This window comes from Giraffa tippelskirchi, chromosome 3 (assembly GCF_054371585.1).
Source record: "Giraffa tippelskirchi isolate mGirTip1 chromosome 3, T2T-mGirTip1v1.2.pri, whole genome shotgun sequence".
Taxonomy (NCBI): Eukaryota; Metazoa; Chordata; class Mammalia; order Artiodactyla; family Giraffidae; genus Giraffa; species Giraffa tippelskirchi.
The window spans coordinates 25,474,379-25,602,521 of NC_137277.1; the positions used below are offsets into that span (position 1 = coordinate 25,474,379).

Here is a 128,143-nt window from a genome sequence, read left to right on the forward strand (position 1 = left end):
CCGCCCCAATCTCCAGGCAGAGAAACAGGAGACGTGTCCGGGAAGAGCAGGGGCACGAGGGACGGAGGCAGGGTCTGGAGGCGGCTCCGGAGCCTTGGTGTCCCGAGGGTGTTGCCTTGTTCTGGACGAGGTGCAGGGCAGCAGATGAAGCCTGCACTCCCGTCTCAACCCCTCACCCACTGACAGTGTGTCCCTAGACAAGTTGCCAAGGTCTCTGCTGACCTGTGTGTCAGATGGGCCAGAGTGTTGGAGCTGCTTCCCCAGGGCTCACAGGAAAAAAGAGGCAGTTCATGCAAAGTACCCGCTTAGCCAGGGCTGCTGGCTGCTGCTTCCCCAGGACTCATAGGAAAAAAGAGGCAGTTCATGCAAAGTACCCGCTTAGCCAGGGCTGCTGGCTGCTGCTCAGACAGCAGGGCCAGCATGCTCCAGGCAGAGATGGAGTCTGAGCCATCTCCAGCTGACACTGAACATGTCGGCAGTCCACAAACGCGATCAACCCCAGCTGTGACAGGTGATAGGAAGGTACCCAGAGCAGGGTGAGCAAGGGTCTGGATGGATGGGTAGGAAGCAGAGTGGGGAAGGCTGGGGTGTTAGAGAGCAGCTGTTTGTCCATCTCTCTGAGTCTGTGCCCTGGTGAGCAGATGGAGACTTAAAGGTAAGCAGGTGCCAGGCTCTGCACCCAAGACAAATACTCAGAGAGGCACAAGGCTACGGGAGCACAGAGCATCCTTCATCCCCGGGTGGGCAGGACAGAAGAGAGGCTTGGGGCTATTGGAGGGAATGTGTGAGACTGGGACGAGATAAAGAAGCCCTGTGAGACCAGGAGTGAAAGGCTGTGAATGCCAGACAAGGAGCTGGCAGTGTGGAACTATGGATGGTTTAGGCCCAGAAGTGATTGTTTAGATGTGGGTCTTGGAAGGACCGCTCTGACTGCTGTGAGGAGAAGAGATGGGAAAGGCTGGCCTGGGCGTGGCAGGGAGTCCAGATGGGCCAAGCCTGTGATTTTTGGAGAAAAACCAGTAGCTCCTGGCAACTGACTGGACCTGCAGAGGGGAGAAGACCTGGGTTCCCCTGAGCTGGACTGTGACTGTCCTTGCCCTGTTCATTCCAACACATCTCAACACGTCTGCTGGGAGTGAGAGACAGCCGTGAACAAGCCAGATGTGGGCCTGATGAGGGCCTCGAGGAGATCCTAGCCAGTGGGAGAAACAGATGTTACACAAACTGCACTGGGAATGCTGGCTTCTGAATTATCAAAGGGAAGTGGGATGGGCTGTCTGCTTTAAACTTGAGCTCCCTGAGGGCAGGGGCTGTGTCTCCCCTTCACCCTGGAGCTGCCTCAGGTCGGGGCACTGTTCTCTCTGTGAGGCTGGAGGCTCCCTGAGAGAGGCTCTGCTTCCTGTTGGCACTGGGGCTGTGGTCTGGCAGCCAGACGCCTGGCCGCTCCCCACACCTCCCAGGAGGCCTGGAGCAGAGGGAGCGGGTCATATCCTCCTGCAACATTCTCCAGCCACCCACCGCTTGCTGGTGAGCCCACAGCTCCCAAGGCAGCAGGGCCACCCCTCTATCTGAGAAGGGCCCCTCGGGGTGTGACCAGGCCAGGGGAGGGTCAGCTCCCCACAGGGGGTCTCCGCAGGGGCTCGCTGCCCTCCCCCAGCTCCATTGTTACCTGCCTGTTCTCCCCCAACTGTAAGCTCACCCAGCAGCCCATGTCAAGGGAGACTGCTAAACAGGGCCAGGTGGGCGCTGGGCTGAAGCCAAAGGCCTACACGTACTGTCAGGAGGGGCTTGAGGGCAGGACCAGGGTGGAAGAAGACCCACGAGAGGCTGCCAGACCAGGGAGGGTCTAGAGCCTGGAGACAGAGCCTCTGCCCTCAATTCCCGTGGGCCTTGGGCAAGGCCCTTCCATTCTATCAGCCTGTTTACCCACGAGGTGATGGGCCTGGGGTAGTCGCTGCAATCCCTCTGGCCTTCACTTTTTTGTTTTTTAATTTTTTAAAATTCCAACAGGGACAATACATCTTGGAAAACTGTAAGATTAGGAGACCTCCTGTGAGAGCGCCAGGAAGCCCAGTGAGAGGAAATGCTGCAGAGCATGCGGCGGGGGGTGGGCAGGGTTGAGGCTGACACTGAGCAAGACTTCCTGGGAGGAAGGGGCTTGAGCCCCTGGACAAGCACGGGGTCACTGCTGTCTGGGGCTCCAGCTGCCTGGGCAGCGGGAGGGACCTGTGACCAAAGCAGTGTCGGGAGCTCTGCCCTTGCCGCTGGGATCACAGGACTTTGTCCTGGTCAGGCTGGATGTCCGCTCCTGGCCCTCATGAGATCTGACTTTTGACCTTTGGCTTAATCATAGAGCGAGGTTGTTTGTCCAGTCACCCCACACCATTAAGATTGTGCGGAGCCCAGTGCTGGCTCTGAGCGGGGCGGGCAGTCTGTCTGAGGGGGAGATATAGCCTCTGCCCTCAGGAGCCCAGTGGAGGGGCAGTTAGCGCTCCCACAGGGAAGAGACCTGTCACAGGGACCTGGGAGTCAGGCAAGCCCCTCACCCCTCCTCTAGGGGCAGCTGGAGCCTGAACTGCATGTGAATCTGAAACTAGATCAGGGAAGCAGAGCTGGCAGCAGGCCCGGCAGGGACAGCAGTGTTTTGGAGAGCTGGTGGGGGTGAGGAAACACCCGTGAGTCCCCCTGCCCCTGGCCGTCTGCAGACATGCCCTTGGGTGTAAGGGAAGAGGGCTGGGTGGGAGACTGTGTGCACGTTGTGGGCAGATGTTCAGGCCTGGGAGAGGGGCATGCTGGGCTCTCAGTCCTCCATGCTGGTGAGCGCGCTGCATGCAGAAGATGCACGAGGCATTGGTGAGGGTGTGAGGTGCAGGTGTGTGCACTGCTGGTGCAACACGTGTGGGTGAGCCAGGATGCAGCCCCCAAGGGGAGCAGGGAGACTGGGCCGGTGTCTGCCCCATGAGGTCGTGCTGGGTAATCTACCCCTGCTCCCTGGACCTCAAGGCCCCTGCACACAGGGAGGGGTCGGCAGACGGCTGTGTAGGCCTCCCCAGCTCCATCAGTCTGTGCTCTGAGCATCTGCACCAGGGGAAGCCCCAGGGGCCCTGCCCGCCCACTGCCAAGCCTTCTGTCTCCCCCCGATCCCTCTCCTTGGCGCCCCAACAACTGTGCCTGACCAGTTAATGCAGACTGAGCCAGCTGTCACTGTGACATCCATTCTCCTCGGTGGGCCTGGGCACTCCCACCCAGCTCCCCTAGCTCCTCTCGCCCGTCTCCCTCCCTGCTACACCCACATCTGGGAATTAGGCAGGGTGACACCTAAAAGCCTCCAGTGGCCATGGAATCTCGTGGGGTTCTGAGCCTTAATCCACGAGCTGGGAGAGACCAAGGTAACAAGAAGTTCTGCTCCCAGCACCCTCAGAGCCCCACTTTCTCTGCCCCAGGGCTCTGGGAGGATTCCTGGGGCACCAGCCCAGAACAGGAAAAAGCCTTCTTATTTGCATATCACTTTCATCTGATTTGCACATGCCTCCTGGTTTGGCCATTTCTAAGCAACCCTAGAATTTGGATCTCACAGGATGCTGAGCTGTTTCTAGGAGCTTGCTTCTCTCCATCTCCCATGACCCAGGTGCCTCCTAAAGGACAGTCACATGAGCTTCCCTGCAAATAATCCACCTGCCAATGCAGGAGACGTAGGTTTGATCCCTAGGTTGGGAAGATTCCCTGGAGAAGGAAATGGCAACCCACTCCAGTATTCTTGCCTAGGAAATCCCATGGACAGAAGAGCCTAGTGGGCTATAGTCCATGGGATCGCAAAGAGTCGGACACAACTTAGTGACTAAAGCAACAACAAAGGACAGTCACATGCACAGAACTCTCCCTCCACTCAGCTGCACTTTTACACAGGCGCAGAGTATACCAGCCTCCATCTACATGCAAAAATGCGGAGTCCTGGGTCCTAGCCCTGTGCACCCTCACCCTTGGCCCATGGAATATATACTGAATATACACTCACATGTGCAACTGCACACTTCTGTCTTTACACGCACTCAAAACTCACACACATTTGTCTACACACATGCTCCCACAGCCTCAGGGCACAAGCAAACACAACTCAGCTTCACATAGGAGTTGGGTGGGTTACACACAGTCTCTGTGCCCACCTGCCAGTGAGGTGCTCTAAGCAACAGATCCCACTCAGCCCCTGAGATGGGCAGGACTGGCAAGGTCACTGCTGTGTGACTGGCTGGGAGGAGACAGCACAGCTCAGGTGGCTATTTTCAGTGGTTTTACCACCAGCAGGTCCCTAAGATACACAGTCAATGTAGCAATCCCTTAGTCCAAGTTTTGTCTTCCCTGAAGTATGGTTTCATCCTGCATTTTCTATACCATTTCTGGTCCCCCAACCTCAGGCCTCCTACCAGTATTGGTCCCCAAACAGCTTCCTTGGGTGGCCCTGCCTTCTGACTTTATTCACCCTACTCCCTACCAAGAACACCTCCCTGCCTTCCTCCAACACTCAACAACTTCGTTCGTGCCCTCTTCCTGGGTGGGCTTCTTTCCCTGTTCTCTCAGCACACTTCTATACATCCTTCAGTCCCACCTTGAACATCACCTCTTGGGTGAATCCTTCTCCAGTCTTACCAGGCAGAAGTAATCTCGCTCCTCACTCTGTAAATCCAGAGGCAGAGCAGTGGGTAGAAAGACACAGTTGGCCCTGAGTATTTGTGTAGAGGATGTTTAGGGGTTCAGAGGTTACAACCCTTTATTTGTAAGGAAGGGCAGGGGACTTTTCAAGAAAACATAATTACATGGTGAGTAATTGGGTTTAAATTATATTTTGTGTTTATTTTAGGGGGAAGAGCATAGGCACCAGAATCAGACAATGCTGCTTCTACCATTTCTGCTGTGCACCTTTGGGTGAGTGTTGCAGCCTCTCGGGCCTCAGTTTCCTCATCTGTAAAATAGGCTCATGGGGGGATTATGAGGACCCCATTAGAGCTTAAATATTTATGGTCTAAATTCTCATTTCATTGAACAGTACAGACTAATTTGGCTCAAAGGATTTTTGCTCACTTCTCTGTCTCCCCACTGGACTAGAAGTTCCTTTACAGCAAGGGTTATGTCTCCATCTACAAAATGGGGATAATAATAGGACAGACCTCATCTGCTTATGGAGAAGGCAATGGCAACCCACTCCAGTACTCTTGCCTGGAAAATCCCATGGACGGAGGAGCCTGGTAGGCTGCAGTCCAAGGGGTCGCCAAGAGTCGGACCCGACTGAGCGACTTCACTTTCACTTTTCACTTTCATGCATTGGAGAAGGAAACGGCAACCCACTCCAGTGTTCTTGCCTGGAGAATCTCATGGACGGTGGAGCCTGGTGGGCTGCTGTCTATGGGGTCACACAGAGTCGGACACGACTGAAGCGACTTAGCAGCAGCATCTGCTTATTGTTCTTGTTCAGTCACTAAGTCGTGTCCAACTCTTTGCAACCCCATGAACTGTAGCACTCCAGGCTTCTCTGTCTTTCACTGTCTCCCTGAGTTTGCTCACTCATGTCCATTGAGTCAGTGATGCCATCCAACCATCTCATTCTCTGTCACTCGCTTCTCCTCTTGCCCTCAATCTTTCCCGCATCAGGGTCTTTTCCAGAGAGCTGGCTCTTTGCATCAGGTGGCCAAAGTATTGGAGCTTCAGCTTCAGCAATAGTCCTTCCAATGAATATTCAGGGTTGATTTTCCTTAGGATTGACTGCTTTGATCTCCTTGCTTTCCAAGGGACTCTCAAGAGTCTTCTCCAACACCACAGTTTGAAAGCATTAATTCTGCACTCAGCCTTCCCTATGGTCCAACTCTCGCATCCATACATAACTACTGGAAAAACCATAGCTTTGACTAGACAGACCTTTGTCAGCAAAGTGATGTCTCTGCTTTTTAATACGTTGTTCATGTTTTTCATAGCTTTTCACCTGCTTATAGTGAGGATTAAACAAATCAATTCATGCAATACGCTTAGAAGAGTTTCCTGGCACTACTCAGTATTTACTATTACAGTTATTACTACATACCTGATTTAATTCCTACAACAATCTTGTGGTGTTGGAGATACTGGCATCTCACTTTACAAGTGGAAAGTGGACTTAGAACATTTAGGGGCTTCCCAGGTGGCACTATTAGGGGCTTCCAAGGTCACACAACGAGCAAGTACCAGAATCTAGATTTTAATCTGGATTTGGCAGAGTCTTAACCATGGGTCAGGATGTGACAGTTCTGGGCAGACAGATCAAATGTCCAGCCTAAGACTTACTGATATAGCTTATTTGCATAAGTCCACGCCCCTTACTGTGTGACCCGTAGGCCTGTGTTTCATCTGGACTCAGCAACTGATAATAGCGTGGGGTCCAGGCTCAGAGAACCAGATACTCGAGTTCTGTGGACACTAGTGTGACCAGGGCTGTAGAGAGGAAGATCTGGTTGACAGGGAGGCAGTGATCCGCGGGCACACCCAAAAACTCAGCTTCAGCAAATCGCTCAGGGTACGGCGATGCCGCAGCGCCCTCTGTTGGCCAGAGGATGTGGCCGTAGAGAGCGCTGCGATGGTGAGAGGGGAAAGAGATTGCTTGCAGGACTTGCTGTCCAGTTGCTAAACCTTGTCCGACTCTTTGCGACCCTGTGGAGTGCTGCACACCAGGCTTCCCTGTCCTTCACTATCTCCCTGAGTTTGCTCAAACTCATGTCCACTGAGTCAGTGATACCGTCCAACCATCTCATCCTCTGTCACTCCCTTCTGCCCTCAATCCTTCCCAGCATCAGGCTCTTTTCCAATGAGTCAGTCCTTCACATCAGGTGGCCAACGTATTGGAGCTTCAGCTTCTGCATCAGTCCTTCCAATGAATATTCAGGGTTGATTTCCTTTAGGATTGACTGGTTTGATCTCCTTGCTGTCCCAGGGACTCTCAAGGACTCTGGCCCAATGCATGTTTGCCAGGGCCCCAGGAGTTGGTGCCCACTGAAGTGGTCGTCCGAGCTGGGAAAACTTTGGTGACTCCCGATCAATTCCTATTTTGTTGCTGGGAAAACTGAAGCCAAGAGAGGGGAGATGATTGACCCCCAAAAGGGGCTGGGGCCAGGGACTGGATTATGAGGCTGGCTAAATCCCAGTGGTGGTGTCACCGAATGAACTAGTCACCCCCATTGGTCAGGCTCCCCCACCAACCACCCCAGCTCAACCTACGTCCAGACAACTCTAGATCTCCTAGCTCTGCCTCTTCCTCCCACCCCTCCTACGCAATCCCCTCTCATAAGAATTCTAGAACTTCCTTGTCTCGTCACTCTGCCACCATATTCTCCAGTCCACTTCAGCAACCCGTCTCAGGAAGACTACCTGTGCTCTCTCACAACCAATTTCTCATGTAAAACCTTCTGCTTTCTTCTTATTTTTTCCCCCAGGAAATGAAAATTCTAATTTCTTTCTTTTCTTTTTTTTTTTTTATTAACTCTATTGGATTTTCTTTTTAGTTACAAACCACCATACTACATGTTCTTTGTAACAGCTAAACAAACCAGAGGTATCTAAAGAAAAACTTGATAAACTCCTCCCTCCCTTTCCAGCCCCACACCCCTGAGATCACTAACGTGGTTGAAGGAGTGCTGTCTTGCCTTATTGTTCTAAGGCTGTTCACTAAGCAGGTAGGAAGAATAGAAACCCACTATATGCTGAGCCCTGTGCTAAGCATGGGCTCTGGGAAAACAAGACAACAGCCACGATGCTCATTGCCCTCATGGGGCTTACATTCCAGTGAGGGGGGAAACAATAGAGAGTGAACATTTCAGATAGTGATGCAATCTCTGGGTGGGAGTCGGGGGGAATGGTGGGGTGATGGGCTGGGAGTGATGGGTTCTGGGGCAGGGACCAGGCTGGTTTGGGTGGAACTGCCAGGGAAGGGCTCTTCAAGGAGGGACGTTTGAGTTGATGTCCAATAGAAGGCGCTGTAGACCACTGTTTGAATGTTATTCTAACGGCACCAAAAAGCCACTGAGCATAGGAAGGGATTGCACAGAGACCCCTTGGAAGAATGGATTGAGGCCGAGCCAGTATGGCTGTCAGGAGACAGAGGGAGAGGGAGATATTTCTTCTTTCAGATATTCCTTCTTTTCATGTAAAATGGGCTTAGACTATATACATTTGCTCTTCTCTTTTTCCTTCCAGTGGTTTAGTTAGAAAATGCAATTCCAGTTCCAAAGGGACAGCAGTTCACACTCTAAGCAGCCAGCACCCCACAGGTGCCACAGCCCTGGTTGTTAATCAGTCTTTTAATTTTTCCAAACCAAAGGGAAAAAATACATCACAGGGATTTGAACAACAAAATTAATAAAGTGGTATTGGATTACAACCCAAAGCATAAAATAAATATACATAAGCCCACAGTGGTTTTAATAAATGATTGAATAAGTTAATAAACAGGGAAAGAAGAATTCCAAGTAAATGATGCAGTCAGTTCATCCTAGAAGAGGGGCATATAATCCCTCCCTCCTTAACTGTGGGCTGTACATAACGTCATCCTTTCAAAGAGTAGAGCATGGAAGAGGCAGGCTAGGGAGTGAGCGATTACTACAGAGAAAAAGCCTGACAAACACTACTGCAACAGGTGATCCAGGTCAACATCAACTGTCATAAGGCACGTTGACATTATTTGTTTCTGAGTCCAAATTGGCTCAGTCTGTTCGTTGCACAACAGGCCAGTAAATCAATGAGTTGCTGGGGGCAAGTAACAGCGACTTTATCTGGAAAGCCAGGAGACCGAGATGGTGGACTAGTGTCCCAAAGAACTGTCTGGCCCAGGTATGGATGCCAGCTTCTTTTATAGAATAGAGAAGGGAAGGTGAGGAGGTAAAAACAGGAATAAGTTGCTCCAAATAATCCCTGGTTCTAGCCAGACCCTGGAGAGGATGTGTTAATTTCTTCTTTCCTTCAGCCATTCACAGATAGACCTGGTCAGGATACTACCTGAGAACTAAACAAGGTATTTTAGCTTCATGCTCAGGCCGGGGAGGCAGGGTTCCCAGAGATGAGCCATTATGTATATTTTAAGTTATAGGCAACATCCTCTCAGGGATTAACTTGTAGCAAAAACAATAGAATACAGAGGTATAAAGTAAAAGAAAGAGATCCAATATGGAGTCAAATTTGTTATTCCCTATTACATACGTGGGCTTACCTGGTGGCTCAGTGGTAAAGAATCTACCTGTCAATGCAGGAGACGTGGGTTCAATCCCTGGATTGGGAAGATTCCCTGGAGAAGGAAATGGCAATCCACTCCAGTATTCTTGCCTGGGAAATCCCCTGGGCAAGGGAGGTAACAGTCCTTAGGGTCTCCAAAGAGTTGGACACAACTTAGCGACTAAACAATTACATACATGTCCTTGATATGATGTAATGAGAATGGTACTTCATCTCTATGGTCAACCGCCCCAAAATGCATAGGCCCAGTCTATGAGAAAAAGATCAGACAAATTCCAACAGAAAGGGATTCTACAAAAAAAAACCTGACCGTACTCCTCAAACTGTCAAGTCATCAAAAATAAGAACAATCTGAGACTAAATGCAATGAGGTATCCCAAGTGGGATTCTGGGACAAAACATGGTAAAAACTAGGAAAATCTGAACACGAGTATGGACTTTAGTTAACAGTGATATATCACTATAGGTGACTCAGACAGTAAATAATCCACCTGCAATGCAAGAGACCCGGGTTCAGTCCTTAGGTTGGGAAGATTCCCTGGAGAAGGGAATGGCTTCCCACTCCAGTATTCTTGTCTGGAGAATTCCATGGACAGAGGAGCCTGATGGGCTACAGTCCACAGGGGCACAAAGAGTCAGACACGACTGAGTGAATAACATTTGTGTGTAACAATAGGATAGCACGATTGGTATCTTTAGTTGCAGCATGTGGGATCTAGTTTCCTGACCAGGGATCAAACCTGGGCCTCCTGCATTGGGAGCAGATAATCTCAGTCACTGGACCACCAGGGAAATCTTGCTATTGTTTCTTTAATTGTAACAGATGTACCATGCTAATATAAGTTGTTAATATTAGGGGAAACTGTATATGGGGTGGGGCAAGGGATATCTATGGGAATTCTCTGCTTAATTTTTTCTATAAATCTAAAACTGTTCTGAAACAGCTGTGTACTAGTTTAAAAATATGTATCTCATGCAACTGACAAGGGCTTAATTTCCAAATATACAAACAGTTTGTGCAACTCACAACAACAACAAAAAACACGAGCAACCCAATCAAAAAATGGGCAGAAGACCTAAAGAGATATTTCTCCAAAGAAGACATATAGATGGCCAACAGTCACATGAAAAGATACTCAATCTTGCTAATTATTAGAGAAATGCAAATCAAAACTACAGCGAGGTGCCACCTCACATTGGTCAGAATGGTCATCATTAAAAAAAATCTACAAATAACAAATGCTGGGGAGGATTTGGAGTAAGGAGAACTCTCCTACATTGTTGGTGTGAATGGAAACTGGTGCAGCCACTATGGAAAAATGTACGGATGTTCCTCAAAAAACGATCAATAGAACTACCATATGATCCAGCAATCCCATTCCTGGGAGTATATTTTGACTAAACTATACTCAAAAAGATACATACCTCCCTATGTTCATAGCAGCACTATTCACAATACACAGACATGGAAACAACCTAAATGTCTATCAACAGATGAATGGATAAAGAAGATGGAATACTACTCAGACATAAAAAGGAATGAAATAATGCCATTTGTAGTAACATGGATGGACCTAGAGATTATCATACTAAGTCACAAAGACAAAGACCATGTGATATCACTTATATGTAAAATCTATAAAGAAAGCTGAGCGCCAAAGAATTGATGCTTTTGAACCGCGGTGTTGGAGAAGACTCTTTAGAGTCCCTTGGACTGCAGGGAGATCCAACCAGCCAATCCTAAAGGAAATCAGTCCTGAATGTTCATTGGAAGGACTGATGCTGAAGCTGAAACTCCAATACTGTAGCCACCTGATGCGAAGGACTGACTCATTGGAGAAGACCCTGATGCTGGGAAAGATTGAAGGCGGGAGGAGAAGGGGACGACAGAGGATGAGATGGTTGGATGGCGTCACCGACTTGATGGACATGAGTTTGAGCAAGCTCTGGGAGTTGGTGATGGACAGGAAAGCCTGGTGTTCTGCAGTCCATGGGGTTGCAAAGAGTTGGACACAAATTGAGCGACTGAACTGAACTGATATGTAAAATCTAAAATATGACACAAATAAATTTATCTACAAAACAGAAACAAACTCACAGACATAGAGAACAGATTTGTGGTTGCCAAGAGGGTGGGAGAGAGATGAACTGGGAATTTGGGATTTGCAGATGCAAACTATTAAATATAGCATGGATAAACAACAAGGCCCTTATTGTATAGCACAGAGAACTATGGTCAATATCCTGTGATAAACCATAATGAAAAAGAATATGAAAAGGACTATATATATATTATATATACATGTATAGCTGAATCACTTTGCTGTACAGCAGAAATTAACACAACATTGTAAACCAACTATATTTTAATAAAATAAATTAAAAAAATATCTGTCTCATTGTTTTAAATTGTATTTCCCTGACACCTTCTGAGGGTAAATCTCTTTTCACATACGTTTCTGTCAACTGCTGGTTTCTACTTCTGCCCACTCTTTTATTTTTTGCTTTTTTCTTATTGGCTTATAAAATTTTTTCATAGTAAGTATATTAACCCTTTGTCTGTTACATATGTATGGCAACAGTATTTTTTTTCTTTTTTGGCTGTGCTAACAGTATTTTTTTAAGTCTGTTGTTGGCCTTTCTATTTTGTTTATGGAAACATATGTCACCCAGAAAAATGTTCTTCAGTAAAAAAAGAAAAAAATCTTTCTCTTTTGTAAGACTTCTGGGTCTCCTGTCCCTGCAAGGTTAAAAAATTATTCTTCTAATTTTTATCCTAATATTTTTAGCTTTTATTTTTCACTCTAAGACTTTAACCCATCAGGGATCTATTTTGCAGGTGGTGTCAGGTGAGAGGGGAGGATGTAGCTTGATTTTCTTCCAGATGGACCATCGATATGGCAGCATCATTTACTAAATATACACAGTTTCCCACTAACTTGACATTCCTCTTTAACAGATGATAAGTTTCCATATAGACCCTTAGATCTGTGTCTGGGAGACTGTTCTCCATTCTGTCATCAACATCCAGCTCAAGACCCCACACCCATCTTCTCCTTAAAAGCTTTAACTCTTCTCCCAGCTGGAATCACCCTTATCCCCACTTGACCTCCCTTACCCCTCACCTGACCTCCTATGGAAATTATTCATTCAAACCGTATACTCATATATCGCGCTCCTCCTGAGTGTTAGGCACTGGACCAAAGAAGACTGCCTCTGTCTTCCAGGAATTCACAGTCTGGGAAGAGAAGGGAGAACAAAGTGAGGCCAAGTAACTCTGGGGGAACATTGATGGGAGAGGTGTCAATTCCATTTCAGAAATCTTCAAGAAGGGAATGACCCTGAGGTGGGCGAAGGGTCCAATGGTGAGCAGGTGTTCACCAGGCAGTCACGGAGGAAGGAGCTGCCAGGTGGCATGAATAGCGTGTACCAAAGCACCAAGGCAAGGCAAAGCTTGGTATGTTTGGGGAGATGCAAATGGTTCAGAGGCCCCAGAAAGGGGGTGTTGGTAGAGAAGAGAAAGCAAGGGGCAGGCTGGCATGGTAAATGTGTGACAGACTGGGACCTAGGACCTAGGACCCTTTGCTGCAATGCTTGCACCCGGACAAAATACAGAGACTATAAGGGACTAAAAATAACTGCGTGCATGCACAGTTGGGACAAATTATGGACAAGATATAAAAAGACCAAAAAACCCAATTGCCACTTTTGAAGAGCCGAGAGCAAGGACAACAGCAGGGTACTATGCAAGCCCCTTGTACACACCACCAAAGGGGTAAGCAAGCCACCTAAGCCACCCCTCAGGCCTGATCCCTAGAATCACTCCTACCCTCACTGCATGTAAGGAACCAGCTTACCCTTCCTAGGGGAGCAAGCGAGCAGGGGCGCCTGTTACTTGTTCTCGTTCCCCCTTGCTGCAGCAGGGCCCCAGTAAGCCTGGCCTGAATTTCTTGTCTGGCCTCTGGTCAATTTCTATTGGTTAAGGAAGCCAAGAATCCTCATCAGTAACAAGCGGGGCCAGAGTGCTCACAAGTGGGCTGCAGCGTGTCTATCTTTTCTCCTGAGAAGCACAGGGTGGCAGCGAGTGCGCCAACTCTCATTTCCCATCTCCATATTCTACCCGGTCTGTCATATACTTACTACTTTGCTTTCATTTGGGTTTCCCTTGTAGTTCAGCTGGTAAAGAATCTGCCTGCAAAGCAGGAGATCCCAGTTTGATTCCTGGGTCAGGAAGATCCCCTGGAGAAGGGATAGGCTACCCACTCTAGTATTCTTGGGCTTCCCTGGTGGCTCAGACAGTAAAGAATTCGCCTGCAATGCAGGACACCTGTGTTTGATCCCTCGGTTGGGAAGATCCTTTGGAGAAGGGAACAGCTACCCACCTCAGTATTCTGGCCTGGAGAATTCGATGGACCGTAAAAGAGTCGTCTGAGTGACTTTCACTTTTGCTTTCAGTTAGCTAATCTTTTTCTCAAAATAAATTCATTTTAAAGAGTCACTTTGTATCACCTCCATAAATGGGAAACCAGTATCCCTTGCTATAAATAAAAGAAAATAGAAAAAGTCTTAAAAGGAAACATATTTCTACGAAAATTAAAATTGTTCATCTGTACTATTTAAAAAAAACAAAGGAATATCCCAGCCAAAACAACAAATACTTCACGTTAGGGCACACTGGTGTGCTGAGTAAAGCATGGGCTCAGAAAGCCAGGCTGCCTGGGTCCCAGCTCTGAAGAATATTAGCTACGGATCTCTGGGGAAGCCACCTTATCTCCTGAAGTTTCTGTTTTCCCATCTGTAAAATGTGGCAATAATAGAACCTACCTCACTAGGTTGTGTGATTAATTGAGGGAATTTGGGTACCATTTCATGAGTGTTCTCAATATGCCTTGGCTAGTTTGAGGCTGTAGGAAGTCCTCCAAGGTTATGAAACAGGAGATCATCTGGTTTGCATCTTTCCTTTGACTCTGGGGTAGGTAAGGAATGACTGGGAGAGACCCTTCCAGGCTGCTGTGGTCCCAGTGAGCAGTGATGGAGTCCTGAAGCCTCCAGCGGGTTGGAGGAGATGCAACTGGACATCAGGAAGAGAGACTGGGGTCAAGGCTGGCACCAAGATTCTAGTGAGGTAGATGGTGGCGGGGGCGGGGGGGCTTCAAGGAAGGAGGAACACAGAAGGCAAGACTATGGTCCAGGGTGTGAGGAGTATGATTCTGTATACTTGGAATTGGTAGTCTGAAATCCCACATCCAGAGTTGGCTGATTCGGGGCCTGGCATTCAAGGGTGCATAGGTTATGCCTTTGGGTGGAGGTCAGTCCCCGCCCTCCAAGCCTGAAAGGCGGCAGAGTCTTGCGAGTCAGGTGTGGGCGCTCCGGAAACACCTCCATGGCGTCCTTCCTGCTGCCTCTTCACGGCTGCACTGACCCTTCCTGGGAGTTGCCCAACTGAGGTCCCTTTCAGGCTGTGGCCAGTCCCAGACTCATTTCCCGATGCACCGCCCTACATTGAAATCTGGGAAGGGCTGGGGCACTGGTGGGGAACAGTGATGACCCCAAATGGGGTGGAAGAATACTATGGAAGTCTTCCTCCTGAATTCTTGGGTCTCATCTGGCTCCCACTCCAACCCTACCCCTTCCTGAGGGCCCCTGGACCAACCCTGCCCCACCTTTAATCAGATTAGGAATTGGAAGGTTTTGATCCCATCGTCCCCAACAGAAACCCAAGTCAGCGCAGTGTCTGCTCCCATCTACTCCCCCACCCCCAACACTGCCCGCCACTCCCCCGCACCCCCACCTAGGGGTGCCCAAGAGTTTAGATAGAAGTTCCTCGAGTGGAGGGGAGGTCCCAGTAGTCCTACCTTCCACCACCAGGCGTCACCATTGGCCTGGAAATGGAAGGCGCAGCCAGGCCCTCTGGACGCCTGGTGGACAGCGGGCCTCTGCCAGCCCTATGCGGGGTGCCAGGGACCCTGCAGGAAGGACGCCTCGACCTCCGGTGGGCTGCCACTGGGTGCTCTGGACCCAATGTCCTTCGGGATTCCAGAGGGGCACGTGTCCCGGAATTCTGGCCGCTGTGACCTGGAGTGGAGGCGAACTGGAGGGCCAGGGTGCGTGTGTGAGCATTGGAACCTGGGGATGCTCGGCCTCTCCGCCCACCCTGCGCCCCTTCCGTGAAAAAAAGAGGGAATTGTTCACTTATGGATGTTATGCTGATCCTTTCACAAATAAAGAACTCAAGGCTCCCTTTCTGTGCCCGGGTGGACGACCCCTCTCCCTGACTCAGGGGGACCATTTCTACCCCAGAGCGGCCTCCCTGCGAAGCTCCTGATCCGACAGCGACGTGAACACCTGAGGTTGAATGAGTAACCGGATGCAAATATAAGGACAGGTGGCATTTACTGAGCACTTTCTACGTGCCAGACGCTGCTCCCAACAAGCTTATACGTGAAGAGGCTGGGCACGGAGAGGTGAAGGCATTTACCCAAGACACAGTGGCAAATGACGGATTGGGACCCAGGCAATCTGGCTCGAAAGCTCGATTGCCCAACAACGCCTCAGAGCCGGACAGGCCCTCCCTTGGCTTCAGCAGTTTCCACCAAGCGTTTGGGCGCCAGGCACTGGCGAAAGAGAGAGAGAGCAGCGCAGCGGGCAGGTGCGGCGTCATTTTCCTGGCGGAGCAAAGCGCCCCCAGGCGGCGCCCCAAGTGACCACCAGGCGGCGCGCTGACCCCACTCGCGTCCCATTCGACATGCCCGCGCCGTCTCCGCATCCTCCCGGTGGGAGCTGGCGCTGACCACGGCGACCTGCGTCCAGCCGACAGGTGGAGAACAGGTGACCTGGTGCCAGGTGTGGGGCCCCTGGCAGGTGCCCAGGGCCTGTTTTCTTCCCCTTGCTTCTCACCTCCAAACATACTGGTTTGTGCCATGAAAGGAGCACAGGCAGACTCCTTATGTTCAAATGCTTCACTGTTTACAAAGCTCTTTCCACCAGCTCAGTGCAGACAAAAGACCAAGGTACTATGTGCCCACTGGGAGCCAGATGTTCTCACTCTCACAGTCCTCACCCGGAGAGAGGGGCAGTGCCAGCTCCTTAGACAGGCAGTGCCAGCCCCCCTAGAAGACAAGATGTTCTCCCAAGATCGCCCACACAGCCAATCTCAGGGCCAGGCCCTAATCCAGGGATCCTGGACCCCACGTTCTTACCTTTTCCTCTCAAGAGAGCACATGTGGGTGGAGAGTCCCATGAGAGGCAGGGGCACAGACAAAATGACCCCTCAAAGAGGTAGGCACAGTGTGGGATGTTAGTGGGCAGCTTCTCTCAGGCCTCTGGGGCCAGGGGATTCCCGCCTGCTTCCTGGCTCCCCTGTTCCCGCTCTGTGATCACTCTTCCCTACATGACTGGCCCCGGCAGCCCCTTGTGTATCCTCACTGTCTGTCCTTTGGGAGTCCCTCACACTCTCACCTCTGATAATTCTCGAGGTTTGCACACCTCCCAGTCTGAACCTTCCAGTGGGACCTCCACCCTGCACCCAGCTCTCCACTGCTCCTGAGCACCTGAAGCACTTAACACCACCTGTCCAGGGCAGGGCACTGCATCCTCCCGCAAACCTGCCCTTCATCCTGTGTCCCCGGGCTAGAAAGCTGGGGGCATCTCTGACTCCTCAACCACTGTCCTAGAGCCTAACTCCTCTCCATCCCACTACTTAAATGTCTTTCAGGACCATCCCCTCCTCCCCATCCCCAGGGGATCTGCCCTAACTCAGGCCACTAGCACCTCCTAGGTCCTAGTATCACCCACTCTTTTAAATCTACTGCCAGCAGAGTGATCTTTCTAGTGATCATTCTAAAGTGCAAGTCTGCTTCCTGTTTAAAACTTGTAAATTAAAAGTTTGTAATACAAAACATCTTAATCATAGGACAAAGCCCAAAGCCCACCAGCCCTATAAAGCCCTGGGCCCATCCAGGCCCTGCCCATCTCTCTGCCCTCTTCTCACTCCCCACTCCTTCACTGCCTTCAGCTCCTCCAAAGCACCAAACTCTTCCTAGGCTCTGAGTCTTAGCATGCGCTGTTCCCTCTGCCTGGAAGGCCCCTCCCTAGCTTGATAGCTGGAGAGGCCTCCTCACCCTTCCAATCCCAGCTAAAACATCACATCTCACAGAGCTCCCCCTGACCAATTCCAGGGAAAGTGGGACCCCTCCTTAGTTTATCTCTCACTCAGAACTGGCTGGTCTTCTTCCTTCACACCACTTGCCAACATCTCAGAGCTTGTGTTTTCATATGCTTAGCTCTTTAATCTCTGTCTCTCCCAGAGCCCAAATTCTCCACTTGAAGGACTGCCATCTCTCAATCACAGCTGTACCCCCACACCCAGCCCAGGACCCAACATAAAAGTAGACATCCGATAACTATTTGTGGAACAAATGAGTCTTTCATCTTGTCCTCATCAGAACCCCATTCCCAGCCTTTCTTTCATCTCTGGCCTTTGCATGAGTTGCTTCCTCTGCCTGGAAGGTTCTTTCCTTCTCCCACCTCAGCTGATCCACATATCATAAGACTAGTTTCTCTAGGATTTGTCCTTGGTCCCCTCATTAGAATTAGGGTTTCCCTCTGGGCTCCCCTGGTTTCCTCTAATAGCATTCTATCATAACACTCAAAAATTGCAAATTTCCAGGTAAACAGGAGAGATTGTTAGCAACAATGATCTACTCCTGCCTCTCCCGTGACCTCTCCGCTCCAGCTGGCTCAAGGGCATCCATTCGCTGCCTTTCAAACCATCAGGAGCCCCATTTCCTATTCATTCAATAAGCACTGATCAGGCACCCCTGTGTTTTTTTCTTTACTGCAGCACTGGAGTGGCAGAGAGGAGGGGAGGGATACTGACAGGAGTCTTCCAAAGGTGAGACTGAAGCAAGTGAAAGCATCAGAAGTGCTAAGCAAATGCCCAGCCAACCCACATCCAGGGTGCAAGTAGGCACCAAGGAGGCTGGGGGACAAGGGGCAGGACTAGCACATTGAGTTCTGCCCTCTTCATTGAGCATCGGCTGTATGCAGGGTGTGACGGGTGAGAGGGTTAGGGATGTGGAGAGGTGACCCTGAATGGCAGACACATCTGGGGTTCCCTCCAGCACAGCTGTCCACAGAGTTCACTGGATCTGTGGTCTGTCTTCCCATCCTGGGAGCAGCTGGAAGAAACAGTGTTGGGTCCAGTTTCCAGAGGACCCTCTGCCAAGCCCCACAGTCTCCTTTATCCCAGGCTTCTCTGCTCCTGTGAGCTGCTGCTCATTCCCTCTTTCTTGACATTCCCCACCCACCAGTTTCAAAGTCCATTACCTGGGAAACGGGCAAAAATGCATGGTCCTGAGCTCCCATCTGTTGACCCCGGGGTGGGACCTGGCATTTGCGTGTGTACAGTTGCCTCAGCTTGGCACACTCATGTGAGAGCCGCATTGCTTCTGTTGCTTCTGGGATCAGCCCACAAACCCTCCTTGCCCCTGGCTGCCAGCTTCCGCCTGGGGTCTTTTGGGAGCTGCTCGTCCTCTGTCGACCCCTTAAATCCATCCGAGCCCCTTGTTCTACTTGCACATCCACACACACTCCCAGTACCCCAGGCTAGACTCTGTTCTGCCTTTGGTTGGCTAACAGCACCCAGACTTGACTTGACCGAAGCCAACCCCCCATCCCCCTGGAACCGACCTGTCTCCCCACCGCCGGTAGTGCCCACCTCAGAGAGCATCCTGACTATTGCCCAAGCCAGAGACTTGGGTATCAGACTTGACTCCCTGCCTCCCTTCCTCCCTTATTTCAGCAACAACTCAATCCTGATCTGCCTCCCCAGCATGCTTCCAGTCTCCCCCTCTCTCTCACCCCAGATTGCATTTATCCCCTAACTGGTTCCCTCCAGAGCTCTAGTCTTTCCTCTTTCCTGTGAATTCTCCAAAACGTTCTAAAATGCAAATCTGACTATAATTACCAGCCCCCCTTAAAAACCCTTCAAAGTGTTTTCAAGGTCCTAACCCCCTTGACCCACAGGAAAGACCTTGGGTCAGCTGGTCCCAGCTTCCTGCTCCAACTTCCTGCCCTCCCTTCTGAGCTCCAGTAACAGCAAACTGCTTCCGGTTCTAGTTTCCAGATCTTGGACCATTCATTCGTCCTTTGGCACCACCTCCTCCAGGAAGCCATCCCTCTCCACCCACACTCACACGGTCCTCGGCGTATCTGTACTGACTGCTGGAAGGATCTTTCTACTCACCACACAGTTATAATCATTGATTTTCATGTCTCATTTCCACACTGGCCAGTGAGATCCTTGAGGGCAAGGATGGAGTTCCATTCATCTGTGTATCCCAACCCCTGGCCTTGTGCCTGGCACCAAGGACAGGCTTGGCTAGTGGTTGATGGATGAATGCGGAGTGGAGACCTGAAGGAAGTGAGAGTCAGGAAGGGCTGAAAGGGCAGTGAGGGCAAGCCTGGCAGGAGGCTCAGCCAGAGCAAATGTGTGGGCAGTAGAAAAGAGCTTCCCTTTATTGCACGCCATGACTGCCTGCCAGCCATTGTGCCTGTGCTTTGCTTGCACATTCTGTCTCATTTAGTTCTTGCAACAGCAGATCAGGAAACTGGCTTCAGAGAACCGAAGCAACCTGCCCAAGGTCACACAGCCAGGCCTGGAATGGAATCCAGGACTGTCTGGCCTGAAAATCTGTGCTCTTTCTGCTGGGTCACACTGCTCTCCTGGGGATAGGACCTTCTGGAGATGGACAAGGAGTGGGCCCAGCTACGCCTCTGCCTAGCTGAGCGCCGGAACCAGCTGCCCACGCTCAGGCCGACAGCTTCTTCCTCCCAGCCGGACCAGAGGCTCAGAGGCCAAACAAACATTTATCTGCTCCTTCCTCCCCTGGCTTTGGTGGAGTGGGGGGTGGTCTTTGATTAGACGTGCACACCCCCCACCACCACCAGAGAAGGGCTGCTGGCTCCTGTACTGCCCAGGGTGCCTGGGGAATGCAGGGGACCCTGTGACGCTGTCTGGGTTCTGCAGAATCTGTCTCCCTCATCGCACTTGGCCCAGGCTGATATTAAGATTCATCTGCATTCCCCATGCACCCGCCTGGCAGATGGTGGGGGAGGAGGCTGGGTGCGTGCTGGGGGCTGCAGCCAGAGACCAAGCTGGGCCTCGAGGGCCACAGCAGAGTGCCCACCCGCCGTGCCCCATGGGCCAAGCCCAGGCTGGGGCCACTCCAAAGGCTGGGGTACCTCCTCAGCCTCACAGCCTCTGAGAAGTGCTGGGTGCTGGGACTTGACCTTTGATTTTTCTAAGGACTAAAAGGGCCCTGCAATTCCAGGAGGACAACAGGGAAATGTGGGGTGGTGGGGGATGGGCCCCACTTTGCAATCTCGACTGACGGTCTTTTTCTGCCTTTTTGCCCTGGAGGTTTGCAGAAACCAGAGACAGAGACCCTGCTGTTATAGGAGCCCCACATCTCAGCCTGTGACTCCCTGGATCACAGGAAGGGCAGAGTGAAGAATGGAGGTACAGCCTCCAGGGGCCTTGCTCACTTCACTCCTCAGCTTCTCGGGAGGCTTACCCTTGACCTTAGTCCCAGAAATCTAGCCTGGCCCCTAGCTACCTTTTCATCCCAAGACTTCAGTCAAGTTTCCTGTCACAACGATTGGACTGAGAGGTACTGGGGGGAGGTGGGGAGGGTTATCCCAGCCCCTCTGAGTAAAGCAGAAGAGGATAAGAATTGATATTATAACCAAAGGAGTACAGGCTAGACACCCAGAAGAACTTCCCCCAGCCCAAAAGCAAGTCTTGCAGAGAGAAGTGGACTTTGGGCTGTGGAGACAGCCTACAATAAGGAAGACCTTCTTTTCTGGCTCTCTTGTAATGGGGTTTGGGAAAAATAATCTTTTCAAATTCCAGGTCTCTTGGGGTTCAGGGAGGGCAGCAGATTCTTAGTGCTCCTTACCAGGAACAGAAGCCCTGCTCAGGGTTGGAATTAGTAGGGTCCCTATCCCCGAGGTCACCACCCTCTCCCTGCCTGGCGGAGTAAACTCCGCCTCCAAATCCTGCCCCCTGCGTCCTAAATCCCTGGGTTGCGGGCTGGCAGGGGAGGAGTTAACTCCGGAGGTACCGGCTGGGCTCACAGTACCTGCCGCCGCCGCCGCCGCCGCCGGTGGGAGGGACGAGGAAGCGGGAGCCGCCTGGGCGCCAGGAGCGCTCCAGTCTGGCGGGAGGCAGCGCGGGTAGCGGCGGCGGGGCTTGGCGCGGCCAGGGGCGTCCGCCAGGGGGCGCGCCGCGACGGGGCGGGAGGGGCCATCTGGCCTGGGGAATTAGCTCTGGGGCGAGCGCGCGCGCGGGTCCCCACACATCTGGGCGAGAGCGACGCCGCTGGAACCGAGGGGGCATATCTGGAGCCGCGGAGCCACCGCGCAGCTGGGGCCCTTCGAGGCGCTCGGGGAGCCCATCTCGGGCCGCGAGAGGGGGCCGCGCCGCGCGCAGCTGGACCAGGGGAGGGGGGCGGCGGCTGCACAGCTGGACCGAAGGGGGCGGGGTCGGTCCTGGGCGGCTGGCCGCGCAGAGGGCCGCCGGGGGCCGGGGGACTGGAGCATGGGACGGCGCGCCTGAAAGAGCGAGCAGGGGTGAGGAAGGGCCTGGGACCCTGAAGGGAACAGACGCGAGGAAGGGGCCCGAGAGCAAAGGAGGAAGATGCAACTGACTCGCTGCTGCTTCGTGTTCCTAGTGCAGGGCAGCCTCTATCTGGTGAGTGATCCGCGGGGAGCGGCGCGGAGGGGCGGGGGCCGGGAGGATTGGGGGAGAGCGCGGGAAGCTTCTGAGCCCGAAAACTTTCTCCCTTCCCCCCAACATCCCGGGGATGGAGGAGAAGCCTCGAGGCTGGGGGAGAGGGCGGGTCCGAGGCCGGAGACTGTACAGGAAGGGTTAATAGGGGCGGGGAGAGGGTGCTGGGCTGGCCCACCTACTCGGCCGCTGGTGGCAGGAGGTGCGACGGGCACGAGGGAAAATGCCCGCAGACGTCGCCAAGGGTCACTCGACCTCTTCCCGGGCTCCGGGCCGTGCGGAAGGGTAGTGGAGGGTGGCTGTGGAGCTGCTGACCTGCCAGGGTAGGGGGTATGGGCTCTTCCCTGGCCTCGGGGACGCGGAGGGACCCGGAGGGCCCCGCGCTCTGGGGCCCCCAGCGCACTAGCTGGCCCAGGCGGGGGGTGGCCCCCGCGTCCCTCGCTCCCGCCTTCCCTGCCGCTCCCTCCCTCCTCGCCTGTTGTTTTCCTCTCCTCTCCCGGCTGCGCGCAGCCCGAGCCCCACAGGACCTGGGCAGGCGGCTCCCGCCCGGGGCGCTCTCAGCAGCTGAGCTGAGCGCCCGAAGCCCGCTCCCCGTGCGCTCGCTCGCGCCTTCCTGGCTGCCCAGGACGCGGGGAATCCACACCAGACCCCAGTTCAGGGCGCGAATCCCCTCCGACCGACCGCCACCTACCAATTCTGTCGTGGAGAAGCCTCAGACCCACATCTGGGTCTGCCCGTCTCCTCAAAACAATAATCCCCTTTACCATTGTGTGGAAGAACCCTTCCCTTGTCACATCTCCCCCTAGGGCCCTTCTCTTCATCCTCCAGCCACCAGCCATTCAGCTGTGACTCCCCCCCCCCCCCCCCCCGCCCAGGGTTAAGGACACGCACACGTCTTCTGCCTTGACCCCAGCCCCGCGGCCCTCCCCTCCTGCTGTCCCTCTGCCCCACCCTTGGGTCCTGGCAGGCAGGGACACCGCACACAACAACCGCAGACATGGCCAGGGCCATAACAGGGGACATGAAGACCCAAAACCCCTTTGTAGCCGTGCATATGACAGCCTCAGGCATTCCACATCCTTATCCCAGGTCCCAGCAAGTCCAGATGCTGCCCAGATGTGAGCTAGTGCATCAGGTGCTGGTTATGAGACACAGAGGGTCTTTCTTGAAAAGCTGAGCATACCCACGCCAGGCAGCTGTCCTCAGGGAACCTGGTCCATTCCCTGGTGCCCTCCTGAGCTGTCCTGAGTTTGAGCTTGTCAGACTGGCCTGCTGGCCCTCCCCACAGCTCCTTCAAGAAGCCTCCCCAGATGTTGCCTGTCAGTAAAGCGGATGCAGCAGAGATCAACCGAGCCTCTGCAGAGCTTTCCAGAGATCCCACATGAGGGTGGGGTTTGGATAAGACTCCCATAGAAGGAACCATCTGGTTTGAGAGCCTGAGAGTATGGTGGATTAGAAGGACTGACCCTGAAGGACTTAGTCTTGTAGTGATCTAAACTGTGAGTCTGGTGTCCCCATCTGTGAAATGGGAATAATAAGAACTCCTCCCTGCTAGTATGTCGTGTCCTGGCATGTTATCATCAGTGGAGTTTGGTCATCCTGGTTATGGAACTCACCCAGGTCTCCCTCAAATCCTCCCATTAAAACCTAAACTGCATTTGTACTTGAGAGAGAACTTCACTGGGTTCTGTTTTCTTTTCCATCATCTGTTGGTTCTCTTTGCCTCTGAGGGTAGAAACTCTCCCATTGTAGGAATGGTGTCTCATTCAACAGACTGGAAAGTTTCCAAAGGCAAGGGCTGTACCTCCCCTGTCAAACGAGGGGCTCTCTCAGCAGAGAGATGGAGCACCCCAACCTGACCTGGGGCTCTTTGAAGGCAGACAGTGTACCACTCCCGTTAGCCTGGGAATATCACCAAGGCGGAGACTGTATCTCTCCTAGACAACAACTGCTCTGTCAACAGAGGGGTGTACTTCTGCGGTCTGATGAAGGCTCTCCCAAGATCAGGAGCTGGGCCTCCCCCATCAGACTTGGAGCTCTCTTAAGAGTAGAAGCTGTGTACCTCTGCTACCTTGGTCCCTGGAGAGAATTCTCCACCATCTTTCCAGACTTCGAATAGTGGCCAGAGGCAGCACAGTGGCCAGAGGAGCTAGGGGTGACCTAGTGTCAGAACATGAGATGATCCCTGACACAGGCCAGAATGCACACCCAACCCCCAGCGTGAGTGAGCAACGTGCTGGGGCCCCTCGGCCCCAAGTCAGAGTGGAAGGGAGGGGCAGAGAGATGGTGCTGGTGGTAGGGAGTGGGGGACCGGAATTCCTGAGTCTTCTGAGGACCCAAGTGCTCACTCTCCTCCCAACTGCCTCCGCAGGTCATCTGCGGCCAGGATGACGGTCCCCCTGGCTCAGAGGACCCTGAGCATGATGACTCTGAGAGCCAGGCCCGGCCCCGGATGCCTCGAAAGCGGGGCCATATGTCCCCTAAGTCCCGCCACATGACCAACTCTACTCTCCTAGGACTGCTGGCTCCACCTGGGGAGGCATGGGGGGTCCTTGGGCAGCCCCCCAGTCGCCCAAACCACAGCCCCCCGCCGTCAGCCAAAGTGAAGAAAATCTTTGGCTGGGGTGATTTCTACTCCAACATCAAGACGGTAGCCCTGAACCTGCTGGTCACGGGGAAGATCGTGGACCACGGCAACGGGACCTTCAGTGTCCACTTCCGACACAATGCCACGGGCCAGGGGAATATCTCCATCAGCCTCGTGCCCCCCAGTAAAGCTGTAGAGTTCCACCAGGAGCAGCAGATCTTTATTGAAGCCAAGGCTTCCAAAATCTTCAACTGCCGGATGGAGTGGGAGAAGGTAGAACGGGGCCGCCGGATCTCGCTCTGCACCCACGACCCAGCCAAGACCTGCTCCCGAGACCATGCTCAGAGCTCGGCCACCTGGAGCTGCTCCCAGCCCTTCAAAGTCGTCTGCGTCTATATTGCCTTCTACAGCACGGACTACAGGCTAGTCCAGAAGGTGTGCCCAGATTACAACTACCACAGCGATACTCCCTACTACCCCTCTGGGTGACCCTGGGCAGGCCACAAAGAGCAGGCCAGGGCTGGAAGGACAGGCCTGCCCACGCAGGAAGCCATCTGTCTGGATACTGGGCAGGGAAGGGAAGGGGCCTCAGGCAGGGAGCTCCAGGGTGGAGAGGAGGAGAGGCCAAGTGTGGTCAGAACTGGGTCTCAGGTGGTGGGGAAAGGGTCGCAGGTGCTGGCCCCAACCTGAGACTGTGGAGCTAGCAGGACACAGGAGCACTGGCTGAGGAGTGCGTTCTCTGGGTGGCCTCACAGGGCTTCCCCCCCGAGTGACAGAAAGATGCCGGGTCCAGGAAGCCCCTGGGGCAGGCAGACCAATACAGTTATTGAGAGGAGCCTATAATCTTGGCTCCCTCCTTGCCATCCTGAGAAAGAACAGCAACGAGGAGAGGATTATTTCATCAATGTGGTCATCGAGTGAGCACTGCAGGATGGTCGAGCTGGGGCTTCCTGGCAGCCAGCAGCAGGAACTCTCCAGCCCCACCCAGGGGGCAGCCCTGAGCCCTCATCCTGGACTGTGGTCTGAGCTTGGCTACAGGCAGAAGTGGTGACCCTTGGAGTCTTTGATGTCTTGGCAGAGACCACCTGCCCCTAGCCAGGCCTCGCCTTTCCAAAATCGCTTTTCTTGCCATTGCTCCCCACCCCACCCTTGCGCTGAAGAGCCCCTCTGTCCGTAAGCTAAGACGAGGACGTTTGCGATTCTCCCAGCACCAAGGCCACAGGTGGAAGCCACCCGTGAGCCCCATGTCTCTCCCCCGTCCTGCCCCAGCTGGCTCCTCTGGGAGTGACCGTATCCAGCAAGTGAGCCTTCCGCAGCCAGCCTTGCCCATCAGCCCAGGGCTTGCCTGGATAGAGATGCTGCCTCCCTCGTGGCCTGTGGGGCCATCAGCGGCTCGGGGTGGGTGAGGTCGCACTGCGGTGGGTGTGCTGGACCTGTCCTGTAGTGTCTGTCTGTGGGGGTGGGGGTGGGGGTGGGGGTGGGGGTGGGGGGTGGGGTTTGTGAAATCACCTGATGGTCGACTTCTGTGTGCAGACTCTTGTTCACCGAGCAGGGAATAAAGCTTTCCTGGATATTGGACTCCGAGTTGTTGGGGACAGGGCGGGGGGTGGGGAGAGGGCTCCAGGTGCCCGGTGTCTGCCCAGCGTCTCTCAGATGACAGCAGGACATTTCCTGAGGCCGGAGCTGCGGGGCTCCAACAGCTGCTGGAGCTGAGGCTCCAGGGCTTCCCTCCCCGCCCCTGTCTAGCCCTGGAAGCTGGGCCGATGCTCTGTGGGCCTGGTAGCGGGTGGGCCTGGCATTTGCCAAGTACCTGGGGAGGAAGAACTAGTAGGCAGGTGGGCCACATAGGGTGGGTGATCCTGGTCACCTTCCTGAGTTGCCATTTGGGTGGGCCCACTGGGGTCCCAATACTCTGTCAATATTTGCTCTGTGGCTTTGGGCAAGTCCATTGTCCTCTCTGGTTCTCTCTTCATTCTTCTCTTATATAAAATGAGGAACTTGCCCAGCCCAGAGGTTCTCAAATGTGACTAGGCTTCTGAACCAAGAGGGCTGTTAAAGCACAGATTTCTGAGTTCTACCCCAGAGTTTCTAATTCAGCAGGTCTGGAGCGTGGCCTCTGGATTTGCCTTCCTAATGAGTAGTGAGTGCCCAGGTAGACACTGACGCTCCCGGCCCAGGGAGCACACTTTGAGGGCCGCACACATGTCGTCTGAGTCCCTTTCTGGCTCTGGCTCCCTGAGATGAGGAGACACTGCCAAGGCTCTCTCCTAGTTGTGATTTCCAGCGGCTCCTCCTGCGGAAGTCTCCTGGGAAGGGTCCCATCAGAGAATCAGGGGTATTGGGTTTTCAGTCTAACACGCTTGGGGAGGAACAGGCTGGGGCATACGGGGAGGACAGTAGGGGCTTGGAAGCGGCCATCTCCCTGCTCCAGCCCACAGGAGGGCACCTCATCTGGGAGTCAGCTGGGCCCTTTGGGGCTCCATGAGAGGAAGGCAGGAGCCAAGATCGTGGTGCCCTCTCTGGAGGCCACTTGAGGTCTGCTCTCCTGGGAGGGCGGCATGCAGGTCCCCTGCATCCCTTGCGGCCAGGTAGCTGGAGTGAGGAGAGTCCTAGGGTGCTCTGACCACCCCCAGCCTATCTCCCTTGCCCAGCAGCACTCAGCACGGACTAATGTCCTCACAGCACAGACCAGAGTTAGTGGGGCCATATAAACCACCTTGCTGTCACCCCAGGTTGTAGGAAGTGACCCAGGAAGGGCAAGTGACTGGAGCCCACACTCCCATCCCAGCCTCTTTCCCACCCACCCACCACACTGTGCTTCCCAGGGCATCTCTCCTCAGCAGAGATTTGAGAGCTCCTCCATGCCACCCACTCCCTTCCCACCCTGGGGATAGGGGCCTGGCCTCGCCCTTGGGGGTTTGGGCTTGCTGGATTCTGGTACATTGTCCCACCTGTGGACACACACGGAACACCGACCCTGGGCAGCTCCCGCAGCCCTGTGGCTGTGCTGGGCTCCTCCCCCGTCCAGCCTGGCTGAACTGTCAGCAGGGCTGGGGGCACTCTGACCCAACTCCTCTGGCTCCTCTCCTCCTGCAGAGAGCCAGATGCTGCCGACAGCTGGAGGGCTGGCCTGCCTGGCACACATTCCGCCTGCACAGGGGGTGGGTTTATTTTAATAACTTCATTTCACCCGTGTGCACACTCTGCAGCCGCATCCCTCCTTTTCCACCTTCCCAGTAACCGGCAGCTCTTCTCAGTTAAGATCTTGCTAACAAATTTCCTCCCGAATCATAATTCTTTTGAAATAGTCCTTGCGCCCTACTGGTCTTGCTATCACCAGACACTTCTGCTCCCTCCCCCTGATCCCCACAAAGGGTAGGACACTAAGCATCTGGCTATGAAGGGGCCAACCTTTGCCCCCTTGATGAGCAACGCCTAGGGCATCTGCCTGGGAGATAAGATGGACCCCCAGTCCCCAGCAAGTGCTTGGACCACTCATGCCATTCAAAACTCACAGGAGAGCAAATTCTTCAGGAACAAACCTGTCTCCTGTCCCAGAGACAAGCTCTAGGTGCCTATCTTTGCCTACACCCTGCTGCCACTGCCTGCTGTTCTTGTGGCCCTGCTCTCCAATCTGCTCAACTTGGCTGGGGAGCTGGCCAAAGGCAGGGGCCTTATCTCCTCTATTTGAGTGGAACCTCTGGGACAAGCCCTCCAGACTGGGGGCTTTTCAGGGACATGACTTGTAAATCCCCACCAGCCTGGAGAGCCCCTGGGGCCAGGGTCTGTACCTCCCAGGTCAGACACCAGGATCTGTGCCTCCCTCATCAGACTGGAGTCTCTCTGAGAGCAAGAAATGCAGTATTGATGCAGCAGGGAAAGCTTGTTCTTTTCTAGTATTGGAACAGCTGGAGGTGGCCTCTGCCCTCATCCTGGTGCACATCTGGGCAAGCATCCCCTCCTGGGCCTCAGCATCCCCATCTTAAATGGTGTGAATCTTCCCAGTGGTCTGTGAAGCTAATAAGAGGGAATACATGTCAACCAGCAGCGATGGTGAGTCTTCCTTTTGGTGAAGCTTAAGGCAAAAGCAAATGGGTGCCTGGGTCCCTCCTCCCTCCTCTCTCCACCCTCCCTCCTTACCCTCTTCCCAGGGATGAGCAAGCAGGAACTGAGTCACCCTCTTTCCCATCCTTGGCAGGAATGCTGGTGACCTTGCATATGGCAGACTTCTGTGATGAGGCCCATTGCTCAGAGATGAATGAGGTGGTAGGTGGGTAGGGAATCTGGGGAAAGGTGTGTTTGGGGGTGGAGTGACCAAGGTTCTGGATTATCAAGTGGGTATGTGTAGGGGGTTGTGGGAGACACAATGAACCAGTTGCTCTGTGCTGGGAAGTGATCCAATGTCAAGGTTGGGAATAGGAGAGAGAAATGTTACTTCCAAAGGCTCTGAATCCTCTGGTACCTCCAGGAAAACCAGGGGCTGGTTGATGGGTGAGGAGAGGGACCACCAGCCCCGCTAGGTAGAGCCAAGATCAGCTGCGGGCAGCACTTGCCCATTATACCAAAGTCCTGGAGAGGCAGCTGCCACAATTTCCAAGGCACAATGCCACAGGAGACTGGCACTCAGCTGGGGGCTTAGTTCTGGTTCCACAGGAGCCTGGTTTCCTGTTGGTCTGCCAAAACTCAAAGGCTGACCTGATAACAATCCAAGCCAAGGTGTCTCGTTCAAAGCCTCCCAGTTCATCTCAGAGCCACTTGGCTAGATGGTCCCAAGGAAACAAACTCGTACCTCCTGAACCACAGAGGCTACCAATGAACTGCCAACATGACAGTTGCAGAAAGATGTATCTGGACCCCAATTCTGAGTCTGTAATTTACTAGCTGGCTGCCCTGGATAAATGACATAATCTCCCAGCGCCTCCTTATGTGAATATCTAGGGGTCTACCTTCCTTGGAACATTGTTGGGATGATTAAATGAGTTGCTCAACAAATGTTACTTTCTCCTGTTTGTTTCTGGATATGGGTTTGTGTTCACTTCAGCCTTACTCTCCTAGTGTGGAGAAGTGAAAAGGTGCCAGGCTGGAGGTAGGAGACTTGGGTACCCATAATGCATGTGGCAGAGACCACTAATATCCGTTTCCCCTTTCTACGTATTAATAGTAATGGAATTCTCCATTTTTAGCTGGGCAGTTGCAGGCCTGAAAAAAAAAAAAAAAACTTCATTTCACTGCCTCTCTTGCACCTAGATGTGGCCATGTGACTTAGATCTAGCAAGTGACATGTAAGCCAGTTATTTGGCAACTTCCAGAAATCTTAAGACTTTGCCCCTTCTTCTTTATTTCATCCTCTGTCCTGCTGCCTGGAATATATATGTGATTGCTGGAACTCTAACTGTCATCTTAGACCAAGAGGGATAAGAGTCATACCCTAGAAGTGGCAGACCAACAAGCTGGAAGAAGATGCTGATTCCTGAAAATTTTGTGGAATAGAAATATCATATCAGGAGCTTCTCTAATGGCTCAGAGCTAGAGACTCTGCCCATCAATGCAGGAGACACAGGTTCGATCCCTGGTCCAGCAAGATCCCACATGCCACAGAGCAGAGCAACTAAGGCCATGTGCCACAACTACTGAGCCTGTGCTCTAGAGCCCACATGCTGCAACTGCTGAAGGCTGCACACCCTAGAGTCTATGCTCCACAACAAGCCACTGCAACGAGAAGCCCACTCACTGCAACTAGAGAGGAGCCCCTGCTCACCACAACTAGAGAAAAGCCTACACAGCAATGAAGATCCAGCGCAGCCAAATAAATAACATAAATAATTTTTAAAAAGAAATGTCATATCAGTCCTAGGCTCCTACCTTCAGACTTTTATGTAAGAGAAAAATCAAAATTTTATCTTACTGGGTCTCCATTTCTAGCAGTTAGGTCTAGCTCCACTTGATTCACTGGATGTGGCTGAGTGCTTCACTTCTGTGGACCTCATCTGTAGAAATGAGAAAATGCTCACGTATTTTTCCACCCTTCCAAGAGGTTTTATCAACTCATGGGCAAGAAGGAACTTGGGAAAGCTCTGGTATTCTGCCCCCTCTCTGGCACTGAGGGGCACAGCCACCATTTGGCAAGTGTAACAAGTTGCTGCCGTATTGCAGGGGGCCCCTGAGAAGCCCAGCTCCCTGTCTGAAAGGCCCCTCGTCCCCAAATTTAGTCCCCACGCGTCTGAGTCCCTGTCCACATTCTGAGGTTGGTGACATACAATCGTCGTTAAGGGCCTGACTGGTCCCAGCCAGATGGGATCCTAATTTAATTAAAACCCTTTAATTATCTGCAACAACATAGCTCTGGAAGTCCAATGCAGAAAGGGGGCATGTAATGGGAGGGGGATTGTTGACAGAGTAGGGGCTGCCCTTACATCTCTCTGGGGACCTGGGCTTGTAGAGCATTTCTCCCACAAGGGTGGGCACAAACTGTATGGAGCAGCCTGTGCAGCCCATGCTTCTGGCGTGGTGAGTTGACTGCCAAGCAGGGAGTGAGGCAAACCAGGCCCTTGGGGACAAAGTACCAGGCTCCTGAACCTAAAGCTGTCAGTGTTGGTTTTGTGTTTATACTGAGACCAGCATAGGCTGGATAAGCTCAGGTTTGAGCTCCCCAAACCAGTCTGGGTAGGAGCAGGCATGGTTCTAATTTCTCCTGAATTGGCCTGGCTTAAGAAACAGGGGCACTTCTGCTTCCACCCAGGAAAAGCAATGCCCCTGTGAACTCAAGAGGTGTTAGCCACCTGGGGAGGGAGATGAAAGGGGGTGATTTAGGTAGGGTGCAGAGGGAACATGTGGTTTCTTGGGGTCTACCAAGGAGCCCCCTTCCCCCAACTTGGTGCTGGCCCTCAACTGGCTTCTCCCTGTGAAGGCAGAAGGCATTGGCCCAGGCCAGGCCAGAGCTTGCCAAGCCTTGGCGGGGCAGACTCAGAAACCTAGACTCCGTGAGTTGGGCTATTTTTAAGCCTTGTGGATATAATACATTAATACCCTTCTGTTCTCCCTTAGTATTTATTCATTCAACAAATATTGTTTAATAAAGCCTCTGAAAGTTCCAGCTGGTCTCCATGGGGCCAGATTATCAGGGGGAAGAGGTTTCAGTTCACACTTGAACCAAAGCCTTAAAGGACATATTCTATTGTGGTTAGCGTGATGTCAATGGCTAGGATTGAAGCAAGAAACCTCAAGAAGAGGGAAAAACTCAAGGAAAAAAGTAGGAGCCATGAGTCCCCACCATTCCATACCCAAACATTCTCTTTTAGAAGCTGAAGCCAAGAGCACTGTCGTTGAACATGTTCCCCTGTACCCAGGCTCTGGCGTTCCCATCATCCTCCTCCCGTCCAGCACCCAGCCTCAACTCTCCATTCCCCCACTTTGCTTCCTTTGTTATCCCCTGGCATCCACGGTCCTCTCAAAAGAGCCTGCTTCTACCTTTGACTCAGGTTGAGTCTGGAGTGATATGTAACCAGCAACTTGGGGACTGTCCCAGCAGGAAAGTAGGTGTTGCCCCAGATTAACTGAAAACTGGACACAGGAGCTGTTGTTCCCCATCAGATTGGAGACTCGTGAGGGCAGGTGCTGTGTTCCTGTCCACCTGGCCTGGAGGCTCCCCAGAGGAAGGAAGGCCTTTCTTTGAGGCATATCTGCTCAAAAGTGTCCTGCACACATCCTCTCCCTGGGGGTTCATCCCTGATGGGCCTCATTGGATGGTGCGCTGAGGCATGATCACAGCCTTCGCTCTGCCAGCTTGGGAGAGGAAGTGACAACAGGGGGACAAGCTGCCACACTGTTCTCACTCCAGCAGCCTAGGTCCTCCTGGCTGGGGGAGAGGGTACGCAGGAAAGGTGAGGGCAGCATGTCAGGGCTGGCACACCCCTCCTCCCACCTGTCCCATTAGTGTGTGTTGTCTTCTCTAGAATGGTCTTTAGAGACCTGGGTTAGCTCCAGGGACTCAGTAAGGGGCATTTGGCATCATAGGAAAAGCCAGGGTCTTTCAGCTCTTAACCCAGTACCTGCACTTTCCTGACACCAGGCTTCCTTACCCCTGATCCCCTTCGTGATTTGAGGAGTGGTCCCACCTGGGGAAGGATGGCCTGTCCAGCCCCAGGGAGACTGGGCTCCCCCACCTTGGGGTCAGAGCAAGGCCATTCCCCAGGCAGGATGTGACTGACTTGGCTGCCATGTGACCTTGTTCTTCTGGTCCCCTCAGCCCTCTGGGCCTGGATGGCAGTTCTTCCCCCCACCTGCTCACAAGGTTTCTTCAAGAAGCACCTCTGGTGCAGTTGATCTGGTCCATGTAGGACTATTGCCATCTGGCTGGGCTCACAGGCATGGGGGAGAGGGCTGATTTTTCGTTCTGTCCAGGGAAGGCTGTGGAGGGCAGCACTTGAGCACACCAATGCTGGAACCAAGTTGCCTGGATTCGAGTCCTTGCTCTGCCACTTCCTAATTGTAGAATTTTGGCAAGTTATTGGACAGCTTTGTGCCTCCTTTCCCCATCTGTAAAATGGGTGTGATCTTTACCTGTCAGAGGGCGGCTGTGAGCTGGAAGATCTAAAGCAGTTGAACTGTGTTTGGCACAGCTTCTCTGAGCACAGTCCTAGCCTGTAGCCCTCTTTGAGCCTGACCAAGCCTGGGTACGAGGGAGGGAGAAGAATGGCCATGGGCAGGAATGTGCAGGAAGAAAGACCCACAGGGAAGGTCAGAAGTCATGTCTACAAAAGATGACACATACAAAGGAATCTACTTTTGATTCTGGTTGAGAAGCAGAGCTCTTGGTTGCATTCCTACTGCTCCCTGGGCCCCAAATCCCACTTCCACACTCCAGAAGCCCTGGGGTATGCCCCCTGGGACTTTGATTGGTAGGCACAAGGCTTGGAGAATGCAGGTGGCCAAAGGGTCTTTATTTAGAAGCAGACTTAAACTCCCAGAGCAGTCAGCCAAGCCTGCTCCCAGGGCTGAGGCAGCCTAGAGGGGCCTCTCCTACCTTACTTTGCCCCACCCCCATCTCATCTGTCTTTATCACCTCCACCCAGTAGATCAATTTCTCATCAACTTGGATGGTCTGTGGTCCCTTGCTGGTACTCCTGGGAACTGGGTGTGTGAAACATGCCCATTTCAGACTGTACCCCTCAGGGTGAGTCCCTGAGGACTGGGCCTGTGTGACCCATTTCTTCCATACTTCGAGAAGGTCCAAGGGCAAGGGGTAGACATGGGGCCTGGCAGTAAATCTTGTGACTCACAGATAGCTCTGAACTCTATCATGGGAGTCTTTCACAGGAACAGAGAGAAGGAGAAGGGAAGACCAGGTCAAGAGGCAGCTGAGACCCTGCCGGGTGGCATCTGCAATAAATAAGGAGGATGCTGTTTGGGGAAATCAGGGGTAGGTGGAGGATACTAGAGTGTGGAAAGGTATATAAATGCCCCATTTACCAGTCTTGGCAGCTCCCAGGCCAGGGGTAGGAAGGAGCCTGCTCTGCTCAGTCAAGCTCTGCCATCTGCCACATCTCAGCGGAGACCAGCACTGGAGGGCTCGTTGTAGGCAGAGTTTCTTTTTTTTTTTAATGCGACAGGATCAGGCTCAAGATGTCACTCTAGTGCGTGGTACTGGAGACAGGGGAGAGAAATGTCTAGGAAAACAGGGGAGAAATAATAGAAGCTTCCATGCTCCAGGAGGAGGGAAGGTCAAGGAGCAGAAAAGGAAGGAAAAAAGAAAAGAAGCCAAAACGGAAAACTGTGTTAAAAAAAAAGCGGGATTGGATTAGCAGGTATGCATCATCCCTCACTCCCTGGGCACTCAAGAGGCAGCAGCCATCTAAGACCAGGGCTCCAGGGCCCCCAGGTTACTGACATCCTCTCCCCAAGCCCTGTTTTCACACCTCCAAGCTGAAGTGTTTCTGTCCTGCCTCTTATCTTCCTCTCTGGAATGCCCATTGTCAAGCACTCCTAGCTTTTGGCAATTATAACAATGACAGTGGTGACTGTAAATGAAGAATGGAAGAGCTGATCCAGGTGACTGAAAGACTGGTGCTGGCAGACTCTTCCTGAGACACCCCCGTTACAGCAGGTGAGGGCCTCAGAACTTGCAGGACGTGTGGCTGGCCAGTCCATGCAGGATGCTCTTCCCACAGGTAATTCTCCCTCAGATCCCCACACTCTCAAAGGTGTCCATTTCAGGGTCTCATTGCAGATTGGCATTCCATTCCAAGAAATCCTAAAAAGCAATGGACTCAAAAGGCTACATATGGCTTAGGGTAGGACCAACAAGAGCACCCAGCTATAACAACAACATCAGCAGCAGTTTACCTTTCCGGAGCCCATGAATGGTAGTCACCATGTTAAGGACTTGATATGTATTAGTCATTAATTTCCCATGGGAACTCTATGAAATATACCCATTTCACAGATTAAAAAAAAAACTAAGGCTTATACTTGCAGGTGCTTTGACCAAGATCATGAGTGGTGGCAGGAGATCAGAGCCAGGCTCCTGAACACCAACCTTGGCTGGACCCCCAGTGCTGCCTGGACTCTCACCAACTCCTCCCCAGCAACTAGTTCCAATCACACCCCCACCCCCTCCCCAAGAATTCTCTGCCATTGACCTTATCTCCTACTTAACACCGAATGATGACATGTACGTTACCAGATACAACCTTGCTCAACTTCCCACTATGAGACAAACCCCCTTTCTGCACGACTCTCCTCCTGCCCAGAGAGGGTGTCCCTAGTCTTCCTACCCGTGCCCACTAGCCTGCTTCTCCTCCCAGCTCTCTCAGACTTCCCTGCCCAGATGATCCTATCTCTGCTGGATCACAAAGCTTTAACTGCTTCCTCTCTACTGGATCCCTCCTGGGGACTTGAAACATGCTTCTCTCTCTCTTCCACACAACAGGAAAAATGGAACTCCTCCTTCTACTCATTTTCCTCTTTCAGTCTTGCCCCAACTTCTTTCCATCAGAGAAGGAAATGGAAACTCCATTTCCCACTCCAGTATTCTTGCCTGGAGAATCCTGTGGACAGAGGAGCCTGGTGGGCTGCCGTCTATGGGGTCGCACAGAGTCGGACATGACTGAAGCGACTTAGCAGCAGCAGCAGCAGCTTCTTTCCATCATAGCCATACCTTGAAGACTTGCCTGTACTCTCAACTCCTCATGATCCACCACTCCTCACCTCGCCCCAGTCAGGTCCCTTCACTGAAATGGACCTGGCTAAAGTCACTAATGACTTCCATGTTGCTAGCTCCAATGGACAATTTTATTCTTATTCTATAGCATTTGACACTTTTAACAGTTTTGTATTTGTCCCCTGACATGTATTTCAATCTCTAGCCAATTCTTCTCCTCCTTTGTGGCGTGTTTTTTTTTTCTAAACCAGCCCTAAAATATAAGCGCTTCTTAGGGTTTACTCCTGGACCCCTTTCTCTCTTCATTCTATGCTCCTTGATGATCCAACTCACCAAGGGCTTCACAGCTATACCTCTAAACCAGTATATTCCAGAACCTTCTCTCCTCTGAATCCTAGGCTCATAAATTCAATAGCCTGCATGACACCTCCATTTGGATTTCTCAAGGCATCTCATATTAAACAAGTAAAATGAACTTGATTATCCAATTTCCCTGCTTATCTTCCCACTGGTCTCTATTTGGGTAACCTAATCACCTTTGTCCTTTCTCTATCCAATCATCAAGTTCTGACAGATCTGTCCCCTAACCTCTCTCGAAAGTATCTCTTCTCCAGCTCTGTCACCTCTGTGGTTCAAGTTCTGCTATTTCTTGCCTTCCTCCATCCCCACTCACACTGTTAACTTTTCTACACTCAAGCCAAAGATCTATTAAAATGAAAATCTTGTCATCCCCTCCTCCTTAATAAAGCTCTTCCAAGATTTCCCCACTGTTCTTAGTATAAACACCCAGACTCTGAATGTGACCTATGAAGGTCCTGCCCAGGTCTGGCTTCTAACTCGCTCTCACACTTCTCCATATTCCAGCTACTCAGTCTTCCCTGGGTTCCCAGAATGCAAGCACCATGCTCCCTCCTGGCTCTGGGCTTCATGCAGGTGACTTCTTGTGTGTGGAATGTGACTCTCCAACTTTACCAAGTTGACAGCTCTTCATTCTGCAGCTCTCACTTCAAAAGTCATCGTAGGGAAGCCTTTCTGGATCCTCCAGAAGAGATTAACTGTCTACTCCAGGCTCTCACGGTGCCTGTACATTTCTTTCAGAGCACTCACCATGGCTTGATCTTATGTATTTGTGAGATTATTAAGGGCATTCTCTCTCCATTAGACTGTCAGGTCCAATGAGGGCAAGGAGCAGTTAAGTTTTACTTACTGTTTATCCCTAGAAACTAGCATAGCTTCTGGCACATCACATATCAAATTTTTAGCAAAGAAAACAAACAAAAGGGCTCTAAAAATTAATTTTTAAAAGGCCAAACCCATGCAAGTTTCTTAAATTTTGGTGGGTGTAGAAGGCCCTGGGGACTATCCATTGTATGCTGACCATGCTCAAATGCCTCTTTAACTTTTGTTCAGAGATAGTGGAGACATGAAGGACACCGCGTGGAGATCACATCCCTGAAATGACTTAAGATTACACTGGATAGTTCACTGGGGGGGGGGGGTGTGTTTCTATTTTCCATTAGTGTGTCAAAAAACACTTTCAATACCTCTGAGAGATACTTCCAAAAAGGCAGTACTTCATTTTACCATTAAACTAGTAAGTGCATTCTAGAGTGCTGCAGGATAACAGGAAGTAACAAAGCACAGTGAAGTTGGAGGACAAGCTTGAAACCACACCAGTGGTAAGCTGGAGCTGGTTCACAATGGCTCTATAGAGCCAATTGTTGACAGCTGGTTGTTAAATGGTCAATTAAAAATCAAATTGTATTAATGTACAACTAACAGCAAAAGTAGTGAATACTCAAAATTCATCTCTTATTTATCTTACACTTTACCATTGCCTATGGATTGAGGAGGAAGCACAAGCTGGAATCAAGATTGCTGGCAGAAATATCAATAACCTCAGATATGCAGATGACACCATCCTTATGGCAGAAAGTGAAGAAGAACTAAAGAGCCTCTTGATGAAAGTGAAAGAGGAGAGTGAAAACATTGGCTTAAAGCTCGACATTCAGAAAACTAACATCATGGCATCCGGTCCCATCACTTCATGGCAAATAGATGGGGAAACACTGGAAACGGTGGCTGACTTTATTTTTTTGGGCTTCAAAATCACTGCAGATGGTGACTGCAGCCATGAAATTAAAAGACGCTTACTCCTTGGAAGGAAAGTTATGACCAACCTAGACAGCATATTAAAAAGCAGAGACATTACTTTGCCAACAAAGGTCCGTCTAGTCAAGGCTATAGTTTTTCCAGTAGTCATGTATGGATGTGAGAGTTGGACTATAAAGAAAGCTGAGCGCCAAAGAATTGATGCTTTTGAACTGTGGTATTGGAGAAGACTCTTGAGAGTCCCTTGGACTGCAGGGAGATCCAACCAGTCCATCCTAAAGGAGATCAGTCCTGGGTGTTCATTGGAAGGACTGATGTTGAAGCTGAAACTCCAATCCTTTGGCCACCTGATGCGAAGGACTGACTCATTTGAAAAGACCCTGATGCTGAGAAAGATTGAGGGCAGGAGGAGAAGGGGACGACAGAGGATGAGATGGTTGGATGTCATCACCAACTCAATGGACATGGGTTTGGGTGGACTCCGGCAGTTGGTGATGGACAGGGAGGCCTGGCATGCTGCGGTTCATGGGGTCGCAGAGTTGGACACGACTGAGCGACTGAACTGAACTGAATTGATGGATTGAGGTTACATACCTCTACTGTCATCTGTATAGTGGCAGTAATTGATAACAGGGAGCTGCACTTCCCCTTCCAAGTCTGCATCCAGCAGTATCACTTTGAAGCTTGAAATGGCCACAGTGGGAGTATTTACACCATGGAAACTGGCAAGTGCTACCAACCAGGGCTTGTATTTTGGGTAAGTAAATATTATACTTTTAGTAGCACATCACTGAACCAAACCATTACCCACAGAAACATTTTAAGGGTCTATAATAAATGTGAAGCCAACTTTTACTTGGAGGATGGACAGGATCAAGTATAAAAACATGTCTGTCTTCAGGAAATCATTCTCAAAACTGTGGGCTTCCCTGATAGCTCAGTTGGTAAAGAATCCGCCTGCAATGCAGGAGACCCTGGTTCCATTCCTGGATTGGGAAGATCCCCTGAAGAAGGGATAGGCTACCCACTCCAGTATTCTTGGACTTCCCCCTGGTGGCTCAGCTGGTAAAGAATCTGCCTGCAATGTGGGAGATCTGGGTTAGATCCCTGGGTTGGGAAGGGCCCCCGGAGAAGGGAACGGTTACCCACATCAGTATTCTGGTCTGGAGAATTCCATGGACTATATAGTCCATGGGGTCACAAAGAGTTGGACACAACTGAGCAACTTTCACTCTTCTCAAAACTGTGTAAGGGTTGAAGGTAATTGTTTTCTCAATTTGAGGCTGTAATTATTCTACAGACATGACTTTTGTTATAAGCCATCAGCCACTAAAGTGTCTGTAATTTTATGGAACCTGTACACCATTACTTCTAGACAAAAGTGTTGACCAAATTGAGACGTAAGTTCTTAAAGAGTGGGTGGGAGAGATTCCCTTCCCTCTCTCCCTGTGAAACTTCTAGAAAGAGTAGCTTACACTCAAGCCATGTTTGCTTACCTTCTCATCAGTCTTGGCTTCTGCTTCCACCACTTGACAGAAACTGCTCTAAGGGAACCGCAGACCTTACTGCTAACTTCAATAGCTTTTCAGTCCTCGGAGCTCTGACTTTCCGGCTTTGTTTCTGTGGGCCACTCCCCTCTCCCCTCTGTTAGACTGGGTTACTGGAGTGAAAATCCTCCTCGCCCGCAAGCTTAGCCTAGCACAGTGTTTGGCACTTTCTAGATGCTTAGGCATCATTTGTTCAGTCAGTGGCCTCATTATCTCACTTCTCTGGAGAGGTTTTCTCACACAGGAAAAGAAGACGAATTATGTGGGGGCCCCTTTTATCCCGGCAGTCTGTCAAGACAGAGCTCATCTTTTAGGGTCTTGAGCTGGCTAAAGCTCACCCCATTTCAACTGAGCATTATGAGCTGGTGTGTCCACTTAGGCAAATTCTTAGATTTTTCACTTTTTCTTTGGTCTGCAGGCCTACGCCCCAAAGCTATTCCTTTGCCTTCTGTTGCTTCTTGGCCAAAAGCCAGGCTGAATGACCTTGAGGATGTTACATTATCACCTTGGGATGAATGGGAGCTGCACAAGACAACTCCCAAGGCAAGTGCTCAGAACTCGGCTATTCCCATATTTCAGTAATGCCTATTTCATCTTAATGTTTCTCCCCTAGAGTTGATCCCCTTCAACTCCTTAGTCATTTCTGTTGCTTGTACTGAATTCCCTCAAGTCTAAGATTCTCTTTTCCTAGAGCTGCAGGAATCAGAACCTAACAGTATTTCAGATGCCACTTTCCACTCCAGCATTATAGGATTTACAGAGGGGGAGTGATCATCTTGCTAATGTCTTAGCGGCAAAAAGATCCCATCAGTCAACAACATTGGAGTTTCTGCTCTCATCTGGAGGTGAAAGCTGCTCATTCTCCCAGTTCATTTTCCCAAATACTGATCATCCTACATTTGCTTCCGTGCTGTCTCCAGGAGGTGTCCACCTATTGGGTCAAAGGGCCCAATGTGGCACAGTCACTTCTGAAATCAAGAGGGGAAACACATCCGCTTTGTGCATAAACATTCATAAAGAGCAATCTAACAACACTTACCTGAATGTTGGATTAGTCAGCAAGCCATTAGAAATGAATCTAAATGATGTAGGGCAGAGTTCAGGGAAAAGTCATGAGATAAAGGAAACACACAGGCCCAAGCTGATTAAAAAGATAATTAGTTGTGGAAAATAAGGTTGGGTTCCAGCCAAGAATTTGTCTTTGACAACGATAACCCAAAGGATCCAATAGTCATCTTGGGGGGATTTAGCTGCTGCTCTTTTATAGGAGTTGAACAGCCAGAACAAAGCAACAGTCAGTTTCAAAGTGCAGCTCAACTCCCCACCCTCCCACCCCCTGCCAGTTTGTTGTTTTGCTCATAAACATACAAGCTGTTTCCTTTCATCTGCACAGGCTCATACAATATGGAGAACCCACAATAGGTTTAAGCCAGAATTATAAATGACTGTGCAGAGTGCTGGTCAAACCAAAGACCTTTTGGCCTAAGAAAGAATCTTGATGTCCCTGGCTGAAATCTAAAAAAGAAGAGCCAGAGAGAGAGGAACATTTTAAAGACCTAAATAGGCCAGCAGACAAGTAAGTGATAAGGAAAAGCAAAACATCTCTTACCTAAATTATTAAATGCCATAAAGGTGCCTGAGATGCCTAATAATCAACACAGGCTTAACCTTCGCTTAAGAAGCAAGATGGCCAGTTAGAGGGGGATGACAACAAGCAAGGAGGGGAGTTGGGGATGATGCCAGATAATATTTGGACCTGAAACTGCAACTCCAAAGGTTCTGTGAAACTATGTGCTTGAAATATTGTTTTGATAAATAAGCCATATCCTAGTGGAATTGAAATCTCCAACTGTTCCACTGGCACGGACATCTCTGCAGTGACAGCACATGCCCCAGATTGTGAAGTTAACTTGAATTAAATTTCAGATGTGGGGGGAGCTAAAGGAGAGGGTGGTGGCAGTGGGAGGTTTACAAACAGTATGCTGGGGCTCCGATGTTGTCATAACCAGATGGCTTCAACTGTATCACTTAAACAAAAACAAACACGTCCAGAAAGAATGATGGCAGCAGAAGCATCGAACTGCTTCACCTGTACCCAAAATCCTAACTGCTTTATTTCCATAGTAAAGACCATAGTGGAAATCCCATAAATATTGGGAAATCTCAGAAGAGACCTTTATCTTGCCAGGAGCCTGGTACCAGAATTGCTAACTGCTACCCTCCTGAAGGCTGTATATTGTCACCCTGCTTATTTAACTTATATGCAGAGTACATCATGAGAAACGCTGGGCTGGAGGAAGCACAAGCTGGAATCAAGATTGCCGGGAGAAGTATCAATAACCTCAGATATGCAGATGACACCACCCTTATAGCAGAAAGTGAAGAAGAACTAAAGAGCCTCTTGATGAAAGTGAAAGAGGAGAGTGAAAACTTTGGCTTAAAGTTCAACATTCAGAAAACTAACATCACGGCATCCGGTCCCACCACTTCATGGCAAATAGATGGGGAAACAGTGGAAACAGTGGCTGACTTTATTTTTTTGGGCTCCAAAATCACTGCAGATGGTGATTGCAGCCATGAAATTAAAAGACGCTTACCCCTTGGAAGGAAAGTTATGACCAACTTAGCGTATTAAAAATCAGAGACATTACTTTGCCAACAAAGGTCCGTCTAGTCAAGGCTATGGTTTTTCCAGTGGTCATGTATGGATGTGAGAGTTGGACGGTGAAGAAAGCTGAGCACCGAAGAATTGATGCTTTTGAACTGTGGTGTTGGAGGAGACTCTTGAGAGTCCCTTGGACTGCAAGGTGATCCAACCAGTCCATCCTAAAGGAGATCAGTCCTGGGTGTTCACTGGAAGGACTGATGTTGAAGCTGAAACTCCAATCCTTTGGCCACCTCATGCGAAGAGTTGACTCCTTGGGAAAGACCCTAATGCTGGGAAGGATTGGGGGCAGGAGGAGAAGGGGACAACAGAGGATGAGATGGTTGGATGGCGTCATCAACTCGATGGACATGGGTTTGGGTAAACTCCAGGAGTTGGTGATGGACAGGGAGGCCTGGCATGCTGCGGTTCATGGGGTCGCAAAGAGTGGGACCCGACTGAGCGACTGAACTGAACTGACCCTCCTGAAGACACAGTCCCTGAACCCACCAACCCCTAATCCACAGCTTTCTGTGAATGAAGAAAAGCAAACCTGAAGCCTGGTTTGTCTTCCTGGATCCTCTGAGTAACAGGCCAGCTGAGGCACCTTTATAGAGCTTTTGCTCTTGCTATTCCCACACAAAGAAGCTTTACCTCAGATTTCACATATGGAACTTTCTCCAGTTACTTACATAATCTTTTCAGGGTATCATATTAGAAGAACTCTTACTCAAGTTGTGTGACCTTAGGCATGTCCCTCAGGTCTTCAATTTCTCTCATCTATAAAATGGGAAGATGCTATCCCTCACTTGTCCTACCAAACCCATCAAGTTGTTGGGAAGTTCAAATGAGATAAGTTATAGAAAGGTTTGCTGAAACCTGAGCAGTGTTGAGCCTGTGCAGTTACCTGAGAGACAATGTGGGGAGAGGAGATCCTGGGTACACCTCAGCCCCCAGCTCCGTGTGCTCATCTGGAAAATGAGAACTCAGGAGGCACAGGAAGGCAGCCAGGACATGGAGGACTGGGCACTTGCTCACACAGGTGACACTTAGGAGAAAACCAAGAAGTGCAGAGGAGTGGTTTCTAATGAACAAATCCTGCCTTTGATTATACTGATAATAGTCTTATCTATTTCATTGGGGCGGGGGGCAAGATAAAATGAAAATTGGAAAGTTTGCAAAGGCTAAAGTCCCTGGAGAACAATGGAAGGTGAAACGCTTTGAGTCTCCACCTAAGGTCAAATAATACACACCTTGGCCCAATGGCTAATGATTCTCCAGTGTACCCCACTGTCCTGTCCAACACTGCCATATGAAAACAGAGGGGGAGCTCCAGAGCATTCCTGTGAGCTCACTGGGAATTCAGATACTAAGTTTTCTGAAAACACATCCAATCAGTGACAGAACCAGTCAGAGATAAGAATTTCCCTTTATTAAATCTCCACATTTATGTTCCCTTGATATTTTATATTTAGTTAAGGGAGATTGGGAGTTAGGTCTTAAAACACACAGGGTGCAGAAAAGCCCACTTCTATTACTTGCCTTGGCAGTAGGAGCCCGATCCCTCATTAGGATGTGGACTGTGAGATATTCAGGAAGGACAAGGGACTGGCAGATGCTGAAAGCTCACAAAGGAAACTTGCGATTAGGGACACACAATGAATCCTTACTGCTTAGACATTTTGAGCGTAACCTTTGCAAGCTAAAGGATCAAACTAGGCCTTCAAAATCCCTTAAGGAATTCAGACCCAAAAGACAAGCCAGGTGAGTGAAACAAAAGACCAGAGATACCACACAGTACAAAATAGTAATTATTTATATTTTCAAAAAGAAAAAAAAATTAACATTGGAAGTTCTCCCCTGCAGGAAGAGGGGTGAATTGGAAGGAACAGGACTGGCTCCTATGCAGGCGGCAAGTCAGGTACAAACAGCTGAGCAATCTTGGGCTGGGAGGTTTTTCACACAGCATTAATAATAAAATTTCTTTTTCTTTTCTCTTCTTTTTGCTCTGTTATTGTTGTGTGTGTATTTGGTTTTTTTTAGAAAAAGGAGTGGGGGAGACGAAATAAAATCAGAGAAAAATGCCAAAAAACATTTTCCACAATATTTAAAAACAGAGAACCATAGTTTTTGTCAAGACAGTATGAATTCTGGATAAACTATTTTTTCCAGTTTTCAATACCAATAAAGATTTTTTTCCAAAAGCTACCACATCAGAACACTCATCTTCTAGATCAAATAATCTCCTTCCCCTTTCACCTCTGCTGGTCATTTTTCATCAAAGGGTAACAGGACACATTCTGTTCTTGCAAACAATAAGTGCCAACCACAACAGAGCTCTTCTGATAACTTGCATGGTAGTGAGGAGTTTTCACAAATATCCAAGTTTTAGCACAGCTGGATGGACTAAAATTTCTCTCAACATAAATACTACTGGAATCCACAAACTGATTTTTTGAGAAATTCTGCAAAAATCCTTTCTTCTTTCCTTTTCCCTTCTCTTAAAACTAAATGTCCTTTTTAAGTTTTCTTTTTGCTCCAGGCACCTGACGATTTGTTCTGCTCAGTCAGATGCAGACAGGTTTCTCCAAAGTACCACCGTGGGGATGTCCTCAGGGCCAGCGCCTAAACTGAATCCCCACAGTATCAACCTTGGCCGGGCCAAAGGGGACACAGTGACGCAGCAACAGGGTTTTCATTAGGTCGAACAGCCCCGAGTCTTGGGCCCTTCCCTCCCCCCACCCCCATTTCCCCCAAGTTTATTTAGTGCTGTATTAAAAGTCTGGGGCCACGATGCAGTCTTTTCCCCCCACAACAGAGTAAAAGCTCCACAGATTGCGCTGTCTACCTGGTGGTCAGTGGCAGCCATGATGGCTGCTGCTTCTGGAAAATAAACGGAGTCTTACAACAGGCAGGATCTTAGGACTGCTTCAGGCGCTTGCGTGGGGGTCCCAGAAACGGGCACTGTGCTGAAGCCAGAGAGCGGTACGCCTCAGCCACCAAATGGGGATGTGACACCACCATTGACTTCCACCCGGACGTCTCCAAGACATCCGAAGCATGGCTAGGAGAAATGTGAGAGATGGGTTACCAAAGGAGTGTGTGAAGGATGAACTAAACAGCCACCTAGAGAGCCCAGTTTCCCAGGGTGTGCAGTCTGGGTGTCAATGCAAGACACACTCATGCACAACCCTTAACATGCAAGAGAATCTGCCTGTTAGACAATAGGTAGACAGGTGACCAGGTTACGGCTCTTGTATGTCTGAAACCCAGAACTTTGAGCTACTATATTCTCAATTATAAAAGATGAAATGTTCTTCAGGCTTTTCTCTAAATCATCAAGGCTCTTTATATTCCTTGGTGATGCTGATAAAGAGCAGATCTCTGGGTCAGACAGCTCTGAGTTTCCATCTGGCTTTGCCATTTACTAGTCCCCTAACCACAAAGCAGATCACAGCCTGGGGCTTATTTGATTATTGAAAAAGAGGGGCCAATTCCCACACTTCATTGAGTGGATAACATCTAAAAAGCACCAAGCAAGTGTCCAGTACAGAGTGAGCACTCAGAATAAGGAACATTTTGCCTCCATTGGTAACTCCTTCAAAATAGTCCTTCAGCCTTGGAGAACATCTTTCCTTGTTTCAAGGCATTATCTGTGTTAAATAATGTTTACTCATCTACCTGCAACCTCTTAGACCTGTCTTACTCCAGTACGGCTACTGTGGGGGCTTCTCTTCTTGGAGTTTTTTTTCTCAACTTTTGCCCCCCATCAGGCAAAGCAGTAGAACTTGTCCCACTGAGAATTACTTCCCATGAGAAAGTAATATGGCCAGGTCACTTGTCATTTAGGAAGAAGGAACAGATGTACTGGAATGGATACTTCTTTCTCACAACAGTATTCCACTACCTCATCGCCTTAATTATGTTTTCTCTTTCCCCATTCTGCAGTCGACCATTAGACATCCTTACTAACTCATAAAAATCCACTTCCGTTCTCCCTAAGATATGCAAGTCTTTTTGTAATAAGCTGGTGAGTGTGAAGTAAAGATACTATTGCTTTAGGGGACAAAAGTTTTTCAGACCAGTGAGTTGTCAGTTTCATCAATTCTCATCCTGCAAGGTAGTAAAACACTTCACTCACCAATCAGATTAGACTGATGAAAGCAAAACCATTTTTCACACTGTCAAGCTGAAGGAAAAGATAGACACTCTCTACTTACTCCTGAAAGCTTAAAGTTACTCATCTGTTTCACTCACCAATTCAAAGTCTTTCTTTTTCATTCTCTAGCTAACCCAACTATCCTGAAAGAACTTTGAAGATGGCAACTCACTAGTTGATGAAATCCACTGCCTGAGTTTTCAACTGATCTGCGCTGTGGAGGTCAGCCAGGATGAGAATTTCTGCGGCGTTCTCCACGGAAAGATTACTGCAGAGGGCATCCTCACACATAACCTTTAAACGCTCCAAGGCGTACTGTAAAACACAAGTGTGCTGTTGTCAGAACAGGAAAGGATCTGGGCTGACTGCTACTGAAGTAGTTTTCTTCAACCATACCATCACGTAACTGGATACCTGAATAAAACTCCACAGACCATGAAAAGGCAATTATAAAACATAACCATACGCTGAAGGCTAAAATGAAGATGGCTAAAATAACTTGCAGAGCTGTCATTCAAGTTCTAAAGTCTATCAGAAAAACAGCAATATGGGTCTATGCAGTAGACCCACATCTTCAAGTTTTCCCTTACCGTGACTACGATTAAAGTCTCTCTTAAACAATCACCACCTACCCTCACAATAAGGCATTTCTCTGCTTCAAGTCAACAGGGACATTACATTTTAAAGTTCTGCAATCCTTTTATTTACAGCCAGACTAGGGTGCAGCACAGCCCTTTCTACTTAACTACTGTCACCAGCCCAGCAGGATATTGGGCTGTGAAAAGAGCCCTGTGGTGACTTTTACCAGCATTTCAAATGGAGTCCTATTTTATTGGGGTTGAGGTTAAGATTCTGAGGGTAGAAGAACAAAGCAACAGAGAACCTGGATCTAGTTTCAGTCTTAAAAACTTCCTATTTTCCAAGTAAAGGGTACACATAAATGTTCTGGAAATGAATGTCTAGGTTAATATTGGGCACATCTAATCTACTTGATTTGTTTTGATGCAACTGTACTACTTGCTCTCAAATATATCATGAACTTACTAAGGAACTTCAGGGCAAAGAGGGAAGATGGGGAAAAAAGGAGGAACAAAATAAAATTGTCACTAATTAGTTCACAGGAGAATGATTTGGTCTGAGGATATCCTCAGTCTCTGTACAGGTCCCATTTTGAGGGCCTTAGAACTCAATGACACAATACTCCTCTGGGCTGAATCATGACAATCAAACCAGGACAATTTTATTTTTATGAGTTCTGGGTAAGGAGGCATATCTGCCGGCACTGTGATCTCCTGCAGCAAAAAGAGTTTTATTGGTTTTGGTGCAGCTTTAATTTCTTACATTTGAGTAACTGGAAAACAGTTTCCATGGAAAACAGGAATGACACTAGACAAGAAAGAAATTAGGCTGCCATTTTTGTTTTAGAAGACTGGAAAAAGTTGAGTAAATATTCAGTCTTCACTCAGTGCTGCAAAGAATATTCATCTTATCCTTTTTCTCAATATATTCTTTTAAAAGGACTTTTGCTGTGAATAGCTCTGATCCCTACTGCATAATTAGACAAAAGTAGCCATTTTTGTCCCTTGGGGACAGTTTTTTTTTCCTTAATTATGCTTCTGAAAAACCTGCCTAATGGCAGTACTTACCCAAGAGGTTGAAATTTTGTCTCCCAGGCCTGGGCAACGGGTTTTGTTTTGGTTTTGGTCTAATTACACATGTCCCCAGGAGACTGGAAAAGCTCAGAAGAAGCTGTTTTAGTCTGTTGGGTAATTCTAGATGTTTAGATCCTTCCATGAAAATTTTCTTATTCTGTTTTTCTGAAGCTCACAAGGAGGTGTAAAGGTAAAAATGCTTTTAAATAAGCTTAGAGCAAAGATTATCTTATCTAATGCGAAATTCTGAAAGGAACTTAAAAAACAAACTCTTCAGTTACTTCTCATTCATAAACTTAAAGCATTGCTGTGATTCAACTGCTTTTCTTACACACTGCACTGAAAATACCACCCTTGGAATGTCAGTTCTGGCTGACCCCATGCTCTCTATACTTACAGTAGGTTCCCAGTAGGCTCTCTGGCTGAGGAGCAGGAATGAAAGCCCAGGGACACAGCTGTCTAAACCCGGCTCCGAGAATGTACAACTCCTAGTACTTCTGTCTAAAAACTGGACCTTGTGATACTATTCATCTTTACATAAGGAGCTGGATAATGAGAGGGGTAAACACCTGGCATGTATAAGCACAAGTGACTGCTTCATGAAAATCAGAGGACAGGGAATTCCTTGGTGGTCCAGTGGCTAGGACTCCGAGCTCTCAGGATGTGCCCAGTATTAACCTAGATGTTCATTTCCAAAACATTTATTTATACCCTCACCCAGAACTCTTCCTGAGGTCCTGGGTTCAAAATCTGATTGGGGAACTAAAGTCCCACAAACGGAGTGGTGTGGCCAAAAAACTGTTAGAGGGCAAATGAAGCATAATCATTATAAACTCAGTTTATGAAAAGCAGCCATTTGGGCCATGTATTCTACTTCCCCAGACCTCACAGCGACTGTTTTCTTTCTGTTTCCACTGAAAGCCAAGTTTTCTCTGGTCAGAACTGAGCTAGACTGGAAGGGTACAGGATGTTTGCAAATGCCTAATCATACTTAACAGAGTTTTGCAAGTTGATAAAACAATTATTATTCAATCCTCTACACTGGAGGCACTGATTGGGTTTATATGCCTCATCCTCTATAAACACAGCAAAAAGATGATCGGTAAAGATAAAACCACCACTGTAAACACATTTTCTTCAGGGGTGCAAAGGGAGGAGGAAGGAGATGACTCCCCTGAGTGAATCCTGGGAAGGATCTAGTGCCTTCAGGTCAGAGACAGCTGGGACCCTCAGGCAGCTGCTGCAGCAGCAGGGCAGGAAAAGGAGCCACTTCCAGCAGAGAACCATCTCTCTCACAGAGTCTACTGCTGGCTGGGCTTATGCCCTTTAACACTCTTGCCTCAACTGCTCCCCAACAGAAGAAGAGTTTCCACAGGATAAATAGCAATTGTTTCCCCCACCCAATCCCATTTCCTCAGACCACACGGCCTTGGAGGAACAGGTCACTGCTGGCTCTGGCGTATCTACACAATGAAAGTCAGTTTCCCAAACTGTATTTCGGGGAATACTAATCCCTGAAAGTGATCCTTGAGAAAAGTGATTCTGGGTTAATGAAATTGGAGAAATTTGTCTATCGTATTCTTTTTCAGAAAACGCACAGTGCACACTAACATACTAAAGGTTCTGAGAAATCTGCTTGTAAAAGAGCAACACAAAAACCCCAGTTTGACTTAGAGTGTCATTAACCTTTCCCCCACCTCAATCTTGCGAATCACCTGCCTATTGTTTTAGTAACCACTACAATTCATTAAGGCTAAGATCTACATTATTACTTTCACACTTTAACATTTCTCAAATCGAAATGTGTCTCACAATCAAAGTGTATGTTTGTGGTAGAAGTATCTCTCTTACAATTTTGAATATGATATATTTCAATAACTTCTTAGGGAAAAGCTGCAAATGACCAGAACAGTACGTAGAAGTTATTCTCTTATTGACAAAGCTTAAGTAAAAGTTAATGAACTCAAGAACATTTTTGTAAACTACAAAGCCAAATTATAAATCCAAATGTTAATCTGAATCTTTCAAATCACTGAGTTAAATTTGAGATGGGCAAGAGAAGAGAGGTAAACCTCACTTCTTTTCCATAGTGAGGGTGACCATATAATTTACCATTAAGAGGACGACACTTGTGAAAATAAAAAGGGTGTTATCGATAACTGTGTTGGAACACAAGTATGAACCAGGATTGTTCTGACCAAACTAAGATATACGCTCATTCTGCCCACAAAGCAACACAAAAGCCCAGTCATGAAGCTCAAGAGGTCACCAAAACTCCTAGTCTTGTTATTATTTTCCTATTCTTATCTCACCTTATCAGCAGCTGCCAGCAAATCATCAGCCATTTTGTCGAGGTTCGGAGCCTTCCCCGTGTAAATGAAGCACATCATTTCCTTAAAAACTTCAGGCTCCACATCATTGATTTCAACCCGATTCTATGCCAAAAAAATTAAAAATGAGAAACATTCCAACAGAACAAAATTCCTAAACAATCTTCATGATTTTAAGTTCTGAGGAAGAGAGGAGTTCATATCATTTTGAATCTAACGTCAATAGAAATTCCCCTTTGCTCTATTTGATTGTTAATAGCCTTTTCTGCCATCTTATGTACCACCTCTGCTTTCTCAAATACAAAGCAAGACAACTATATCTTTGATTTTTCATGTTTCTTTTCAAAACACATGCCTAATACCCCAACTCAAGACTATCTGAATGATCTGCTTGGAACAGTGAGTCTGCTTTACCCAGAATGCTTCAAGACCACCTCTCTGCTTTTAGAAATTGTCTGTTCAGGGAACTGTACTCCATTTTAATCACATAATAAGAAATAATAATAAAAAAAAAAAGGAAAATAAATCTGCTTCCAAATTGGGAAATAATCTGATTCTAGCAACCTAGCTAAAAAGACATATTTCTATCCTGTTACATACCTTTTTGCTTTCCTCCATTTCATGTTCAAACATGGCACTAAAAACTGGAGAACGAGCTACAAGTGAAAGGAAAACAGAAACAGATTATGGTTATCACACCAAAATCTCTTGGTTCATCTGTTATGAAGGAGAGATCTTTTTTTTTTGGGCCATGAGAAGTGGCTTGCGGGATCTTAGTTCCCCAACCAGGGACTGAACCCGGGCCCACAGCAGTGAAAGCATCAAGTCTAACCACTGGACAGCCACAGAACTCCAGGAGAAGAGACCATTTTCTTTCCTATCCCACTGCTACAGAAATGGTCTTTTATATTACATTATGCCAGAACTATAAAATTCCTTTCTTTTTATATCAATGAGTGAATAATTATACATAGGGGGAAAAAATAATAATACGTAGGGGAAAAAAAGAAATCACTCCTTTCAAAGTAATTTATTAGCTCCACTCCAACTATGATATTTCAAGGAGATTACTCAAATTACCTATGTTAGATGACAATGATATCCTTTGGGCAGATCTGGGGGTTCAAATGGAAGGTCCTTCATGGTTTAAGCAGGGTGTCCTGATACCTATGTTTTTGTTTGGAACAGTGATACCTACTTTCTCCACTTCCAGGGTCCACATAGCAAGGAGGTCAAGAACAGGACTAAAAGGCATCCATTAGTTAGATGAAGTACAGGCTTATTTATGGCTGCTCCTTAAAGCCATGCATTATCAACAGAAATTATCACCCAAAAAGGTGAAAACCATCTCAGGTACCACAGTCATTTATGGTCCTTCAGATCTTAACCCAATAGGACAAAATCTTATCCTGAATGTCTCTTAATGTTTTCCTCAGGGGTGGGAATCACAAAGAAAGGTTCAGAAACAGTGTTCGAAACAGTTTGCACTGATCCCTCTAGACATCTCTGCTTTGGACACTTCCTCTTTATTAAAAGCACCAGCCCTTTAGTCTTCAGCTTCTGTATGTATTTATATAGTGCCTCACAGTACTATATATATATACACACACACACATATATATGTGTGTGTGTGTGTATATATATATAATACCATGCCCATTCTAGTCTAATGAACACTATGAAACATAAGTAAACGCAATTTCAACCATGAGAGTAATAAAATGGCTGGGAACTCAAATTTTATCATGTTGTCCAATAAATCAAGGGTTTTGGTGAAAGTTGAGACTATCAATTTCTACTTAAGAGAGAAGGAACAGATGAAATATAGGAGTTTCAGTTAACAGGTACCCAGAACTTTGACCTAATTTATGTCAGAAAAGATTAATTTTAAATTTGCCATTTTCTAACCATATGATCTTAACCCTCTGAACCTCAGTATTTTAATCTAACTCCAAAAGATTATCAATTCTCACTGTTCTTATCTCTGAAAAGTTACAGACTATATGGTACTATATAAATACATCACAGAAGCTGAAGACTAAGGGTTGGTGCTTTCTGGAAGGGTCCAAAGCCAAGAGATGCCTATAGGGATCAGTGGATAGACAGAAGCTGGTGTCAAATCACCTAGGGAGATTGAGTAGTGTGAAAAGAGAACTAAGGCAGACCCTTAGGGAATAACAATATTTAAAGGGTGGGTGAAGAGGAAGGTCACACATTAGAAGTAGCCAGAGAGCCAGCCAGAGAAACCAGGAGTCAAATAATAATACATAATACATAAACTGAAATTTAGGAACTAGCAGGTCAATATAACTTTGGAAAACTGCTTTTGTGGCATGCAGGTGAACTGAGGATAAGTGGGAAGAAAGAGTCGAGAGAGGTAATATGCTAACTCAAGAAACTTAGCTCTGGAAAATAAGAGAGAGAATAACTAGTGGGAGAAGCTTGAGCACGCTTTAGCCTGAGGGCAAACAGGCAATAGGAGAAAGAGATGACAAAGATATCAGATAACAAGGGTGTAACTGGCAGAGTAAGGCTTCTGAGATGGCAGCGTATGAAACAGAACAGCAGTAAAAAGTACAGTTTGCTTTGGACACGAAGAACTCCTCCACTGAGAATGCAGAGAAAATGCAGGTAAGGTGAGAGCCAAGAGCCAAGAGATACGGGCCTCAATTTTCTCCTGGAAGAAGTAGCAAGGTCATTTTTCAGGAGGTGGAGATTAAAGGAGAGTGGTAAAGGTCTGAAGTGTCTATTGTTGAGAAAAAGAAAGGGAGCTGACTAATATCTGTAGAAAGGTCTTGGCAATAACAAGGGTCTGGCTGAGTGTGGAGACACTAACATAAGCGTTAATGACTTCCTTTAGCAATCCTCGGTAACATTCAGTTGAGAGGGGGAACAGCAGGATGGTTAGATTGAGCCAGACTGAGGTTTTGCCAGGTGTGCATTTTAGAATGACAAGGCTGGGAGTCTTGGTAAGAAATCTGTTGCCTGAAGGTTCATGTGATTTCCTCTCACATATTTTGGCCTGAATATAAGTTTGAAAGCTATGCTTCCCTGTGAGGTAAAGGCCATCAGTCTGCTTTATCAGTTCCCTCCTGGGAGTCAGTCTTTCTGGTCTTAAAGACCAAGGGCCTATTCCTAGAGCAAGACCTGATCTTCCATGTCACTGGCAACATTCTCATTCTTCTGTTTGTATGGCTGGGGACTTGGCTATGTGGTGGTTTAGTCCTGAGTCCAGAATCTTCTCCATTACGTCCTAAGTTCCTGTCTAGGGGCTAATACTTGTTCTTAACCAGTGTTTGGACATTTAACCTCGAGGTGCAAACGCATCCAATACACATCATCATCGATTCCTTGAAAATGGTGGTCTAAGTCCACTACAGAGAGAAAAGCGAGGTAGCATTTTTATGGAAAGTCTTTGGTTTTGACAACTAATGCCACCACAATATAAAAATATGTTTAGCCAAAGTTCTTCTGTACTAGTTCAAAAAGTTTAAGTTATTCAAAAGGTGATTATGCAGTCTACTGTTTTTCCCTGTTTAACCAAAACGAAACTCCCCATGAATAAATACCAACCTGCTAAGATAGCTTTGTGAGCCTGGAATTCCTGGCCAGCAACACACAAACAACAGTCTGTGAACCGGGAGTTCTCCCACAGTCCTCCTAACTCATCTGCCAACCGGCACTCAGGAACCTTCACCATATTCATAGTATTCTGGCCAGAAATGTTGACGGAATCTTGCACCACACTTACCTGTGAAAGACAAGAAAACAAAGTCCAAAGCTTTTGTTACCAGGAATTTTCATACCAGCAGGAGAGATGACTTTCACTTTGCTGTTGCAGTACATTTAGAAACTAAATAAAAATTTAGTCATATTCTCTTGGTTTTTAATCAAAGATTTATCCTCTTGATCAAGCAGTTCTGAACTATCACAATCATACTGTCCTACAACATCTCAGGACAATGAGGAGAGAGCCCCACAAACTTCTCTCTCTTCCAAACGTCTCATAAGCTCTGCCTTCCCTGCCCTGAATGTGTGTTAGTCGCTCAGTTGTGTCCTACTCTTTGCAACTCCATGGACTGTAGCCTGCCAGGCTTCTCTGTTCATGGGGTTCTCCAGGGGATGCCATTCCCTTCTCCAGGGGATCTTCCCAACCCAGGGATTGAACCCGGGTCTCCCGCATTGCAGGCGGATTCTTTACCATCTGAGCCAACAGGGAAGTACCTGGGCAAATCACCACAGGGAAAAAACAGACAGAAACAAATGTTAAGCCTCAAATATTTACCTTATTTTCCCTAAGCAAAAGGTTAAATACAAAGAACTTCTATAGAAACTCCCATTTAAATTAAACTCTCTAGAGAAAAGAACCTTATAAGCCTAAAAGCACTTCACTTATTTCAGTTAGGTCTAGAACATAAACATAAAATACAGCTTCTAGTTTTGTTGTTGTTCAGTCGCTAAGTCGTGTCTGAGTCTTTGCGACTCCATGAACTGCAGCAAACCAGGCTCCTCTGTCCTCCACCATCTCCTCGAATTTGCTCAAATTCATGTCCGTTGAGTCAATGATGCTATCTAACCGTCTCATCCGCTGCTGCCCCCTTCTTCTTTTGCCTTCTATCTCTCCCAGTATCAGAGTCTTTTCCAGTGAGTGGGCTCTTTTGCATCAGGTGGCCAAAGTATTGGTGCTTCAGCATCAGTCCTTCCAATGAATATTCTGGGTTGATTTCCTTTAGGATTGACTAGTTTGATCTCCATGAAGTCCACAGGATTCTCAAGAGTCTTCTCCAGTACCACAAATCAAAAGCATCAATTCTTTGGTGCTCAGCCTTCTTTATGGTCCAACTCTCACACAGGGCATAGTAAATAACTGGTATTTCCTCACCAACGTTAGTTTAATGAACAGGACCAAGCTTGGAAGACCTTGGGTAGTGATAACTGGGTAGGTATCCCACATCATTTACACGCTTACTCAGTCATTTGTGACAATGACACATAAGGTGATTGGCTCCAGCCAGGCATGTTCTTATAGCTTTGGAACAGAATGATGACGAGTTTACAGAGAAATCCAACTGGCCACTTGGCTTCAGCAGCACCAATGTTTTAACTATTTGGTCTAAAGAATCTAAAAACCTGGTACTTTTAGATAGGTCAATGAAACTCAGATAAATGTGGTAGAATACAAAGTTACAAGGATTGAAGCTTCCCTGATGGTCCCGTGGTTAAGAATCCACCTTGCAATGCAGGGAATGCAGGTTCAATCCCTGGTCAAGGAACAAAGATCCAACATGTCACAGAGCAACCAAGCCCACATGCCACAACTATAGAGACCATGTGCTGCAATGAAAGAGCCTGTGTGTCACAACTAAGACTCCACAAAATCAAATTCATTAATTAAAAAAAACAGAGGGATTTATAAACCATATAAAACATTATAAAATAAGTGTAAATTACCAAGCTGAAGATGAGACCCAACAGATCTCAGTCTTCTGCCTGACAACCCTAGCTATGCCTCCTCCCTACATCATATTAGGTTAGAAATGTTAAAAAGAAAGTAGAATTCACAAACCTTGAGAATCAGCTCCCCACTCTTGCTATTCCTATGAGTTAGATGGGAAAGACAGCTAAGGAACATCCTAAATGACTTAAATTTCTTTTAACCTTCAAGATGCAAGTCATCCTTTAAATGCAATCATAAACCCAGAGATGGTTAATGCCCCATCCAAATGACTGGTGGCCCCTTCTGCACAGGAGTGAGATGTTTACTCTCAGGTCAAGAAGTTCATTCATTTGTTTCAAACTAGCTATTATGGTCCTGAACAATGAAGCAGCTGAGTTAATCAATTATGCATGTGCTTAGCATTAGTAGCACATTTATCAGAGCCAGAATATAATATTATTTTAACAGCCCAGGACCCAACACAAACCACCCCACAGAGATTGTCCCGTGTCAGATCTCTAATCTGGTTCAGCAACTTTCTCTTATTAACATCCTTACTTCTTTGATATAATATTAACACCAAAAGTAGAAGCAGCTTATTCCAGTTTTAGCTTCAAAATACTGCTGATTTAAAAATGAACAAGCAAAACACCAAGGACATGCCCAATTAAATCCAACTTCCTCATGAGGAAAGGCAGGAATCTTATGGGATGGCCAGTGAAAGGAATGGAGAATACATTTGGCACCGGGTTCCTAAGCTTGAATTAAACCAGTCTGATAGGAGCCCAAAGTCATCAACACTTGATGGCATTTACTAGACTGGGTAAAATGAACTGGCAAGAGCTAAGCTGATTTTCAAACTATGGTTACCAGTGGTCTCTGTGCTGGTTACATGTGTACTTGGTAATGAGTGGGGCCCAAAGACAGTGACTCCTCTCACTGGGGTAATTCCTCTTTCTAGACACAGACAGGAACACAGCAGGACGGAGAATGTACCTTTACTGTCTGAGCCAGACTTGTTCTGCAGATATATGGATGCCTGGAGTCTCTAGAGCTCTGAATGTCTGGCACCTCTTACCAACATTAAATACGCTTAATTAAAAATAAATTTTAAATGGCATTCACAAAAGAGTCTTCAGAGCCCAAACTTTTAACTTAGAAAGGGATTGTTTTCCTCTGCAAATGATGACACTAAAATGATACCATTTTGAGAAAAACTAAAGATTTTTTTTTTTAATGTTTATAAAGCTGACTATGGAGACTCATTCAGAATTGCAGCTGTGAAGATGATGTGACTGTGACATTTATGTTGTCTTAGACATGACTGCATGAAAATGTCTCAGGAAAGCTCTATAACCCTCTAAATTTCAAGTTGTAAAAGGGCCTCACTTTTAAAGTCAATTCTTTTCCTTAAAAAAGAAAATTTCATGAAAGATACAAAATTTCATGAAAGATTGTGTAAAGTCAAGGTAAAAAATACCGGAAATACATTTTTAACATCCATATAATTAAAACAATCTAGAAAAATAAATAGACTGTATATAGATTGTTTATAGCAGCAGCTGACACTTTGCCAACAAAGGTTCATATAATCAAAGTTATGGTTTTTCCAACAGTCATGTATGGATGTGAGAGTTGGACCATAAAGAAGGCTAAGCACCACAGAACTGATGCTTTCAAACTGTGGTGCTGGAGAAGACTCTTGAGAGTCCCTTGGACAGCAAGGAGATCAAACCATTCACTCCTTAAGGAAATCAACTCTGAATATTCATTGGAAGGACTGATACAATAACTGAAGGTTCAATACTTTGGCAACCTGATGCAAAGAGCCAACTCATTGGAAAAGACCCTGATGCTGGGAAAGATTGAGGGCAGGAAGAGAAGGGGGTGACAGAGGATGAGATGGTTGGATGGCATCACCAACTAAATAGACATGAGTCTGAGAAAAACAAAGAGTTGGACACGACTTAGTGACTGAACAACAACATAGCAGCAGCGCTACTTCTAATCAAAAGACTAGCAACAATCTAAATGTCTATCAGTAAGAGAAAGAATAAACAAACCCATCAGCTGGTGTGTGAATATACAACAAAATACTGCGCAGCATTAAAATCAATGAACTATAGTTACATTCACAATGTAAATAAATCTCAGAAACATAACGTGAAAACAGCAGGTCCTAGATGATTACATACATTCTGAGACCATCTTCATAAAGCTCAAAAACAAGCAAACCTAAACAATATATTGTTCAGGCATACAAATAATAAACAATGGAATGGTTAATTCAAAAGAGCTATTTATTATCATTGTCCGAGTAGGGAAACAACAGGTCTAAGGGACAGGGGAGAAGCATATATAGGTCGGTTCTAAGTTACTGGGGGTAATGTTGGGTTGGGTAGTAGATTTACTACATTATCATGTTTTATAACCTATAATGTTAGTACACATTAAATCACCATTTTTGTAGGTCAAGAACAAGCAATTATTACTAGCATTTTCTTTCAACTAATATATACAAATAATCCATTAATAAATAGTAAAAGAAAAATAGACCACCATATTTAAAACTTGGCAAAAATACATATTCCCAGGCTTTGAAGAGATACTGTTTGTTAAGGAAAGAGACGTTTTAATAATTAACTAGTATCTAGATATTTCATATGGTATTTAATATTTCAACTTTAATTACAACATTACAAACAGGCACTGGAATCTTCTACCTGTCAGAGGCATATACAATGAAGATGGAATACACGGATCTTTACTGCTAACAGCTACTTGTTTTCAGTATAAATAAAGGGGACCAACAAAAGTGAAGCATTTCAAGTAGATTTTCTGTGGTCCAAATTATTAAAGAAAAAATTAAAAGTGTAAAGCTCTCATGATTCTTTCATTACCAAAGAAAACTTGGTAGAGCCCATGTTTCCTAGGGTGAATGGTGCTCGGTCCCACTTTAGTGTAGCACAGCAGACTAGAGACGGCAAGTGGAGAGCTGCTACCAATTTGCTGCACAATGTCAGGAAAAATTACCTAACCTCCCTAGGCACTGCCTCTCCCCCCAATAACACAAAATGAATCAAAAAGGACTATGATAAAAGACAATTGAGGGAATGCATTAACTAAGCAGTATCAACTTGGAAAAAATCACCACATTTCCTAACAGTCAGAAAGAAAGATCAATAAGAACCGAAAGTGAACCCAGTGTGGCACATTACAAACAAGACTACCCATTTGGCATTTTTCAGTTTTATTAATGGTTATACAGTTATATTAAAATATAGCCCAAACACACAAATGTGTGATTCTCAGTCTTTCGCCTTAGGATTCCCTCTTGTGGCCTCCGGGAACAGACCAAAAATATTCACAAAACAACTGCACTTATTACATCAGGACAGGACAGAAGTACCTGGGCCAAAAACTGGGTAAGGAATAGAACAGTGGAGTACTCACAATCTAAATTTGTATGTGGACATCAACTTCATAAAGGCCTCTAAGTTACAAGGAAATATAACTAAACCAATAATAAATAAAATATAAATATGAACAAAATAAATTTGTTTATAAATATTCCATTTATAGAAGGGAAGAAAGGTCAAAGGGACAGAATTTTCACCAAAGGATAATCTAGCTCTGAGATGCACTAAGAACTTAGATGAGCTGCAGACATTTTTAAAACCCACACATCCAACACACACCCCCACACAACTGTCTTGCAACGATGAACGCTACTAAGTCCACAGAGAGTCTTGGAACAGAAACGAGTCTCACTAGGCACAAGCCCAAGAACGAGAAGCAACACTCAGCACCTGTGGCCAACAGAGAAGCGTGAGAGGAACAGATGGCACACCTGGTCCGATGGTAAGAAACCGATGGCATCAGCAGAACCCAGCCAGACGTTTCCCTGTTCAACATCTCCTCATTTCCAAAGTGTCATCTCACTTCCCTTCTAAGTCAGTAAGGCATTTCTAAACTTAACCACAGAATTTCTCCTAAGAGAATTTCATATGGGGAAGCAAAGAGAAAGCACCTCAGACTCAACCACAGGATGAGAAATTGCCAAGTGAGGGCAGGTCAACTGGTTTCCAAATCAAGAATGTCAATACAAGGGCTGAAGCAGATGGAATGGATCTGGGTGGGGTGAGGTGCGGGGGAGAGCATGTAAGAAAATGCTGGACGCACTGTAGACTTAAAAATGTGGCAATAAAGGTTCTGGTATTGCCTAAGACACCAGATGCATTATTGAGAGGTGATTTCCTTCAGAGAACAGTTCAAAGATTGGCTTTCATTTCCAACAGAAATTAGAATCCACTATTTTAATTTTTTTCTGAAATAGAGGATCTCTAAGGTGGGTGAATATTCAATTGATAGTTTGTAGGTGGGTGAATATTCAATTGATAGTTTGTTTATATAACATTCAATCTCACACAAAACCACCCAATTGTTCTTGCTCTCATTTCTCCACTTGGGCAATTGAGTATGATCTGTAACTACTTGGATTTATGTAGAATTGAAATTCCAAGATAAAAAATAAATGCAACATTTTATAAAAAACAACTGCAACACTTTATGTATTTTTACAGACACCTTCACTCTAGTATTTTTTTATTTCCTTTTTTCACTTAGCAATTAAAAAGGAGAAAAGGTAGCTATTATGCAAACTATATTTTATGTATTCAGTGTAGTATTTTAATAAACTATACCTCCCAGGTTTACAAACCATCAGCAACTATGAAAATATTCAATGAGCTGTGACTTGGAAAAGAAGTCAGCTACTGCTGGCCAGGCCTCTTCTACAACAGGGCAAGATTCCTAAGGGACACTTTCCCTGCTGTGCAGGTGGTGACATGCTATGCCTTTGGAGCTATTGTTAATGTTAACTCGCAGTGTGGGCCTATTATTTGACAGAATACACTGTTAGTTGGGAAACTTGCCTGCACCATCCCCATGAAAGCACAGGAGACATTCTCTTGGTGATGTTGATCAGGAATCAGGTCCTTGACCACATAATGTACAAGGAACACCAACACCCCAGCTGACTAGAGGTTTTATTAGTTTCTTACACTGTAAGCTTATCAGTGTTTATAAATGCATTAATAACAGCATGAAATGACTAATTAGTATACACTCATTAAAGAAACCATTTTCCAACTCACTCTCAAGGAATTTTATTTCTAGGCTTCTCCTATCAACCTGAAAAAGGCTCGTTAGGTCATTGGGGATCTTAAAAGGCTTCTCCTAAATGACTACAGATAACCCTCTTCACTAACAATGACTTAGCTTTACATAACCTCCACTCTAAAAAAATGGTTCTTACCTTCCTATTTCACAACTCCCTCAGCAAGACAAACCAGAGACACTCAACAACCGATAAAAGTCATCTAGTTCAAAGAGCAGAAAAGAAAGTGCTCTATCAAACACATGTGGACCTCATATTCAAGGAGGAGCCAGAAAGCTCAAGGAACAAATACACTTATCCAGTTGCTGGTCATTCTCCTCAGTGTAAAGTAACAGTCCTTCCAAATGCTTTCTGAAAAATCTTGCCATGAAAAGCCAGAATCATGACCCAAAATAGTACATACACAATCTTTGTTTTTAAGAATAGTAACAAGTGGAAAACTGAGCTGCCCAACAACCTTGAAAACATGGCACAGCTTTCAGTTAGTCATGTAAATCATATTCGTGCAGCCCCACTCCACTTGGGGATTTTCTCACTCTCCATCCTTGATACAATACATCTACCGATACCCATCAGGTCTGGGAACTGCTACTCTCACAGCAGGGTAAAAGGACTCACCTCACAGAAGAGGGTAAGCTTGTCATCAGGGAGAAGCCCATTGGCCTCATCCAAGAGAAAATCTCTACGGATGAATTTTTTGAATCCCCAGTCTTTCCCCTGCACAAACCTATATGCCCGTTGACTCTCTGGAGTGAAAAAAAAAAAGTTATATTTAGGGTTACTCAAACAAAGATCAAATCCACAACTTGTCAATGTATAAAGTTGCTGGATGTGAAAACAGAGCTGAACAAAGATAACATTTACCCATAGCTTTGGTTTCTTCTCCCTTGGCATTCAGGATGGAGAATTTGAATTTTGCTCGAACTTCACTCTTTGGACAGCTGACGAGTAACAAGTAAAGTGACAGGTAATCTTTGCTTTCTTCATCTAGTCCTTTTGGGTTTACCCGCAAACACCTGCCCAAAACAGAGGGAAAAAAAAAAAGTCAAAAGCATCCACATTTGCAGGCTCACGAAGTGATAGGAGGCAACTAGAACAACATAGGAGGCAACTAAGAGTCAGCAGGAGGAGATGTTAAAAAACAAACCCAGGCCCCATAGCAGGATATTCTGACTCAGTTAAATGACAACTTAGAAATCACTTTTCCAGAGCAACCTGAAGCACCTTTTAAAAAGTAAACAATAAAGGGGCATCTTAGAATCTGACAACACATCCCTTGCATCTCCATCTCTTTCCTCATAATCTCCCAAATCACTTTTTCCCCCTAAAATATTTTAAAATTCAGTCGAGTCTCAATCTATTTTAATCCTCAACTCAGGAAAAGCAGCCCCTTATTTTTTTGGGACTGTAGTAAAACCAGGAGAAAAAAAGTCAGTGAGTCTTTCAACACCAATTTGGGAGAGAAAAAGAACTCTAGAGAAATATGTGAATAATAAGTAATCTTTTATAGATATTTTATCAATCTGGCGATAATACTCTAAGATTAAAATAAAAGAGGCAATATGGAGGAAGCACAGACAAAAGTAAACTCCCATTACGCGGGGCAGAGTTCCAAGTCAGACTTCTAAGTAGAGTTAGCGATGCCAATCTGCTACCAATGGATCAAAACAAAATTCAGACAGAATTTAATAGGTTCAACTCAGTTAACTTGTAAATGTCATTAGCTGAACTGCATGTGGTTCAGACACTGCTTCTACCACGTATAACATATAGGCCATATGCATCCTTAGGCCTTGCCAGTATTATGACACCTCTCAAACAGGTGGCCCAATTCATTGCTTCTCTGGGAAGTGCATACACCACAGACATCACTACACATTGTGCTAAAGATGTAGATTTAAATACAATGCCTAAGAATGCTTAAATACAATGCCTAAGAATTCTCTCAGCACCTAATAATTCACTACTTAATGTACATGGCCAAAAAATACTAAATGAATGGAAAGTCATTAAACTTTTCAGTGGGTTAACAGAGTTCAAAATGGTGGTTCATAGATATGTATTCTGGTCTTTGTAGGGAGTACATGGCTGTATACATAACAGCCTGCTGCTCCTCAAGAGAAGGAGGCTTGAAGGGACTGACCCACCCTCCCAGATCCTATTTCCCTTGCCACAGGGATCAACTGAGGGAACCTAGATCTAAACCAATCAGTGCATGTCTGACACATTCTTGGCCATGCAGTTCAGTGAAAGTTTAAAGACTGTTGGATGGTAGTGGAAGATGCCCATTGCTACTGCCAGTCAACTTTCAACCACAAGGGAAGCAAATCTTGAGATGTCAAACAGTGTGGAAAGCAGGGCAGAGCAGAGAGTGATGGGGTCCTTAATCTAACCATTGGGCTGGCTCTTGGATCAAATTACTTTAAAAGATATCCTATACCCTGGGCATTCCAGTTACAAGTAAATAAACCTCCTTTGTTTAAAAACAGGCAATCTAAAAATCAAGAGCTATTACATTATAAAATCTAGATTTTCTGTTTTTCTTGAAAAATCAGAGAATCTGGCAATGGTCAGACCTTATTCACATGTGGCTATAGTCAGGGGGCTGTAGCCACCACTTCTTTTAGGACACTAACTAGTTTGCAAAGTGGTCAACATTCACACCAGATATATGGATATTATTTACAATACTGGCCCTCTTAACCCTGACTTTATAGCCATTTGAGCTTGCTGACCCTGATACACTCACCAAGCTAACTCTACAAACATACGGTGAGCATCTGTTATGTATCAGACACTGGGGAATAAAGAAAGAAACAAAACAAAGTCCCTGCCATCAAGGATCTTACGTTCCAGTCAGTCTTCCATGAAGCCAAGCAAAACAGGCAACTTTTAGAAAAATTTTTACAGCTAAATGTATTCTTCCTCACCATTTCAGCTTATCATTGGCTCCTGATGAAAAGGTTGAACTTTTAATGACTTCACCCATTTCCTCCCGGCAAAAGCTAAAGTTATTGATGGTCCACATGTAGGAGAATTTCACTACCTTGATCTGTTGATAAAAAACCAGGAAGTAATTATATAGGAAGTGAGCAACCTGAAAAACAGGCTGGAGATCAGATAATTTCCCCCTCCCTCCCTTTGCATAATCCCATAGGAAGAGAGCACTGTTCAGCCAGCACAGAGGCTCAGCCTTTTCCATCCCTCATCTGGATTTTAAGAAATCTCAGTGATCAACCGCTTCCACTGCTTTTCTGTTCAGTTTCTGAGCAATACTGGATGGAAAGGGAGAAAAGCACAGACAATTTTGGGAAAGCATGTGATTAAGCCACACCTAAAATGAACCTCTGCTCAGAGCAGTGTTTAATGATTTCGATATTGATACCACTGCCTGGGGTTGCAAATCTCAAACTGAGTTTCCCCTTGAGTTGCCCAACAAAGTCACACATTACCATCAAGGAAGATGTAGAGAGTAGATCTAGTTTCAAAGATTCCCCTCCTTCAACCTCCTGTGAAAAACAGCGGCCTAGGCCATTCAGATTCCTCGTAGAAAACCAAGGAATGGAAAGCTGACACGTACTTTATCTATTTGACATGTATGACTCAGAGAAAGCAGGAAAGCCAACATAGAAAAGAAACTTGATTCCTTTTGTCCACCACAATCCTCCCAAAAAGCACCTACCTGTGTGTAGCACCAGCTCTCAGCTACAGGGCCACTCGACATTTCTGCCGGAGGTGGAGGACTTGGAACCCTTGACATCGCCAGTTTGAAGGTTAAACAAGATTTCCAAAGTCAGGGGACAAAAACTATTTTTTCTTCACCCTGGTTGATGCAAGAAGCAAGAGAATTTTATTAACATACTATCCTACTACTTCCATTTGACCTTCCAGAGACTGGAAACTTTGTCTCCTGCCTGGAATGCTTTACCGTTATCATTCAAATGACTCCTTAGCATACAATGTTAACCTCAGAGAACATCACCTAACCTAAGGCAGTCTCCTCATCAAAAAGATATAATCCTGTTTTAATTTTCTACACAAAACTAATTTATTTATAAAACTTATATATAATTTACATGATTTTAAGATAATTAATATTACCTTACCAAATGAATTTACTCAAAGGGTACTTAAAGTAGGGGCTTCCTTGATGGCTCAACAGGTAAATATGCCTGCAATGCAGGAGACGCAGAAGACACGGAAGGAAATGGCAACCCACTCCAGTATTTTTGCCTAGAAAATCCCATGGACAGAGGAGCCTGGTGGGCTACAGACCATGGGGTCACAAAGAGTCGGACATGACTGAGCGACTTCCTAAAGAGGAGACAGCATGGTGAACATCACATACAGGTTTACTGCTGGCTCCTTCCCTTGGGGGTACAAATACAAATACTCCTAAAGGAAAATAATCTTGTTACCTTTCCAACTACTGTCTTATCTTCTACACTTCAGTGCAAACTTATTAATAATACGAATAGTCCTTGGGAGGGAGGTTCACGATGAGGGGACCTATGTATACCTATGGTTGATTTATATTGATATATGGCAGAAACCAACACAGTGTTGTCAAGCAATTATCCTCCAATTAAAAATAAATTTAAAAAGAAAAGAATAGTCTTCTATTTCTTAACCCATTGTTAGCTGCTCTCTCGAAAGGCAACATTTACTCATCTTAGATGTGTTCCTTTCTATGTAGCATTAACAATCTCATTACACTTCATCAGTATCTGATTTTCCAGATTCTTCTCCTTGTCTTCTCTGTTTTCTGATCATTCTTCAATATCTTTTATTGGATTCTCTTACTTCACTGTTGTTCCCATGGTTTAATCTTGAATCATTTTCTCAAACTATATTATCTTTTGTGGTAATTTTATCCACAACAGTGTCAAATTTCTGTCTTTATATAAATGTTTCCCACATCTCCAACTCTGACCTCTCTCATAAGCCTCAGACTATTCCTAAATAATCGCTACACATCTCAACAGGGTGTCCCAGTAGCAAACCAAATCCAACTCAAAATTCTCCCCTCCAGGGACTTTCTAAACATAAAAGACATTAAAAACATGGTGAATACAATTTTTAAGTACTATGAACAAAGCCAAAAACAAAGCTTACAATACATGGCAAAGAGTTAGCTGTATTAACATAAGAAGTAATACATAAATTCTTTCTACAAAATAAATAAGAAAAAGACCAACTATCCTATAAAAATACCAGTCACAAAAAGTAAATAAAATAGCTCTTATTAAACATTTTATACCTATCAGGTTTAGAATAGGTCCAAGAATTTCTATTTGTAACAAGTCTGGACATGGAACAACAGACTGGTTCCAAATAGGGGAAGGAGTATATCAAGACTGTATATTGTCAGCCTGCTTATTTAACTTATATGCAGAGTACATTATGAGAAACACTAGGCTGGAGGAAGCACAAGCTGGAATCAAGATTGCTGGGAGAAATATCAATAACCTCAGACATGCAGATGACACCACCCTTATGGCAGAAAGTGAAGAAGAACTAAAGAGCCTCTTGATGAAAGTGAAAGAGGAGAGTGAAAACGTTGGCTTAAAGCTCAACATTCAGAAAACTAAGATCATGGCATCCGGTCCCATCACTTCATGGCAAATAGATGGGGCAACAGTGGAAACAGTGGCTGACTTTATTTTTCTGGGTTCCAAAATCACTGCAGATGGTGACTGCAGCCATGAAATTAAAAGACACTTACTCCTTGGAAGGAAAGTTATGACCAACCTAGATAGCATATTAAAAAGCAGAGATATTACTTTGCCAAAAAAGGTCCATCTAGTCAAGGCTATGGTTTTTCCAGTAGTCATGTATGGATGTGAGAGTGGGACTATAAAGAAAGCTGAGCGCCAAAGAATTGATGCTTTTGAACTGTGGTGTTGGAGAAGACTCTTGAGAGTCCCTTGGACTGCAAGGAGATCCAACTAATCCATCCTAAAGGAGATCAGTCCTGGGTGTTCATTGGAAGGACTGATGTTGAAGCTGAAACTCCAATCCTCTGGCCACCTGATGCGAAGGACTGACTCATTTGAAAAGACCCTGACGCTGAGAAAGATTGAGGGCAGGAGGAGAAGGGGATGACAGAGGATGAGATGGTTGGATGGCATCACTGACTCAATGGACATGAGTTTGGGTAAATTCCAGGAGTTGGTGATGGACAGGGAGGCCTGGCGTGCTGTGGTCCATGGGGTCACAAACAGTTGGACACGACTGAGCAACTGAACTGAACAAGTTTCCAGGTGACCCTGATGTGCTAGTCCCGGAACGTTTTGAGAACCACTGCCCTAGAAAAACTGCACATAAGCACAAAAAGATACGGACAAGGTCGTTCAATGTGGCAGTTATAAAAGAACTAAAAATCCAGTAAGAGGGAAATAGGTAACTAATTTGGGTTATTTCCATACAATGGAAAACTATTTCAGGATTTAAAAGCAATGAACTGCACCATGGAGATGAGATCAAACACAATACTAATGAAAAAAGAGTTTTGGAATGTCTTGTGCATTACATTATTTACACAAATTTAAGATTTATATATTATTTACAGATATTTGCATATAGTTCAGTTCAGTCGTTCAGTCATGTCTGACTCTTTGCGACCCAACGGACCACAGCACACCAGGCTTCTCTGTCCATCACCAACTCCCAGAGCTTGCTCAAACTCATGTGCATCGAGTCGGCAATGCCATCCAACCATCTCATCCTCTGTCGTCCCCTTCTCCTCCTGCCTTCAATCTTTCCCAGCATCAGGGTCTTTTCATATGAGTCAGTTCTTCGCATCAGGTAGCCAAAGTATTGGAGTTTCAGTTTGAGCACCAATCCTCCCAGTGAATATTCAGGACTGATTTCCTTTAGGATGGACTGGTTGGATCTCCCTGCAGTCCAAGGGACTCTCAAGAGTCTTCTCCAACACCACAGTTCAAGAGCACCAATTCTTCAGCATTCAGCTTTCTTTATAGTCCAACTCTCACATCCATACATGACTACTGGAAAACCCATAGCTTTGACTAGATGGACCTTTATCAGTAAAGTAATGTCTCTGCTTTTTAATATGCTGTCTAGGTTGGTCATAACTTTCCTTCCAAGGAGCAAGGGTCTTTTAATTTCATGGCTGCAGTCACCATCTGCAGTCATTTTGGAGGTCAAGAAAATAAAGTCTGTCACTGTTTCCATTGTTTCCCCATCTATTTGCCATGAAGCGATGGGACCAGATGCTATGATCTTAGTTTTTTGAATGCTGAGTTTTAATGCATACGGTAATAAGTGAAAAAATATCAATGACAAGCTATGTAGCAGATTCAGGATCGGGGAGCAAGAAAGAATGAAGCTGGGAGAAGAATGCAAGACATTTCAAGTTGATCTCTCACGTTTCTTTTAAAATTAGGACGACCTAAGGCAAATATGACAATACAAATGTCATTTAATTTGGGATGACAGCTACTGTTATGTATAATATCCTTTGTACTGTTCTACTTTATCTGTAAAATATATTAATTGTAGGAATAGTATAAAAAGGATATACTTATTCCATTATATCATACATTGTCTAGTTTACAATATACAAGGGAGAAATTTCTTTCCCGAACTCCTGGTTTATTTTTAGTCAGGGACAGACAATATGAATCTTCTAAATGACTGTTGTCCTCTATGCTTGACTACTATGAAGCGCTGAGACAAATTTGTCTTGAAACTATAGGCTCACGTGCTCATTCTATATTCTATATAGCTCATGTTATTACTGTACTATAACTTTATTATTTTCTTAACACTGTTACTAATTTTGCTATAAATCCTTAAACCGTTTATTTTACTCTTTGGTATGTTAAGTATTTCTGGAAACTGCCTCAAATCCTTCATAGAAAGAGGTATAAATGAATAACTTTCCCCCACCCCCAAATCACTCAACTCATACACATTCAGTAGCTACTTAAGTAATAAGCATGGAAGAGTATTAATAAGATATAGGGCACCCTCACAGAGTAATACCACTAGTATTATCAGAGTCCCCACTGGTTTTAACACTATCCTACATGTGTTTATAATTAAAATATCCCATGTAATCACAGATGAAGTTAAGACTTATACACATGATGTGCTATTTTACTTAAGCCAGCAAACTAAGCACTGCAATGGCCTTTGGGCCTCCCTGGTTTATCCAATTCAAGATTTCATGATAATATCAAAAAAAGAGACCTGTGATCAATATAGGCTTGCATTTGATGCAAAACACATTCTCATCCCATGGGCTGCAGCCTGCCAGGCTCCTCTGTCCAGGGAATTCTCCAGGCAAGAATATTGGAATGGGTAGCCATTCCCTTCTTCAAAGGATCCTCCTGGATCCAGGGATGGAACCGGGGTATCTCCTGCATTGCAGGTAGATTCTTTACCATCCGAGTCACCAGGGAAGCCCATTTATTTGTCTAGTAGTAAATGCACCTCAAGGTAGTTTTATAAATCCAGTTATCATTACTGCCAGTAGGAACCAGAATGAAATTTCAAAATTCCCAATTAAAACTATCTTTTGGGCAGGCTGGCAATGAACATGTGAATTTTACACGTTAGTTAAGAGCATAAAACTTGGCTCTGTGGGTGTGAGGTGCAGGCTCAGCTCTGTATTGATGGATCATAAAATACTAATTTGAGTTTATTGTTAAAAGTTTAAAAAATACTTCAAACTTATCTAACAATTAATAATTTAGGAATTCTCTAAGCCTAAGAAAAAAACAAGTTTAAAAGCCAGCTTATTTTAATGGATTAACTGTTGCTACAGAGCTATGGTCCATTATTACAACCAGAAAATAAAATACAACTTGTCTTGGCCATTTTTTCCTATCCTTTTTGTTTCTCATTTATTCTGTATGCAAGTCTTTGTGTTTTTTGGTTTTTTTTTTAAAGTAATATCACCCACCCATCTTCCAATTTTTTAAAAATGTCCAACCCAGCAGTCAGTAGAACTAGAGAATCAGTTTTCGACTCTAAGAGCTCTAACCACACAACCTGCTGGGAGGGAAATTGACTAGGATAGCACAAGCCTAATTAATTTCACTCAGAGTAGGCACCATGTGCAAACACACGTTCATCAGCAAAGTAGTCTGGTGGCACACGAACTCTTCAGCACTTCATGCCAATTGCCACAGATGCCCAGCAGAAAAACAATTTTAGAAAAGAGGAGGTCTATTTGAGGGTCATGGTTTGAGAATCTTTAGGAGACAACAAGCATCAACATATACTGTTCCTGGCTTCAAACAAGTTAAAACAAGACTTCCCAAGTTCTCTAACGAGAAATTTATTTTCCAAAGCTTAGCAAACTTCCCAGTATGCTGACAACTCGGAGGCTGAACGTATCTGTCATATGCGTTCTAAGTCGCTTCAGTCATGTGCGACTCTTGGCGATCCTATGGACTGTAGCCTACCAGGCTCCTCTGTCCATGGATTTTCCAGGCAAGAATACTGGAGTGGGTTGCCATTTCCTTTTCCCAGGGGATCTGCTCGACTCAGGGATCCAACCCAAGTCTCTTATGTCTCCCGCATTGGCAGACGCGTTCTTTACCACTAGCGCCACCTGGGAAGCCCTATCTGTAATATACCACCATTTATTTTCCTGTTCACTCTATTAAATCCTGACCTATGAGTCTACACCTTTTCTGAGTGTATCTTCATTCTATAAGATGAAAAAGATTGGTTACTTTCCCCTTCATTGTGAAAACATAAATCAGTAATTCAAACTGAACTCTTATGTAATCAGGATACTTCCAGGATAGAAGATGAATTCCCTGTACCACAGAGAGAAACATCCCAATAGTTTAACCTGTGGTATATGCTAGAGCTAGGCTAGACATTCTCTACAAAATGTTGTATAGACAGCTTGTGTAGTTTTCTTTCTTTCTTTCTTCTTAGTGGAAAAGGGATTTGACCCTTAAGGATTTTTTGTTAAACTTTTTATTTTGTATTGGGGTTTAGCTGATTAACAAACAATGCTAATAATTGATAATTTCAGGTGAAATTATCAATGCTAATAAATGATAATTTCAGGTGAACAGCGAAGGGAATCACCCATACATATACACATATCCATTCTCCTGATAGCTTATGCAGTTTTTAAATCTTTTATTCCTTGTAAGTATTCTTCCATCTTCAATCTAATCCAATCATCCAGAGAATTTTTTTAAAAACCAACAATTAATACAAGCATATCACATACATGGTATCTTTATATCCATCAGTCTTAAAATTTCAGGATAAAATTATGGAGATACTAGACTGAATCATTGTTTTTGTAGGCCCAAAGATAGTCAAAAATTGGCAATTTCATATGGTTTAATACATAAACATGCACAAGCTAGAAGGCTGGGAATATGGCTTCTTGCCAAAGCATAGTTTTTTAGGGACTTTTTAAAAAACCTGTAACTTTTTTTTTTCATGGTTTAAAGCCTGGTACAGTTTCCAAGCAAGGAAAAATCCCAATGTTGTTAACTATTTTAAACTTGAGAGACGTCTGCATTTTCCAAAACAGAAGATGCCAAAAAGACTGTTGACACACACACACACAAAACTATAGAAAGACTTGGGTATATTCATTTTTAAGAAACTTTTGGGACCTCAAAGGAGTGTCTGTATTTCTTCTGTTACAGTATCCTCAATCATGTACAGCCCAGGAGGTAGTATCTTCTTTCTCATTACCCTATAAATTACAGGTCATACTGATTTCCTCTGCTGCAAGGTTTGAATGACTTTTGAATATTTGTTATGAGTAAACTTTTTGCAGTTCAGTCTAGTCGGTGTCGTGCTTAGTCGTTCAGTCATGTCAGACTCTTTGGGACCCCATGGACTGTAGCAAGTCAGGCTCCTCTGTCCATGGGGATTCTCCAGGCAAGAATACTGGAGTGGGTTGCCATGCCCTCCTAGAGCGAATCTTCCCAACTCAGGGGAATCTTCCCAACTCAGGGATCGAGCCCAGGTCTCTCGCACTGCAGTAGATTCTTTACCATCTGAGCCACCAGGGAAGCCCTCAATGTAGTCTAACAAAATACTAAGTGCACTTTTTTAAAAAATTTAGAGACACTTCTTAAAATGAAACTAGGGGCAATCGAGAGATTTCAATCAGCAAAGGAAGACTGGGGTTTCTCATGTCTCATGTCAGGTTCAAGCTTCCTAAAATTTACAAGTTAAAGATGACTGCTTTTTTAAAAAATACTGAGATATAACTGACATGTAACACTGTATTTTTTTTAAAAAATTCTATAACACAGAGATTTAGAATTGAGTGACTCTAAACAGCAAGAAGAAAAAAATCAACAGCCTAACAGAAAAATAGGCAAAGAATAGCCAATGGTTTACAGACAAGTAAATATCAATGGCTCTTAAATATGTGAAAACAAGTTCAACTCTCATTTATAATGGATAAATGCAGAGTAAACCACACATTAATTCACCCAATGACTCTGCAAAGATTAAAATGTTTGATAACAGTTGCCTAGGGTAAGGAGAACATTTCTGATTGGAGTATAAACTGTTACAAACTCCACGAAGGGAAATATATATCAAAATGAATAAGAAATGCATATACCCTTTGATCTAATAGTCCCACACATAGAAATTTATCCTACTGATACATTTAATATGACAAATATAAAAGGTTTTTCACTGTGGCACTATTTGTAATCACAACTTAAAAAAAGGAAATAACCTGAAAGTCCATCAGCAGGGGATTGATTAAATAAATTATGGAACAGACAATGTAATAGTAATATTTATTTTAAAAAGGAATGGGGAAGCTCCTTCTATCTAAACACACATAAATATTTAGTGTGTGTGTATAAAATATCTCTGTAAAGCTACACAAGACTCTAGGGACACTGGCTACTTCCAAGGAAGGAAACTGGTACTTGGGTGGGAAGGAGAATTTCCATTATGTTCCCTTTTGTACTTACTGAATTTTGAACTATGTGACTATATTACCTTTTCAAGTAGTGAATAAAAGTATCTTAAAGGGAATTAGCAGACTTTACAATTAATTCCTCTAAGGTATGAGACGGCTTATATATCAGACCCTTATGAAAAACAAGAGAGGAATTCTTCAGTGGCTTCCATTGTTATCCAAATAAAATCTGCCTTTTGTCATTACTGCCAAAGCTTCAGTACATCTCCTGACCTCACCTAACCCTTACTCTTCTCAGTCATCAGGCTTTAGTTACTCAGGCCTTTAGTTCTATCTGGTGAACACATCAGGCTCTTTCCTGAGTCTGGAAAGATCTTTCTTCGCTCATATTTTTTCACAGCTGGCTTCTTCTTTTCCTTTAGGTGTCCTGTCAAATGTAGCATCCACAGACAGGTCATCCCTGACCAGGGGTTCAGAAGCAGTCCTCACTTATAGCCTCTTTCATCACATTACCCTGTTTACATCTCTTTTTTATTTTTTTAATTTTAAAGTTTTTATTTTGTATTGGGGATATGGCCAATTAACAACATTGCGGTAGTTTCAGGTGAACAGCAAAGGGACTCAACCATACATATACATGTATCCATTCTCCCCCAAATCCCCTTCCCATCCAGGCTGGCACATAACATTGAGCAGAGATGCATGTGTTATACAATAGGTTTTGTTGGTTATCCATTTTAAATATAGCAGTGTGTAGATGACCCTCCCGAAGTCCCTAACTACCCCTTCCCCTGGCAACCATGAGTTCAATCAGACAGAGGAGAAATATCCTGACACCCCTTACCTGTGGAATCTAAAAAGAAATGATACAAATGAAGTTACTTTACAAAACAAGAAAGACTCACAAATTCAGTAAACAAACTTACATTTTTTTAGTACCACTATCTGAAATTGCCTTGTTTTGTATTTTCACTTGTCTACTGTCTCTCCCACTAAGAAGTTAAAGCACAATGAGAGAACAGCATTCCCCATGCCTAAAATGGTATCATAATAGGTATTCAATAAATATTTGTTCAATGAAATTGCTACCGACTAACTAGACTACTGTCTTTTGGAATCATATTTTTCTTTAATGAGCTCTAGTTAACAGGAGCTGCTGAATGAGTAACAGCTATAGGAATCCAAGCATACTTTTAAAACAAAATATTTTAGGGACTTCCCTGGTGGTCCAGTGGTTAAGAATCTGCCTTCCAATGCAGGGGATGAGGGTTCACTCCCTGATGGGCAACTAAGATTCCACATGTCGCAGTGCCACTAAGCCTGGGCATATACCCTGAGAAAACCATAATTCAAAATGACACATGTAAAAAAAATATATATATATACACACATGTACTCCACCCAATGACACATGTACCCCAATGTTCACTGTAGCACTATTTACAACAGCCAGGACGTGGTGACTCAGATGGTCAAGAATCTGCAGGCAATGTGGGAGACCCAGGTTCAATCTCTGGGTCGGGAAGATCCCCTAGAGAAGGAATGGCAACCCACTCCATATCCTTGCCTGGAGAATCCCATGGACGGAGGAGCCTGGTGGACTATAGTCCATGGGGTTGCAAAGAGTCACCCATGACTGAGCAACTAACACTTTCACTTTCAGGACATGGAAACAACCTAAATGTCCATCTACAGATGAATGGATAAAGAAGATGAGGCACATATATACAATGGAATATTACTCAGCTATAAAAGGGAACAAAACTGTGTGGTTGGTAGAAATGTGGATGGACCCAGAGTCTGTCATACAAAGTGAAGTAAGTCAGAAAGAGAAAAATATCATACATTAATGCATATATGCGGAATCTAGAAAAATGGTACCGATGAACCTATTTCCAGGGCAGGAATAGAGGCACAGACATAGAGAATGGACACATGGACACAGGGAGGTAAAAGGAGGATGAGACAAACCGGGAGATTAGGATTGACATATATACACTACCATGTGTAAAACAGCTAGTGGGAAGCTGCTGTATAACAGCACAGGGAGTTCAGCTCAGTGCTCAGTGATGCTCTAGAGGGCTGAGTTGGAGGGGGTGGGAGGGAGGTCCAAGAGGGAGGGGATGTATGTATACATACAGCTGATTCATTTCATTGTGCTACAGAAACTAACACAGCAGTGTAAAACAATTATACTACCAAAAAAAAAAACCTAACGGTTCATCTTCAGTTTTAAAGAACTAATTTAATACATTCCAAACTACACTCTTCTTTGATTAAAAAAAAAAAAAATCCAAGAAAAGTTGAGAAAAAAGAGAAATGTGCAGGGCTAAATGGGAAGTTCCTGAACCCACAACAGTTAAGCACATCTTCCAGTATAAGTCAATCCTGAAAGTATCATTATAGCAGCTGTTGGAAACTCATGCTAGACCTCTCCGTTATTCCAAGTTAAATTCTATACAGTAAAATTCCCATATATTGATAAAAATGAGGTAGATTATTAGCATTTACTTAGAGTTGATCTATAATTTTCATCTCTGACACTGGGTTTGATTCCCTTAAAACTGACATGTAGAGAAATGATAATTAACATTAAATACATGCATGTGCAAACGTGTATAGAAACAAACACAGAGAGAGACACAGAGATAGACACATCCACCTTTAAAACATGTCCAGACACATTACTAAGTTTCTTCTATACCAAGCTATGATGCAGAACATATTTTCTACCATAGTCAAATATTTATCTAACTAAGAGTTCAACTGTTCTTATATTTGTTGCATATAAGGAAAACTTAGAAGAAACTACTGTATATAAGGAAAACTCAGAAACAAGTATAGTGTTACATACGCATGTCAGTACCATTAAGGTTTTCCCAGTTTACAGATCTCTTAGGCAAGCATGGACTCTGAAATGACTGTGAGGATTAGGTATGCTTTTGAACATAAAAAGGTTATTTTTTTCTTCTTCTCAATGTGTTATGAAATGAGAGTTTTATAGAAATAGCCTGGCTAGTAAGGCTCATCCAAAGTCAAAATGAATATGAACAAGAAGATACATGAAAGAATTTCAAGTCATTGAAAGCAAAGGAATAAACAATAGACTGCTCCCACTGACTCCCAACCTCAGCACGTGCTGGCTGTTTACAGTCTTACTGCCCTTCTCTATAGGTTATAAATAACTACAAAGTATCCTTGTCCCCAAGGAGATCTCAGCAGCCAGCTCAAAGGTTAAAATATGGAATAATTCTCAATCTCCATGCAACTTTTCCAATTAGAAAAAAAAAATCAAAGAGCAGAAAAATTTATTGCCAATTTAAGTTAAGGGCTAGGGAATCATTCTCTCTCCCCAAAAACTATCCATTATGTAAGAGAAGTTGATATAGACATATTAGCATAATCCCCTACCCGAAAAATACGTCCAGGGAGAGCATGTGCGTGGGTGCATGCTAAGTTGCTTCAGTCATATCGGACTTTCTTCAACCCTGGGGACCCATCAGGTTCCTCTGTCCACAGGATTCTCCAGGTAAGAATACTGGAGTGGGCTGCCATGTCCTCCTCTAGGAGATCTTCCCCACCCAGGGATCGAACCCATGTCTCCAATGTCTCCTGAACTGATAAGTGGGTTCTTTACCACTAGCGTCACCTGGGAAGCCCCCCAGGGAGGGCATGCTCTGCTCCAAATGCAGAGGTCTGCCCTGGAGAGGTAGGTGCCACTCAACAGTCTTGTAGGACTGCATCTCCTTAGAACTTAAAAAGACTTCTTGAGTTTTTGTTTTGCTTTTTAATTCAGGCACAAATAACTACATCTACATAACAACGTAAAAGAAAAAACAAGTTCCTGTCTCCACTTGAATGGAGGACCCTGCAGAATAAGCCAGGAGTGCAACAAGCACAGGTTTCACGAAGTCTGGGTTCTTTCATTAGGTGATGTGCTGGTATTGTTAATTACTAAGCCCCTGCTAGGATAAAATACAAAACAAACAAACAAAAAAGCCGACTTCCTCCAAGTGCTTAAAAAAAAAAAAGGCAGATAGTGTTCATCAGATTAAGCTTCTCCACACATCACTTTCAAAATCCATTATTTGGGAGATGGCTGAAATGGAAAGACATGAATTCAAATCAGCAAACAAATCTGACTATAAAGGGGCTATTTCACTTCAAAGTAGATCTCAGTTCCAAAGGAAAACACCTTTAGAAATGAAGTTAGATAGGCAGAACCAAACAATCAGCAACTTCTTTTTTTTCACAAATAATAATAATAATGTGTTGATACCACTGAATGGGTTGGGCAAAAATCTCTAGGGCCACAAAGAGCAAACTCAGGAAAAATGAAGATTTTAACACATCCCACATGTTATCAAAGACTTCTCCTCTATGTTGAGAAAATTTATTCTAAAACAAGAGCTGGAACAGAATTTTAAAAAAAGAAGAAGGAAGAGGAAGAAGAAGAGGGACAAAACCTTATGGTTAAGAGACTATTATATAATTATATGCCCAAAGCTTTTTTGAGATTTGAGAAGTTATAGTTTTTCACCTTCTCCCCTCAACTACAACTATGAAGAACCTTATAAAATCAAACAGCAAACAGATGAGTGGCTTGGCCTTAATACAATTTAAGCATGTCCAATCTTCAGTGAATTCAAAAACTAAAGAGTCATTTCATGAAACAAATAGGCGAAGGTTGCATAACCCTGTGCATAACCTCACAGGGTCCTCTGGCCTTTGTAGAAGCCAAATTCAACAAACAGTTCTCTTTGCCCACCAATGTTTTAGTTAAACCATTTAAAAATATTTCTTGCTAACACAATCTGGCTAGAGAAGGGGCCGAAGAATGCATACTAAAGAAGCAATTCTAAACTGGCCTTAGGGTATACAATTTGGGATAACTTCATTAACTCAGAAGCTGAAAAGACCCACCTGCTCCAGAGGATTTGTTCTACTACAAAGGCAACCAATTCTCTTCAGCATTTACTAATACATACTATCTAGCACTGCAGATGGTGACCGCAGTTATGAAATTAAAGGACACCTGCTCTTTGGGAGGAAAGCTATGACAAACCTAGATAGTGTATTAAAAAACAGAGACATCACTTTGCCAACAAACGTCCACATAGCAAAGCTACTTAGTCATGTACAGATGTAAGAGCCAGACCATAAAGAAGGCTGAACACCAAAGAACTGATGCTTCGAAACTGTGGTGCCAGAGAAGACTCTTGAGAGTCCCTTGGACTGCAAGGACATCAAACCAGCCAATCCTACAGGAAATCAACTCTGAATATTCATTGCAAGGACTGACACTGAAGCTCTAATACTTTGGCCACCTGATGCAAAGACTCAACTCATTGGAAAAGATTCTGATGTTGAGAAAGATTTAAGGAAAAAGGAGATGGGGATGGTAGAGGATATGATGTTTAAATAGCCATCACCAACTCAATGGACATGAATTTGAGCAAACTCCAGGAGATAAAGAAGGACAAGGAAGCCTGGCATGCTACAGTCCATGAGTTTGCAAAGAGTTGGACATGACTTAGTGACTGAACAACAACTATTATCTAGTAGTATAGAATTCAGTATTCTCTGGAAACTTTTTATGAGAGACATCTAGACCTCTCTGTAACTACAAAAGAGATACTGAGGTATACATATGCTTTAATTTTCTTCAAGTGTGGTCTTAAGTAGAGAAATCTGATAACTGTTTACATTGGATCCATGTTCCCTACCTAAAACCACCTGCAAAAAATAAATTCTCCTTTCCAAAGTTCTTAAAAATAAGCCAATTTCTATGGTAATGGTAAGGTTCTAACTAAACTAAATGGGACAAAGGATGAGCAGGAAGTTCTCGGTTTTAAGTATTCATTCCAAAATTCATGACGCAAGGAAATAGTAAAACCACACAGGCAGACAAAACAGGTCAAAGTTAAAATGTCTGTCTTAACACAATTTCCTGGCTCCTGATGATTTGGCAGAATTTAAAAGATTAAAATGCAATAACACCTATTTCACCCAATAAAACTGTGTAAAAACATACATAAGCATTTGAGGTAAGAATCTCATGCCACAAGCAAAACTTTCAAGATGGTAGCTAGAATGGTAGAAATATCTTAAGTTACACATAGAGAGATGAGTTCTAAGGTACATACACAAAGACAATTTGCTCAAAATCAAACTCCTTTTATATAGAGAAAAATGAAGCCCGTGAATTGCTTTAAGGTATCTCCTTTTATAAGCTATAATACAAATTTCCCTGAAGATCTTTTCTAGGGAGAAAAATAATCTTACTCTAAAAGTGTCCACATCATGTATTATCAACCATTAATCAAAAATTTAAATCCAAACATCTTTTCTCTTCTCCATCATTAGTGTAAAGCCTTATCCTATGTATAGCAGTCACCAGAGAAGACCTGAATAAATAACTCTGGTTTACTCTAGAAAAGAATATTTAGAATAAAACCTCTTTTGAAACCAGTTATGAAAAATGTTTAACACTGATTGTAATGCTCATTATTAAAAAAAAAAAAAAAAAAAACACTTACATGCTCACCTTGTATGACTTCCAACTTTACATACTATTTGCACTGAAATGAGGCAGTAGATTGCACTCAAGATGTGTATTTTTTAAAGTCATGATAAATACTTCTATGCATTTCATTCCACTTCTGTCCTCATGATCTTAAACTATGTTTAAAATAAAACTACGTAAAAACTCACCAAGTCAGTAGGAAGACTCTAATTTGTCTTGTCTAACAGGAAATCTCTGTGGGAAATAGAGATGATGAATCAGACTTAAGATTCTGAATCTCATACAAGTCTTTACTTACTTAGGCTATTCTGAAAAGAGAAATGTTTACAAAAGCAAGTGACACATTAGCTAGGATTTACTAGTCAAAATTACCATTCTTGTATCTCATCACTAGTTCTGAGTGCTCTAGTTTCTAGTCATCTTTCAAAAAGATTATAATTAGAAATTGAAATCAGAAAAATTCAAGTTAATTCTTCTAATGAACTGGCCTATGAATACCGCAATAATGAAATAAGTGGCTTGCCCCATGTCAACATTTATAAGAGAGCAATCATTTTTGCCAGCAACTTCACAAAATGCTGAAAGAATTACTATCAAGTTTTTATGTAAAATACCCTTTATAAAAAGTGCTCTGTGGGTCAATTACACCAAAGCAAGATGCATTTAAACAAAGCTGTGTATCCTATGTTTTTAACAAACAGCTGCCACACTGAGGTTGCTGTTGAAGACTGGTGAGATATCTTAGCTAACCACCCCCACCCCCACCCTAAATAATCTACCATATCCTACAAAGTCACTCAAAACAAAAACAGGGATAAAAATGGTTGCTAGGCTTCTAGGAACACAAGCTAGGCAGAAAATTCTGGTGCTATCTTCCTTTTCATGAGAAAAGGAAATACTGCATACATTGTGGGTGATTCCTAAAAAACAGAATCTTTTTTCCTGAAAATGTAAATGATATCTTTAACTGCTACCCTGGTACAAATAAGCTACTCTTATTTTGGTTAACCAAGTCTAGTTACTATCAACAGTGGGTGGATTTGAGCCCTCACCAAAAACCATACTGAACTACTGAATCTAGAAGAGGACAAGTCATGATTAGAAGATTTAAAATAGCAAGAGTCAGGTCAAATTCATCTAGCAGATCTTTACTGAACACCAACTGTGTTTAAGGTTTTGGTTTCTCAGTTAATCAGAATGCACACTTTTAGGCCTAGTGGACAGGCAAAATTTAAGAGTTTGACAATAGTGACATGGACTAGAAGGAATAGGAACACTTTCACCCTGTTCTGTGGGCAGAAATACAAATTAGTACAACCATTTTGGGAATCAGTTTATTCTTGCGCCACCTGGGAAGCACCTAACTAAACTAAAGATCCAACAATTCCACCCCCAAATATGGCCCAGAGAAAGTCCTGCACATGTCCATCAGCACATATAAATGAGAATATTCACAAAAGCAATGTTACTAACAACTAAAAATATCAACAGAACAGATACACAAATTGTGGTATATTGATGACAGGAATATATATACATGGCAATTAAATTATAGTTCTACATAACAACACAGATGAACTTTACAAACATATAGTTAGGTTCTGAAAGAAGACATTAAAGAACACATGTAGTATTATTTCATTTAATTATATAAAGTTCAAAACCAGACAAAACTAAGTTATATTGGTCTGCAATGAATCCTACATGGTGAAATCACAAAGAGGAATCTACCACCACAAATGTCCAATCAGTGACACCTCTGAGCAGTGGTAGGCGCTATGATCTAGAAGGGGCTATGATCTACAACGCAACAAGCTTCTTCTGGGTGCTAGCAATGGTATTTATAGGTATAAACGGTGGTTATACAAGGCATTAAAATAAAATAGAGTACATATGGTATGTATATATCCCCTCCAACGTCTAAGGGTGAATACAGTGTCTTCCACAGAATACATCCTTGACTTTTTTTGCAAGACAATTCAGGATAGAACTCAGTAATAAAGCAGGGCCACCCAGGAATGAATATCTATAGACAGGCTTTCCTACTATACTTCCTTTCTCTGAATTTAAATGTAATACTTAAGATCTGTATTTCTGGGAAATTTTCAGTACTGACACAAATGTTTAAATCTTTGTATGACTGCTCACCAGGAGCCATTAGTTAATACCCAAATTTTAAGAAACAAACAAAAACTTTTGAAGATAAGTATTTTTTGCCATTACCTTGTTAGTTAATCATGGATGAAACCTCCAATGATTTCCATCTCACTCTGAGTAAAAGCCAAAGTCCTTACAATAACTGAAAAGGCCCTGCACAATCTGGACCTCATTACCTCTCTCGCCTCATCTCCAATTATGTTCTCTGGAGGTCTCTGTGTTCCAGCCACATTGCTCTTCTCTGCTGCTGTTTCTCAGACAGAATACACTCGTTCCTGCCTTAGGGCTTTGTACTTGCCCTTTATCCTACCTGGATAACTCTTTCCCCAGATATTCTCTTGGCACACAACCTCACCATTGTGGGGCTTTCCCTAATAATCACCAGCTCTGTAAGGCCTTCCCTGACACCTTTAAACATGTCATCTCTTGCCCCCACAGCCACAGTCTTATTTTTCCTTCATTTTTTTCTATAGCACATAAAGTCATCTACCATACTTTACCTGAGATATAAGAAGGCAGATGTTTGTTTTGTTGCAATACCCAGACAGTGTCTGGCACATGGAAAATCAGAAATAAATACTTACTTAATAAATTATTGAATTAATCTGCTCTTCTTTTAGATTTCTATCCTTGGAAGATTAGACAGTCATGTTATACATTTGAAAAAAAGGTTTCCCCTCTCTATAAATCAAATTTATTAACAAAGTTTTACTGACAAGATTCAGATTTCTGCTCTTATCACTAGTGACTCACAGGTAAATAAAAAGTCAATATGAACTAAATTATATCTTCCCCTAAAAAAAATGTGCATGGCATGTTTTAATGATGACAATGCTGGGAAAGCCCAGAGAGACAAGAGCTCTCCTGTACTGCTGGTGCAGAAGTAAGTCGCCGTAACCAGTAAGGGAACTACTCAACCAGAAGACTGAGGGATTGCTTCCTTTAGTTATACTTTCTATAATTTTAAAGTTTTTTTTTTTTAGTGAGCATATTTTCATAAAATCAAGAAAAAAGGTGTTTTAAATAAGAATTATGCAAACAAATATAATTCAAGAAGAAGATTTTTTATATTATATTTTGATGCCTACAGAAACAGTAAAGTCTTAGATTACGGATCCAGATGAAATATCCCAAGATGGTAACTATGGTTAAAAGAAAAAATTATTTTTGACTTAGGAACTAAAACTTTTTACAGCAGACTTTCTAGAGTGGAAGGAAAAACAAACTTCATGGTGCTGGTGTTCCACATAAGAACATATTTTTATTCTAAAGAAAGATTTAAAATAGAAGCATTTCTCTGCAGCATAAAACATGGGACTGATGTGATAAAGAGCAGGTAAGGAACTCCATTCAAACTTGTTGATTACAAAATAAGGAAGGAATAATTCACTGAACAAAACTGCCTACTGGGTGACCAGACAGATACTTCTGAACATACAGATAGAGCTTATACTTTCGGTGGAAAACTTCACCTACAATAAAGTCAGAATAAGCCTGGATCCAAAGGTTACTTTCCAACCACAATAACTTGTGACTTGAACTATTTCTTAAGGATATAAACAAATCTGGAAGAAAATACACAGGCACCTGATATTCCAGTTATATTTATTACTAACATTTCCATTTTAAGATCTTAACAACTGCTTTTAAACATACTTAGCACATAAATTCTTAAAGACATATATTGTGTCTTAAAGACATATATTAAGTCTTAAAGACATAAAGTTGATATATTCAAGAAAGGAAGTCCTACTCAAACACTTCAGCAGGTGGTAGGGGTTGGGGGGGTTATTATTGGAGAAGATAACTGATTTTCCTTTATAACTCTTTGGCATTCCAAGTGCTCAAAGCTCTGAACAGGAATCCACCCTTTAAAAGGGGGGGAGGAATATGCAACAAATAATTTAAAATACACCCAATCTCACAATAATGACTAAAGTATAGTGGATTAATGGAGAAGGAAATGGCAACCCACTCCAGTATTCTTGCCTGGGAAATTCCACAGACAGAGGAGTCTAGTGGGCTAACAGGCCATGTGGACACGACTGAGCACGCACCCACATAGTGGATTAAAGATTCCAGAAAAAGATACAAGTGAAACATTGGTCACTGAATCATATGATCTCTAAACAAAATTTACCTGTAATAGTTCTAAGGTACAGGCTTTACACTTTTAAAATGTTTACTTTGGCTAAGAATGCTACAAGAAACTCTTTTGTAAGTATCAGCTACATTTGGATCATGCTGAATTTATAAGACAATACAAGAATTGCATGAACTGGACTGGAGATCACTAACTACTAGTCCTACATTTAATGGGTGAGACATATTCTAGGAGTTAAAAAGTAATAAAACATATAATGGGGAAAGGGAAAAGGTGAGTAGTCACCGATGTATATGAAAATCAGCTACTGGATATGAAACAATAAAAATACAAAACATTAAATGCAAAGGTTGCCATATTTATCAGAGTCCAGAGAAGGCAATGGCACCCCACTCCAGTACTCTTGCCTGGAAAATCCCATGGAGAGAGGAGCCTGGTGGGCTACAGTCCATGGGGTCGCTAAGAGTCGGACACGACTGAGCGACTTCACTTCCACTTTTCCCTTTCATGCACTGGAGAAGGAAATGGCAACCCACTCCAGTGTTCTTGCCTGGAGAATCCCAGGGACGGCGGAGCCTGGTGGGCTGCCGTCTATGGGGTCGCACAGAGTCAGACACGACTGAAGCAACTTAGCAGCAGCAGCAGCAGAGAGAATCCATAGGAAAAGAACATTTCAGAGCCTCTGGTCTTAGTAAAAGAAAACTGGCAAAATGGGAGAATTAAAATAAGATATTTTGGACAAAAATCAAACCAAAAAAGCAATAACAAGGAAGGAGGAGGGAAAAACAATATGAGGTGGTTGTTCAATGAAGTTTTGTCTGTAACGGCAAAAAGAAAAATGGAAACAGTTTAAATATCCATCATGGTGGTTTGGGGATTTGGTAAAGTGAAATATTCATACAGAAGGGTAAAAAGCTAAAACGAGGGACCTAGATGTATGTGGATCCACGTGGATCTTGAAAAAATAGAATAAATGAAAAAAGTGACTGTGATAGAATTTATACATTCACACACACACCCTGTAATGGATGGACACGAAATTCATGGTCAGAGATTAGAGACTGTCTCTTGGGAGTGAGGTGGGAAAAAGAAACCGAGAAAGTCAGTCAGGAGGACTTCAACTGAAGGTGTCACAATCTCTCTACTTCTTGTTAGGCCTTTTTTTTTTCCCCAAAAACAATAAATTCAGAGGGAACAGTAGGTTAGAAAAGCTTAAAAAAAAAAAAATCAACATCAGAGCAATATATTAAATACACAATAACATAGTCTGAACCAAACCAAAAAAGCCAATGAATTCAGTCCAGATCTTCTCAATAATAAAAAAATTTAGCTCTTGGTTAAATACTGCCCCCAGTTAATGGGAACATAGCACCAGGGTTACCTTAAGCAGAGGGAGTAAAGGGACTGACTTTACACACACAGTAACCCAGCACAGGCTCAGTCAGTTCTCCCGTTTCCACAGAGCACCTTCTCCTTCCTCTTCATCATCTACCTCTAACCTCCTGAAAACCTGTCCATCTTTCCCTTTTACTCACTCTCCTCTAAGACCAACCCCTTCTTCAGTCACCTCAAAGTATAGTACCTGAACTCAAAGACAAAGATTTTTAAAAAGAAAACTTGAGCCTTTTGGAAAATGATTTAAATGCTTTTTCTTGAGCACTCCTTCAAATCTGTTTTTCCTCCCTCTTGCTTTACATTTTCCATTCCCCAACCTGTTTTTCCCCCAGCTTTTCTCTTGCTGACCAACAGCTGCTTTCAACTGCCAGCAAGCCTCCGGCATGTTTACACTTCTCCTTTCTTAAGAAAAAGATACTCCAAGTAAACCAAACAAAAGCCCACTCCATAGCCCAAAGAGCAAATAAAGGGGGAAAATTTTTAGTAAAAAATACTAACCACATTTTGCTGTCTTTCATTTTCGTTATGGCAAGGAATAAAATTCTAACTACCAAATAAGAGAGCAAAACCAAATTTACATTATATCATCCTCATCGCATTAATCTGGGGTTCTCTGTTTCACAAGTCATTTTGGTTAAGAATTACAAGGCCACATAGAATAGGTCTATAGAGTTGAGTACTATACAGTTTAATGGAAATCATAACCTCAAGATTCACAGTCAAGATACAGCCTGAACACTCCCACCCCTACCTTCCTTGTCTTTTTTGTGGGGGAGGGGTATGCTAATCCTCTCTGTATCGCTGTATTGTTCAAATTTTAGTATTTGTGGTGCCAAAGAAAGCACTTCTTTGCCGTCTTTAAAAGGACTTCTAAGGTTCTTTTGTGGTAAGTGCTTTAAGCTATATAACCGTTCCCTTACAAGCAGTAGTCAGTGCTTCACTGTCTTCAAAGTACTTTCACATTCATGATTTTATTTGGGATTTTTTTAAAACAGAACTGTGAGGCATGCAGGGCAAGTATTTTACAAATAAGGAAACAAACACAGACAGACAATACAAATAAGGAAACAGAAGTTAAGAGGTTACAATCTATCATGGTTATATGACCTATTAATAAGTGGACTGAGTTCAGAACTCTGAGTCTTTCAGCTTCTAATCCAATACTTTAATTCCTGTGACCAGATGATTCTTAGATCAGGGATTATTCAACATGGAGGAATTGGATAAACACCCGATACAAGACTCGTAACTATATATCCTAACTTTCAATTCTTATTTCATTTTCAAGCGGTAACTGTTGAAAATTATGCTCTTTTGTTCTAACAAATTCTGAGCACCATTATTAATGCTGCTGCTAAGTCACTTCAGTCGTGTTCGTCACTGTGCGACCCCACAGACGGCAGCCCACCAGGCCCCGCCATCCCTGGGATTCTCCAGGCAAGAATACTGGAGTGGGTTGCCATTTCCTTCTCCAGTGCATGAAAAAAGTGAAAGTGAAGTCACTCAGTCCTGTCCAACTCTTAGCAACCCCATGGACTGTAGCCTACCAGGCTCCTCCATCCATGGGATTTTCCAGACAAGAGTACTGGAGTGGGGTGCCATTGTTAATGACACCTGGGCAAACCGTTGATAGGCTCATGCCTACTTTCAAGACTAGAACCTAGGAAAAAAATCCTATGTCCTAATACTTTTTAAATAACTTCCTATATTTTAGCACCTAATCATCGTTAATTTTTTTAAATGAAATCTCTACTGTTCTAATATGTCAGAGTTTTCTGAGTTTACCAAAAACAAACAAATAAACATTGTCATTTCCAGAGGAGATCTCTCTCCTTTGCCAAAAGCTTACAGAATCAAAAAGCACAATTTCTAACATTCCTTACTTATATTCATTTGAGAAGTCTAACATGACTAAAATACTAAATGGCACCATCTTCTATCCAGTTGTTCAAGCCAAAACTCCTATCTTTCCATATCCCATCTATCAACAAGTCTTGTCAGCTGTACTGCTTCCCTCATGTATTCCACATTAATCCATTTCAAAGTTCATCCATTTTTGTGCAGTTTTCTCTCACCGGAACCAGTGTTAACTGGTTTCTAATTGATCTTCCAGCTTTTTCTGTAGGACAATCTATTCGCCACAGAGCAGCCACAATGAACTTTAAAAAAGTAAACCAGTGTTAACAATCCACCTTGCAATGCAGGGGACACAGGTTCAACCCCTGGTTGGGGAAGTAAGATCTCACATGCCGTGGAGCAGCTAAGCTCACGCGCTACAACTAAAGAGTCCTTCCACGGCAAAGAAGATCCTGAATGATGCAACAAGGATCCCACATGCTGCAACTAAGACCTGACGCAGCCAAATAAATAAATACATATATTTCTTAAAGTAAATCAAATCATGTCACGCTTCCATGTATCCACACTTAAAATTCTGTCTCATTTACCTGACCCTCAGTTCAGTTCAATCACTCACTCATGTCTGACTCTTTGAGACCCCATGGACTGCAGCACGCCAGGCCTCCCTGTCCATCACCAACTCCTGGAGTTTACTCAAACTCATGTCCATTGAGTCAGTGATGCCATCCAACCATCTCATCCTCTGTCGTCCCCTTCTCCTCCTGCCTTCAATCTTTTCCAGCATCAGGGTCTTTTCAAATGAGTCAGTTCTTCGCATCAGGTGGCCAAAGTATTGGAGCTTCAGCTTCAGCATCAGTCTTTCCAATGAATATTCAGGACTGATTTCCTTTAAGATGGACTGGTTGGATCTCCTCGCAGTCCAAGGGACTCTCAAGAGTCTTCTCCAACACCAGCGTTCAAAAGGATCAGTTCTTCGGTGCTCAGCTTTTTTTATAGTCCAACTCTGACATCCATACATGACTGCTGGAAAAACCACAGCTTTGACTAGACAGACCTTTGTTGGCAAAGTAACGTCTCTGCTTTTTAATATGCTGTCTAGGTTGGTCATAGCTTTTCTTCCAAGGAGCAAGCGTCTTTTAATTTCATGACTGTAGTCACCATCTGCAGTGATTTTGGAGCCCTACAAGGGTCCTAATAGAAACTGGCCCATTATGTTAAATTCATCACCTACCCCTTACTCCAAACACACTGGCCTTCTTTCTATAAATAAGCCAAGCCTGTTTTCCATCTCAGGACCTTAGCACTCTCTTCCCTCAGCTTGGAAGACACTTCTAGATATTCATATTGCTTGCTTCTTGTTATTTACATTTAGCTCAACAGTCATCTCTTTTTAAAAAGGTGTTCAGTGACCACAATCAAAGTAGCAGCTCCATCCTTATTCGTCCATGGATTTGTTTTCTGTGAATTAATTCTCTACACTGTCTACAGTTTATATAGCCTGATCATCTTCTGAATGCACTTATAATACTGACATTCTGGTCCTGCAAATCTGAAACCAGAACCTAAACAGTGGGAGCTCTGGGAAGATAACACCCAGTTCAAAGTCAGAAGCAGTCCCCTTGTCTTTCTCTTGTTTGCATCCAAAAGAAACAATTAAACTTTCTTTTTCTTTTGGGTGTAAAAATGCTTAACAAATCCATCCTTGATCTTTGAAAATCATCTTATTGCATCCACTTAGGCTTCTCTTTTTAAAAATTATAATATCAAGCCTGGATTCTATCTTACCTAAAATAAATTACTAGTTTTTCTGACCACTAAGAAGGCTTCATAGTACACAGTTTATTTTCTATCAGTTAAGGAAAACAGCTGATCATAACAGGATTGACTGGGAGCTGAGATCTGTTTTTCCTGAGATGGGAAATTGGCTTACAAGTAGTAAAAGAAAAGGTACACATAAAAGCATTTTTGGAGATGTAGAAATAAATAATAACAAAAACTGTAACAAGTCCATTTTGGGTGATAGTAAAAAAACCAAGAAAACTTGCTAATACTACTTGATTCAAGAGAGCTCTTTGCTATCAGCCTGAATACTCTTTGAGGGAAAGGGACATGCACCCAGAGAATCCTATATTGTGCCTGGCACATAGAAGGTGCTTCATAGACATCTGCTGAATAAAGGAATTAGGAAAATATTCTAGAAATAGAAAAGGATGTAATGAATATCCAGTAAAATGATTGTTTTCCAGTCATACCTAATTCAACTGTTTAAATTAAGTCAACTGCCAGGCTACCCAATTCCACAGGTCAGTCTGCGTTTACAACACAACTCAAGTGGCTACAGAAACTGGATTCCTCCCCAAGGATGTGAGGTTACAAAGATAAATTTGCAACTCTTTGTCCCTGGCCCTCTATAACCTTTTCTTCCCTTCAATTCAACCAAAGCTTAACTGATTAAAACTGCACAGATATTTGACTCTGATCCTCAAGATGTAAAAAGACTCTTTGATTTCCTGAAAGCCCTTTCCTTTCAAACAACAAGTCATCTTACTGGCCGAATCAAATTATTATCAAATAGAGGTCCCATCTAGGAGAGATCTATGGATTATTTAACTTTTGGAAGACTGTTTTTCCCACCTGTACAACTAGTAAGAGTCACAGCAAAAACAGATTTTACTCGATGTCCAGCAACTACCCTTAGCATTAATAAATGTGTTTCCTGGAGAAGGAAATGGCAACCCTCTTCAGCATTCTTGCCTGGGGAATCCCATGGAGAGAAGAGCCTGGTGGGACACGACTTAGTGACAAAACATTGTTTGAATTTAGTGACAAAACAAAAAACCATTGCTTGAACCCTAAAGTCAACCAACCATAAAAAATATCATTGACTGCAGTTTGGATGTCCAGTCCCAAGCTAAACCACCAGTCTCAGCACTATCAGTTTCTTTGCTTGGTTTGAATTCAGAGAAAATGTTTCTGGCCCTGAAGAGCCAAGAAAAGACTCAACTTATAGTTAAAAGAAGAACTCATATTTTAAAGAACTGAGAATTCATCTTCAATACATAAAATTTCCTTCATTAAACAATTTCCCTATCATCTTTTTCAGTATACTTGATCTTTAAATAGTAAGCCACTTAGAAGACACAAAAACTATTTCTCCATCTATTCACTTCTGAAAATTAGGTGGAACAAAAACTCAGTAAAATTGTTTAAAAAATCTAGATAGTCAGCTAGTATTCAAATAAAAAAGAGAAGGTTTGAACTCATTTCAAATATTAAAAACTTACAGAACTCATAAATAAACTCTCTTTTAAGGATAAGTTACAAATGTAGGTAAGAGTTAACACTACCACTTCACCTTTATTGCCAGAGGTAGTTACATTAAGATCTGTCTTACAAAGGTCAACATTTTACTGTGTCTTTCAAAATCAATTCTTCACAATGAGAAATGGACATCAGTTAAATAAACTGTCAGAATAAGAACAGAACACATCAATATATTCATAAGCTCTTGAAGTCCTTGGGATCCGAATTCTAGTGTAGGCGTTGCTGATACATTCTTAAATCTAAGTTTTCTTATATTTAAATTGAGGGCAACTATCCAAGGCTCTCTAGCGTCCCTGCCAGAGTTTAAAGTTCTATGACCCTTTGGAAAAACTTAAAATTACATCTGCCTCTCTTCATATATGCTTTTTAAAAACTAAAAGCAACATGTATTCAGCATAAATAATTTGAAAGTTATAGGAAGCTAAAACTGAACAGTAAAAGTTACCTTCCAGACACCCAAATCCTCTTCCTAAGCCTAAAGACACCAATGTTTTCTTTTGGATCCACAGAAACAAGCAAAAAACACACAAAACCAAAAAAGAAAGCATGTGCCAGCAAACACACACACACACTCTCTCTCTCTCTCTCTCCTTGGAAGCACACATGTACCTTAATCTTTCTAAAGGTTGCAAAGAATCCCACGGTACCCTGATGTGTGGTTTCTGGGTTTTTGCTACTGCAATGTAGCACACAGGTGTATCTGAACATAAATGCAAGCAACCTCAAGTCAAAGCATTGTTTCTTTTGAGAGATAATGCCAAATTGCTCAACGAAATATTGTACCAGTATATACTCCCCACATGACTGACTGCTCAATTCTCCCTTATCTTTGAGTACAAGGAAGCACAAAGAGTAGGTGAGCAACTGGTACTGTAGATCTACGAATCACAAAGAGACCCAGTTCTATCTTAGATCAAGATGTGGATTTAATAGCATGTATGGTTAAATTCCTCCACATATAATCTAGCTACTTTCACCCAAAGATTGTTATCAGTAGTATACTGAGAATCAATTTAGTTCCTTATCATTTTGCACTGGCAAAGAATCCCTATTAATTCAGTTGTTTATCCCTAAATTAAATGGATAGTACATGATCTCAGAGTTGATAAAAGTGTTAACAGAGCACACAGAAGTAACTCTTAGTGTATTTTTTAAGTGTTTCTTTTTTAAATTATTAAATAATTGGTACAACGTCTAGCATGGAGTAGATACTCAATAAAGTATCTGTTAATTAAGTTAATGAGTGTCATTCACTTTGAAATTATCATCTTAGTTCAATAAGAAGTATTTACAAAGGACCATGTAAACATCCAATTTTCTGTTGATGGGCAGGGCTGTGTTCCCTCCCTATTGTTTGACCTGAGACCAAACTATGGTGGAGGTAATGAAAAAAGGTGACCTCCTTCAAAAGGTCCTGAGCACACACTGCCTCACTCAGTGCCCCCGATCCTGCAGCAGGCCACTGCCGACCCCCGCCTCCACCAGAGACTCCTGGACACTCACAGTAAAGTTTGAGTCAGTCTCTTCTGGGGTCACTGCTCCTTTCTCCTGGGTCCTGGTGCACACAAGGTTTTGTCTGTGCCCTCCAAGAGTCTGTTTGCCCGGTCCTGTGTAAGTTCTGTAATCAAAACCCACTGCCTCCAAAGTCAAATTCCCTGGAGATTCTCAGTCCCTTTGCCAGATCCCCAGGTTGGGAAATCTGTTTTGTGATCAAGAGCATCCGCAAGAAAAAGAAATGCAAAAAGGCAAAATGGTCATTTGAGGAGGCCTTAACAAATAACTGAGAAAAGAAGAGAAGCTAAAGGCAAAGGAGAAAAGGAAAGATAAAGCCATTTGAATGCAGAGTTCCAAAGAATAGCAAGGAGAGATAAGAAAGCCTTCCTCAGTGATCAGTGCAAAGAAATAGAGGAAAACAACACAATACGAAAGACTAGAGATCTCTTCAAGAAAATTAGAGATACCAAGGGAACATTTCATGCAAAGATGAGCACAATAAAGGACAGAAACGGTATGCACCTAACAGAAGCAGAAGATATTAAGAAGAGGTGGCAAGAACACACAGAAGAACTATACAAAAAAGATCTTCATGACCCAGATTATCACAATGGTGTGATCACTCACCTAGAGCCAGACATCCTGGAATGTGAAGTCAAGTGGGCCTTAGGAAGCATCACTACAAACAAAGCTAGTGGAGGTGATGGAATTCCAGTTGAGCTATTTCAAATCCTGAAATATGATGCTGTGAAAGTGCTGCACTCAATATGCCAGCAAATTTGGAAAACTCAGCAGTGGCCACAGGACTGGAAAAGGTCAGTTTCATTCCAATCCCAAAGAAAGGCAATGCCAAAGAATGTTCAAACTACTGCACAATTGCACTCTTCTCACATGCTAGTAAAGCAATGCTCAAAATTCTCCAAATCAGGCTTCAACAGTACGTGAACTGTGAATTTCCAGATGTTCAAGCTCGATTTAGACAAAGCAGAGGAACCAAATATCAAATTGCCAACATCCGTTCGATCACTGAAAAATCAAGAGAGTTCCAGGAAAACATCTACTTCTGCTTTATTGACTATGCCAAAGCCTTTGACTATGTGTATCACAACAAACTGTGGAATATTTCTTCAAGAGATGGTAATACCAGACCACCTTACCTGCCTCCTAACAGATCTGTATGCAGGGCAAGGAACAGTTAGAACAACAGACTGGTTCCAAATAGGGAAAGGACTACATCAAGGCTGTATATTGTCACCCTGCTTATTTAACTTATAGAGTACATCATGTGAAATGCCAGGCTGGATGAAGCACAAGCTGGAATCAAGATTGCTGGGAGAAGTATCAATAACCTCAGATATGCAGATGACACTACCTTTATGGCAGAAAGCAAAGAAGAACTAAAGAAACTCTTGATGAAAGTGAAAGAGGAGAGTGAAAAAGTTGGCTTAAAGCTCAACATTCAGAAAATTAAGATCAAGGCATCTGGTCCCATCACTTCATGGCAAATAGATGGGGAAACAGTGGAAACAACAGACTTTATTTTCTTGGGTTCCAAAATCACTGCAGATGGTGACTGCAGCCATGAAATTAAAAGATGCTTGCTCCTTGGAAGAAAAGCAATGACCAACCTAGACAGCATATTAAAATGCAGAGACATTACTTTGCCAACAAAGGTCCGTCCAGTCAAGGCTATGGTTTTTCCAGTAGTTATGTATGGATGTGAGAGTTGGACTATAAAGAAAGCTGAGTGCCGAAAAATTTATGCTTTTGAACTGTGGTGTTGGAGAAGACTCTTGAAAGTCCCTTGGACTGCAAGGAGATCAAACCAGTCAATCCTAAAGGAAATCAGTTCTAAATGTTCATTGGAAGGATTGATGCTGAAGCTCCAATACTTTGGCCACCTGATGCGAAGAACTGACTCACTGGAAAAGACCCTGATGCTAAGAAAGACTGGAAGGCAGAAGGGGATGAGAGAGGATGAGATGGTTGGATGGCATCACCGACTCAATGGACATGAGTCTGAGCAAGTTCCGGCAGTTGGTGATGGACAGGGAAGCCTGGTGTGCTGCAGTCCGTGGGGTTGCAGAGTCAGATACAACTGAGTGACTGAACTGAACTCATGTAAACATCAGGGAACTCCAGGAGGAACACATAAGTTTCTAAAAGAAGACATATAAGTTTACTTTTCTATAATGTACTATTTTAAATACTTATTACATCTGCAGTTGTAGTATGGTATCCCATAGGGGGAGGAACAACTTGGGTCTTTCACTGAAATGTGGAAAAGAAATTTTTTTTAATTTTAGAACCAGGGAAATGAGGTATATCTAATGCACTGTTTGTTTTCAGCATAAGCTCCCTCTAATTTTATAAGAAAAGTGGGAAAACAATTTAGGAACACCCACTATGAGATTACTCCCAATGTATTTTTTCCTTTCCTCACCCAAGTAAAACCACCACACCCAATATTAAATCTCGTAAGAAAACTGCCACCAGTTTCTTCTTTTATCAGGGGATCTCTAAAACATAAAAAAGCATCACAGTTTTAAGCATCAACAGGAAGCACTCAAATCAAAGCCAACCTTACATACACCTACACGTAAAACTCACTAAACATAGCAAGTCCCACACTAGGACCAGAAGCATCTTTCAAAATGAGAGAAGTCTTCTCAGCACTTGCTCTGACTACACCACAAATTATCAGTGGGGCCCAACTCCAGACTCTGGGTTCAGAGCAGATAATCTAGGTATCCAACAAGGCATCAATTGGGAAAGGAAGGAGCAGTTGAACTAAATGGGACATGAAGTCAAATATAAGGGTTACCTGGCAAGGATCCTGCCCATGATATTATCAAAAAAATCACGTGGGAAGTCCCCAAATTCCATCACTAACAACAACAATAAAAAAAAACCCCTTACCTGTAGGCCCTTTAAGATTGCTTGCAGCTGAAAAAAAAATTAGTCTTCCAGGTGCTAGGAAAGTCTGCCTATTGGAGTTCAATGTCCCATTTACGAGAATGAACTCCACGAATTAGTAGATACAAATTTTAGGTTTAACAGTTTTCAAATAAAAATTATAAACCACAGAAAAAACAAATATTACAATCACATAATCAAAGAGGCAGGTCTCAGGTGGAGATGAAATTACACCCTTCAATACAATCTACTGTTTCCAAGACACTTAAGAATCTGTTTCTTGGACTTGAGATTGGTATTAAGTGGCAATGGATCAAGAAGAGAAAATGACTACTTGAAACTAAACCAAAAATCAAACCCAAAGACACTCAATTTAACACTGAGCGTTCACATACTGTCAAGACAAACTAAAGCAGTCATTAGTTGGGTTGCTATGTTAAATGGCAAACTATGACATAAAAGAAAATAATGGCTCAAAATTGGCTGTAGACAATCTGACAACCAAAGTGCATATTTATTGGTTATTGTCCATACTTGCCAGAAAAGTTTATCCAATCAGATAATGTAATGCAAATTACTTCCAAAAGTAAGTAGTAATTTATTTCTTTCCTCACTGTATAAGTTTTTAACGAGCATGCAGTCCATATAAGGCAACATTGTCAAGGCACAGTCCAATGGAGAAAGGGAGGTGTCTGAGTTTTCCATTGCTGCACAACAAGTTATTAAAAATTGAAACTACATGTTCAACGTCTTTAGGACTTCCACATAATTTATAATCAACCCAATTACTCCTATAAATATCTCACTGTCTATAAACTTTGACTTTCCCAACTGACGTTACTTTAGCTAATTCAAAACATTTTTATGAGAGGGGCCTAGCAAAGAGTTGGGATCCACAGGGTCGCAAAGAGTCGGATACAACTTAGTGACTAAACGACAACAACAAATCCTCATTCTTTATTCTAGAATGAAATTATAACCTTAACTCAATTCCTACCATACCTGAAAGGAAAGAAAAATATACAAAAACAAATTTTTAAAAATACTGTAGATATCTATAGTGAAAAATCATTCACAATTTTTTGGTGGAGAAAATGGCTGGGTAAGTTCAATCTGTAGACTCTTTAGATCCTTTCTTGCCTTCTGTATTCAAGGAGCAATAAACAATGCAGGAGAAGGATGGATACATTTAAATATACTCATTTTCTTATTTGTCAGCTAGGTCAAAGAATTGGTGAGAAAGATTATAGAAATCTGTTAATATGAGATTCTGGCATTATGAAAAGTTCTCAACAGATTCCATTAAAAGGACACAAGAGAAAAGTATCCACAGAACTTTGGAATAAACTCTGGATGCATTTACTTATTTAGCAATTTTTAATACAATAAAATTTACCCTTTTGTGTACAAAATTTTTGACAAAATTGATATGTAACCACCACCACAATCAAAATACAACAGTTTTGTGTGCATTTTAACATAACCACAAATAAGAGTTACTAAAGCACTTACTTCAAAAGACAAGGTTTCTACAAGTCAAAAGCAGACAAAAAAGGAACTAAAAATTTAAACAAGGATTTACTGAAAACAGAATAATGGCCCCTCTTTTTTTTTTTTGCCCTTGCCTTCTAGACAATCAAAATCACTACAATCACCCCCATTTCATTAATTTCTATGGCTTTATAGTTACCACAGACTCTCCTGCCTAGCTCTTCTGCAATGCAAACCAACTTCCTGCCATGAGACATCACATGGCTACCTGGTTGCCCTCTCAAACTAAGTCAGTCCAAAATGGAGGTCCATCCTTCCTCAAAATATCTGTCTTCCAGTGATCCTACCATTCATCTAAGCACTCAAGCTATAAACACTAGACTAGCTTCAACTTGCTACTCTCCCTCACTTCCCCACCTCCCCCTCAATTTAGTTAATCATGTCTTATCAATTTTACCTCAGAAATACATCCCAAACTTGTCTGTTTCTCTTGATCTCCAGGAACAACAACCAGTTGAATTAATTCAGAACATTAGTATACTGCAATACTACCTTAATTGCAAGATTTTCTTATTTCATTCCTGCTGAGTAAGCTGTTTTGACCACATCGTCTCTTCATTAAGGTTTCCTCTATCTAGAATGCCTTTCTTTCTTCTTTGGAGAGGTAAACAGCTACTCTAATCTTTCCAAGTAGAATTAAATGCTTCCTTCCTCTTCACTTTTAAAGTGTAGATCTCTTGCTATTATATGTCTTTCCCACTAGACTGAGTGTCCCAGGAGGGCACTTAACTATATTATATTCATCTTAGTAAGCCAGGTGTCTTGGCAGTGCCCAGCTAATAGTAGGTGCTTAGTAAATGTTGAAAAAGGAATGAGTGAATAGATCATGATCCAGATACAATGGCTTCAAGGATTTTTACTTCTCTTTGCTAAGATTCATGCTTACCAAGTTATCTTTTGCTTAGAACAACACAGTAGTTACTAGTTATATGATCTCAGGCAAGTTACTAAAAAAAGCCTCTCTATACCTCAGACTCCTCACCTGTAAAATACAGATAAGAATACCTCCCTCAAAGGTTACTGTGAAAATTAAATGAGCTAAATACAAGTAAACCGGGCTTCCTCAGTGGCTCAACAGTAAAGAATCCACCTGCAAAGCAGAAGACTTGGTTTTGATCCCTGGGTTGGGAAGAGCCCCTGGATAAGGAAATGGCAACCCACTCCAGTATTCTTGTCTGGGAAATCCCATGGACAGAGTAGCCCAGCGGGCTACAGTCCATGGGGTCGCAAAAGAATCGAACACGACTTAGCAACTAAACAACAAGTAAAATGCTTAAAACAGAAGCTGACACATATTAAGTGCACAGTAAACATTAGCTATTTTTACTATTTTTAAAAATACTGTGACATGAGGAGGGGAAAGAACTGAGCAGACACACGTTTTCTAGGTCACGGTAAGGACTGCCCCTCAACGCACCTGAACAAAACCTTCACCATGTACCCTAATAAAATGGCATTCTGGGGCCTTCCCAGGTGGTCCAGCAGTTAAGAATCCGCCTGCGAGTACAGGGGACATAGGTTCAATCCCTGATTTGGGAAGATTCCACATGCTGCAGGGCAAATAAGACCATGTACCCTAACTACTGAAGCCTAGCGCCTAAAGCCTGGGATCTGCAACAAAAGTAGCCACTGCAATGAGAAACCCACACACCACAACTAGAAAGTAACCCTAGTTCACCACAACTAGAGAAAGCCTCTGTGTAACAATGAAGACACAGAGCAGCCATAAATAAATAAATACATCAGCTCAGTTCAGTTCAGGCACTCAGTCGTGTTCGACTCTTTGCGACCCCATGGACTACTAATGCCAGGCCTCCCTGTCCATCACAACTCCTGGAGTTTACTCAAACCGATGTCCATTGAGTCGGTGATGCCATCCAACCATCTCATCCTCTGTTGTTCCCTTCTTCTCCTGCCCTCAATCTTTCCCAGCATCAGGGTCTTTTCAAATGAGTCAGCTCTTCGCATCAAGTGGCCAAAGGATTGGAGTTTCAGCTTCAACATCAGTCCTTCCAATGAACACCCAGGACTGATTTCCTTTAGGATGGACTGGTTGGATCTCCTTGCATTCCAAGGGACTCTCAAGAGTCTTCTCCAACACCACAGTTCAAAAGCATCTATTCTTCGGTGCTCAGCTTTCTTTATAGTCCAACTCTCACATCCATACATGACTGCTGGAAAAACCATAGCTTTGACTAGATGGATCTTTGTTGGCAAAGTAATGTCTCTGCTTTTTAATATGCTGTCTAGGCTGGAAATAGCTCTTCTTCCAAGGAGCAAGCATCTTTTAATTTCATGGCTGCACTCACCATCTGCAGTGATTTTGGAGCCCAAGAAAATAAAGTCTGACACTGTTTCCCCATCTGTTTGCCATGAAGTGATGGGACCGGATGCCTTGATCTTAATTTTCTGAATGTTGAGCTTTAAGCCAACTTTTTCACTCTCCACTTTCACTTTCATCAAGAGGCTCTCTAGTTCTTCACTTTCTGCCATAAGGGTGGTGTCATCTGCATATCTGAGGTTATCAATATTTCTCCCAGCAATCTTGATTCCAGCTTGTGCTTCATCCAGCCCAGCGTTTCTCATGATGTTCTCTGCATATAAGTTAAATAAGCAGGGTGACAATATATAGCCTTGACATAGTCCTTTCCCTATTTGGAACCAGTCTGTTGTTCCATGTCCAGTTCTAACTGTTGCTTCCTGACCCGCAGACAGATTTCTCAAGAGGCAGGTCAGGTGGTCTGGTATTCCCATCTCTTGAAGACTTTTCCACAGTTTGTTGTGGTCCACACAATCAAAGGCTTTGGCATAGTCAATAAAGCAGAAATAGATGTTTTTCTGGAACTCTCTTGCTTTTTCAATGATCCAACGGATGTTGGCAATTTGATCTCTGGTTCCTCTGCCTTTTCTAAATCCAGCTTGAACATCTGGAAGTTCACAGTTCACGTATTGTTGAAGCCTGTCTTGGAAAATCTTGAGCATTACTTTACTAGCGTGTGAGATAAGTGCAATTGTGCAGTAGTTTGAACATTCTTTGGCATTGCCTTTCTTTGGGATTGGAATGAAACTGAACTTTTCCAGTCCTGTGGCCACTGCTGAGTTTTCCAAATTTGCTGGCATATTGAGCGCAGCACTTTCACAGCATCATCTTTTAGGATTTGAAATAGCTCAACTGGAATTCCATTACCTCCACTAGCTTTGTTCATAGTGATGGTTCCTAAGGCCCGCTTGACTTAGCATTCCAGGATGTCTGGCTCTAGGTGAGTGATCACACCATCGTGATTATCTGGGTTATGAATATCTTTTTTGTACAGTTCTTCCATGTATTCTTGCCACCTCTTCTTAGTATCTTCTGCTTCTGTTAGGTCCTACAATTTCTGTCCTTTATTGAGCCCATCTTTGCATGAAATGTTCCCTTGGTATCTCTAATTTTCTTGAAGAGATCTCTACTCTTTCCCATTCTATTGTCTTCATCTATTTCTTTGCACTGATTACTGAGGAAGGCTTTCTTACCTCTCCTTGCTATTCTTTGGAACTCTAAATACATAATTTAAAAAAAAGGCATTCTGGTTTATCCCTCAGCCCAATGTGAGCTGGGCTAGCCACTTTTCTCCCAGACGAATCAACTTTGGAGCACCGAAAAGACAAGTGTACTTGAAATACTAAGGAATGGATCCTAAATCTTGAAAACCCCACCAAGTTAACAGCATCCTGATAAGGCTTGTCAAAAGAGCTAGATAATCAAACATATAACCTTGGTTCCATCTAAAAGGCAACACTGGTCGAAAATGATTCAGTGAAAAGAATGTCATGCTATGCAGCAGATACTTAAAGTATACCACAAATTAGTTTTAACATGATTGTATACTTTAAAGAGAAAATCTTACCTTTAAGAAGCACTAGTCAGGGGCTTCCCTGGTGGTCTAGTGGTTAAGAATCCACCTTGCAACACTGGGACATCAGTTTGACCCCTGGTCCAGGAAGATCCCACATGCTGCAGGGCAACTAGGCCCCTATGCCACAATGACTGAGCCTGTGCTCTGGAGCCCATATGCAGCAACTACTGAAGCCCTAAGCACCCTAGAGCCTGTAATCCGCAACCAAAGAAGCCACCACAATGAGAAGCCCACACGAAGAGTAGTCCCGGCTCTTTGAAATGACAGAAAGTCTGCACACAGCAACAAACACCCAGTGCAGCCAAAAAATTAAATAAAATTTTTTTATAACTACTAGTCAGTTCTCAATTATCTACACTAAAGGAGGTGAAAAGTGGTGTAAATAAGTCAAAACAGACAGTAAAAGAAGAAATCTTTAACATTTCACTTTGGAATGTATCATGTAATTTTTCGTATAGATTTATAACCAAAATTGCATATGGACTGAACTAATACTAAAGTGTATTTACACAGCTTGGCCATATATTAAAGACATCATGGGAGGGAATTCAGAATAAAAGAAGAAAGCCAGCATGAGATAAATTTCTATAGATAATTTACATGAGGATAACTTAAAACTATTATTATGTAATAGTTCCTCTCAACCTCACAGCATGCTCTTGAGGCTCAATCTTAGCCCATAGATTCTTTCAAATGAAAATCTGTCCCTGTCATTTAGAAATACAAGGTGAGAACAACTTCAAACGTGAATGAATCTAGACCTGGGGAGCCATGAGACAATCATGCAACTGAGGGGTTTTGCTCCCACAGATATGTAGGTGCATTATTGTGCCTACGGAGGTGGAAGTGGGTATCAACCTAACTGCAGGGCAATTTATTTCACATAATCAAGGTATTCTTGAAAGTTTATGTAATAATTTCAAGTGCCAGAAAAGACTTGGCAGCAATCACCCTGTTTAAACCCTTTGATTTTACAGAAGAAACTGAAATACACAAAAGCTGCAACATGTCTGCCAAGCTATATAATAAAGTGAATATTTAAAATATCACTTTTTTATTGAGATATAACATATAACACTGTTAGTTTTAGCTGCACAACATAATGATTGGATATACACATATATAGCAAAATGATCACCAGAATAATTTTAGTTAATATCTATCATCACAGAGTCACAAAAAAAAACTGCACGTGGTAAGAACTTTTAAGATCTACAGGAAGTTCATTATTTAAATAACTCACTTATATAAATAAATAACCTATATTTCTTGAAAAAAGAGACTTTATTTTGCTTAAATTGGATCACATTAGTTGCTTTATCTTAAAGTTCCCTACTGTACAACTTCAGATCTACCAAAAATAAAAGCAGTCCTCTGGAATACGTTACTCCCAAAAAGCCTCTCCATTCACCACAGCAGGAACCCTCCTTTCCGATTAGCCTAACCACCTACTCTAGCCTATTTGTCAGCTCATACATGCGTTCCTCAAATTTGTTATTCCATTCTGAAGGCTAGGAACGTTCTCCTACCTTGTATGTGAATACCACTCTTCTGGATCCAGGTCTGACTTCACCTTGCCTTGAAGTGCTTCCTAATCACCTCAGTTCACTCTGAATTCCCATCATATTTATTGTCATTTTCTTGGCAGTTAACAGATGTTACTTAGAATCCCATCAGTTCAGTTCAGTTCAGTCGCTCAGTCGTGTCCGACTCTTTGTGACCCCATGAACCGCAGCACGCCAGGCCTCCCCGTCCATCACCAACTCCAGGAGTCCACCCAAACCCATGTCCATTGAGTTGATGATGCCATCCAACCATCTCATCCTCTGTCATTCCCTTCTCCTCCTGCCCTCAATCTTTCCCAGCATCAGGGTCTTTTCAAATGAGTCAGCTCTTCACATCAAGTGGCCAAAGGACTGGAGTTTCAGCGTCAATATCAGTCCTTCCAATAAACACCCAGGACTGATCTCCTTTAGGATGGACTGGTTGGATCTCCTTGCATTCCAAGGGACTCTCAAGAGTCTTCTCCAACACCACAGTTCAAAAGGATCAATTCTTCAATGCTCAGCTTTCTTTATAGTCCAACTCTCACATCCGTACATGACTACTGGAAAAACCATAGCCTTGACTAGACGGACCTTTGTTGACAAAGTAATGTCTATGCTTTTTAATATCCTGTCTAGGTTGGTCATAACTTTCCTTCCAAGGAGTAAGTGTCTTTTAATTTCATGGCTGCAATTACCATCTGCAGTGATTTTGGAGCCCCCAAAAATAAAGTCAGCCACTGTTTCCCCGTCTATTTGCCATGAAGTGATGGGACCAGATGCCATGACCTTAGTTTTCTGAATGTTGAGCTTTAAGCCAACGTTTTCATTCTCCTCTTTCACTTTCATCAAGAGGCTCTTTAGTTCTTCTTCACTTTCTGCCCGTAAGAGTGGTGGCATCTGCATATCTGAGGTTATTGATATTTCTCCCAGCAATCTTGATTCCAGCTTGTGCTTCCTCCAGCCCAGTGTTTCTCATGATGTACTCTGCATATAAGTTAAATAAGCAGGGTGACAATATACAGCCTTGACATAGTCCTTTCCCTATTTGGAACCAGTCTGTTGTTCCATGTGCAGTTCTAACTGTTGCTTCCTGACCTGCAGACAGGTTTTTCAAAAGCCTGATCATTACTATAGGATGCCCAGAACTGTAACTGTTCTTTGTATGTGTTTTTCCCTACCCTCAATTATCTTTTGGTAGGTGTTGCGAGAACTTGGAACATAAAAACCAAAACAAAATCAGTTGGCAAAAAGATAAAATCTATTTTTCCCCCTTTTCTAAAATGTCCTTTAATGCTGTTTATTTTTTCAACCATAAACACACTAAAAGAATAATTAGGGAAAATGGAATACTATATAACCTTCAACACAGCAATTCCATTTCCACTTTAAGAGTCCATCCTAAGGAATCAATCTGATCAGTGTATAAAGATTCACCACAGCATAATTTATAAGAAAAATTGGAGAAAAAAGAAGTTCATTAGTAGGGAATTCACCACATAAAATATGATGCACCCATACAACATTATTTTTATGTAGTTACTTTAAAAGCTTATTTCTAATGACATGAAAATTTTAAAGTTTTTCCTATTTTTCTCTCCACGATTTAATAATCAGAAAAAAGCAAATCTTCTCACTCTGAAAAAAATAGAGGGTAGATTTGAAATAACATACAAGTCTTTATCACTTGAGAAGTAAAACACTCGCTTAGGAAGAGAAATAGTCCCTAACAATGTATCAAAGTCAACATAATTATTTTCATAATTAACATGTTGTTTCTTCATGCTAGAAGTTTCTGAAATAATTGCCCACAACTTTCTCTGAAGGAAGTGTTCACCTATTCAGAGGCCATCTCTGTAAGTGGTGACAGGACAGCCATGAGTCATCAAGTCAACAACGACCATCACTATCATCCCATCATCAGACCAAGGAGGCAGAGGGGAAATCCACTTATTCAGCACCTCTGATCAACAGATTTGTATACTGAAGTACACGAAGACCAAGACGGTACTCAGTTGTCTTTTGTTGACTGGACTTCAACTTCAATGGCTCCCGCAGCCATTCCATTGCAGGTCCTTTCACACTCTCATACATTAGCAAGGATCACTTGGAAATGTTTCTACTTTCCAGATGCTAACTTCTGAATTTTTCTCTCTGAACTTCTATTCCATTTACCAAAAGGAAGGGAAGACTCATGATGAGAAAACAAGTACAAAAGCCCTGAAGGAGGATCTAGCTGGGCATATTGGAGGAGCAGAAGGAAAGCCTGTGCAGCCTGAACACGGTGCACAAAGGAAAACGTCACAAAAAGATAGACAGGGACCACATCACAGAGGGCCTAGCAGGTCATGATAAAGACTTTGGATGTTGCATTTTCAAAATTTTTTACACTCCCATGGTGAACTAATCTTATGTAAATAAAACACAGGTCTATGTTGCAAAGCTCACCTGCTCTTCCAACAGATTAAACTGCCTGCCTGCTAAGCAGCCTCTCTTAAATGTCAATACATGCAAAGCCAAACGCTTTATTTATATCTGCTACCAGACTGGGCTTCCCAGGTGGCTCAGTGGTAAAGAATCTGTCTGCCAAGCAAGAGCCATGGGTTCGATCCCTGGGTCAGGAAGATCCCCTGGAGAAGGAAACAACAACCTGCTCCAGTATTCTTGCCTAGAAAATCCCATGGACAGAGGATCCTGGTGGGCTACACAACTTAGTGACTAGGCAACAACAACAGACCATTACCCAGGCTTGCCATCTCAAAGCTATCTTTCATTCCTTGCCTACTGTCCATCCTCACTACCTAGGGGCTTTACAGGTTTCCAAATCTCCAACCTACTCTTTCTTTTCTAGTCCCAATGCCACCATCCTAGCTCACACTAGCACCATTTCTTGTTCAGATTACTGGAACAGGCTAACCACTGTCCAGACTTTCAGTTCCTTCCACATCACATGTATCCTATATGATGTCATTTGGATACTTTTCAGACCATCAGCAAGCAGGTTATACACAAATTTAATAACTGAAATCCTGACTTTACTTCAAGCTCCACTCACATTTCTGCCTACTTAATATATTTATACTCAGCCTCATTCACATCTCATATTTTAACAGGTCTAAAACTGAAGATCCTGACTTCTGATCTTCCCTCTAAACCTTCACCTGCTCCTCCCATTCCTATCCCCTGCTTCCATCTCAGTAAGCGGTACCTCTACCCACCCATATATTTGAGACAAAAACCTGGAAATCATCCTTGACACTTTCTTCTCCCAAACCCCCACATTCACTCTAAAATTTGACAGATTCTCTGACATACTTCTCAAATATTTCTCTCCATCACCTCTGCCACTGAGTTCTACCTGCAAAGATTCTTATTTAGGTGTTATAAGGTGCAGCCCAGGCTTCAGGAACTTCAAAAGTTCCCCAGGTGATTCTAACATGCAGCTAAGGACTTATCCACTGTTCTACAGGTCCCAGACTCCTACTAACCTCTCCAAGCTTATTTCTACCACTTCCTCCCTTGTTCACCTAACTCCAGCCACCCTGGCCTCCTTGTTTGTTTCTTGCACATGCCAGGCACATATATTCCTCCTGGCTTTTGCCCTTGCTACTCCCTCTGCCTGGAGTTTCTGGTTTACTCCTCCCCTTTCTACTTCTACAGATATTACTCAAATATTACCTTTGCAGTGATTTAATGAGACATTCCCTGGCCATTCTATCTAAACTTGCAATACCCAACTCCATCCAAACACTCAGTGTCTCTTTCTTTGGCTTTACTTTTCTTCTTGGAACTTACCACCTTCTAACATAACCATATATTTTATTTATCTTGTTTACTGCCTGAATATGCCCTTCACGAGAGCAGAGATTTTTATCTGTTTTGTTCCTTCACTATATCTCCAGCACCTAGAACATCATCTGGCACAAGGCAAGTACTCCATTAAAAATTTAACTCCTCAGCAAGGCCTTCCCAGATTTCTCAATTAAACTTAATTTCCCCATTTACCCCCCCCATAGTAATTTGTTCCCTTCCTTCATAACATTTACAGTAATTTGTAATTATATTTTATTTGTTGAAGTTCCTTTCCTGAGTGGAAATTCTCAAATATGGATTTTCAGTTTGGTTCACCATTATGTAAAGCATTCCTCATGCTTAAGTGGCACAGAGCAACTATTTAAACTTTTTTTTGATGAATGAACTAATAAATGATTGAGGCCAAATAAATCTTCTGAAAGCACACTCTGATCATATTATTTTTTCAAAAAATTTCAAAGTCTCTCCATCACTTACCACTTTAAACCCTAACTGCCTGGTCTTGGTAGAAGACCTCTCATATTCTGAGCCAATTTACTTTCCTTTCTTATCTCTTATTTTCCCATGTGTCTTTTCCTTCAGCTACACTACCCTGCTCATTATTTCCAGTACACACCCTATACTAACAATGCATTTCCCCACCTCCACATTTTTGCTCTTGACATTCCTTCTGCCTGAACTAACTTTTTATTTCTGCTTATCAAAATTCCAGCCTTTAAAATACCTACCCTTCAAAGCCCAGTTCAAATGAAACCTTTACAAAGACAGTCTTTCCACCCTTACTTTCCCAACTGAATGGTGTCTTCCTTTTGTTTTTTTTGGCTGCACCACGCAGCATGGGAGACCGTAATTTCCTGGCCATGGATCAAACCAGTGCCCCTGTAGTGGAAGCACTAAGTCTTAACCACTGGACAGCCAGGAAGTCCCTCTTTCTCTTCTAAACACCAAAATACTGGGTTGGCCAAAAAGGTCACTCAGGTTTTTCCATAACATCTTACAGAAAAACTTGAACGACTTTATATAATACCACAACCCAATATATAATACTGGTTTAATCCCCACTCATTTGAGAACATACCTTTTGCCATATCTTTTGTTTTTAGTCACTCAATAGGCATCTGTTGAAGTCAGTTAACACCACCAGTCCTGTCTCTGTCATAAAACATATTTAAATTTGGGGGGAGGGGTGTTTTCTTTCACAAGACTCTTAAATGACCAAAAGATTTAAAGCTGCAATAGCAGATTCCTAGCCTTAACCTTCCCTTCTATGTCTTTTCTGAAAAGGCAAGATCTTCCCAAAAGCAACTTTTACAGCTCAGATTTTTTTTTAATTTTTATTTAAATTTATTTCTAATTGAAGGATAACTGCTTTACAATATTGTGTTGGTTTCTGTCACATATCAACACAAATCAGCCACAGGGTATACGGATGCCCCCTCCCTCTTAAACTTCCCTCCCACCCCACCCTACCCCTCTAGGTTGTCACAGAGCCCCAGATTTGGCAGCTCAGATTTTTTAATGTATTCAACTGCTTGAAAAAAAAAGTGTTAAGCTACACGTGCTACTATGTGACTAAACTCCATAAAGTGAAAAACTGAAAGTGAAAGTCAATCAGTTGTGTCTGACTCTTTGAGACCCCAAGGACTATACTGTCCATGGAATTCCCCAGGCCAGGATACTGGAGTGGGTAGCCTTTCCTTTCTCCAGGGGATCTCCCCAACCCAGGGATAGAACCCAGGGCTCCCAAATTGCAGGCGGATTCTTCACCAGCTGAGCCACAAGGGAAACTCTGTAAGCCATATTAAAATGGGTTACCCTATGATTATGACATGTTTGAGGGACTAGCTGAATATCTGAATGCCTTAAATTCTGCTGTTTGACAACAGTAATTACTAGGAAACTATTTCTGTTCAACAAAAAATCTGAAACTTTTTATAATCTTTTAAGTATCCCATTACTTTGCCAACAAAGGTCCATCTAGTCAAGGCTATGGTTTTTCCAGTAGTCATGTACAGATATGAGAGTTGGACTATAAAGAAAGCTGAGAGCAGAAGAATTGATCCTTTTGAACTGTGGTGTTGGAGAAGACTCTTGAGAGTCCCTTGGACTGCAAGGAGATCCAACCAGTGCAACCTAAAGGAAATCAGTCCTGAATATTCATTGGAAGGACTGATGTTGAAGCTGAAACTCCAATACTTTGACCACCCCATGAAAAGAGCTGACTCACTGGAAAAGACCCTGATGTTGGAAAAGATTGAGGGCAGGAGGAGAAGGGGACGACAGTGGATGAGATGGTTGGATGGCATCACCAACTCAAATGGACATGGGTTTGGGTGAACTCTGGGAGTTGGTGATGGACAGGGAGGCCTGGCGTGCTGCGATTCATGGGGTCGCAAAGAGTCAGACACGACTGAGTGACTGAACTGAACTGAAATAGTCCTGAGACCAAAAAGTTTTGAGAACCACTGCTTAAGAGAACAGAGAAGGCAATGGCAACCCACTCCAGTGTCCTTGCCTGGAGAATCCCAGGGATGGGGCAGCCTGGTGGGCTGCCGTCTGTGGGGTCACACAGAGTCGGACACAACTTAGCAGCAGCAGCAGCAGCTTAAGAGAACTTGCCTCTGATTCCAGCCACCCTCAAAATTGCTTTTTGTATCCTCAACCAGAGTTGAACCTGGGACAGATATCTGGTCCGGGGGAAGTCAAGCCTTAGACTGATGAAATCAAATATTGCACTGGAATCTGAATTAAGCTTCATGGATACTAAGGTCTGTATGAGGTGCAACACTAAAATCTATTAATTCTAACTGCTAAAATACCTGAACTGTTTCAGTGCCAGCCCTTTTTGAAGCCCTGGTCAGCTTTTCCTTGGATTCTATAACAGCTATTTCTTTTTGATAAATCTTTACATGAGCTATTTTAAATAGGCTTATTTTCCTTATGATCAAGAAAGTCTTAATACCACAGAACCTCAATGTCATTACAAAAACAGTTTAATTTGGGTCCTTATATGAGACAACAAATTATAACAAGGCTCCCCTCCATTTGAAGACAATATTCCTATATAAAAGTAAATATCACTCCAACAAAATTAAAGACTGAATGGAAATTATTCGTTCATTCAGAATAAGAGACAAACTTAATAATCAGCTGTTAGATAAGGGCGGCTTGATAATTTTCTTTCTTTTGGAGAAGGCCCTTATATATCATGTCAATATAATTTAGACGGCCTATGGTGTCATTAAACCACACCGATCTGACAGGGTTTTTCACAGAGGTTGATGAACAGAAAAAGAACAAGGTAGTGAGACCTGTCCTACCAGACAGAACAACTATTATAAAGCTATGACAATTAAGACAGTGTAGTATCTGCACAAAATATGCAAACAGACCAATGGTACAGAATATAGAGAACACAGACACAAACCCTCATATATTTGAAAACACGTTAAGTGGTATCACGGCATCCGGTCCCATCACTTCATGGTAAATAAATGGGGAAACAATGGAAACAGTGACAGACTTTATTTTCTTGGGCTCCAAAATCACTGCAGATGGTGACTGCAGCCATGAAATTAAAAGACGCTTGCTCTTTGGAAGAAAAGCTATGAGCAAGGTAGATAGCATATTAAAAAGCAGAGACATTACTTTGCCAACAAAGGTAAGTCTAGTCAAAGCTATGGTTTTCCCAGCAGTCAGTCATGTATGGATGTGAGAGTTGGACTATAAAGAAAGCTGAGCACCGAAGAATTGATGCTTTTGAACTGTGATGTTGGAGAAGACTCTTGAGAGTCACTTGGACTACAACGACATCCAACCAGTCCATCCTAAAGGAAATCAGTCCTGAATATTCACTGGAAGGACTGATGCTGAAGTTGAAACTCCAATACTTTGGCCACCTGATGTGAAGAACTGACTCACTGGAAAAGACCCTGATGCTGGGAAAGACTGAAGGCAGGAGAAGGGGATGACAGAGGATGAAATGGTTGGATGGCATCACCAACTCAACGGACATGAGTCTGAGCAAGCTCCAGGAGTGATGGTGATGGACAGGAAAGCCTGGCATGCTGCAGTCCATGGAGTCGAAACTGAACTGAAATGTTATCATAAAGTTGTAGTGGGCAAACATGACTATTCAACACATGATGGTGGTTTACCAGGTGATCCTTATGGAAAGAAAATTAACCCTATTTTGTGTTATCCTAATGAAAAAAATTAGATCTCCATGTAATGCCAAACATCAAAATAAATTCTAGGTGGATTAAAAACCTAAATGTGAAAAGTGTAACTTTAAAACTTGTAGAAGAAAACAAAGGATGTAACTATTACCTCACAAAAAACATACACCATAAAAGAAAAAAAAATCTTTAAAGTTTAAACTTAGTTTCAAAAAAAGATAAAGCTAAAAAACTCATTAAAACATACCCATTAGGATGGCTACTATTTTCTTTTTTAAAAAGCATAGGATAACAAGTGTTGCCAGAGACTTAGAGAAACTGGAACCCTTGTACATTGCTGGTAAGAATGTAAGACAGTGCAGCCACTACATTAAACTGTGTGGAGGTTCCTCAAAAAATGTAAAAATAGAATTAACATATGATTCAGCAATTCCACTTCTGGGTATAAACCCAAAAGAATTGAAACCAGAGTCTCAAAGAGATATTTGTCCACCTATGTTCAGAGCAGCATTATTCACAAGAGCAAAAGGTGGCAGCAACCCAAGTATCCACTGGTGGATGAATGGATAAACAAAATGTAATTATATACAAACAAGGGAGTATTATGCAGCCTCCGAAAGGAAGGAAATTCTGACACATGCTACAGCATGGATGAACCTCGTGGATATCATGTTAGGTGAAATAAGCCAGATATAAAAGGACAAGTACTATATGATTCCACTCATATGAAGTATCTAAAGTAGTCAAAATCATAGAAACAGAAAGTAGTACCTGTTCTAAATACCAAGAAAAGAACTGTGTAAATCTCAAATCAAGGTGAATGATTACACATATATCTTTTTTTCCTTACAAATCAACAGACTGCTAGGAGGAATTAGAGGCCTTCAGAGAACCACTGCAAGCTCATCTTTGACATAGCTGGTGCCTCAGCCTGAAGATTTACGTCAATAGCTTCTGAGAAAGCAACACTAAAGAATAAAGGTCTCTAGGAACTGCCCTGGTGGTCCAGTGGTTAAGACTTCATGATTCCACTATAAGGGGTGCAGGTGTGATCCCTGGTTGGGGAACTAAGATCCCATATGCCACATAGCACAGTAAAAAAAAAAAATTTTTTTTAAATTTTTTCAATTGTTAAAAAAAAAAACAGAATAAAGGTCTTCATGGTCAAGTAAGGATTACTGTCCAAATGTATAATTCCCATTTTGAGGTCTGCATCTAGCATTCCCAAAGCTGCATGACCAGCTTTGCCACACAGAGCAACTGTACAACTCCTGCCAATTCTATTAAAACATGACCATAGTTGCAAGAATGAAGGCCCAAGTGTTTCCTAAAGAGGCGAAGCTTCAAAATCTTTTTTTACTATAACAAGAGCTTGTCAAAAACAAAAGTAAAGGAAGCTACTGGAATGATTCACCATAACTGAAAACAAACACAAGAAACAGGTGTGCTTCCCTGAATACACAACCAAAATTTAATATGGAGCCAGTACTGTTATGAAACCAGGTTGAGAATAAGCTTATAAAATCTGAAAGTAAATATGACAAGATGGCAAAAAGGAAACTGAATTTCACATAAATATCAGAATACTGTTATTGTCAGGCTTTGAGTAACCTAAAATCAGTAAGTTACTCAAAATATCACTAAATGGTTAAGAGTCTTATAAATCATTTTCTGCTAAGGCAGGAACATTTCATGCAAAGATAGGCACAATAAAGGACAGAAATAGTATGGACCTAACAAAAGCAGAAGATATTAAGAAGAGGTGGCAAGAATACACAGAAGAACTGTACAAAGAAGATCTTCACGACCCAGATAATCGTGATGGTGTGATCACCAACCTAGAGCCAGACATTCTGGAATGCAAAGTCAAGTGGGCCTTAGGAACCATCACTATGAACAAAGCTAGTGGAGGTAATGGAATTCCGGTTGAGCTATTTCAAATCCTAAAAGATGATGCTGTGAAAGTGCTGCACTCCATATGCCAGCAAATTTGGAAAACTCAGCAGTGGCAACAGGACTGGAAAAGATCAGTTTTCATCCCAATCCCAAAGAAAGGCAATGTCAAAGAATACTCAAACTACCGCATAATTGCACTCGCCTCACACGCTAGTAAAGTAATGCTCAAAATTCTCCAAGACAGACTTCAACAATACATGAACTGTGAATTTCCAGATGTTCAAGCTGGATTTAGAAAAGGCAGAGGAACCAGAGATCAAATTGCCAACATCCACTGGATCATTGAAAAAGCAAGAGAATTCCAGAAAAATATCCACTTCTGCTTTATTGACTATGCCAAAGCCTTTGATTGTGTGGACCACAACAAACTGTGGAAAATTCTTCAAGAGATGGGAATACTAGACCACCTGACCTGCCTCTTGAGAAATCTGTCTGCAGGTCAGGAAGCAACAGTTAGAACTGGACATGGAACAACAGACTGGTTCCAAATAGGGAAAGGACTACATCAAGGCTGTATACTGTCACCCTGCTTATTTAACTTATATGCAGAGTACATCATGAGAAATGCTGGGCTGGAAGAAGCACAAGCTGGAATCAAGATTGCTGGCAGAAATATCAACAACCTCAGATATGCAGATGACACCACTCTTATGGCAGAAAGTGAAGAAGAACTAACGGGCCTCTTGATGAAAGTGAGAGAGGAGAGTGAAAACGTTGGCTTAAAGCTCAACATTCAGAAAACTAAGATCATGGCATCCAGTTCCATAACTTCATGGCAAATAGATGGGGAAACAGGGCAAACAGTGACAGACTATATTTTCTTGGGCTCCAAAATCACCACAGATGGTGACTGCAGCCATGAAATTAAAAGATGCTTGCTTCCTGGAAGAAAAGTTATGACCAACCCAGACTGCATATTAAAAGCAGAGACATTACTTTGCCAACAAAGGTCTGTCTAGTCAAGGCTATGGTTTTTCCAGTAGTCATGTATGGATGTGAGTTTGACTTTAAAGAAAGCTCAGTGCCGAAGAATTGATACTTTTGAACTGTGGTGTTGGAGAAGACTTGTGAGAGTCCCTTGGACTGCAAGGAGATCCAACCAGTCCATCCTAAAGGAGATCAGTCCTGAGTGTTCATTGGAAGGACTGATGTTGAAGCTGAAACTCCAATCCTTTGGCCACCTCATGCGAAGAACCGACTCATTGGAAAAGACCCTGATGCTGGGAAGGATTGGGGGCAGGAGGAGAAGGGGACGACAGAGGATGAGATGGTTGGATGGCATCACCGACTCAATGGACCTGAGTTTGAGTAAACTCCGGGAGTTGGTGATGGACAGGGAGGCCTGGTGTGCTGCAGTCCATGGGGTCACAAAGAGTTGGACACGACTGAGCAACTGACTGACTGAGGAATTAGTTTAGCCCCTAAAACAGGTTTAGAATATAGCCTCACTGTATCTTTCCCTTGTATTAACTTTTATTAGTGTGATGGGTTTTCAGCAAACAGGATGCATCAACATTTCTGAGTCCACAGCACACAACAGAAATCCACAAGGTTTAGTATGGTTCCAGACCCTGTGCTAAGACAGCTAGTTATTACAGCTCATGGCCTATCTGAAAATTTTCCTTAATGATGAACAATTTGACACTTTTTCATGATGAAATCTAGTGATAATGAAAAATATGTTATTACAGCATAATCGTATGTTAACATTCCAACTGTGTTGGAGAAATGCATGTAAATAAGGAAAAGGGAGGAAAGACAAAACACACACTTATACATGTACACACAAAGGTATATAATGCTCAAAACCCCACATCTCCAAAACATTATATACAAATTATCAGTTTATAAATTTCATCTTATATACCTTTCATCTCAGAAAAAAAAGCAAGCTAGCTCATGAGAAAAAGAAATTCCCCAGTCTCTCCTATGCTGTGCTGTGCTTAGTCGCTCAGTCATGTCTGAGTCTTTGCGACCCTATGGACTGTAGCCTGCCGGGCACCTCTGTCCATGGGAATTCTCCAGGCAAGAATACTGGAGTGGGTAGCCATGCCCTCCTCCAGGGGATCTTCCTGGGGAAGATCCCAGGGATCGAACCCAGGTCTCCCACATTGCAGGTGGAGTCTTTTACTGTCTGAGCCACCAGGGAAGTCCAGTCTGTTCTATAGCTAACCTTATATTAATGATGTGGGGTTGGGAAGCAATGCTCTCTTGAGAGATACTAGCTGTTTTTCACAAAGAGTATTCAAGATAAGAAATCTGTGAGGTCTAAGATTCAGAATCCAACAATGCCAGTGACACAGAAATAAATCAAACATTAGGTGCACTGTGTTAAAAGAAAGGCACCTTTAGTTGTTAGAATTTGGGGCCAGAAGCTCCATACGGAGATGAACAACATAGTTTATTAAAACGGAAGGAAGTGTAATATAGATATATAAGTATACAGAGGTGAGGTAAGGGGACATCTGAGACAAGAAAAATACAAAGTGATCTAGGGATTTCCTCTACTAGAAGCTCATACACCAAGTGTAAAAGGCTCCCAAAGGTCAAATATGGGACATTTTGAGCATCAAAAAAAAAAGTCTGCAATTATTGGTAAAACACAGACTAGATTAAAATCCATGAGTTTATAAAGATACCAAAACAGAGCAAAAAAAAAAAAATTCATTTGCTATCATTAGAGGTATACCAACTTCTTACTCAGAAAATTGCTAAAGGATTCTGAGTAAATTAAGAATTTACCTGAACTTTCAGGAAGAAATTATAATCTATTCCTAACTGATGAGAGAGATCTTTACAGATGATGGAAGGCTAATCAATGTAAAAGGAATGCTAGAATTAGAAAATTACCAAAAAAAAAAAAAAAGAAAGAAAAAAAAGAAAATTACCATTTTGTAATAACCAAAGAAATAGTTGATTCAGGCAAAGATCATTATCAGTAGGTGATAAAGGTTGCTGAAGCATAAGAGTATTGTGTCAAAGTGTCACTACTCTACAGATTACCTACTAATTACAAAGTCTTTACAATGGAGAGATCTGGTATTTATCATCTTGAACAAACAAATCCATCACCATTAACAGTCAGACATTATGACATGATGTTTCTTACTGTGATGTGACATGAGGTACAGAGCATCACCTATGAAGTATTATTACCAAAAATGTTTAACTCAATCTAACCAAGACTTCACTGCCAGTTTGTAAGGAAATACAGGGATAAAGGAACAAATTAAACGAAACTGTGAGGAAACTCCAGTTTCTCAGAAAACTCCAGAAGTGATATATTATACAAGACAAATGGCCTGGTCTCTTCAAAAAGGCAATACTGCATCACTCCTAAATAAAGTGTTCTAGATTTAAAAAGAGAATAAGGAAACATTTTTGGAGAAAAAATACCAATAGCTAACAAGTGTTGTGTTGGAGACAACTTGGAGAACCTGAACATGAACTAGATATTAGATGGTACTGGGAAAGTATTGTTAATTCCCTCCTCTGCAACAATGTATTGTAAGATCAATGAACTAAAACAATGTCTATTTTAAAAAGATGCACTAACGTATTAAAGTATTAACATGTCATAACGTCTACAATGTAAAGATTTATATATTATATATAAACACATATGCACATATATAGCGGCTTCCCCAGTGGCTCAGCAGTAAAGAATCTGCCTGCAATGCAGGAGACCCGGGTTGGATCCCTTAGTTGGGAAGATCCCCTGAAGGAGGGCACAGCAACCCACTCCATTATTCTTGCCTGCAGAATCCCACGGACAGAGAAGTCTGGTGGGCTACAGTCCATAGGGACACAAAGAGTCAGACACGACCAAAGTGACTGAGTACACACGCATGCACATATATAGAGAAAACAAATACAGTAAAACATGAAAAACTGTTGGAATCTAGGAAGTAATTGGTATAAAGACGACAACTGTAGTATTCTTTCAATTTTTCTGTATGTTTACAATTTTTTACCTAGACAGCTCAAAATGCACTTCCTTTCCTCCAGGAAGGCCTCCCAAATGAATTCTCCTCTATTTTCTTACAATTCATAGTGAAGCACACATTCTGCAATTATCAATAAGAGTACTAGTAGCAACATTCTGTGCAGGCACTCAGAAAAGCATCTTAAATAACTGGGTTAGTCTTTTAATTTCTCAACAGCGTAGCAGTTCACTTATAAACAATCTTGAGTCACAGCTCTCAAAGGGAGATCATCAAACATCACTTATGGGCTTACAGAATTTTCCATAGAGAAACAGTCAGCAAGAGTGATAGGGAGAAATTAGAATACAGGTTCTACATGTCTTCCTAGCATTGCTTTAAAAAAGCCATGTTATCCAGGCATATCAGTTTATTCTCATGAGATCCAACAATATCTTTCACCACCACTCCTGGTCTGCAAAACAGTGACAGTATTTATCCACAACTCCTGGGGATAATGAAGCTTAACAAGCTACATAATGAACTTTAAAATCTTACACAAAAGAGTGCACAAAGTTTTATTGTTTTTGTTATTGTTTTGTTTTTTTGGCTGAATTGTGGGGCATGCAGGATCTTAGTTCCTTGACCAGGGATCAAATCCATGCCCACTGTACTGGAAGCATGGATTTTCCACATTGGACTGCCAGGGAAGTCTCCTGCAGGAAGATTTTAAAAATCAGACAGTACAGTGTTGGTAAGGAAAGAGCCAGACTCACACTGCTGGCAGGAATATAAATTAATACAACTTTTATGAAAAGCAATTTAGCAATATTTAACAACATTAAAAATCCATATAGCTTTCTACTAGGAATTAATCCAACAGACACCGATGTACATAAAAAGGACATATGAGGAATTAATTGTAGCACTGGAAACAACCTAACTATCCAATAAAAGCTGGCTGGATGATGGTACCTCTATACAGTGGAATATCTGCCAGCTTTCAAAAAGAGGTACTCTATGTACTGTATGAAATTATAGCCAAGATATACTAAGCGAAAAAAGCAAAGTGCAGAATAGTAGATATAGAATCTTACCATTTGTATAAACAACAAATAAAAACAAAAACACCAAAGAATATATAGTTGTGCTGCTGCTGCTAAGTCGCTTCAGTTGTGTCCGACTCTGTGCGACCCCATAGACGGCAGCCCACCAGACTTCCCTGTCCCTGGGATTCTCCAGGCAAGAACACTGGAGTGGGCCGCCATTTCCTTCTCCAATGCAGGAAAGTGAAAAGTGAAAGTGAAGTCGCTCAGTCGTGTCGACTCTTCGTGACCCCATGGACTGCAGCCTACCAGGCTCCTCCGTCCATGATATTTTCCAGGCAAGAGTACTGGAGTGGGGTGCCACTGCCTTCTCCATATATGCTTGTAAAAGCCTTATCTATGGAAAGGTAAACAAGATACAGGGAACAATTTCCTTTGAGGGAATTATCTAGAAGGATGAAAGGAGAACAGAAGAGGAAAGGAGGACATACTCTATGTAGTTTCCGATTTTTGTATTATATGTGTGTACATATGTTACCCATTTTAAAGAGTTATTTTTTTAAACAAGGCTCTACACCAATTTAGGGCTTCCCAGGTGGCACTAGTGGTAAAGAATTCATCTGCCAGCGCCGAAGACATAACAGATGCTGGTTCAATCCCTGGGTCAGGAAGATCCCCTGGAGTAGGAAACTGCAACATCCTCCAGTGTTCTTACCTGAAAAATTTCATGGACAGAGGAGCTACGGTTTATGGGGCGGCAAAGAGTTGCGCAGAACTGAGACTGAACACACTGCACCAATCTGAATTATTTAATTAATACTTATCTTAACCTAAAAGCATTTCACGTCTTCACACCATACAACTTTTTTATGAGACTTCAGTAAATTCAACCAGATAAAAACAAAGTACCCTATATGACAGAAGTCTACTGAGAAGAAAAACGGACATTTATACCTCCATTTTACTTCAAAATTTTACCAGACTAGGGGACTTCCCTGGTGGTCCAGTGGTTAAGGCTGTGCTTCCACTACAGGTGGCCCGGGTTCAATCCCTGCTCAGGGAACTAAGATCCCGCATGCTGCATGCATGGCCAAAAGTTTTTTAAAGTTAAAGAAATAAAAGAGATTTTACCAGACTACCTGACAGAAGTCTGGACACAGGCAACATTAAACATCTCCAAGCCCTAAACTAACCACTATGAAGAGCTCTAAAAGGATAATTCCCAAAGTATCAAATGGACATCAACCACCCCCAGCCTAAGCATAAGGTGGTCACAATAACTTATACTTCTCAGTCTTCACATATGAAAAAAGATGAATGTCCAGCTCTTTCAAAGAATACAAGAAGATACATGACCCCTAAATTCTTGTGCTTCCTGTGTCATTGCTTGGCTCCAGCTGTAACCATGACAACAGAAAGCAGCACAAAAGACAGCTGAACCACACAAAGGCCAGAGTAAAATGAGGAAGTAAAAAAATATATATATACTTTAAAGCCCAAGAACATAAGGCCCTAGAGTTAAGAATGACAGCCCTTTCCCCCCAAAAAAGCCTTGAGAGATGAGTATCAAAGAAAGAACACAAAGGAAAGAAAAGAGCAAATAAGGCTTACTAATAATATGTCCCATTCCTAAGTTATCCAGATAGGAAGCAAGGCTGGCAAAGACAACTAAAAGAACACAGAAAATGTGCACCACCACTCCCCCAACAATTTATTCATTTCAATGCTATTCAGAAAACCTTTTGCTTGTAAGAGTTTATCATCTCTTCACCCTGTTCTGATGGCAGCAAGTATTCACGAGTGGCAACACAAGAGCAAATTAAGGGACCATGTATAACCTGCCAACTGAAAACACAGGTTCTAGATCACTGAGATATTACTGCATCTTAAAGTTCATTTTTAAAATTGCTCTTTGTTATTTGCAAATGCGAAAGAAACACCATTCTTGTTACTTAAAACTTCCACTGGCTAAGTTATTGTTCACCAGTAGTTTCAGATTGCTTTTGTTTTCATGTGCTATTCAAAACATCAATAATGTACAGCTAAAAACGAAAGCACTAAAGAAGATCTTTTACCAAAAAAGAGGCAAATAGGTCACACCGAGGAGGGCTAGAGATCAGAGAACATAGATGTCTTGATTTACAGTTACTACTCTAAGCCTTATACTCTTTGCTCTTTACTTTATCTGGTTCTATGAAAATAATCAATAATTTTACTAAAAGGAATCCCCCCTTACTTTCTTTTTTATGGCCCTAGTCCTCCTTAGAAAGGCTACCAAAATCCCTTGCCAGAACAATTGCCACTTACTCCTAAATTTAGAGGAGGTTTGCATTAGCGATACAACATGACGATGGAAGAATCCGAGGAAAGAAAAGTAATACTAGAACTAGAAGTTCCAATGACAGTTTCCAAAGAAGGGTCAGAGTGGGGAATGCTGGCTCTCGGAGGCGTTTGTAGCCTGGGAGTCCTTATGACAACACAAGACGCGAACGGTGCTTTGTCATAAATTCCCTCAAATAATTTAAATCCTCCCTTTTGGAGAGAAGCAACAGGCCCACTATCTGGCACCAAGTCTAGCCCACTGCCTAGGAAGGCGGGCGCGCGGTCAAGTGGCTCTTTATCACGCAGGTCCCTGCAACACAGCGATGCGCATGCGCCCCGAGGGCAGAGACCAAGCACCCCTAGCTCGTTCACACTCGAGCATGCGCAGTCACCCATCTCGCCGCAGGCGACAGCTCACTATTTGGCAAGGGGGATGGGACTGGGAAAATTATGGGGGGGCCGAAGGCAGGGGGCGCGTTTGTGTCTCCTGAATGCTTTGGATTAGGAGAAGGCACGACTGCTGGCATTCGCGGGCCATGTGATCCGGGATGTGGGAAATGGGGCAGAAAAGAGTCTATGTGCGGCGCGGGGTGGTGGGGGGGAGAGTGGGGGGTCAGTCACCTCTTAAGGGAGACACCCCCCCCTCAGACAAGACAACCCTTTCCCTCGACTCTCCTCCCCCCACTCACCTGAGAGCGGCGGCGACAGCTGCTGGTCCCCGTCCCCCTGCGCTCGCCTCATACTGTCCGCAACATCCGGGACCTGCGGGACCGCCGATACACAAATACACACACACTCGGAGCGCGCACACTCACACACACACACACACACCGAAACACACCGGCCGGGGCGTCATGGCGTCAGCACGTCGACGCAGCGAGCGCGTACCCGCCGGGCCCCACCCCGCGCGGCCTCCGCCCCCTCTACTCCGCTCCCCTCCCCTGTTTGGGTTCTCCAGCTCCTCCTCCCTCTGTCTCAAGACTCCGCCTACCTTCCCTAGTGCGCATGCGTCCCGCGTGTCGCCGGGGCCGGAAGGTTTGAAAGGAAGGAGGGGCTTGAGAAAAAAGAGGCGGGAACTCGCAGATGGTCGCGTGTCGGGCGCGGCATGCTGCGCACAGGTGCGAGGACGACACAGCGGCTCACCAAGATTGGGAGTCGGGGTGAGCGTAATAATAAAGGCATTTAACAACAGCGCCTTATATTTGCTGGCAGCTTGTGGATTTCTAAGAACGTTTACATGTATTACTTCATTTTTCTAACCAGTTCTGTGTCAGTAAAATATTTTGAACTTTTTGATGATGTTAGAGACTTTTAAGTAACTTAAAAAATTAAGCTTTCAGAAACAAAAATAAAAAGGCCCATTCCTTTGCGGTAAGGTAGGCATGTAGGTGGCTTAACTGAAAGCAAGCTGATTCAGGGACAATTTATTTTCTTGGACACCTGGGTCCCCAGTTGGTCTCACATCTTGTCTCCTAAGGACTATCATTGATTGCTGAGTTGAGTAAAAGAAATATATCTCAGGGATTCCCCTGGTAGTCCAGCAGTTAAGAAAGACTCTGTGCTTCTGCTGCAGGGGGCACTGGTTTGATCCCTGGTCAGGGAACTAAGATTCTTCCTGCATGCTGCATAGTGCAGTTAAAAAAACTTAAAAAAAAAAGAAAAAAAAGAGGTCTCAGAGCATCTTGGCCCTGGGAGAAAGAAGTTACCTTCACCAGTGATGGAATATTTGATTTGTTATTGCTACAATTCTTGCCTAAGCTTAAACTTTAAAAAATTTATTCTTACTGAATCGAGCCAAATAATCTGGAACAGGCATTGTCTCTTTTCCATACTGAGATTGTATCATTATGTAGACACACACACACACAAACTTGCAAGGAAGCATCTTATCCAAAAAAGCAACCAGATAAACCTGTGGGTCATGGGGTGACAAAGTATAGACCCTGCCTTGGGGATAGTTACTATAAGCTCTGCTTCTGTGGGACTGTCTCCAGGGCACAGTGCTCACTATGTCCTGCCACATGCGTCCTGGGGCCCCTTGGCTGGTGAGTCTGTTCAGCAGGGACAGCTGGAAGTACGTGAGCCAAACCATGTGGGAGGCTGTGACAGTGCCAGGCTGTTGTCCACTTTCAAATACACAAGCAGACCCTACAAAATATCCTTGGAATAACAGACAAAACACTCCTAAAGCTTGCTCAACCCATATTTTAGCCAAAATGGTCAAGAAATGGAGATCCTAGACTTCCCTGGTGGTGCCTGGATAGGAATCTGTCTGCCAATGCAGGAGATGTGGGTTCAACCCTTGGTCCAGGAAGATTCTATGTGCCTGGGATCAACTAAGGCTGTGCTTCTAAAGCCTTGTGCTCCACAACAAGAGAAAGCCACCGCAATGAGAAGCCTGCACACCACAAGGAAGAGTATCCCCTGCTCACTGCAGCTAGAGAAAGCCCACACAAAGCAACAAAGACCCAGCACGGCCAAAAAAAATTTATTTTAAATGGAGATCCTAAATTCAACAATGATGTGGTTACTATCCCTACACCACTTAAAACAAGAAGTGCTTTTGTCACCTATTAGACTGATGCTTGAAACTTTCCAACTAGATTTCACTCATCATAACCATCAACAAACATTTCATTCCATTATCTGAAGGCATCAAGGGTTTTGGTCCTTGAATAAATGTAGAGTGCCCCACAGGCAACCCAGTAACCAGTTACAAAGAACCGATTCCTAGTGTCACTGAAGCTGTTACTTTCCTGTTCTCTTGACTTCAGATTTCACAGGATGGCAGCGAAGAAAGAAAAAGTGTACCACTCCTTGGATGGAGAAGTATGGAAGTGGGGAAGGGGTGTTAGAGGGTAACAAATCTGCCTACGATGCCGGAGACCTGGGTCCCATCCCTGGGTCGGAAAGATCCCCTGGAGAAGGAAACGGCAACCCACTTCAGTATTCTGGCCTGGAGAATCCCATGGACAGAAGAGCCTGGTGAGCTACAGTCCATGGGATTGCAAAGAATCGGACACAACTGAATGACTAACACTTTCACTTCTTTTCACTTTCACTCCTTGGAGGGAGAAGCATGGAGGTGGGGAAGGGGTGCAGAAGGAGAGAACTGGAGGCATGGTCAACATACTTTAGCTACCTCACATTGGGGCTAATCATTACAGTTGAGTGAGATTCTGCCTGGGACCTGGGAAGTGACTCCTCAGAGCTGGTGAGTCTGCACCAGCGGCTTGTCCCAGCTGGCCGTGAATCTCTAGAGATCTGGAAGGACGTAAGAGTCCTATGCCCATCTGTAGCCTGGTGTGATGAGGCTTCCATTCTTCTGCGTAGACCATACCGCCCACCTGAGACGTGATACCATCAGCCTCTGTACAAAGGGCTTTGATTTGGTGTGGATCTGATTAAATGACTGTAGATGTCCTTGGAAGCACTATGTGGAAAAATTTTAAACAGCTTCTCCTTTTTAATATGCGCTTCCTCTTCGGTTTTAATTATTTTGTTCCTACATTTTCCCTTTCAATTTACTAAAATCTAGAAATGTAATTAGAGCAGAGGCTGGGCTCAGAGAAAGCTGCCAGGATTTCTACAGCATGATTAAATATACTAGGCATCCCTTTAGTGTGGGACTGAAAAATAGGATTCTCATTATTATCTTTCCTTATCCAGGAAAGAATCAGCACCACGTACAGATATGGATTTATTGAAAATGCAGCACTAATTAAAAACTCACCCAGTCTCTTGACGAGGACTGGTGGGGGGCGGGGGGAGTGCAGTTATTTAATTATTTCCTCCATTGACTGTTTTGTTGTTGTAACCACAAGCAAGAAACCACCCCCCTCCCCATTCCTCTATCCTCAAAATAAAATTCTCTTCCTCATGAGGGACTTAATGAGGGCTTTATCTATGCCACAACAATCAAGCTTACAGTGGCACCAATTCAATTCACTGCTCTTTGTAATGGTAGGAAACACGCAGAACTCGTTTTCTTAATCCAAAACACAAATGACAAAGTGTTCCTTGGCCATCATGAGCCAGGTCTGGGCAAGGAATCTGTCCCAAAGACCCCTAAGATATCTGGTATTTATTCTGCTAATGAGGATCTTCAGTTCCATTTTACAGTCCAATGAGCAAAGGCATGGTTTTTCTTGAAGGTGTAGGGGAGGTAGAGGCAGGCAAGAATGCACAGAAGATGAGTAGAGGCATAGGAGAGGGAAATGCAGGAAGGAAGAGCCTTAATAGCCGCATGTGTGTGTGCTCAGGCTCAGCTGTGTCTGACTCTTTGTGACCCCATGGACCAGGCTCGTCTATCCAGGGATTTTGCAGGCAAGAAGACTGGAGTGGGTTGCCAGCATGGTCCTGTCTAAAGAGGCAGATGACACCCCCTGAGATACAGGTGTAAGACTACACTCAAGGAAGCATACCAACAAGAACACACTGATTAGGTCGTGCTAGGGCTGTGATGGGGTTAATAGAAAATTGACAGCGACAAAATATTTATTGATTAAATTTCATAGTGGAATAGCTGTGGCTTAATAAATGAGCTCCAGGCGCTTCACCTGGAGACTCAAGTTCAAACCCAGCACCAACTCTTCCTAAATATAAACTTGGACAAACCTCATTGAGCCTCAGTTTTTCCATATGAGCAATGGGGAAAATAATGTCCACCATATCATGTTGTTGTGAGAATTAACTGAAATCATATTTGAACATAGCACAATCCCTATACACAGACTAGGATAGACCCCCACTTATTCTTGGATGTGTGACTGAATGTAGATTTGGGGTAAGTGTTCACATGCCTGCTGATCTTCAAGCCTCACTCTAATTGGAGTGCCATCCTTGCATGTTTCCGCTACGCCCTTCTTTAGATTTGTTCAGGAAGCATGGAACTAAGGAAGCAGCATGGGCTTCTCAGCCAGAACACTGACGCTTGCTAGGTGGGGCCCCTGACAAGCTCCCTGGAGTCTGTTTCCTCAGAGATAGTCAGGTTTCTTGTTGCAAGAACTGCCCAAATGCTGGCTACCCCAGCCCCAGCTGGAATTTACTGAAGACATATCTCTGGCTCCCAGAATTGTCAGGAGTGGAAGAATCAGAAACTCAGCAGAAACCAAGGACTAATAGAGGAAGAACAAAATCTTCTTTAGCAGGACGTTTAGCAGGACCTTATGGCCAGGAGGTCCAACCACGGAGCACTGCCACCAGACACATTTGCCCCTGCTGCTGCTGTTGCAAAGGACGTCTAACCTTCTTTCTATCTGTGTGCCTCAGGCTGCAAACCCAAAGCCCAGGCAGCAGCACCCTGTTGACTAATCCTAGACCACATCCCGGGCCCTGACCACCTTGGTGGTGGTGGTGTTGGGGGTGAGGGGTGGGAAATGAAAAAGGTGTCGCTGCCACAGTGTCCATGGTGTCACCTTCAGCACGCCTTCTCACTGATGCTGTCCACAGCAGGGTACTCATCCCAAGCACGAAGAGAGTCAGATGCTGGACCACCAACCCTGCCACTTCATCTGTGAAGTGGGCATTCATCATAGGGCAATAAGCAGCATTGAATGACATGTCTGTTCAGAAATGCTTGGCATATGAAAGACATTCTGTTACTTTACTTCCCTCTTTTATAAAACAAAAGACTCGAAATGGTATATTTATCCGAGAATTTGATCAATGAGCTTATAGATATTGAAGTTCTGAGTTTTTCACCTGGAGAAATGGTTAGGAAAGATGATGTCTGAACAGTGGAGGATCAAGCAGAGCAGATGCAGTGGGAAAGAGAGGAGAAGAAATGGCAAGTTTCAGTCCAGCCTGTCTTTGACTTTTTGTCCTGGACTGGCCACACAGCTTTATCTCCATCTTGTTCATCTTTATTTATTTATTACTGGCCATGTGGCATGTAAGGATCTTATCCCTGACCAGGGTTCTAACCCGTGGCCCCTGCATTAGGAGCATGGAGTCTTAATCACTGGACCACCATGAAAGGCCCTCCTTCATCTTTAAAATGGTTCTAAGAATTACCTAGTCATTATTTCAAAATAAGTTTTGAAGCATCAATATTTGTTTTCAACAAAGAATATATTAATTAAATATAGGTTATATTCAGTGTTATGAATTATTTTCAGTGGTTTCTTGGTTCTATTCTGAATGGGCTTGATCACCTGTTGTTATTTGCCCTAAAATAACATTTACCTAAATGTAGATAATTTGTTTGGCAAAAACAATTTTTTCTCTGCCTCTACTCAAATAGAAGTTACTTCTGATTTTGTAATTTTAGATTATCCTTGCCATGGCTCTACTTTATCAAGGTGAATTGATTTCAATTGAAAGTTTATTCTACATTAGAATCCTATTTTAAAAGGGGAATTTAATCTAAAATTCAATTATGGAAGGTCTGTGCCCAAATGAACAGTCAACTAGTACTTACTGAATGGTCGCCAGATACGGAGCTCTACCAAGGTAACTACAGGAGAAGTCAAAAGAATAGAAATATTGTCCCTATTCACAAAGAGTTTTCAGTTTAGAATTTTAAAATTTCAAAACTAGAAGGGACCATACTGAGAGTCTCTAGCCCAGTGGTTTCTAAACAGTGTTTGCTTCTCAAGCTCTGGGTTTCCGAAGATTTGCCTCAGGGTTTCCAAGCAAGAGGGGAGCAGCAAAGGGGGCTGAGGCAGTCCAAGCCAAGCCAATCTGGTTCTCTTTTCACTCATTCAGGCCAAAAATTGAGCATCATCCTTGAGTCCTCTTCTAATACCTTATACGTAAACCATCAGGGATTCTCTTTAATTCTAGTTTCAAAGTGTCCCTTGAATCTGTCCACCTCTCTCCATCTCCCCAGTCCCATTCAAGTTCTAGCCAACATCTTCTTTTGCCTTAACCACAGTGATAGGGTCCTAATTGGTCTTCTTAATTCTTTGCTTGTCCTTCAATCTATTCTTCACTCTGCAACTAGGGCAATCGAATTAAAACTTGTCAGATGATGCTGCCCCACTGCTTAAAAACCTTGAATAACTTCCCATTGTACCCAGACTTTGTACCACTGCCTGTAAGAGTCTCATGTTTAACTATGTGTCCTGTTTGCTTTTCTCCCTCTGTCTTCGTTTTAGCCATACTGGCCATCTATCAGTTCCTAGAGCCCATCAAGCTCTTCCCCTCCATGAGCGTTTGTGGTGACTATTCTCCCTGCCTTGAACACTTTTCCCCTAACTCTTCACATTACCTGGTTCTGGCTCTTATTTCACGTCTCAGTTTAATTTTCACATCCTCAGAGAACCTTTTCTGATCACCAGCCTCAGTGGTCAGGACCTTCTTGGTATCATGGTACTAAGTTTACTTCCTTTACAGCACTCACACTAATTTGTAGTTGTGTGTTTACTTTTTTACCATCAGTCCCCTCTAATCAGTTGTTGGCTCCAGCCTGTTTGTTTTGCTCTCCGTAATGTCCCAGAATTCAACACAGTACTGACACATAGACAGAAGGTGCTTAGTACGTACTGAATGAGTGAACGTACAACAGAAAACCCTAGACTTGTATGGAATGTCAAAGAAGGTGGGAAGTATGTAAGGAAGTTTAGTAGGCAAAGAGTATGCAGAAGGAGAATGAGGAAGGAAAACAGACCAACCAGATAAAGATCCTAAGGCCAGAAAAAGCATGGAATTTTTTAGAAATGCAAGGAAAATTTGTGTGGGTGGAGTACAGACAGCAAGTGGGAGGGCTGTGGGGAGGGGGTCAGGTGGGTGAGGAAGAGCCAGCTAGCATGTCTCCCCTATGATCCAAACTGTGGAACTGAGAACAGGGTAGGAGTGAATTCCCCAAAGGAAATTCAGGGCTCTCTTGGCAGAAGGAGGAAATGAATGCTGGAGGCCAACGACAAAAGACCGTTACTCCTGTTTTTCCTTCTGTCTTGCTGGCTACTTTTTCTCAGCCTCTTCACAGGCTCTTCTTTTGGCCATCCTTTGAACATCAGCTTTCTTTGGATTATGCTCAGTTCCTCTCCTCTTCACACTGTCCTCACTTGCCTTGAGATGGCTCCTTTTTTTCCCCTCACAGCTCCATTGCCACCCATCTGCTAAAGAATATTCCAAATCTATCTTGAGCCAGGCCTTCCTTGAGCTCCAGACTTCCATATCCAGCTACCAGCCTGATATCTTCAGTTGAATGGACCATAGGCACAGAATATCCAGCAGAAGTAAAACCTGCTTCTCCTTCAGTGTTTTCTCATCTCGCCAAGTAGCTCAAGCCTAGGAGCTGGAAAGTATCCTTGACATCTCAAGTCCATTTCTAATTCAGCACCAAGTTCTGAGGATTTTATACTTTAGTTATCTCCCAGTTCTGCCTACTTCTTTCTATCTTCTCCGACACTTCCCTAATCCTTCCCAGGATCACAGCAGCCTCCTCCCTGGGCTCCCAACCTTTGGTCTTCACCCTTCCAATTATTCTCTGCTCTGCAGCCAGACAGAGTTCTAAAAAACCAATCTGATCAAGTCATTTCTTTGCATTCCACCCTCCATTGCCCTCAATATAAAAAGCTTAACAGAGGTGAGAAGCTCTTTAGCAGTGACCTATGCCTCAGTCTCCAGGCTGTGTCTTATGCTTCCCACTGTACCCAGCAACTAAGTTTCCTGTCATACAAAGAACTGCTTTCACCTCTGAAGAAACCAAGTTCTCTCATTTTGCACATACTGTTACTTCTTCCCAGAATAGTCTCCTCCACACCTTTCCCTGACCTAACCCCATCTTCTCCTGGTTAATTCTCTGCTGATTCTCCAGCTTCAATTCATCTAACTATTCCTTCAGGAAGCTGTACGTGTTACCTAGCCCTGAGCTAGGCCTTCCCATATTTCTCTTCTCACTGCAACCGCTGTATTGCTGTTGCCTGATTCCTTCTCTGTCCCTCACTAAATGATAAGCTCCTTGGGGGAAAGAATTTCCATTTTTTTTCTCTATTGTGTTTCCAGTACAGGGAAACATTCCTAGCACATAGTTGAGTATTCAGGTAAGTGCTTATGTGATGAATAAATGAATGAACTAGAGGAACAAACATTCCTTTCAGGAACTTGGATCCTATAGTTTCAGGCACAGAAGCCTCCATCAGCTTCCTCTTCCTGCATCCACTGTTTGGCCATAGGCTGGTCAGAAGCCTGTAAAAACTCTGAACATACGCAAGAGCGGCTCCTTGACTCACACCATCCACTGGGAGCCCAGTCTTCCCTTAAAAGGCCACCTTATCAGAAAGTGCCTGGGATGGCATTTATGAGCTCTATTTTTATCTATGTTGGAAAAGTCTCAGAGTTAATTCCCAAGCCAATGACATTAAACTCAGGAACGTGAATGAGCAAGAAAGCATCTACGTGATGCCTTTGAGTCACAGCTTTGTCTTCCGTGGCAAGGCTTGGAGTTGTCC

The 128,143-nt window shown here is 43.6% G+C and overlaps 2 protein-coding genes across 4 annotated transcripts; one reads left to right on the plus strand and one right to left on the minus strand.

The window, feature by feature from the left end:
* The first annotated feature begins 21,569 nt into the window (after positions 1–21,569).
* On the plus strand, positions 21,570–26,191 carry NXPH3 (neurexophilin 3). Its single transcript, XM_081582569.1, has 2 exons — positions 21,570–21,997; positions 24,405–26,191. Exons 1-2 carry the CDS (start codon positions 21,944–21,946, stop codon positions 25,107–25,109), a joined length of 759 nt encoding a protein of 252 aa, XP_081438695.1. The 5' UTR covers positions 21,570–21,943; the 3' UTR covers positions 25,110–26,191.
* A 17,688-nt stretch (positions 26,192–43,879) lies between these two features.
* Positions 43,880–119,599, minus strand: SPOP (speckle type BTB/POZ protein). Of its 3 annotated transcripts, XM_081582579.1 has the most exons (12): positions 119,435–119,599; positions 101,493–102,494; positions 79,455–79,500; positions 64,521–64,661; positions 63,769–63,890; positions 61,703–61,854; positions 61,457–61,584; positions 53,796–53,973; positions 50,823–50,878; positions 50,205–50,327; positions 46,413–46,555; positions 43,880–45,145 (listed from the first exon to the last, which is right to left on the minus strand). In XM_081582579.1, exons 4-12 carry the CDS (start codon positions 64,596–64,598, stop codon positions 45,001–45,003), a joined length of 1,125 nt encoding a protein of 374 aa, XP_081438705.1. In that variant the 5' UTR covers positions 64,599–64,661; positions 79,455–79,500; positions 101,493–102,494; positions 119,435–119,599; the 3' UTR covers positions 43,880–45,000. The 3 variants fall into 3 exon arrangements, with proteins under 3 accessions (XP_081438705.1, XP_081438703.1, XP_081438704.1); XM_081582577.1 differs by lacking the exon at positions 101,493–102,494; XM_081582578.1 differs by lacking the exons at positions 79,455–79,500; positions 101,493–102,494.
* Between the last annotated feature and the right edge of the window lie 8,544 nt (positions 119,600–128,143).

Excerpts from the sequence above, each read along its gene's own strand:
- SPOP (XM_081582578.1), bottom strand. The coding sequence starts at position 64,598 with ATGTCAAGGGTTCCAAGTCCTCCACCTCCGGCAGAAATGTCGAGTGGC. Across the intron at positions 61,585-61,702 it reads AGAAGAAACCAAAGCTATGG|AGAGTCAACGGGCATATAGG; the intron begins GTAAATGTTATC and ends TTTTCACTCCAG. Across the intron at positions 50,879-53,795 it reads TCACAAAGCTATCTTAGCAG|CTCGTTCTCCAGTTTTTAGT; the intron begins GTTGGTATTTAT and ends TTTCACTTGTAG.
- NXPH3 (XM_081582569.1), top strand. The coding sequence starts at position 21,944 with ATGCAACTGACTCGCTGCTGCTTCGTGTTCCTAGTGCAGGGCAGCCTC. Across the intron at positions 21,998-24,404 it reads TGCAGGGCAGCCTCTATCTG|GTCATCTGCGGCCAGGATGA; the intron begins GTGAGTGATCCG and ends CTGCCTCCGCAG.